Source organism: Colius striatus, chromosome 11 (genome assembly GCF_028858725.1).
Source record: "Colius striatus isolate bColStr4 chromosome 11, bColStr4.1.hap1, whole genome shotgun sequence".
Classification (NCBI taxonomy): Eukaryota; Metazoa; Chordata; class Aves; order Coliiformes; family Coliidae; genus Colius; species Colius striatus.
In genome coordinates, this window is record NC_084769.1 from 18,099,604 (window position 1) to 18,229,066 (window position 129,463).

Here is a 129,463-nt window from a genome sequence, read left to right on the forward strand (position 1 = left end):
TGTGTCACACACAGAGTCCACACCAAAGCTCCTGGTGCCTGGCCATCCCTTGAGTTCTGGGCGCACAGGCACTTTGGTGCTGGGGGGGACTCGCAGCTCCCCGTTCCTCTGCGCCCGAGCAGGGCTCGCGATGCTCCGACGGCGCCATGGCGGTGCCGGGCAGCCCAGGCTCCCGGCAGAGGGACCCGTGCCCGCCAGCCTGGCAGGCAGCACCCCTCCATGTCGCCGTCCACACCCCGGCGGCAGGACGGCCCGGGCAAAGCGCTGAGTCACCCCAGCTGTCCCTCCCGCCGGCCGTTCCGGCACGGACCGCCCGGGCAGCTGACTCGGCAGGAAGCCAGGGGCAAGCGGAGCCCGGGGGCTACCCCGGGGCTCGCCGCAGTGGCTGCACCACTGAAGCCAGCGAGCGAGGTCAGTGACCACCCCACGCGCTCCGCTCCTTGCGGAGGCTGCTCCCGGGGAGCGGGGACTGGCGGAGCGGGGCTCGGGCCCCCCACCGCCGCCCAGTCCTCCCGCAGGGCCTCGGGCGGGTGCCACGCAGCCCGCCGCCGCTCCCCCGGGTGTGTGGCCGGCGGGCGGCGGGGCGCGGGAGCCCCGGGCCGTCGGGACGGCGCAGGGGCCGGGCCGGGAGCCGCCGCACCGCCCGCCCGGACACGCCCCCTGTGACGTCACGCTCCCGAACGGCGAGCGCGTGACGTGCCGTGGCGGCGGCTCCGCGGTTGGCTGCGGCCGCCTCCAGCCCCCGGCGGCCCGGCGCGGGGAGCCGCGACACCCACCGGCCGCTGGCGGCCCGCGGCGCTCGGCTGCGGCGCTCAGGTGGGCACCGCTCCGCACCGCACCGCTCCGCAGCGCAGCGGGGCGCGGAGGGACCGGCGCACGGAGGGCGGGGGGGCGTTGCAGCGGGACGCGAGGCAGCGCCGCGGGCGGGGGCACCGCGGGGAGCGCGGCCGGGCAGGTGCGGTCCGCGCTGCCGCCGCTCCCAGGGGCCTGGATCCGCCGGCCGCGGCCCAGGGCTGCTCGCCGGTGGTGGCGGGGGAGGCGAGGACGGGGACGGAAACTTCCAGCAGCGGCGGCGGGCCGGGCAGCCCCGGCAGCGCCGTGTTTACAGCCGGGCGGGGGGCGGGCCCCGGCGGCACCGCCTCGCCGCGCTCCGCGTCAGCTGCTGCGCCCGGGCAGCGCGGGCGGGGGCGAGTGAGTGTCGGCACCCCGGTGCCGGGGAGTGCGGGGCTGGAGCGGCGGCGGCCCGCTTCCGTCCGCCATCCGCAGCAGACCTCCCGGCTGAAGCGTCCCGGGGTGCCCGGGGGACGGCCTCTGCCGAGCCCGTAATCCGCACCAGCCGCTAAGCACCTTAGCGGGCTGCTCCCGGGAGGGCAGGTGGGGGGCGGGGAGCGAAGCGCAGCAGCGGGGCCGGCAGCGAGGAGCTCTGCCCTCGTGCTTGGGCAAGCTGAGATGTGCAGGTGGGAGGGCGGCGCGGCAGCAGCAAGGGAGGCCCGGCTCGGGCTGTGTGTCCGTCCAGGTGGCCGAGGTTTACTCAAGGTGCCAGGGAGCCGTGAAGGATTTGCTCTGAGCTGCTCTTGGGATGACCTGCGGAGTGGCTGGGGTGCCTGGGGAGAGCAGGGCAGCTGCTCTTTCTCTCTCCCACCCAGCGCTGCCAGGCTGTGCCTGCGGACCCCCTGACCTTGCCTTTCACCCCGCTGCAGTGACTCAGTGGGACAGCCACACGTCATGGTGGACTACTACGAAGCGCTGGGGGTGAGCCGCAATGCCACCGCCGAGGACATCAAAAAGGCGTAAGTGCGTGGCAGGCCTGTCCCTGCCCGTCAGGCACAACGGCCTGAGCCACCCCCTCTGCTCCTGGCGCCAGTGGGCTGGTGGGGACAGGGCCCAGCTCCAGAGGTGACAATCCAGCCTTTGTTTCCTTTGTGTGGAGGCCAGAGCAGGGCCAGGCTTTGCTCTTGCACAAAGGCATCTTTTGGTGGGGTTTGGTCCCTTTGTCCCTTTGGTCACAGCTCGGGGCTGGGGGATGGAGGCCAGAGGTGAGTCCCACTGGTATTTAGAGGCATCCTCTCTCTGCCAGACAGTGTGTGGATGGCAGAGGACTGGAGTGCAGGGACTCTGCTGGCATCAGGGTCAGGGGGCTGGAACTCAGAAGGTGAGGAGCTGTGTCCCCCCTGGCAGGGATATAAGCCTGTTGGCAGGTCTTGTGCTGTGCACTAGACACTGCAGGGAAGCCCTGGGGGAAGACAGAGCCTCTTACAGCGCCCACTTGGCATCCTGTTGAGGTCTTGCTGCTCTCACTGGGGTGAGGCATCACCTGGGGTGAACAGTTAGGGACTGGAGGCTTGCCTGGGAGGGACAGAGGCAGGGGACAGAGGTCCCTGCTGTGGGAGCTTCCTGAGAGTGGTTGAGAGAAGCTGGGCATCCTGGGTCAACCCAGGACTGCTTGTGCTCACCTGGTCCCAGGAGGACCCCAGCAACCTCTGGTCCTTGTATGCCTATGATGGAGTCTGGGAGGGCTCAAGAGAAAACCTGTAAACATTGTGTGGAGCCACTACCCAGGGCAGCTGAGACAGGCACAGGCTGCACTACTGAGGCCGTGCTGCAAGTATTTACTTGGGAAGTGAACTGAGCAGTCCAGGAAGCTCCCAATTGATGCCTGAGGCTGTAGGGTGATGAGTGAAGCAGGCTCAGGGTGCCCCTGCCTACAGGCTTGGAAACAGGGGAGTCCCTGACACAGGAGCCCCTGCTGCCCAAGGGCTGCTGTGTGCCCATGGCTGCTCATCTGTGCAGGTACAGGAAGGCCGCGCTGAAATGGCACCCGGATAAAAACCCAGACAACAAGGAGTACGCCGAGCAGAGGTTCAAGGAGATCGCTGAAGCATATGAAGTGCTGTCAGACAGTAAGAGGCCGTGGTGCTGTCTCGTGTGTCCCCCCTGCCCTTGAGGCTTCCGGCCCTGGGGTATCCTGCTGCTGGGCTCACCCAGGGGACATCCCTGGGTGTCCCCCGGATGCAGCGGGTCTCTCTGGCTTTACCACCAGCTTGTGGGGCTTGGTTACCTCCCCATGCATCCCCCAGAATGGCTCTTGGGAGAGATGCTGAGCGCTGGCCTCCAGGATGAAGTCTTCCCGGCGGGCTGATACTTGCATGCACTTGCCTGATGCCCTCACTGGGGTTGGGAGCGATGCTGGTGCAGCGGGCGTTCGTGCCACCCCCATGGCTCCCCGCTGTTCTGCAGCTCCCTCAGCTGGGGGAAGTGTAAGTGCTCCTGCCCATAGCTGGCAGCAGCTTCCCCGCAGTCTCCTTTCTCCTTCCAGAGCAGAAGCGCGATGTGTACGATCGCTACGGCAAGGACGGACTGATGGGGGCAGGTGAGTGGGTGGGCAGGGCCGCAGGGGCCAGTGCAGCTCTGGGTACGGCCCCATCCGCACGCCCTGGCGTCACTCACCCTTCGGGGGGTTCTCACTCTGAGCCTCTTCCCTCTGGCAGGACCAGGGGGCTCCAGGGCCGATGCTGGGGCGCCTGAATTCACCTTCACCTTCCGCAGCGCTCACGACGTCTTCCGGGAGTTCTTCGGCGGGCGAGACCCCTTCGCTGATTTCTTTGGTGTGTGCGGGGCAGGGGGGGGGCAGGGGCTGGCTCTGGGGCACCGCTCTGGCCCCGAGGCAGCCCCTGGGCTGGAGGACAGAGCACAGGGCCGGCCCTGGCAAGGGGTCCCCACGGCACTGCTCCTGGCTCACCAAGCCGCCAGGGCAGTGCTGATGGGGTGGGGGGGTCACTGCCTTCCAGATGAGATGCTGCCCTTCTCTGAGCTGCGAGGACCCGGCCCCCGGCACCACCGGGGAGGCCACTTCTTTTCCCCCTTCCCAGGATCCTCAGGTAGGAGATGCTGCCAGTCCCTGCCTGGCAGAGCAGTCCCGGGACACCGTGTCCCCGCTTCCTTGTGCCCTCCGCCAGCACTGACCTTGGCACTCCCTCCTCCAGATTTCTTCGCCTCATCCTTCAGCTCGGGTGCTGACGCAGGGCTGGGCTTCCGCTCCGTCTCCACCTCCACCACCTTCGTTAACGGCAAGCGCATCACCACCAAACGGTGAGGGCAGCGCCGGCCTGCCCCGCAGCCCCCACCGGGCCCTGGGCCCTGCAGCCTACTGCAGCCGTGCTCTGGCTGCCTGGCTCCTGACGGGCCCACCGGCCTTCTGTCTGCCTGCAGGATCATTGAGAATGGGCGGGAGCGGGTGGAAGTGGAGGAGGACGGGGAGCTGAAGTCGATCCACATCGATGGTGAGAAGCGGCACTGCAGACTGACTTGTTAAGTCTGGCAGTGCCAGCTCCTGGTGCCCTTTCCCTTAGGGGACCCCTCTTCTCATTTGGGATGGCCACGGGTGCTGCATCTAGGCCTGGGTTTTGGGCTGAGCACTGGTTGGTTCTGCTTTGGGGACTCTGCCGTGGAGGGCAGAAGTTGCTGGGTCCCAGTGCTGCTTTGAGGAGCTGGAATGGACGTGACCCCCATCATCTGCCCTGGTCCCCACAGGTGTCCCCGATGACATGGCGCTGGGGCTGGAGCTGAGCCGGCGAGAACAGCAAGCCTTCCCCAGCCCCCGCGCCCCCTCACCCCCGCCACCCACCCCACACCGGCCCCCCAATTCCTCTCCCGTCTGCCTCTACACGGACAGCGAGGACGAGGATGAGGACTTGCAGCTGGCCATGGCCTACAGCCTCTCGGAGATGGAGGCTGCGGGGCACCACCGAGCAGGTGGGCACAGCCCCGGCGCCCAGCCGGCCCCGGGGGGCAGCCCTGGCACTCCCTCCTCTGCCCGCAGAGCCCGCGAGCCCCGGCCCAGCAGGGGCCCGGAGCGGGAGCTGCTGGGGGCTGGCACAGCAGCGGGGCACGAAGCAGCCCACAAAGCCAAGCAGTGGCACTGCCCTCTGCTCTGAGCCTGGGGTTGGGCTTGTGCTCCCCCCTCCCTTGTGGGGCAGGGAGAGGAAAAGGGAGAGTGAGGGCTCACTGCCCGGGCTTCCGTTCCTGCCTCCCCCAGCAAAGGAGGGAGTCTCTCCTGCCCTTCCTCCTTGGTGCCACTTGCATGGGGCAGGGGGGCAATTGGTGGCACCCCAGGCTCAAGGGGACTGCCAGAGTTGGGGGTTGTGGCTCAAATAAGGGCCCTTGGTGGGGTCCTGGGAGGAGGGGCAGCTCCCTGCCCTGACTGTGGACAGTGTGGGGTGCTGGTGGGCTGCTGTGCCCTGGCTATGCCCACTCTGCCTGGCTGCTCTGCAGAGGGGCAGGGGCACCAGCCAGTGCCTCCCTAGACGCTGCCCACCCTGCCTGGGCTGGCGAGCTCTGGGCCAGGCTCTCCCTCCTTGCAAGGAGGCGTTCATGTGTGGACTCTGCTTTGTGCCTTGTGTGTCTTTCTCTCCCATGAATGCTGTTGTTCCTGCCTGTACCACCTCCTCCTCCGGCCTCCCCATTGCAGACCCTGCCTGGTGCCCCCGTTCCCTACACTTTGCACACTCTGCAGGGCACTGTCACTCCCTGCCCCTCACCTTGGCCTGGGGCACTGGGTCCCTCCCTGCTTCCCGCAGCAGCAGTGAACCTCAGTGATGCTCACAGGCTTTCCCTCACTTGCTCTTGTCCTGCCTTGGCTCTCCTCCTCTTCCTCCTCCTCCTGGGCCTTGCTCCCTCCCTCTCTGCCCTTCCCCAGGCCTGGGCTGAGGAGGGTTTCACGGGTGCTGTTGTGTCCCCCCTCCGCTTGTCTCCCCAGGTGTGTTCTGAGGCTGCTGCGCCCGGGGACCGCGCGTGCCCACGGAGGCTCTCCCAGCCAGGACTCCGCTTTGTCCCTGCACGGCCACCCCCTGCCACCCCCTTCCCCAGCACCCTCTGGCTCCGTAGGATGTGGCAGGGAGGGGGGCATTGCAGGGCTTATGGCTGAGCAATACCTGGGGAGGGGTGGGAGGGAAGGCCCCAGGCATCATGAGCTGTTGATGGGGGGGCTGGAGGGGGAAAGCTGTAGGTTAGGCTGCAGGAGGAGTGTGCTGGTGGCAGCACAGCTGGGCTCAGCCCTCCTCCTTGCTTTATTTCCCCCCCCATCCCATTCCCCTTCTGCTGAGGGCCGTCAATAAACCTATTTGCAGTAGTTGCTGCCTGCAGGCTGTCTCTAAGCTGGGGGCTGCGGTGGGTTGCACAACTGTCTGGCAGTTGTGGGGTGCAGGTTGTGGCCTCCTGACATGAGGGAGTGGGGGACTCCTGTGCCCAACCCCCCCATATAGTCAGAGGCCAGGCCTGGCTGCAGCTGCACGAATGTGACACGAGAACTTTATTCACATCAAGATACAAAATTATATTTCTCTAGAAACTTCTCTTCTGCTCGAGTGACAAAGGGGGAAGCACACGGAGGGGACCTGGGGCTGGGCCAGGCCCCCCTGCCCACTCCTGCACGGAGCAGGAGAGAGCTGGCACAGGAGAGCCAGGCTGGGGTGCAGGAGAGCAGCTGCGGCACCTCACAGCATCCCCTGGTCCCCTGTTCTGCAGGGGATAGGGGACATGAGCCCAGGCCCCTCTGCAGTGGCAGCAGGTGTCCTCCCCGCAGAGAAGGGGCAGGGGGATCAGGGGAGGTGGGAAAACAGAGGCAACAGCACAGACAGCATTTTACAGGGAAAGCAGCAGGGCCAGGACAGCGTGCGAAGCCGGGGGCACGGGGGCAGACGAGAGGGGAGGGCTCCTGGCCGTCACTGCGGCAGCGCCTTCAGGATGGCGTTCACTTCCTCAGCCACGGCCGTCAGCGCGAACTCAAACTGGTCCTGGGGGGCAGAGGAAGGAGGAGGCATGAGGGTCCCCCCCAGCCCAGCCCCAGGGCCTATGCATGCTCAGGCAGGGAGGAGAGCCCCAGGCTGGGGGGTACCTTGGTCTGCACCATGCCGGGCCGCTGGTCTCGGATGTGCTCCAGCGTAGCAGCTATATCTATCTCCTTCACCCCTGGGGCAGAGGGGGAGGAGGGTGGTGGGAAGAGGGCAGAGAGACTCGAGCAGCCAGCTCCGTGTCCCCCGGCCAGGGCAGAAGCAGGGCTGCCCTGCACTTACCTTTGGCCATGCGGTTCAGGACCATGTCGACGAGGATGTACGTCCCGGTCCTGCCAGCACCATCACTGCAAGACACAGGCACTTGGAGCTGCAGTGCCCACGGAGCAGAGGGGACGAGCAGCAGTGCCCAGCCCTGGCCTGTGGGTCCCAGCCCTGCAGTGCCCCCAGCCTGTACCCACCCCCTCAGTCCCAGCCGTACCTGCAGTGCACGATGATAGGGCAGGAGCGACCCCGGTAACACTTGTTCACCTTCCTGCAAGGACAAGAGAGAGTAGATCAAGGCTCTGCCACTCTGGGCTCAAAGTGGTGCTGAGGCAGTGGGGCAGCAGGCAGCCCATGATGTGGCCCTGGAGGCCTGGTGCTTGGCTCCTCCTGCCTCCCCTGCAGTGCTGGGCACAGGATGGGGAGCACAGGGGGAACGGGGCCAGGGCAGGGAGAGGATTCCAGCTCCTGGGGTGCCCAGCCTGGGGAGGGGAGCAGTGGCAGGACCCCCCCACCCCAGGAGCAGGTCTGGTCCGGAAGCTGGGGGCCAGGCGCCGGCGGGGCTCCAGGCATGCTCCATGCAGCAGGCACGGCTGCCAACGATCACTTTTGTGACTATGCAACTGGAGCCAGATTACTAGCTGCAAATCACAAAAATGACGCCGGCAGCTGCGAGAGAGAGACAGGGACAGCCAGAGACAGAGAGCGTGAGCGGGACAGACAGAAGGGTGACATGCTCAGGGCCCCTCTGCTGCCCTAAGCAGCGTCCCTGACTCCACACAGCCTGGGGACAGTGGCCAGCCAGTCCCTGGCAGGAACCCACTGCCATCCAGGGGCCCTGACACCCCAGCAGGCACTGCCTGCAGTCCCCCTGGGAGCAGTGCCAGCCCCGCAGCCCTCTGCCCAGGCGAGCCAGGGAGCTGCAGCTGGCAGTAGAGCACAGGCAGCAATGGGGCCCTGCTCTTCAAGGCTGGCTCTATGGGTTTCTTCTTGCTGTCATGGCTGTGGAGGGTGCCAGACAGTGCTGTACACCATGCCAGCTCCAGGGAAGAGCACACTGGGGCTGGAGAGCCCTGGCAACCTCATCTGGAGGTTTCTTACCCACTGAGCTCTGCCGAGCCTCAGCCTAGAAGCCGATTGTTCTGCTCCTGCCCCTGCATAGCAGCCTTCCCGCCCCTCGAGCTGGTCTGTGCCTCGGCCCTGACCCTCATCACACTGGCAGCGATGTCCTCGCCCCTCAGTGCCACTGTGATCGGGACCACTGCCGGCTCCCCGGGGGCTGGCCCGGCAGCAGGGTCGGGGGAGGGGAGGGGGCTCACCTACGGAAGTCGAGGAGGGGCCGGGTGGTGGTGGGGATGCCGTCGGCCGGCCAGCTGAGGAAGTGGAATTGCGTAAGGGTGCGCGTCTCCTGCGACTGCACGTTCTTCAGGTAGAAGCTGCGCACCAGGAAATCCTCACACCAGATGTGCTCCGACACCAGGTTCACCTGCTCGGGAGAGGCAGCCAAGGGGTGTCAGCGCCGGGCAGGGCTGTGCTCGGCTGCAGGATGCTCCTTGCCCCGGGCTACCGGCCACACTTGCCTCATAGATGTGGTAGAGAGAGGAGCCTTCGTCCGGCCAGTAGCGGTCACACTGCTTGACGCTGTCCTCAGCCAGCGGGCTCAGCATGACGATGACAGTGCAGCCGTGCTCCCACACCATCTGTACGCCAGGCACAGGGAGTGGCGGGTCACTGCCCAGGCAGGAAGGTGGCCCGGCTCGGGGGCAGCAACCAGAGGGACTCGGAGGGGTTGGCACAGCTGGGTGACACTCACCTGCCAGAAGTCAGCAATGGTGTGGGACAGAGGTCCCTGCGTGGCAATGTATGCGGGCATCCGTGGGTCATGCTCGATCTGCGGGGGGAAAGTGGGTGTCAGGCTGCCATCCAGGGAAAACAGTGTGAAGGCTGCACGCCCTTCAACCAAGGGCTAGGGAAAGGAGAGGGGGGATATACTCCAGGGGTGATGGGAGATCTTTGGGTGCCACAGCCGTGAGGGAAGTGGGCTTTAGCCATGTCTGAGCAATGGGGCAGGCACATTGCTCACATCCATAGCCTATGGGGATGGGGGCTCAGTCCCAGAGTGGGAGCCTTGCCAGGCTGAGCATGGCATAGAGAGGGGCAGAGGGCAGGAGCCCCCGCTGATCACTCACGATCGGACTGGCGTTGATGAAGTCGCTGCGGGATGGGTTGCTCTCAGCTTTCAGCTTGACCCTCACGTGGTCATCTGGGGAAACAGGGATGTGGTGAGTGCCAGGGGATATGGTGTGGCCTGGGAATGCAGTGAGTGCATGAGAGAGCTGAGGGCACACCCTGGCATCCTTGTGCCCCTCAATGCCCTCACAGCCCTGGGAGCTGGCCCCTGGGGCAGGGTGGCGGGGATGCTCACAGGGCACGTAGTCGGGGTTGCGGTTCTTCTTCAGGTTGGTTTCGCTCTGGGCAACAGAGCAGACACTGGGCTCGGCCTGGTAGGCACAGAGAGCCTGCCACTCCTTGGCCAGCCGGTCCCGGTTGCGGAGGTGGTCCTCCATGTAGGCCTGGGGCAGAGAAATGGGGGTCGGTCCGGCAGCAGTGGGGGGATCCGTGGGGGACTGGGGAGGGGGACCAGGGGGCCGCTGCCTCACCAGGATCATGTGCCCGGTGGAGATGTCCATGTTGGACTGGACGGGCTCCTCGCACCAGGAGGGCGTGCTGCTGTGGGAGCTGGGGCTGGGCTGCGGGGCGTCGCTGAACTGGGACGAGACGCTGCTGACCCGTGAGGTCTCCGCCGGTGCCTCGGCACGGCCAAAGAGAGACTTGGCAGCCATGTGCTGGCGGCACAGCTCCTGCGGGAGAGACCGCAGAAGAGCCCTGTGCCGGGGCCACAGCGCCAGCCCCACGCAGCCCAAGGGCTGCCAAGGCGGCGGCGTGTCCTGCCGGGTCCCACAGCCCTACCTGGTACTCGAGAGTGGTGTCGGCAGCGCCCTCGGGCCCCAGGGCGGCCAGGCGCTCCTTCTCGCGCTGCTTGGCGTGGCGCCGCAGGCAGAAGGCCGCGGCGGCGGCGATGCCGATGCCTGCCACGCAGGCCAGCGCGATGAAGGTCAGCAGCACTGAGTGGAAGCCGTCGCGGAAGCGGGCCGGGCGGGAGTAGGCGGCAGCCTCGTTTCGCTGGGGATGCAGCCAAGCAAAGGTTAAGGCAGGCATCTGCATGGGGCTGGGCGGGGGTGCAGGCAGAGACCCCACTCTGCACCATATTTGGGGTTGTTGGGGGTTAAAACAGACTGAGGGCAATCGGTACTGTGCTGATTCTCCCAGCACCCTTAGCTGAGGCAGAGCTGGTGGCACTGGATATCACTGGGGTGAGGCACAGTGCACCCACCCGCTTGCTGCCTGGGGCATTGCTCACACCACTCTCTCTGGAAAGCAGAGTCTAGCTAAGCCCAGGCAGCAGTGACCTGCTGCTCCTCTGTTTCCAGCACCCAGGGCTGCTCCCCAGGGCAGTCCCAGTCTGAGCTGCCCTGCTCCAGAGCAGGCAGCAGCTCAACAGAGCTCAGGCTCAACGAGCTGGAGGTCAGTGAGGGCCAGATTCAACCCAAAGGGTTAATGACAAAGGATTGGGCCACTGCAGCACTGGGTCCAGTGTAGCAATCTCTGCTCCCAGGGGACTTGCCCAGATGGGGCTGGATCTCCCCTGCTGCCACTGCTTCAGGGCTGGACATGCTGGGGAATGTGCTGATACTGCCAGAGGGTTGATGACATCCCAGCCATGGTTGCTGGGAAACAGATCTGCCCCATTGCTCTCCTCAGCTGGTGGACAGGGCAGCCCCTGCCACCTTGCAGGCAATGCCTCCAGTCCAGAGCTCCTTCCCTGTGGCTGGAGGAGGCAGACCAATCCGTGCCAGTCCTATGCTGGGATGGTGCTGAGCCCTTGCTGGATGAGACATCCCCCCTTCCATAAGGTTGAGACCCCTAGGGCCTTGTCCCAGAGCTGCTAGTGTCCAGGAGCTACCCTCTCAGCAGCCAGGTCCTGGGGCAGCACTGTCACCAAATTCCCTGTGCCCAATGAAGTGCCAGAGCCTGCCATTACCTCACTACCACAGCCTCCCATTGGCTACAAGCCTGATGAGATTTCCAAGTGAACACTGCATCAGCATCCCCTACGTCATCTTCATCATCATCATTGCCTGGGGAACTCCCTGTCCCCCAGCCTCGACAGCCTCAGAACCTGGGGGCCAGTTCGACTGCTTCCAGGGGTACCACCAGAGCTGGCACTCCCTAGGGCACCCAAGCAGGAGCAGCCCCACGGACCCTGGAAGTGTCAGAAGGTCTGGAGATATCAAGATACCCCTCCTAAGGCCTGCTTTTGCCCTGCTGTCCCCCTGCCTCTCTTTACATCCCTTTTTCCTCCAATCTTGCACCAGTCTCACCAAGTTCAGAGCCTGGGGCGGGTAGGGGAGGTAAAGGAAAAGCACAAGCTGGTCTGGAATGGGGAGGTCTGTGCAGAAGAGGGCTCACAGAGGTGCCTCAGCCTCCTCTGAGCTCCAGCTCCGTCATCTCTGCCATCTCTCCCAGCTCCTGCCACTTGCCACATCAAAAGGCATTGCCATAGCAACGTTCCACATGTTGCTGATAGAGACAGGCTGCCTTGGTGGCCAGGCCACCCCTTCTCCACGGCCCTCTCCTCCCTCTCCAAAGTCCCCTCTTCTTTCCTCTCTGCCCTCAGCTATGGACACAGGGCAGGAGGATGAGAAACAGGGACTCCAGGTTGGGAATATGCTGCCCCACTTCCCCTCCTCAGGCTGCAAACACAGGAGCCAGGCTCAGTATCCCACCTCCAGCAGCTGTTTCCTCCCAGGAGACTGTTCCTGAGGGTCCCCAGAGGAGCACGGAGAGGGGGTGCTCCTCTCCAAGCACACAGCTCCTGCTCCATCCCTGCCTTCAGCTGTTTTGCCATTCCCTGGGGTCACAATGGCATTTTGCCTGCTTGGCTGTGGTCTCTGGGGTGCTCTGGGCACAGCCTGGTGCAGGGGTGCCCAGGCCAAAGCTCAGATGGAGTGTGCAGGCTGGAGGGAGGTGAGGATGAGGATGGGCCCTGCAGGGTGCAGCCTGCAGCCCCCAGGTCTTGGATGGAAGGGGGAACGCCTGCAGGAGACGCTCAGAATTGCCTTCAAACCCCATGGAGTTTGTGTTTTGGAAAGAGTTGAGTGCCCTGGGAGCACAGGCAACTGGACAGCAGCAGGCTGCTGGGTGGAACGGGATCACTGGGGTGCTCTGGCCCATCCCAGATAACCCGGGTCTGCCTCCAACACAGCAGCCCAAACACTGCCCAGAGCCCCCTGCTCCTCAGCTGCCCCCAGCCCCACGGGGACAGCTCACTCACAAAGACCCCTGTGCCACAGAGCCGGGACACAGCGCATATCTGAGCTGGTCCCCAGCGGCAGCCGCCCCGCTGCCCTGGCCCCAGCCCCGAGGGATGCTCACTCCTACCTCTCCCACTCCTGTCTGCACAATCTTCAGGCCCAGCTCTGCCTCCAGCTCTGCCTTCACTTGCTCTGTGGATGGAGAGAAGATTGTCAGAGGGGTGCACCCCCTCCACTCAAGAAACACCCCCAAGAGACAGATCCAAAGGATACCCCCAACAGCCACCCACCCCACACCAGCTTCCCAGTTTACCCAAAGGCATTGGGATGTATGGTGGGAGCCCCCTCTTCCCTAGTCCCTGGGAACAGACACCCCGCACCTGAGGGCAGGAGAAGAGCAGAGCAGGATGTGCGGTCCCTGCTTGACTCACCAGCCCGGTTGGCCACGTCCGCTAGCGAGAGGTTGTGGGGGTTCTGCCGGACGCGGAAGGTGAGCGCGGGGCCCACAACGCTGCCAGGGAGGGGGGGACACAGTGTGAGAAGCACAGCCCCTCTCTCCACCCCCACCACAGCCCAGGCCCCCCGCCCAGGCTGGCTGTGAGGGCAGCACCCCGCGGCCCCGCTCCCCTCACCTGATGTTGATGAAGCTGGCCGTGGAGAGGTGCAGGTGCTTGGCCAGGAGCTCCAGCAGCCGCACGCCGGCAGCCAGCCCCAGGGGCCTGCAGGGGCAGTGGCAGAGTCGGGGACAGCCCACACTCCCCGCGGCCAGGGAAGGGGGACAGGCGGGCTCGCGGGGTCCCACGCATGCAGGGAGGGCTGTGCTGGCTGCAAGGGGGTCAGGGAAGCAGGGGGCAAGGGCATGGGGATACGTGGTGAGGAGGGTGGGCTGACAACCCCTCTTGCACACGAGTGTGAACAGAGGCAGATGTGCACACACACTCGACTGAACCTGTCGCACAGCAGCGAGCTCTGGTCTTGGCATGGGCTGAGAGAGAAAGGCTTTGGGTGGGTGAGTGGGTGGAGAGGGGATGCGGGAGTTGACCTCCGCGAAGACCCGACCTCCCCCAGAGACCCAAACTGGCTCAGCCAAGCCGTGGCAGCCGGTGGGGTGGGCGGGGAAGACAGAGACCCTCCCCACAGGCGCGCACACCCCCTGCCCGACCCCCGCTCTCACTTCTGGTCCGTGATGATGTAGCTGTATTCGTCGGGCGGCCGCACGCCCTGCCGCGCCACTCCAGCCTTCGTCTCCGTGTAGCTCTTTTTCTCCATCACGATCGGCTTCCCGGGGCTGAGCACGTCCTCATGGCGTCCCTGTTGCGGCTCGGGCCGGGGCGCCGGCGAGGACGCTGCCCTGCCCCTCGGCTCGGCGCCTGGGGAGCTGCTGACTGGGATTTTGGGAGGTGGGACTGTGGAGGAAGGGCGCACCGGCTCCTCTCCGTGCTGCATGTCCCCCTCTGTTACCTGGAAGAAGGAAAGGAGAGGAGCTGAGACCTTGGAGGAGAGCCCTGGAGGGCTGCCCCGACACCACCTTCCTCACCCCCCTTCCCCCCATATATCCCACCTGTGGCGTGGCACCTCCTCCAGCATTACCCTGTGGCAAAACCACCCGTTTTGCTGTGGGCGCTTCGGGGCCAGCAACACCTGGGAAGGAGGGAGGCAGAGGTCCTGTGGCACCCATCCCAAGAGCCAAACCCCTCTGCCCCAAAACAGGGTGTGCTGGCACCCACCACTGCCTGTCCCTGGCTGCCCAGTCCCTGTGCCCCACTCACCAGAGCTCTGGAGCAGCTGAAGCAGGGTGGAGAGGCTGCTCAGCTGCTGGGGGCTCAGCTCTGGCAGCCCCAGTCCGTAGCTGGCCAGGAGAGAGGCCAGCCTCTTCAGGGCAGCATCTGCAAGAAGACACAGCATCACATCAGATGCTCTGCATCTGCAGAGGGACCACTGGGCTGGGGACACAGCAGCTGGGGCAGGTGGGGCTGGGGGGATGTGTTGCCCATGGGCACAAAGTCAAAGGGCAGGGAGAGTCTGAGCCATGAGGAATATGGCTGTGGGGACACAATGAGGGCTGGTGCCTGGCTGCAGGACATTGTACCTGTCTGTGCAGGGGGTGGCTGGGCAGCCAAAGGTGCTGGCTGCTCCCTCTCCTCCACATCCCTGTAGTTACTGGGGAGTCGCAAGCTGTGCCGGAGCCTGGTGCTGGCAGGGTCCGAGTGGCTGGCTTTCTCTCTGGGCAGGGAAAGCATACCCAAGTCTTGGAAGAGATGCCCCCCGTCTGTTCCTGGCTGCCCACCATAGGAGGGCACAGGGCTGGCCCCAAAAAGGGCCTGGGCAGGGACCCGGCCCAGCAGCGAGGAGGTGTCGGGGTTCTGCCTGGCTGAGCTGCTGGGGAGCTGGTGAGAGCCATCCTGGTAGCCAAACTGCAACCAAAACACAGAGCCACCACAATCAAACCTCACAGGGCCCTTCTGCCACCCCGTGGCAGGGCATCCAGGAGCCAGCAGAAGGAGGGTGCTGGGATCACAGCAGCCCCCTGCCCATTTCTCCCTTGCTGCGGGGGAGAAGGGAGCTTGTTCCCATGGCTTACCTTGTGATAGGAGTATGGGTTGAGCAGAGCCTCCTCGTAGCCCAGCTGGGGTGGGGGTGGCAGCAGGAGATGCTCCAGGTATCGCTGCAGCAGGGGGGAGGGCAGCAGTGGTGGGGGCTGCCCCAGATGCTGGGTGGCTGGCAGGCCGGGGTCCACAGGCAGCGGGGCTCGCCGTGGGGACCCACGGAGGGGCAGGGACCTCGGGAGCAAACGGTGCTGTGGTGACTCACCTGGCTAACAGGGACAGTCCTTCCCAGAGCCCCAGCTGGAGGACAAAGCCCTGGCTGCCCTGCTGGGCCCTGCCTGCAGGCTGGCACTGCCCTACCTGTCCCTGGGCACTGGCTCCAGCGAGGGCGGTGGGCGCAGGCGGGGGATGCGCTCCATCTCCTGCGAGATCACGTATTGGGTGATGCCATCCTGCCACGAGAGCCCTGCCATGGGGAGCGGGAGTGAGACACGGAGCAGGCCTGGGGACCACAGGGCAAGCATACTGGGAGGCCACCCTGGTGTCCTGATACTGCGTGCCATGGCCTGGGTTTGGCCCCGCTCCTCCCAAAATCAGCTGTAACCCCTCCTCAGCCCACCCTGAGTCAGCAGGACCCCAGAGAGCCCTAGTGCCACTAGGCAATGCTGGCTGAATCTCCCTCCCCACCAGGCCACAGCAACTCCCCTCATGCTTTGCTCCCCTTCACCTTGTGCCATAAGATGCTGCAAGACATCTTGCAGGCGCTGGAGCACAGGAGAGGTGACCTGGAAGTAGGGTCTGTCCTGCCCAGAACCCGCCTGGCACTGCCCAAACAGCCCATCTGCAAGAGAGGGGAGGGAGATGGCAGGGCAGATGGATGAACGTGCCTGGGGTGACGGTCTCTGGACCAGCTTCACCATTCTTCTGCCATGCCAATCCCCCCTACTGCAACGCAAGCTCCCCTGCGCCCTCCACATCCCTTTGGAAAGGAAAAGAGGATTCTTGCACACCCCCCAGCCACTCACCCTGCACGCACACCTCCTGGGGAGAGCACAGCCTCCGGTCAAACAGGCAGCCTGGGACAGACAGACAGATGGGCCACTCAGCACAGCATTCAAGAGGGCTCCATCAAGATTTTCTCATGAGCAGCTGCTTGGAGAACGCCACTCTCCAGGGAAGTCATAAGGGTATAGTAGTGATGTGGGAGGCACAGCCTGGTAGCCAGGGCAGGGCCTCAGTGCCAGCATTCCTCCCACCCAAAGCTGAGATTGGGTCTGTGTACAGCATCTGTCCCTGGCTCTCGGGAGCAGGGGGAGGCCTGAAGATTTTTGGGGTGCCAGCAGATAGAAGGGGAAGGCTGAGGGGACAGAGATCTGCAAGACTATATCTGTTGCCCTCCTACATGTGTCTCTACGAAGTAAGGACACAGACCTGCACTCTGTGACACCGGGGTCCCACTTTCCCTAAAAGGGGGACCCCAAAACACACATGCAGCGGGTGCATGTGTCTCTCCACCTCCTTCGGGGGGCAGCACTTGGGTCGGGGGCGGCTTCTCCCTTCCTCTCCCCCCCCGCCCGCCCCGTCTCGGTCCAAGACCGTCAGCAGCGAGACGGCATCAGGCGATGACTCAGCCCCGGATGGCGAGGAAGGAACGAGAAAACAACCGGGGGGAGGGGAGGGAGGGGCCCGCCGCGGGGGAAGGGGGCAAGTGGGGATGGGGGACTCCGAAAGCCGGACACCCTCGGGCCCGTTCCGCCCCCCCGGGGCGCGGCCCAAGGCAGGCGCAGGACCCCAGTGCCGGGGGGAGAGGCCGGGGGCGGCGGGAGCTGGGGGGGCCGGGCCGGGCCGGTGGGGCCGGGCGGGCGCTGTCCGCGGTGCTGAACCAGCGCAGCCGCCTCCCGCCGGGACGCGCCGCTCTGCTGGGAAGGTAGGCGGCACCGGTCCCGCGGGGCTCTCCCGGGCGGGACGGGACTCGGCCGCAGCCGCTTCGGCCCCGCACCCGTCCGCTCCTGGAGACGCCGGGGACTCGGCGCTGCGGCCGGACCCGTCCCGGCGCTCCTGGGCCCGCCGGAGGACGAGAGATGCAGCAGCCACAAGCGCCCGGGCCGTAGTGAGTCAGCGGCCGCAGGGGCCATGTCGTGCGGAGGGGGCTGCAGCCCTGCTACCGGCAGCGGCACCTGGGTCCCCTAGAGCCCAGGGCAAGTGCCCTACCGGCTGAGGTGGAAGAGAGGAGGCGCACCGGCCCGACCTGGCGTCCCCGGCCGGGCCGCGCTCACCAGCCGAGGGCAGCTAAAGGGCGCCAGGGTCTCGGAGGGAGCCGCCGCTCGGGGCCGCTGCCCCAGGCTCCGCATCCCTTCAGCAGCCTCAGGCATCGGCTTTGCCCCAGGAGGGTCTCCGACCAAGCACCGCCGCGCTCCCGCCGGTTTCGATCGTCCCCGGGGGCGGCAGCAACTCTCCAGCCGGCGGGGTGTCCCGAGGGCAGCCCCGTCAGCCTGGTAGCCCCAGGAGAGGGGCGTCCCTGGCGCCAGTGACGCACACGCGGTGCCGGCACCAGGCTGCCCCTCTCCCGCTTACCGCCGGGCGCCAAGCCCGGCGCTGCGCGCCGTGACGGCACCCATGGCAGCGGTGACAGCGCCGGACGCCGAGCCCCCTGCCCTGCCGCTCCCCGTCAAACGTCCCCCGGCCCGGGGCGCCGCCCTTACCCAGGGCCCCGTTCTCACCGTGCGCGGCAGTGGCGGTAGCGGAGGCCCCGCCGTCCCGCAGCAGCCCGCGGCCGGCCAGGAGAAGGAGGCAGAGGAGCGCCCGGAGGAGCCGCCGCCCCATGCTCCGCTCACGGCCGCACCATGGCGCACCCGCCGGCCGCGCCCCCGCCACCGCCGCCGCCAACCCGAGCCCCGCCGCGCCGCGCCGCAGGCCCCGCCCGCCGCCGCCTCCCCGCCAATGGCACACGGCCTCCTGCTGCCAGGGCACGCCCCTCCACGCCGCAGCCAATCAGAGACGCGGCCCTCTTTCCCCTCCAACATGGGGCTCACGCCTTCCCGTTCCCGAGCGAGGCCAATTACGTCGCGCCCCGGGGTGAGCCGGCCGAGCACCGCGCCAATCGCGGCCTCCCCGGAGGCGAGCCACGCCCCCTGGGGGTGTGCCACCGCGCCGGCGGCGCCTCCGCCAATCACCGCCCTGCCCCTTCCCGGCCCCGCGGCCCCACTGGCTCCCGCGCGGGCCACGCCCCTGAGGAGTGCCCAATGAGCGGCGAGCACCGGGCCACACCCTCACACTGCTGCCCGCGGAAGCACCCCGGGAAGGCCGCGCTGCCTGGCCCGGGAGCGGGGATTGGGGGCAGTCCCAGCCCCCTTCCCTCCTGCCCTTCCCGGGGCCCCGACAGCAGTCCCTGGCCAAGGCAGGGCCGGGCCGGCTCCCCTTCTCCCCCCTTTGCATCCTCCCCTATCTCTGAGGGTGGGCAGAGCACTATTCTGCTCCTCAGCTGGGACCTCCAGCAGCCCCCTTCCCAGCATGGCACCGGGGGCTGCAGACGGTTGATCAGGGCCTGCTACTGGCTGAGGGGAGGGCTGCAAGAGTCGCCAGGTGGCCCTGATCCATCACCCCCTGACGCAGACAACACTCGCGGACCACTTGCTGGCGAGGCAGAGATGCTTTAATGGCCCCAGGGCTAAATCCCAGCTGTTCCCTCCCTGCCACACTCAGTCGACCACCAAGCTGCTGCTGACCGCTGGCAGGAGCTCGAAGAAGCCCTGGAAGGAGAGAAGCTGTCAGGGTGGGCTGTGGGGCACGGGCAGCGGGGGCAGGCGGCAGCTCCCTGTCAGGGTATGTGCACAGCGTCATCACAGGCAGCTGCTGGCAGAGAGCAGGACCGCGTCGCCATGGTAACCCATCCCTGACTCACGGCTAGCGCCGGTTGCCATAGGAACCATTTGGGGATGGCAGTTGCCAGGGAAGGCTGGGATGTGAGGGGGCACCTCTGTAAGAGGGGTGGGGAGCCCACCCCAAGGCTGGGGAGGAGCAGGGAGGGGGCACAGGACAGGGGCTCACCTTGAAGAGGGTGATGCTCTGGAGCACCCCCAAGGTGCAGCACATTTCCCGGATGGAGTGCATGGCCAGCTGCGGGCAGCCAATATCCAGCACGCGCAGCCCCAGGCGGGAGGCCAGGATGGGGCCGATGGTGGTGCCGCAGGGCGTGTCGTTGCGCACCATGAACTCCTGTGCGGGAACACAGCCTCAGCAGCTCCCACATGGCCCCCCAGGCCTGAATGGAGGCCACCTGGGATGCAGAAGAAGCCCCTTCCCCCAGCCTGGGTGCAAATTTTCCCCCCAAGATGGGACGTGCCCAGGCCTGGCCCTCCAGAGCAGCAGGCAACACAGACAGATGCTGTAACTGAGGGTGTGGGTCTGGCACAAGCCGCCTCCCCCGACCCCCCAGGGCAGGGCCCAAGGCGGTAAGGCTCAGAGGGGGCTGGCCCAGCCCTGCTCACCTGCAGTGGGATGCCCACGCGGGCGGCGATGTCCCGGATGACGGCTTCGGTGACGGCAGTGGAGGCGTAGCGCTGGTTGCTGTTCACTTTGATGACAGGGCCCTGCAGAGGGGAAGGCACCACGGGCCCACCATTGGCACCATGGACATGTGGCAGCTCTGGAAACATCCATGCCTAGGGAATGCCACCCTGCCTCACCCCATCGCGCCATTCTCCCCTCCCTGGGTGAGCCGTGGGGGTGGGGACAGCCCCAGGTCAGGGCTCCAGGGCCGAGGCTGTGGTTCCAAGTGATTAACACAGAGCCAAAGCATGCTGCAAACGGCTGCCATCCAAGCACTGCTGAGCTGTACCCCAGGACCGTGCTGCAGGGAGCAGCTGGGCGTTTGACAGTGCTGCAGGGCAGATGGGCAGCACCCCTCCCAGCCCAAGCAGAGGGCTGCCCTCACCTTGTGGAATGCTGGACGATGATTCTCCTCATGCTTATCCCTGCAAAAGAGAAGCAGGAGTTTTATGCTGCAGCCCACCCCACCTTCCACAACAAGGACTGTCCTGGCTGTAGTCCCAGGGGAGTGCCTGAGACACGTGCCCCAGGCGGCCCTGGCCTGCAGCACCGCTCGGGCTACTCACACGTAGTTAGGGTGGACGGCATGGGCCATGTCAGCACTGATCATGTAGGACTTGGCCACAGCCTCCTCAAAGGCTGTCAGGTTTTGTGGCGATGCTGAGATCCGGCGCAGCACCAGCTCTGTCAGCAAGGACTCTGCACCCTGTGCACTCTCTGACCCCACCTGCCAAGGACCACCATCAGCAGGACCCGTCTGGCACAACCCCTGAGCTCCCCAAGGGCTGGCTGAGTGACAGGGGCTCCTCAAAGCCTCCTTCTAACCACACCAGTGCCATTCCACCCCCTTCCTGGGCCACACTCCTCGCAGGGGTAAGCAAATCACTGTCTCCTGCTAGGCACAGCTAGGGGAGAGTGAAGAACATGCGGCCCCTCCCTGCACCAGCCACCCCACGGCTGTGCCCCTCCTCACCTCCTCGTTGTCATAGAGTGCAATAAGACGCACGTTGGGCTCCTGGGAGAGCGAGGAGGGTGTTGTACACGAGTCAATCAAGGCCTGTTGGGTTACAGGAGAATGGACACCAGCTTGAGTGCCATCCCAGCCTGGGAAGCTCTGCACTGAGCTGGCAGGAGCTTCCCCAGGATTCCTGAAGGGAATCCTTAGGAAGGGAGCTGTGGGCACATGCTGGCAAGAGCAGGAATCACCCTTAGGAGCTGCTGGGAACCACATGCGCCCAGTGAAGGGGGCAGCCTACACCCAACCCAAGCCTCAAACAAGCCAGGTCCACAACACAGGAACGTGACTCCCTGGGCTGGCCCAGAGCCCACTAAGCCAAGTATGCTAAGGCCATGCTTTGGCCTCCAGACTCCCTTCCCCCTCCTGCTCACCTGCAGGGCACAGTAGCAGCTGTGCAGGTTGTCCAGGCGTGGGGAGAAGATGAACTCATCAAAAGCACCACCGAGTGTCTGCAGGCAGAGAGTGAGGAGGAGCAGGGCATCGAGAAGTACCTGCCACTGGGTCCCCATACTAATGTCCTCATCTCTGCCCTTCAGAAGCTGTCTCCTCTCATCCCACTCAGCTCTCAGCCTCAGCATGCCTCAGGACAGAGGAAGTGTCCTGGGCAAAACCTGTACTCTGCTCTCAGTTCCAGCATGCCCCAGGCAGAAGAAACGTGCTGGGTAAAACTTGTGCAGTGCCAGCCCAGAGGCTGTGTGTGGGCAGAGGGAGGCTCCTTTCCTTACTCACCGCTGGCTGTGTATCCGCCAGGCATAGTTCCAGCTCCACAATCTGCTCAGGTTTCACCCCCAGCTGGGGGCAGAGCAGGGACAGCAGGACTGGGCTATGCCGCTCTGCCTGGGAAGAAAGCAGAGCTGTGGGCAGGGGAAACTCCCTGTTCCAAATGGCAAAGCTCCTCCACACCCCATTACTGTTGGTACAGTCCTCCCTCCTATTAACACATCCTGTGCTGGAGCCCCCACCTCACACTGGACAGCAGGGCCATTGGCATGGCACAATGAGGGGCTCTCTGCGCAATGCCCCCTCCCTACACTGCCTCCCCCAGGAAGCTGCAACAGCTTTATGGTGGCTGAACCCCTACAGAACAGCTGCAGAGCAAGGTAGGAACAGAGACAGCTGACTAGATGGGTTGTGTACATAGCTCTGGGGTGCAGCAGGTTACCAGCAGGAAGGGAACCTCCTGGCAGGCCCCTGAGGACTGAAAAATCAAAGGTGCCAAGCATGAGGTCCCAGCGAGCACTGCTGCTAGTCCTTGGCAATGGGCTCACCTGGGCTGCTGCATCACATGGGGTGGCGCTCATGACCACCTCCTTTTCCAGCTCCTCCTGCACAGCAGTGGCCAGAATGGGAACCCTGTGAGAAGATGGTGCTGTTGGCTCCCAGGGCTTTGTTCATCTCTCCTGCTTGGGTCACACATGACCAGCCCTTCCTGGGGTGCCTGCTCTGCTCCTCTAGGCTGTGACTGCCAGGCCCAATGGAGCAGGGACACTCAACATTTCAAGCACAGATCTACTGTGCCACGTCAGAACACCCCAGTGTTCTTCCACAAGTCCCAAGCTTGGAAGCACCTCCTTATGGGGCTAAGAAAGGACATTGTGGACCTCCCCACTGTGATGAGTGGCTGCCAAAGGCAGAGAGCTGAGGCTGGGCATCGCTCCAGCTGGGTCCCAGCCCTCCCGAGGGCTGGCCAGGGGCTGGGGCCAAGCAAGGCCTTACAGGTGGTGCTCGGTGTTGGGCCCAAAGTTCTCATTGATGCTGCGCTGCAGGTGGATGGCCAAGTGGGGAATGCGGAGGACAGGCCGCTCCACACGTACCAGGCGCTGCTCCAGGCGCCCTGTGGCTGGGTCCTGAAACACAAGGAGGCTTGCTGGGGGCAGGCCTGCAAGGCTGAGAGGCTGCAGCAGGTCTCCCTCTATGTGTCAGTCATGGATCCAAGGCCGGGGGCGCATGGCTAGCTCACCGTGCCTGTGGGCTCACCTTTATGATCACCCTCCCAGCCACGGTGAGGTCACGGTCGAACCAGGTGTTCCAGATACCCCCTCCATAGGTCTCCACGCCGACCTGCACTGTCCCCACCTGCCCCCGCTTAGAGCGGCGCTTCACCTGGGTGAGAGCAGAGGAATCACTGCCAGCACCACAAAGCCCGTGCAGTGTGCTGTGAGCTGCTCCCGGGACAAGGCAAGGGACGCCGAGGTGATAGGTGCTGGAGCAGTGCGGGGGTGGGGCAGTGTGGGCTGCTCTGTGTGGCTGGATTAGGAGGTGTAGAGACGCAGCAACAGTGCTGTGGGCTAGTAAGGGGACCTTTTGCTTTCAGAGTGAAACTGGAGGGCACCAGAGAAGGCCTGGGCCTCGGGGGAAGGTACCGGGCTGGCCGGCCTTACCCTGAGGCAGGGGCTGTCGGTGTGGGCTCCCAGCAGGCTGAACCCATTCCCGGGCTGGAACTGGCCGCCGACGGCAAAGGCGATGAGAGTGGAGTAGTTCCTGGTCACGAAGTACTGGGGGCAGAGGGGCCGGGGTGAGGGCCGGCCTGCGGGTCGGCCGCCCCCCGCCGCCCCGCCTGTCCCCGGCCGGGCCCACCTTCTGCGCCGGCCGCACGTCCCAGTGCTCCGTCTCCTTCAGCTCCTGGAAGCCAGCCTGCAGCAGCCGGCTGCGGCACTCGGCCACCACTGCGGGGGGCAAGGGCCGTCAGCGGGGCCGCACCGACGGGACGCGAATGGGGGGGAGGGGACGCGGACGCGGACCGGGCGGCACCTCACCGTGGTAGGGCGAAGGGCTCCGGTTCACGAACTTCACCAGCTCCTGCGCCGCCGCCTGCGCGGCCTGCTTCGAGCCCTGCAGGCAGCGCCGTTACCGGACAGCGCCGGGACACTGCCCATCCCCGCCGCCCCGGGCCGGGACCCCCCCGCCGCGGGCCCCGGGACCCCCCGCTCCGCTCCGCTCCGCTCCCGCCCGCCCGGTACCTGCATGGCCGCCGCCGCTCCGCCGCGCCCCGCGCGCCCCCTGCTGGCCCGGAGGACTATCCCCAGGCGGCCCGGCAGCCCGCACCCCGCAATCCGCATCCTGCGCGCTGCGGATCTGCACCCCGCAATCCGCATCCTGCGCGCTGCGGATCTGCACCCCGCAATCGCACCCCGCAATCCGCATCCTGCGCGCTGCGGATCTGCACCCCGCAATCCGCATCCTGCGCGCTGCGGATCTGCACCCCGCAATCGCACCCCGCAATCCGCATCCTGCGCGCTGCGGATCTGCACCCCGCAATCGCACCCCGCAGTCCGCATCCCGCACGCTGCGGATCTGCACCCCGCAATCGCACCCCGCAGTCCGCATCCCGCACGCTGCAGATCCGCACCCCGCAATCCATACCCCGCGCGCTGCAAATCTGCATCCCGCAATCGCACCCCGCAATCTGCACCCCGCAATCGCACCCCGCAGTCCGCATCCCACAATCCGCATCCCGCACGCTGCAGATCCGCACCCCGCAATCCATACCCCGCGCGCTGCAAATCTGCACCCCGCAATCTGCACCCCGCAATCCGCACCCCGCAATCGCACCTCGCACCCCACGCGCTGCAGATCCGCACCCCGCACCCACGCCTCACCCTGCACCCCACAGTACCTACCCTATACCTCACTTTCTGCACCCTGCACCTCACACCCTGCACCCCACACCACACAGCCTGCACCCCAAACCCTGCACTCTGCAATCCACACCCTGCACCACTCTCCCTGCAAACCCGCACCTCTCACCATATGTCCTCCACCCCACACCATGCAAATCCACACCTTGAACCCTGCACCCTTGCCCTTGCACCCTGCAGTCCACACCCTGCACCTTACCCCTTGCACCCCTCACCTCACATTCCACACCCTGCGCCCTCGGGGCCAGACAAACTCGGTGCCCGCAAAAGCCAGGGCAGAGCTGGGGCTGGGTGGGTAGAAGGTGGGCACAGCCAAGAGGGACTGAGGCAGGAGCCAAGGGGCAGGGATGGGATCCCCAGGGTGAAGTCCAAGGAACCACCCTAAAATAGGTCTTGGCCCTCCTGAAACTATCCATGTGCTGCCCTGGGATGCAAGTGCACAGGGGAACATGCTCCCTTCTCAAAGGCTGAGTGTCTTTGGGGTGAGTTGGGGGGGGGGGCAGCCAAACTGCAGCCCCACCATCATTGCTGCTTCCCAGCCTTGTTGGCCCTGCTCGGCTCTCACAGCAAATAAGGCACAAGCCTTCGGTGCCTGTGCTGGGGATCAATGTCCCTGAGTGCAGCGATGCACTGGGGTACTGGGAGTTGGTGCAGTGGCAGGGCAACACTGCAGCAGCCTGCCAGCCCCAGCAAGGGCACAGCCTGGGCACTTCTAGGGGACAGAACTGCTGGGCTTCACACAGATCAAGGTGGCTCCTGCCCTTGGCTGAGTCCCTTGCATGGGCTGGGTGCGGCAGTTGGGTTTTGGGTTTCCATCGGGGCTCATGCATCATTTCCCAGTGAGATCCCATGTCTTCCCGGCAATGGGTCTGCAGCCTTAGGAGGGAGGTAACAGCCTGTGAGCACTGCGTGGGGCCCAAGTGCTCAGTGCCAGACAGATTCCCAGCTCCTGAGTCACCAACATGGACACCACATTAGTTTGAGACACTGTCCGTGTCCTGGGGACTGGAAACTGGTGGTCCTGTTGCCCCTGACCCTGGGACCTGCCGTGCTGGAAGCTCATGACAGCCCTAGATTTATGCTCCCAGCCCCCAGCACCTGCCTCTCTCCCTACAAAAGGGAATGAGCACCCCCACCGCCTGGCACCCCGTGAGCAGACAGCTGGAGGGTCTCCATGTCAACCAGAGCCACCACAGCAAAACACAGGGCCAGAGATGGGACCGGGCTGGAAGCAGGCACCCAGCACCCCAGCCTGGGGCTGTGCAATGCACATCCCCTGCCCTGCACTCTCCTGACACGGGGACGTGGGTGCCAGGCAGCTGACCCCCGCCAGCATCACCCCCAGCTGAGGGGATGCTGAGTCCTCCTTAGGCCATACCAGGGGGTATCTGTGTGCATGTGCAGCGTGGGTGCCAGCAGCCTGCGGCCACCCCAGCAGCCGGCTGCCCGGAGAGTGGGTGGGTGCCCAGAGGATGCAGGTGCCCAGGGCAGATAGGTGTGGGAGCCAGAGCTGCCCAGGTCTGGGGTGGCGGGAGCAGGGGTGAGTGGCGGGGCCGGGTGGGCCCCTTGCCCAGCCCCGCAGGCCAAGCAAAGGGCAGCGCCTGGCATGCTGCAGCTATTCCCGGAGCAGCGAGGCTTCCAGAAAAAGCTGCCGCTGGCTATTTCCGAGTGGGCTCTGACTCACCCCTGGCTGGATGCCAGGGGCTGCACAGCACCTGCTGCAGCCGCCCCCCACTCTACCGCTGTGCTCCTGGGAAAGCACTGCTCCTGTCCCCATCCCTCTCTACCCCATGGACCACCCCCAGTGCAGAAGGAGCCCAGGGCAGCCCTCCAGAACCAGCGCCAGCTCCTCCTTGGGGTGCTTGCCCTTCGCTAGTGCTCTCGTGTGTGCCATGGGGTGCCTGACAGGGGCAAGACCAGTAGGGACAGGGCACCGTGTCCCTTCCCACATCCCTTGGCAGGGCTTTGCTCCGGGAAGTGTTTCCTGGGGCAGTGGGTGGCTCGAGGAGCGTGCAGCTGGAGCTGAGCACCACTAGAAGGAGTTAACAGAGAGATGGCCTGGGACAGAGCCTGTAAACACAGCCGGAGCTCCTGGAAAGTGCCGCCCCCTTCTCCTGCTGCCTGCCAGGCTGCCTGGACCACTCTCCCTCCCCACCCTGCCAGGATGAGCATAGGGATGGCACTCATCGAGAAGCTCTCCCCCCCAGTTCCCAGCCCACGTGTCTGAGCTTGGGAAAGTGAAATCAGTGCCTGTGCATTGCTGGAGGCTGAGCGAATGGCCACTCATGCCTTACATGAGCTGCCAGTGATGCAGAGGGTAACGGCTACCTCATCTCACTGGCATGGGTGATGTTATCGAGGCCTGAGGGAGGGCAGACAGACACCCCAGCATCTTCATGGACTATGAGGGCGGCCAGTCATCCCTGCATCCACGTGGATTGCAAGGGCAGATGGGCACCCCCAGCATCCTCATGGCCACCACGGCAGGTGAACATCCCCATGGACCATGAGGGCAAGTAGATGTCCTCAGCCTGCCCATGGGCTGTGGGGATGGGTGAGCACACTGTGGAATAATTTCTGAAAATAACTTAGAAATTATACTTACATTGAAGTTATAGCATTATTCACACTTCGAGGAAGATTGTAGCATCCAAAAGGATTCCAGGGTGGAGTGCCAGATTCTGTGAGATTTTGCAAGAAGAAAGGAACTGTGTGGTACTATGGAACTGATCAGCTGTATGTTTGATACCTTGGGCCAGCAGTCTGTCATATTTTGACCAAATGCTGTCCTTTAAGTGAACTTTGCTCATTACAATCCCATTATAATACCAATATGATACCACAGATTGCAGAGCTAGCTGGAGATGAGTGACAGGAGCAGGCATATGTGTCTCCAGCGTCTGCATAGTTGTGGAGGTAGCTGGTCTCCTCCAGCATCTACATAGTTCTAGGAGCAACAGGTCACCTCCAGTATCCTCATGGACCATGAAGGGAGCAACTCACCTGAAGACCTACACAGATGCAGGGGGACAAGCAAGCAACCCCCAGCATCCATACAAATTACAGGGGATAGCTGGACCCCAGGCATCTACACATGCTGAGGGCAGCCAAACACTCCCAGCATCCCTGCGCCACCTGGAGACAGGCAATCGTCCCCAGCATCCCCATCACCTGGGGACACGGGGGTGGGAACCAAGGGCAGCCTGGCTGGCTGTGTGCCCACCCTGCTGGCCCTGAGCCCTTGGGTGGGTGGAGGCATGGAGCCAACTGGGATGAACAGTGGGCAGGGGGATGCAGCCTGCAGGGCACCCACCAGCTCCTGGGACCCTGGAGAGCTGGACTGGGCTACGGTCCAGGCAGGGAAGGAGAAGCATCTCCTATTTAGACAATAGCATGCACCCTGGTTCTGTCAGAGCCGGGGAATGGGCCACACAGACCTTCCCTCTTAGGGTAAAGGCGCCTGGGAGGCTCATGGCTGTAAAAGGAGCGGGATGAAGGGAGACGGCCAGGGGCCAGGAGGGAGGGGGATGGACACCCTCACTGCTTTGTTCCCATCTCTATGCTCAGCCCTGAGTCAGAGCCAGGCGTGAGGAGGGTGTGGGGGCCCCAGCAGCAGGCCATGGGGCTGGGGACGGGCCGGCACCCCTTCCTCACATCCCGCTCAGCTCCAAGCCCCGAGATACCCACAGCCCGGGGAGGCTGTGCCCAGCTCCCCAGGCGCCTTAAATCCTGGGGGAGCAGTGGGGAGGGAGGGCCGGGGAGGAGGGGCAGCCACGGGATGCAGCTGGCTTCTCTCACAGGGATGTCATGACCGGGGGGGAGTTGTTTGACGTTCCAGCTCCCGATGCCTTCCCGGCAGCAGCCTCGTCCCAGGGCCCAGCAGGAGCTGGAGCTGGGCCAGCGCGGGGGCTCGGGGGCCGCTTCCCAGGCTCTGCCGGCCTGGGTCAGCCTGGCCTGGGAGAGAGCCACGGGGAGGCCGGACGGGGCTGGAGAGGACAGGAGGCACCCCTGCACCACTGCCTCCCAGCTTTTCACAGCCCCTGGGGCGTTAGCTGGCAGGGGGCGGTTGGGATGAGACTCTGGCAGTGTCCCTGGGTCCCGCTCCTCACCCCCTGCTTCCTGTGCTGCTGGGGCCCGCCCGCAGACGGGGCTTTCCTAAGAGGCTGCGGAAAGTCCAAGGCGTCTATCTGCCTTCTGCCGGCTGTGGGGCCCTGCCTGCACAGAGCCATCCCGGAAGGCTGCCGCAGCAGCGAGGAAAAGACACTTAAACAGTTTGTCCTAGAGTGAGGTCAGGAGGATGCTCATGGTTAAACCCTCTGAGCTGCTCCCTCTCCTAGCAGCAGTGCCCAAGAGTGCATTTCCCCTCCCCCAGGCATCCCAACCCTGCAACCAGGAGGTCCAATGGGGATGGGGACAAGGCCCTTCCAGCCCTGATGGAGGGATTACCCATAGTGCCAGGGCAGGGTGCTGAGCACTGCTGGACATAACACCCCTGGGGAGCTCATCCTCCCTGCACCCCCAGCCACTGGGGAAGCAGGGTGGGATCACGGGCAGGGAAGCCTGGCCCAGACCCCTGGGGTCTCCCATGCTGGTGTAGGCATCCAGCTGCCTTTCTACACCGCAGCCAAGGGCTGGCATGCCACTCTGATGACAGGACCCACGTGCAGGGCTCAGGGAGGTGCAGGGTGCTCTCGGAGCAGGGCCAGAAGGAGGAAGGATGCTGTCTGTTTTTCCATCTTCTCTCTCCCGCCCCAACCCCCCAAGCCCCCCTTCCTTCCATCCTCCCCCCTGAGCTGGGATGAAACAACCCCATCTGGAAATACCTTCCCTTTTAAAGGCAGACTCCGCCAGGCAGCACGCACTCTCTGGGACACCGCGGAATTACGCTGCCACTTGGCAGCTGGGAGGAGGGTTTGGGAGGGCAGAAGGGATGTAGGTCTTAGACCACCTGCATGGCTGTGGAGCGCACACATATGCTGGCCCTCCAGGTGGCAGGGAGCAGGCAGGCAGCAGACAGGAGTGCCTCCTGGAGCCGAGGAAGCTGAGGATGATGCTGTGACCAAGCCCAAGCCTTTGCCATGCCACTGGTGCCACGGGCAAGCTCTGGCACCACTTGGCGTCTGTGTGGTAGCCAGGGTGGGGGGCTGGGAGATGTGAGGCCAGGCAGGCCTGAGCGTTGCTCCTGCTGCTGAGTCACCCGGTGCCTGGTGGCACAACAGTCCCCTCTGCCAGGGTCTCCAGGGACAGAAGTACTGGGGCTGTGCCAGCTGATGTCAGCCAAAACAGCCCAGCTTGGGCAGGGATGGGGGTGACCATATGTGTCAGGGGGCCTGGCGAGGAAGGAATGTTGCACAGGCAAGGGGCAACCCACAAGTCCCCTTCCTTCAGGATGTCCTCTTTAGTTGCCATGGGTTTGTGCATGGCCTCAGGGGTCCCTGACCTGGCCCAGCAGCTGTCCTGGGGGGTGGGAAGCTGCAGTGGGGGTCCTGGGGTGAACTGGAATATTCCCAATCCTGGGAAGCTGGGCTGGGCTTTCTGCTCCCCAAAGGGCCGAGGGGGAGGATGAGAAGATAGGGCAGAGGCTGCAGCACTTTGGGGTGACCTGAGGTCCTGCTCTTGGGCTGATGGGGACCAGAGAGGGGCTGGGACTGCTCTGGGCAGGGTCCCCATCCAGCTGTGCTCTACACATGCCTGGCACAAGAAGGGTTAACAGGGTGCCTTCCCCAGCTATAAATACCAGTGATGCATGTCCCACGCCCCACGCGTATGCGCTGGGGAGGCTATTTTGGTTGGGTGCCTGCTGCTTCGGGAATGTGCCAGATCGAGGACCCAGGGGGTGACGTCACTGTCACCGGGCCACTGGACCCGACACCTGCTCGGGGTCACTCAGCAGCACCCCAAAAGTGCCCAGCACCTGGCCAGTGCTCAGACCCCCATATCAGAAAGAAGGGGTTTGGGTGGTGGGTTAGTACAAGCACACTGAGGGCAGAGGTCCCCTCACATCACCCCCTTCCCCAGGGCTCTCTCCTGCTCCCTCTTGGAGTGGAGGGAGCTGGAGTCTGGCCCCACACAGAGAGCTGGGCCTGGGTAGGGGCACTATTGGCAGCATTTTCAGGTGCTCAAGGCCAATTTGGGAGCAGAGCCACTGGAGCATGGGGTCTGGCTCAAGGAGGGGCGAGCGATGATGTGAAAGGCTGAGTTCCCTTCTCTCCCCCCAGCATCAACCCAGGCCGTCTGTCTGTCCGTGCGCCCCGATAGGGGTGTGGGTAGCACTGGAGGGCTCACTGCCAGCCCAGCCCCCTTCCTCTCCTTGCACCCCAGGGATGAGTGGGGCAGCGTGGCGGGGGTCTGGGGTGAGGCTGACACACTGGCAGGGTCTGAGGGTGCCCGGGGATCCGTGGGCATTGTCCTCATCTTCCCAGGGGTCGGTGGCCCGGCGGTGCGGGCAGGTGAGGGGCAGTGGGCGGGTCTGTTCCCCCCCCCCCGCCCCCCGCAGCAGCATCCCCCAGCTGCCGGGCAGCAGGAGGGGCGGGTGATGTCAGCAGGATACAAATAGCGGCGGCTCGGGTCCCGTCCCGACGCCTCACTCGCCGAGCTGCCGGCCGCTCGCCAGCCCCGCTCCCTGCTCCGGCCTCGCCGCCCCACGCCGCCGCCGCCATGAGCCAGTCCTACTCCTCCAGCCAGCGGGTCTCTTCCTACCGCCGCACCTTCGGCGGTGCCTCCCCGGTCTTTTCCCGCGCCTCCTTCGGGGGCAAAGGCAGCAGCGGCAGCTCCGTCACCTCTCGTGTCTACCAGGTGTCCCGCACCTCGGCCGTCCCCAGCCTGTCGAGCTTCCGCACCACCCGCGTGACGCCCCTGCGCTCCTACCAAAGCGCCTACCAAGGAGCCGGCGAGCTGCTGGACTTCAGCCTGGCCGATGCCATGAACCAGGAGTTCCTCCAGACCCGCACCAACGAGAAGGTGGAGCTGCAGGAGCTCAACGACCGCTTCGCCAACTACATCGAGAAGGTGCGCTTCTTGGAGCAGCAGAATGCCCTCATGGTGGCCGAGGTCAACCGCCTGCGGGGCAAGGAGCCCACCCGGGTGGCCGAGATGTACGAGGAGGAGCTGCGGGAGCTCCGGCGCCAGGTGGAACTGCTCACCAACCAGCGGGCCCGTGTCGAGGTTGAGCGTGACAACCTGCTCGATGACCTGCAAAAGCTCAAGCAGAAGTGAGTTGTGGTCCTGGTGTGTCCCTGCGGGCATCCATCGCTGTACCCCCAACCCCTTGGGGTGGGCAGAGCTCTCCCTGGCAACCCCTTGGGTGCTTGTTGCCCGTTATGCCTCCCTGCTCTGTCCCACTCATCCCAGCCCCTGGGCACTTTGCAGGGTGTCAGGTCCCGGAGGAGTGGCTGTGAGTTTTGGGAGGGAGAAGGGCACCCGTAACTCACTGTGCCAGTGCTGTGTGCTCCATGGTGTGGAGCTGGCAGGGAGCGCCTGGCCCAGTGGCGTGGGGCAGGGCAAGAGAGGTGCCCACATCCTGGACACTTCATCAAGGCACCCCAGAGAGCTGCTGCCAGCCCTCGCCAGGCACCCAGGCAGCACCCAGGCGCAAGCAGCATGGGCAGCCCTCCTGCCTTCCCTTGTAGAGGGGCTGAGGCTGAGCTGTGATGACATGGGGACTCAAGAGCTGGGAGATCGGAGTGCCCCTGCCCAGGGTCCCCATCCTCACTCAGACCAGGGAGGGCCTGGGTGAGCTGAGCCCTGCGGGACAGACAGATGGACGGAGCCAGGCAGGCAGGCGGAAGTGAGGGGGAGGGTGACCCGGGGAGGGGGGTTCCTCCACCAGCTCCGGAAACAAAGGAGGGAGAGGAGTAGCTGAGCTCCCACAGCCTAGAGGGGCTCCAGGGCTGCCATAGATGTCCATGGTGTCCCGGGGACCCCCCAAGGACGCCATGGGCCTGGCTGATACTGGAGAGGGGGCTGGGGCCAGCAGTGAATAGCCACAAGAGTAGCCAGGCTGAGTGATCCACAGGGACTGATCAGCATGAGGGCACCTGGCAGCAGTGGCAGAGTGCTCTGGGCGAGTCATTTCTTCTGATGCTGGTCTGCACCTTCCCTCCTGCCCCTGTGCCCTGAGGACACCGAGTCCTCATCTCCACGGTGACACAGCCTTCTGCCTACCCCCTCAACCGCTGGGGTTGTGTCAGGGTCCTAGTGGGGCAGAGCCTCTGATGCTGGGAGGCTGGATTTGGTGGCATGGAGGATCCTTCAATGTCAGGAGCAGAGCCCAGAACAAATAGGTGTCATGTTCCTGCCACCTTGTGTGCCAGCACCGCCAGAGACCTCTGTCTCTGCCCCGCTGCCTTCTCCCTGGCCGTCAGCCTGTGGCACTGCCTCCTCCCCAGCACAGCCTGGCTCCCTGGCCCCGACCTTGGCCCCACACTCCATACCCCTGTCCCACAGCATTGCTGAGACCCTCCTCTCCTGCTGCTCTCCCTGGGATGGCCCAGCCGGTGGCCTTTCCTTGGACCCTCATGTCAGGTCCTGCACCCTGCTCCCCCAGCCGCTGGCCACTATCCCCTATAAGGGCTGGGGCAGTGCGTGTGGCACCCATCTGACCTCATGCCTTTGTGCTCCCTCCGGCGTTGACTATAATAGGGAATGGGAGGAAGAGCCCCTGGGCCCCCGCCAGCCGCCTGCTGGGAATGCAGGACAATCCCTCATCTTCCCACCGGGCCACACTGGGCTCAGGGACAGCAAAGAGGGTCATTGCTACCAAGGGACAGGGCTTTTTCTGGACCCTCCTAATCTCCCCTCTCTGCTTGCAGGCTGCAAGAGGAGATCCAGCTGAAGGAGGAGGCTGAGAACAACCTGGCTGCTTTCAGAGCTGTGAGTACCTGCCTCTGCTGTGTAGTGTGGGACCCCCACCTCCCCTCCCATCCCCATCTCCCCGGTCAGCCTGGTCCCAGTGCCAGGGCAGGAGCCTAGGCACAGCTTTGCACCTTCCAGCCCTGGTGCTCTACCCTCACCCCACCAGCAGCCACTCACTCCATGTGTTCCTGCAGGACGTGGACGCAGCCACACTGGCACGCATCGACCTGGAAAGGCGCATCGAGTCCCTGCAGGAGGAGATTGCCTTCCTCAAGAAGGTGCACGAAGAGGTAGGCCAAGGGTGGCCCCTTTCCCAAGGGCACTTGTGGATCTGGGAGATGGAGTGAGTGCCCTGAGGTGTCACCTTATCCCCCCAGGAAATCCGGGAGCTGCAGGCTCAGCTGCAGGAGCAGCACATCCAGGTGGAGATGGACATCTCCAAGCCTGACCTGACGGCTGCGCTGCGGGACATCCGTGCCCAATATGAGAGCATCGCTGCCAAGAACATCGCCGAGGCCGAGGAGTGGTACAAGTCCAAGGTGTGGGAGGCAGCAGGCTGGTCCTGGCACGGCGGGTTCTGGCCATCCTGGGGGTTCTGCTCGCTGACCCTGCTCTCTCCCTAGGTATCTGACCTGACACAGGCGGCCAACAAGAACAACGATGCTCTGCGGCAGGCCAAACAGGAGATGATGGAGTACCGGCACCAGATCCAGTCCTACACCTGTGAGATCGATGCCCTCAAGGGCACGGTGAGCCATGGGCAGCATCCGGGAGATCCCCAGCCTCCCTGGCGTCCCAGCCTGGGAGGCTCCAGGCAGGCGGGCGCAGGGTTCAGGGTGTCTGGTTGCAGGCTGGGAAGGTGGTTGCAAACAAACAGGGCACAAGACTCCTGCTCTGGCATGGTGACAGTCACAGGAGCCAGCCAGGAGCCAGCAGCGTGGCAGTGCCACCCCCGGCTAGCTGTCCCATACTCCTGCATGTCTCCGTGCCCTCCCACTGGGGTAGGATGGCTTTGCTGGAGGCCTGGGCATCTGTGCAGGGGTTGCCCAGCTTGACCCCACCAGACCCCAGCTGGAGCACATGGAGGGCGACAGCCACCTGTCGTGGTCCCACATCAGCTGGACCCAGCTCAGGGCTGATCACCACTCTCCCCAGGTCCCTAGGACCCTCCCCTCAGCATCTCCAGCTCCCACTCCAGGTGACTTCTGTCCCCTTGGGTTCCCCCCATCTCTCTGAGCCTCCCTGTCCCCCCAGAACGATTCACTGATGCGCCAGATGCGGGAGATGGAGGAGCGCTTCGCGGGGGAGGCCGGTGGGTACCAGGACACCATTGCCCGGCTGGAGGAGGAGATCCGGCACCTGAAGGACGAGATGGCCCGGCACCTGCGTGAGTACCAGGACTTGCTCAACGTCAAGATGGCCCTGGACGTGGAGATTGCCACATACCGCAAGCTGCTGGAGGGCGAGGAGAGCCGGTGAGCATCGGGGGCAAGACAAGGAGGGGAGACTAGCAGGGTCAGCTGTTTTATGGAGGTCCCACCCCGTGAGCAGCTGCCCAGGGCTGGGGCTGCCTCTCACCGGGCTCTTGCTTGTGTCCCCACAGGATCAGCATCCCCATGCATCAGACCTTTGCCTCTGCGCTTAATTTCCGAGGTGAGCATCATCACATGAGGACAGAGGCCCGGGATGAGTCCCTGGGGGTCCCCAGTGCCTGGGCAAATCTCCCTCCTGGGGGGCTCCTGGCAAGTTGGGGACCAGTGGGTGCCATGCGGGGTCCGTGGTGTGGGGTGCAGTGGATTAGATGTTGCCGTGAGCTGAGGGGATGTTAAGCTGGGGCTCCTGAAGCCTCGCAGTGAGCCCAGCCCTACCGCGGTGCCCCCATGCCACATATCCCTGCCGTGCCATCATCCCGCGTCCTCCCTCCTGCAGAGACCAGCCCAGAGCAGCGTGGCTCCGAGGTGCACACCAAAAAAACCGTCATGATCAAAACCATCGAAACCCGCGATGGGGAGGTGAGCGTGCGGCGGCACTGGGAGGAAAGGGGGCGGGCTGGGGAGGGGGATTCGGGCCCGAGCCCCGTGCTGCAGGGCTGGCACGGTCTGCTGTTGACGGTGCTTCTCTCCCGGCAGGTGGTGAGCGAGGCGACCCAGCAGCAGCATGAAGTGCTGTAGAGGAGGCTGCTCCGGCGGCCCGCTGGCACCTTCCGTCCCGCCGCCAAGCCCCGCTCCCGCCCCCCTCCTCGTCCCCCGATGCTCCCCCGGCGCTGCCTGAGGGGTCCCCCCCGCGCAGCCGCCGCCGGGCCCCCCGCACCCCCCGGGCTCTCTCCTTCGGCTTCGTAAGGCTCGCTCTGCTTGTGCAGCTTCGCAGCGGCAACGCCAGCGTCAGGATCAGGCCCGGGCCGGGGGGGCGGCAGGAGGGAGGGAGGGTAGGAGGGGGGCGGGCAGGAGGAGTGGGGGGAGCAGGTGGTGGCCTGGGCCAGCTCCCCGGAGAGCCGGACGGTCCCAGCAGCGGGTTCTGGATCCCCCCGCAGCCCCCTCCCCGCGCCAGGCATGGGCTTGGGGTTCATCCCCCGCGCAGGGCCCCGTCCCCCCGCGCCGGCACTGCGGCCTCCCCGGAGCTGGCGCTTCTCCGGGGGCACGGCGGTGGTGCCGGCGATGGGGAGAAGCTGTCTCCAGGGTCAGCCCCCCGTTCTCTGCCCGGCTCGGAGCCAGGGTGCTCCCAAGCTGCGTCCGTCCCCTCCCACCCTGGCCCGGGGCGGGGGCTGCGGCCCCGCGCTCCCCCGGGCCAATGGAGCAGCCCCGTGGGGCAGAGGAGGGCAGTGCCCGCCCCCCCATCGCGGGGACCCCCAGCAGCAGAAGTCTGTGTGGGGCAGGCTCGTGAGCCGAGAGGGTACCCGTAGGTGGACACAGGAGAGAGGAGGAGTGAGTGAGTGGGAGAGAGGGGGGAAGAGAAGGAGAGGAGCCCGAGAGAGGCCCGGGGGCCAGGGCAGGTGCCCCCACCCCTCGTCCCACTGCACACCCTCCCCCTCGCCCGCGACTATGTGACTCTTCAGGCGGCTGAAATAAACAGCGGAGCATCACCCCTTCCTCGCAGTGCATCACTGGGGCCGGGACAGGAGTGGGGTGGGATGGGGTGACAGGGAGATGGCACTCGGGGTGGGGGGCACATTGCATGGGCACTTAGGGCTGGCCTGGGGTGGATGAGGGGACCAGCATACCCCTGAGCTGTCCCTTCCCTAGGCTTCTGGTCTCCCCATAACCTGTGTGCCCCTCCCTCACACTGAAGGTACCTCAAAACACTTTGCTGGGGACGAGAGAGGTCCTAATTGCACTGAGTGGGGAGTCCTGCTAGGACTGGAGGCAACAGGAGCCAAACACTGAGCAGGTTTGGAGGGGCTCTGGTGCCTGTGCTCTGTGTCTCTATACACCCAAGACCTCACATCATAGCCTGTTGACTCTCAGCCCCACAAGCCACCTCCTTTCTGCCATCATCCAGGCCAGCCCTGCCCCAGACTTACATATGCCCGTGACCTCTCCAAACCCCCGAAAACAGAATCCCTCTCATCCCAATCCACCTCCTCCCTGGTACCTGGAAAAGCATCAGCCTCACCACTCCATACCTTCACCCACCCCAGGCTCAACCTCCAGCCTTAACCTACCCCGCACACCCTCTTCACCCCCAACACGTGCCCCCCTTTCTCTGGTTGGAGTGTGGAGTTCTTGGCTTTGGCTCCTTTGCCTCAGCAATGGGGGATGCAGTACGGGAAACCAAGGCCCAGCGCTTCACAGGGCAGAGAAACTGAGGGTGATTCTACCCTGGGAGGTGCCAATTTGCACCAGTACAGGCTGGGATTGGCCTGCTGGAGAGCAGCTCTCTGGAGAGAGACTTGGGAGTCCTGGTTGACAATAAACTAACCATGAGCCAGCAATGTGACTTTGTGGGCAAGAAGGCCAATGGCATCCTGGGATGCCTCAAGAAGAGTGTGGCCAGCAGGTCGAGGGAGATTCTGCTACCCCTCTACTCTGCCCTGGTGAGGCCTCATCTGGAGTCCTGTGTCCAGTTCTGGGCTCCCCAGCTCAAGAGGGACAGGGAACTGCTGGAGAGGGTCCAGTGCAGGGCCATCAAGATGATCAGGGCACTGGACCATCTTCCTTATGAGGAAAGGCTGCTGGAACTGGGGCTGTTTAGTCTAGAGAAGAGGAGAATCAGGGGGGAATCTCATTAATATTTACAAATATCTAAAGGGTGGGTGTCAGGAGGTTTTGGCAGCACTTTTTTCTGTTGTATCTAGCAACAGGACAAGGGGTAATGGGATGAAGCTGGAACACAAAAAGTTCTATTTAAACATAAGAAAAAACTATTTCACTGTCAGGTGAGGGAGCCCTGGCACAGGCTGCCCATGGAGGGTGTGGAGGCTCCTTCCTTGGAGGTCTTCAAGACCTGCCTGGATGTGTTCCTGTGTGACCTGATCTAGGTGGGACTTGATTCTGCAGGGAGGTTGGACTAGATGATCTCTAAAGGTCTCTTCCAGCCCTACAGGGCAGTGGACCTGGGGGGGATGTATTCTGGGGACAAGACAGGTGCTGCTGCCAGCAGTGAGGAGGTGGCTGGGGGGTCCCTGATGGAGAGGCCAGAGTAGCGAACCTCAGTTTTGTCTGTGGGGCAGTCCCAGGCTGGGGTGGGGGTGTTGAATCTCAAGGGCTGTCTCCAGTAGGTGGCCCTGTGACATCGAAGATGGTCCCCACGGCTGCCCGGAGGGTGAATGACACCTCCCTCCCTGCCTGCCTGAGCTGGCTGGGCCAGGGCTCCGACCTGGGCAGAGCAATCCTTTGCCCTCAGGGCAGCACCGGCACGAAAGAGCCCCTCAAACCTCTCGTGGTCTTCTCTCCCAGCCTCTGGAGACTCTGGGGGGTCTCTGGAGCCGGGCTGTGAGTCTGGCAGGGAAGGCATCCCGCTCCAGCATGGCCACCCAACTGGAAGGGATCCTGCGATCTCCTCCTCGCAGGTGTTGCTTCACCAAGAGCTGGTGGCAACAGGCTGTGCCAGCGCTGGCAGGACTAGTCTGAAGCTGGGATGCAGTGTGCTGTGTTGCTTGCGTCCTGCTCTCTCAGATTTACAGCCCCAGGCGAGGGAGGCTGAGGCCAGGTGTCGTGATGTGTTCGCTGATGCCAGGAGCTGGGGAAGCCCGGGGGTGGTGAGGCAGCACGAGGCAGAGGCATCCCTGGTTGCTCACTGCCTGGAGCACAGGATGTGGCAGCTCTTATGGAGCCCCCTCAAACCCGAACAGTGGGTTGCTCCTGCTCTGGACAGGGCTGGAAGGGGGGCTGGCTGGGATCCACACTGCCCAAGGCAGCCAGGCAGGGGCTCAGGGAGAGAAATGGGGTCTCACTGTGTTTGAACCTCACTCTGGCAGGGTGGATTTGGGGCCAGCAGGGATGCAGGGATCCCCGCCTCGGCTATCTGCTGGGGATGGGGCGAAGGGGCCCTGTGAGGCGGGCTGCTGCCCGGGCTCTCGCGTTGCAGGAAGCATGACAGTGTCCTTTCCCTCCACATGCCTCCAGGGTCTCTCTGTACCGATCCGGTGACAGGGCCGGAGAAGGGGAAGGGGAGGAGGAAGGCTGGGTCCCCTCTGAGCCTCACTGCTAATATGGAAAGGCGCTGGCCCCTTTCTATCTTTGCAAGTGGAGATGGGTTGCAGGGCCGCGGCGGCGGGTGCAGAGAGGGGGAGCCCGGCCAAGGAATGTGACATATCAGAGGCAGCTGCCACTTCAGGAGAGGGGGCAGAGGGAACGCAGCTCGCCGGGGGCTGCGCGGGACAGGACGGGACGGGTGAAGGGGGGGACGCCACGGCCCCAGCGCCGGGACGGCTGAGCGAGCGGTCAGCACCCGTGGGACTTGCCCCAGGCCGGCGGAGGAGCAGGTGCCGAGGCGCAGGGCAGGCTCGGGGTAGCAGCAGAGCATGGGGTGTGGGCGCCGCGCTGCACCGAGTGCTCGGTGAGCGGTGGCTCTGCGAGCAGCAACTCGAGTCCACGACTAAAAATAGCCCCTCGCTTGCCCGTGGCGCTGCGACCTTCGGGGCTGCAGCCGGCGGGGGGGAGGCACCGAACCGGACAGCACCTGGACAGGGGGGCCGCCTCTGCCCCGGCTCCCCTGGCAGGCACCCAGCACCCCCAGTCTGCAGGCGGGGGAAGAAGAGGGGCACGGTGCTGCCGGCTTGGGGCGGCGGGGGTCGTGGGCGCGGGAGCTGCAGAGCATGCACCGAGCGCAGGGACGTGGTGGCACGAGCAGGGCTGGTGGGGAGCCCCGGGCGGCCCCGCCGAGCCCCGGCATCCCCCCAAAGCGTGCCAAGGTCACGGCCGAGCTGGGGGCAGCCAAGGAGGGCTCAGCTCGCCCGGCGGCACCGATTTTTGCGCGGAAGCTGAAGAACGCGGCAATTGGCACCGGCTGTGACATCAGGCTGAGGGTGGTGGTGGTGGGCAACCCCCGGCCCAGCCTCCGCTGGTACCGAAACGAGGAGCTGCTGGCCCTGCATGAGGAGGAGTATGGAACCCTCTGGATCCGGGACAGCAAGAAGGAGGATGCCGGCGTCTACACCTGCGTCGCTGAGAATGAGCAGGGCGAGGCCATGACCAGCGCTGTGCTGGCCATCATCGACATGGAAGGTAAGGGCAGCGTGTCTGCTGGCATGGCTCGGTTGGCACGGCTGTGGGCACAGGTTTGCCGAGGGTGGCAGCGGGGCTTTGCAGGCTCTCGTTGTGATGCTGTGGCTGGGGCCAGCCAGGGCTGGGCTTTGCTGTGTCGGCCCTGCTGCAGGCTGCGGTGCCCGGTACCAGCAGCACCGGGGAAGGTCTCCGGCCTGCAGCGAGCATGTGGCTGCAGTGGCTGCTGCCAAGCCAGGCAGAGTGCCAGGGCTGGGCACGGAGGTGTTGGGAGCATGTGATGCCAAGCCTGCGAGGGGCAGGAGGAGAGAGAGAGAGAAAGAGATGCGGCTCGGATGCACAGAACTGGCAAAGCCACCCTTCACAGCCATCAACACGGTCCCCAGTACTCCCTGGTGCCCCCGTACAAGCTCCCCCAGTGCGGCAGCTGCCCGTGGCATCACCACCACAGCTGCACCAGGCACTGAGGCTGCACCGGGAGAACTGCGATCCCCCGAGCATGGGGCCGGGGCACGGGGCCGGGGCAGGAGCCCAACACAGCGGGAGGCTGGGCCGTCGGGTCGGTGGAGCCTGAGGGTTCATTAGCAGGGGTGGAGTCAACTTTTGCTGGTCCTCCGGAGCCCTGTGGTAGCCCCTGTGCTCATCGCCTCTGATTGCTGCACCGGGCGTGCTTCTCTGGTGCACAGGATTCACACGAGGGCTGCTGCGGGCACTTGTACGGTTGGGCCTCATCCTGCACAGGGGCTAGGCAGGTCCGGGGCTAGGCCCCCTCTGCCCCAGGATGGATGCCATCACCCTGGGGCATTGCAGACCTGATGTGCTGGCAGCTGGCATTGTTCTGAGATACGAGCTGTGCCTTCTGCATCGGAACGGTGAGGACAGGGCATGAGGAAGGTGGTGCTGAGCCCTGAGGCTCCAGGGGAGGAGCTGTGCTCAGGGCTTTGCAGCACAGGAGGCGTGCTGGGGAGGCTGCACCTTGACTGTGTGTCAGTGGGGTACAGAAGAAGCGTTTGTGGTGCCGAATAAGAGAGGGAGTTGCTCTGTGTGACCCAGGAGGCTGGAAGAACAGTGTTTGGAGGATGGAGGAAGCTGTACGTGCTGCTCATGAGCCTGATGGGGGGACAACGGGAGCAGAGAAGTGTGCAGGAGGGGTCCTAATGATACCGTATTCCTGTATTTCCAGGGATTCCTGGAGAGATCCCTCCTCATAGAATCCCCAGGGACCCCTGACCTGCAATGGGCCTGTGTGGGGTCACCGTGCACGGGCCCTTCGTGGACTGTGGCACTGCAGTTGGCTGCATGGCAATGTGTGTGCTGGGACAGGGGGAGACGTGCACTGCCTCACAGGGCAGGAGCAGCCTGGCCTAGGGGGGCTGATGAGAGGCTGACACACTCTTTTCTCACACTCTGATATGCAACCGCACCCCTCCGTGGCACTGCCGGCCCGGGCCCCCCTGTCTGTGCCCAGCAGTGCGGCACCGCTTGATTTCCCCAGGTGCCCGTTCCCATTGTGCTGACGCACGCATCCCTGCTCCCGATTCCCAGCTGCCAGTCCTCGCCGCTGCCTTTCTGGAGCAGCAGAGGGAGGGACAGAGGGCCCAGGCTTGCCTCACGTGTGGGGTGAATGTCACCCTGCCCTGGTGGCCCCTCGGCTGTGGGTGCGCTGCCTTTGAGCAAACAGCCTCCCAAAAAGCCAGCCCCAGGGCAGAGTTGGCTCTGGAGCTATGAAGGCTCTGGGTCACCAGGCTTTGGGCGAGAGGCATGGCAGCTCCCAGCGTGGCTTTGCTCCTGTCCCGAGGCAGAGCAGTCTTCGTGGTGTGCTGTGGCAGTGCCCAGCATGTCCTGCCAGCTGCTGGTGTGGAAGTGATGGGATGTGTGAGACTGTCTAGCCCCATCGCCTGGCCCCGCTGCAGGGCACTGGCACTCATCAGGTTGTTGTCCTGAGGCCATTTTCTCTGTGCAGGCAGATGAGTGGTGAGCTGGGATCACGGTGTGAAATGGAGAAGCTGTGCTGCTGCTCTGCTCCCGCCTGCCCTGACACCTTGCCAGCATGTGGGCTGTGGCTTGCCAGCCCCCAACATGGAGGTCTTGGCTGCTTGGGGGCTCCCCACAGTCTCCTCCAAGACCCAAGACGCAGGGACTGTGGAAGTTCCACTGGTGGCTGCTCTATCGCTGTGCTAGGCAGGGACACCTCGTCCTTGTTCCTGGAGAGGCCCCACGAACTGGGCCATCGGCCAGTTATAGGGCAAGAGGGTTGTGTACAAAGTCTCTGGGCAGAGTGAGGCCATTCTCTGGGCTCGAGCTCCAGGTCCCTCTGTCTAAAGGTATTGGGGTGCTCCTGCTCCCTTTGCTTCTGCTGGGTTGTGGTCTCTGTTGGGCACAGAACATGGTCCCTCCACCATCTCTCCCTGGTGCATGGGCTAGGCTGCAGATCCCTGTGGGGCCCGCATCAGCCTAGCCCAAGGTGGCTCAGGTCACTGCTGAGGGAACTCCGTGTGCTGGGGAGGCTCTGTGCTGCCTAGCTCCATGCTCAGCCCCGGCAGCTTCTCCTGCACCAGCTCAGCATTCCCCCTTGCTCGCACGAGCCTGATTTAGCTCCTCTAATCCCTTGCCCTGAATCTGTCGCTCCACCCCACTAATGATTTTCTCCTGCTCTTCTCTCAGGTCCCCCGAGTGCGTCAGTGCCTGGTGTGGGGGGTGGGAAGCGCAGGCGGGTGCGGGGGCTCCTGGGGCCGTGCCGGCCCTGCTGTGTCCAACCACTCTGCCCCTCTCCCGCTGCAGGTTCTCCCTCATGCCCCAGCTCCATGGGCAAAGGTGGGGTATGTTTCCCTTCTCACACCAGCTCCAGGCTGATTCCAAGGTCTTCTTGGGTCCATGCAGTGACCCTCTAAACACTTCCAGCCAGCCCAGTCCCCACTGTAGCTCCATCCCCCCAGGATCACTAAAGCCTGTATCACCTCTCAGCTGCATCTCCTGAATTTTTTCCTTGTAAAACGGATTAAATCACCTCTTAAGAACCCGAGCTAATCTTTCAGAGACCAGCCCTTGCTTGCTGTGCCAGCACTGCCCAATCCTCCCTGACAGGGCTGCCTCCTGTTTCAAGGTTGGATGTGTCTGTCTTGGGCTCCCAGCGTAGCGTCTTGCTGCGCTTGCTTCCACCTGCACTCAGCAATCAAATTGCCTTGGAACCTTTCCTCTGCCCAGGGAACAACCTGCACCCGCCTGGGTTTGTGGGCAGGGAAGGGAGCAGGAGCTGCCTGTGTGCAGTGGCCCTGCATGGCCTCTTCCCATCCAGCCCAGAGTTAGGCGGGCAGTGTGGGCATGCATTTGTGGCTGGTGGTGTGTGGTGATGGCAGTGGCACCCCAGTGGGGATGGCTCCACTAACAGTGTCCCTGGTGGCTCAGTACCTCTGGCCATTCATCTCAGTGCCCAGTTTTAGTCCCTTACTTTACAGCACTGTGTCCATGTTTAATGCTGACAGCCTCTTTCCTCTGGATCCCCTGCCAGCCCTACTCAGGGACTGAACAGCACCTAAAGCCTCCCTTTGCCACATCCTCCTTCCTGTGAGACTACCTCAGTTTCCCCTGGCTGTTCCTCCAGCCCCAGGGCACAGCAACATCTTGGAAGAGCCTGGGATGCAGGAAGGCATCCCCATGCCGAAGCTGCTGTGCCCTTCAATAGGGTGAGCACTGTCCCTGGACTGCCCCTGCAGAGCTGTGTGGCCAGTGCCACCTGAGTGCTGGTGTCAGCGCACGGACAGATCACTGGGACCGGGTAGTGCAGAGGGGCAGGGCTGGATCTGCTCCTCAGGATGCCCGTTGCCAGTTGGGCCAGTGGATGGACCAGCCATGCAATCACCAGTCCCCAAGCACAGCCATGCATCCTGGGGCCACGCCTGTTCCCTCACCTTGGGGGTGACACTAGGGGATGGCACTGAGGGTGGCAGCGGGTACCACAGGCAGGGTGCCCAGGATGCGTACTCTTATCTCTGCCCGCAGGTACCTGGGCAGAGGTCTGGTGTGGTGGCCACCATGCTGCATCCCTGCACCGAGCTCTGTGGCCTGTGCGGGCTGCTCTGTGGCAAGCAGAGGGTTGGGTGCAGCTGTCCAGTCAGTCACCTCCACCCCTGCCCTCTCACCCGCTGCTGGGCGGTTATTTTTGCTGAGGAATGTGCCATCCCCTCGGATTCTGGCAGGCTGCAGGGCTTGTGTTACAGGCGAGAGGCTGAGAGCTGGGCCTGCAGGTGGGTAAATATAGCACTGCTGCTCGGGGCTGCGTGGTGCAGCAGTGGCCTCTTCCTCCTCCCGGGGCTGCCCAGCACTCGCACTGCCCCTCCTGTCCCCCAGTGCCAGGCTGCTTCTACCCTGCTGCCTGCACTGCTGCCTGCTTGCCCCCAGCCCGTGCCCTCTGCGTGCAGCCAGGCAGGGGTGGTGCTCCGAGCAGGGCTGGCAGGGCTGGATGAAATGCCTCCTGCCATCCCGCACCGTGTCTGGGCTCCCAAGGTCACATCGCTGTCCTGTGTCCCTGTGCCCTTCACCTGCAGTGGGCACCATGTGCTTGGGCATCCTTTGAGTGGTGGCAAGGGGAAGCAATGCTCGGGAGGGCACCTGGGGTGTCCCAAGCCCTCGGGAGAGGGGTCACAGCAGAGCATTGCTCTTCCTGGGGTCAGAAAGCTGCTGTGGTGCTGCCCTGCCCCATGAGGGCCATCCTGCTGCATTTATTTCTCCCTGTGAACAGGGCTGGGGATGCTCCCCACCTCCCCAGGCCCCTCAGCACATCCCTACCTCCCACAGCCTGCCCATGGCAGCTCTGGGAGGCACAAACACGTGAAAGATTCGTGTCCAGATCTTCTACCCTAGACGACTGCATGTACCTGCTGTCATCAATTATTCAAGCACCAAGACAAGGGGGCTGATGGCCACGGCCAAGTGGCTGGTGGCTGGGCTGGGTGGCTGTTGGCTGGGCAGTGACCAGGGCTGGGTAACTGATGGTTACTGGTTACTGGTGGCTGGTCAGGTGGCTGTTGGCCAGCTGGGTGGGTTGTTGGGTTGGGTGGCTGTTGGCTGGGCCAGGAGGCTGTTGGCTGGCTGGTGCTGCGGTGCTGAGGCAGGAGCTGTGCAGGGCTGCTGGCGAGGCCCTGCGAGGTGTGGGGAGCCGCTGCTCTCTGAGCAGTGTAACTAACGCTGCACTCTGAGCGTGCGCTCTCTGCGTTGCTGGGGCCCGCTGTGTGTTCTGCAGGCAAAAGTGGAGCTGGGTGGCAATGGGTGCCAAATGCCCCTTGTCCATATCAGGGCTGAGCTGGCCCCTGTTCCCTGCCCAGTGTCGCTGGCACATGGGGCAGCAGATGTGTCAGTCAGAGAATACCCGAATGACTGTGTTTTGGCTGGGCATCTCTCCCTGAGACCAGCCCTGGGGCTGTCTCTGAAGGTGTTGGGCTGGCAGCACCCTTGCCTGGGCACCACCACGTGCCAAGCCCCAGCCTCAGTGCTCCTTCCCGGCACCTCTGACCAGGCTTTTGTCCCACTTGAGAGTGAAAAAAGGCACAGGTAGGTCTGCAGCAGGACCACCTGCATGCACAGGGTGGGTGAGGAAGACCCTGATCATGGGGACCCTGGCAGACATGAATCCCACAGCCCATACCTGGCTCAGGGGTGCCCATCCCTGTCCCTACCCTGGGCTGGGAGGCTCAGCAGAGTCCCCTGGCTCCAACAGGAGATTCCCTTAGTGGCGACTCTGGCATTTGTGGGACTCGCCTGACGTGCGGGGTCTCCACGGAAACCCCGCAGCATCACTTGAATTGTGGGACTGTCAGAAATGTTGTATAAACAGCTCTTTTTGCACTGGATAATTTGCAAGTTATTATGGAGCCATGAAAAGCCTCACGTTGGGAGTCATGGGCTGGGAGGGGAAGTGGAGAAAAAGCTGCGGGAGCTGCCAAGCAATGTAGGGAGAGTGATGGCTGTGTGAAGCCCTGCGTGGGGCACCTGGTGAGCAGCACAGGGAGAAGCGCTGCAGGGAGGGGCTCCAGCAGTGTCCCCAGGGATGCTCTGCAGACAGCTGGTGTAGCTGGAACCCCATCACAGCTCAGTCCCAGGCACTCAGACCTGCTCTGAGCTGTGCCATGGGTTCTCAGCCTAGGACATGGGGAGGTCTTCTGTGTGTCACACAGAAGCATGGACAGGGACAATGACCGACCTCCCCAGGTCAAGCTTGTGTCCCCACCAGCCACAAAGCACTGATGCTAGCACAGGGCTGAGCAGCGATTGTGTGTGAGTCAGAAGGCACCCTGAGGACACGGTGCAAGGTCCCTGGGTGCCTGAGACTGAAGGCTGTGTTGTTTGCAAGGGGGTCTCATGCTGTGACGTGGGCAGTGCCAGGCCAGGGGGAGCTGCTGTGAAGGTCTGTGCCCATATCAGCTCTGATTTGTGTGCATGTGGGTCAGCACACCACCCATGGTAAGAGGACCTTTCTGCCTTGCTGGTGGCTGTGGGATGCAGGAGATGGGGGGTACTGTCAGAGTGCTTGTGATCCTGGATGTTGGCTGGGCAGTGCCAGGGCACACTGGCTCTGCTGCCGTGGGCAGGGTCGGGGCAGCTCTGCCCATGCTCCACCTGGGGCACTTTTGGGCAGCGCCGGCACGGTGTCTCGTGTTACTGTTGTCCCTGTCGGGCTGTGCGTGGGGGCCGCGGTGAGTGGTGGGCTGTGCCTGCGGCGCTGAGCAGCCCATGCTCCGGGCGGTGGGGCAGGATGCCCCGATGGCAAGGGACAGTGGTACAGCCGCGTGGCTGCCCGTGGGGCTCCGACTCGTGGAGCCAAAGCTAGCGGCCGCCCTCGCCCCCCGCCACCTGTGCCCTGCCTGTCCCCCGCCGCTGTCACTGTGTGCCAGGGCTGGCGGGGAGGCGGAGGCGGAGGCAGGCGGGGGAAGGATGGAGGGAGGAGCACTCCAGTGATGCTTCATGCTCACAGCTCCAGCCCTCCGGAGAGCCCAACCTGGCGAGCCCCTTCCTCTCCCTCCGCCGTCCGCGGCCGCCGGCGGTGGAGGATGCTCGGCGCATCGCTTGTGCCCCCGGCGTGCTGACAGCGGCGACCCCGCCGGGAGCGGGCTGGCGTCCTGCCGGGCCTGAGCCGCTGTGACCGGGCCGGCGGGGCTCTGCAGAAGCATGAAGAAGATCTGGGTGAAGAAGCGTTTCCAGGTAAGGGCTCCGGACTGCCGCGCCGGCGGGCGCCGAGAGGAGAGGGGGCAGCGCCGGGAGCGGGAGCACGTCGGGATGGGGACGGGGATGAGGATGGGGGAGGTATCTCCGGCCCTGCCGCTCGGGGCTTCCCAGGGCTTTGCCCACCGCCGCCTCCAGCCCCGCTCGCCGCCCCGCCAGCTGCCCGCCGGTCCCGCCAGCCCGGGCAGGAGGGGCAGAGGACAGGTTGCTCAGCTGGGATCCCCGGCGGCGGCTTTCCCCCAAACCACCCTCGCCCCTCTCTGTCCTCCGGAGCCGGGGAGGCAAATGGAGGCTGCTTCATGGCTCCCCCAGCCCCGCTGCCGGTGGTCACGGAGCTGGAGACGAGGCTTTGCATGCGTCATCCCCTCCGCGTCAGGAGCATGCCTGGCACAGCGAGGCTCCTCCGCGGGGCCGCCGCACGCCCTGCGCCCGGCAGCGAGCAAGGACGTCGCCTGGCCTCGGCGGAGGGAGGAGGGTGTCGCTGGAATGATGACCCCCGCCCCCAGGGCTCACCCCGCGGCTCCCCCCGGCTGGGACACGCAGTGTCCGCGCCGTCACCCGGCCTGATGGCCCGGCTGAGGCCGGGGAGGGGATGGCACCCGCAGCTCCTCCCCGGGGGTGCAGGATGCACCGGGGCACACAAGTGCCCCCAGGGATGCAGGGGGACAAGGCATAGAGGGGTCCCTCCACGGCAGGGTGGGTTTCAGTGCCTGGCAGCCCCATCTGCCCTTGGAGACACCAAGCCCAGGGTTGTGGGGCAGGGTCTGGCACTGCTGGCCGGGTGTGGGGGATATGAGGACACACACAGCGGCTGTCCGTCTGCACTGGGCAAGCCACCGCCTGCCTCCCCACCTCACTCCATTCCTGCTCCCTATCTGTCTGTCTCACATGAGCAGCACCAGTACCATGTGGTGCTGGGCTCCATGTGCCAGGCAGTGTCACACTGCTAGGGCTGTGCTCCACAGTCACCAGAGCCCCTTCTGCCCCCAGCCTTGCTCTGGCCCCATGGCCACGGTTAGGGATGGCCAAGGTGGGACCCCAGCCTGGGCAAGGTAGTGGATCTGTGTCTGGCATAGGGGAAGGAGGCAGCACCCAGTCTCACCCAGCTGCCTTGTGTGGCAGGGCTGAAGCTCAGGGCTGATCCCAGCCAGCTCTTCTCCCCACCCCAAGCTGAGTGGGCATGGGCTCCTTCCCTGCTTTTCCTAGGGTGCAAAATGAAATCCCATGCAGGGAGCACCACTCCACACTTTCTGGCTGGCCCCTTCGCCCAGTCCCCAGTCCCACAGTGAGCCCTGAGCCGCTTCTGCCCCCTTTCCACCTTCTGGCTTGGGGGTGACCCTGCTTCACCCACTGCTTACCCCCTGACGAGCTGTGAGTGGGTGCTGTGCCCAAGGGCTCTCTGGACTGCCCCATCGCACAGGGACCTGTTGCGGGCCAGAGGGGAGGGGGCTCAGGCCCCTGTAGCTGTGGGGATGGAGCCCAGCCCGGGCTCCTTGGGTGCAGTGAGCAGATCTGATGGGGAGCTGATGGCGCCAGTCCCCGGGGAAGCCAGCAGAGCACCCGATAATGGCACTCAATTGCATTTTCATTTTTTAATGGGGGAATTATCCGCCGATGGTGCAGTTAATCACTCATCTATCTTTGCCTGGCCTGGAAGACGGGCTGCCAGCCAGAACCAGCACAGTCAGCCGAGGAGGGGAGGTGAAGCCTGGCTCAGCCTGAATACAAATGTGTCTCGTGCAGCCACTGCCCTCTGGCCAGCACTGCATGCAGGGAAGGGGCTGGGGGGAGCTCCCGAGTCCTGCCCACAAGCAGGGGCTGCTGCTGCAGTGGCAGTAGCTTTAGGATACACAAAATGGGCCCAATGCCCTGCCAAGGGCAACTAATTCCTGTCTGTGCTTGGCTGGCTGTCCCCAGGGGCCAGCTGTTCCTTGGGGCTGTCTGTCCATGACCCTGCTTGGGAGCTGTGGGGAGGCAGGAGGGGCTGGCAGAGCAAAGGGCTTCAAGAAAGCTGTGAGTCCAAGCCCTGGGCTCCATTCTGGGAGTGGGCATCTGTGTCCTGGGGATACCTCGTCGCCCAGACTGGCCAGGGCGGATGCTCAGTCTTGGCAGCCCAATGATGCCTGCCTGCACATTGCATCTCCATTGCTGCCTGCCTTGGAGATCACCCCATCCCTCTTCTTTCCTGGAAGGTGGTGTCCGTGCATGCCAGGCCTAGCAGCCAAGTTGCCCTCGGCTGGTCCCTCCCTTGGCAAGCAGGTGCTCAGCCCCGAGCTGTGGCTCAGAGGGCAGCCAAGCTGTCAGGGAGCTCCTGGAACCTCTGCTCCATACTTGGGCCCTGCCTGCCTTCCCAGACAGCGTGGGTGAGCACAGCCCCCATGCCTCCAGCCCCACTGACAGGCCAGTCCCACACCACTTGTGCTAGGCAGCCTTTCTCACAGCTGGCAGGGCCTCTGCCAGGGATGGGGAATGCTGTCCTTATGCTGGGCCAGTGCCTGTGATGGTGTCTGGGCCAGTGCCTGGAAGACACTTTGCTGGCCCAGTCCCCACACTGGCACAGGCAGTGACTTCAAAGGGGATGTAGATCATTTGGGCACCTGCTGGAACAAAGACCGAGGTGGTGCCGGACTGCTCAGGGCTGGTTCTCCCTTAGCATGGGCAGCAGTGTCACCCCCCAGCATGGGCAGCAGTGCAGGGCTGGGGTGCACAGTGTCACACTGCTGGCATGGGCAGTGGTGCAGGGCTGGGGTGCACAGTGTTACCCCCCTGGCATGGGCAGTGGTGCAGGGCTGGGGTGCACAGTGTCACCCCCCTTGCATGGGCAGCAGTGCAGGGCTGGGGTGCACAGTGTCACACTGCTGGCATGGGCAGTGGTGCAGGGCTGGGGTGCACAGTGTCGCCCCCCTGGCATGGGCAGTGGTGCAGGGCTGGGGTGCACAGTGTCGCCCCCCTGGCATGGGGAGCAGTGCAGGGCTGGGTGCACAGTTCCATCACCAAGGGGAGTGTGCGTGTGTGTGCGCACAGGTGTGTGTGAGGGTGTGTGTGCACGACTGGGCATGCGCTGTATGTGTCCACCTACACCCATCCCTGTCTGCGTGCGCGGGGGTGTGTGCCTGTGGGTACCCCGTGGGTGTGCAGCCGTGAGATGTGTGTGTGTGAGCGATGGTGGGTGTGAGGGCACATGCCCAGGATGGGATGTGTGCCCTGCCAGCAGTGTGTGTGTGTGTGAGCAGGCGTGGGGTGCTGTGTCATGGGTAACACTCTCTTCTCTTTTCCTTTGCAGAAGACCGGCCACTCACGGCGCTTTGGGCGCTTCACGCATGGTGCGTTGAGTTACCAGGACCCAAGTGCTCCGGGGTGGGGTCCAGTCCCACTGTGCTTCCCAGCAGAGGCTGGGCAGGGCTGGGCTGCATCTCACCAGCCCTGAATCAGGGTCTTGGTCAGCTGGGGACTCCTGATGTCCCCCACAATGCTGGGCTGCTCCCGGCCCTGCAGCTCTGGTTGTGCCAGGCTGTTGTGCCTGGTGGAATGGCAGTGCAGGGGGCAGCTGGTGGTGTGTCAGGCTGTGAAGAGGCGACTTGGGGTGGGGGGCAGCAGTGTGGCCTCCCACCACACCATGGCAGTGCAGTGGAGGGATGGGTGACATGTCACTTGCTGTGGGGATCTGTTGTGGCAGCTTGTGATGGCTTGGGAAATGATGGGGAGAAAAGTCTGTCCTTTCCTGGCCGCACGATGTTGGCTTTCCAGGGACGGGACATTGGGGTGGTGCTGATCTGCCCTGGCTGCATCCTGCCTGTGGGGAAGCTCTCACCGACTCTTCCCTGAGCATCCCTGCCTTATCAACCAGGATCGTGCTGTCAGGCACGGCTGTATCATGCGGCTCCTGTCACTGATGGCACTGTATATGCGCCAGAAGGAAAGTGCTTGCACATGGACACACCTGTCCATGTGCTCCAGCACCCGCGGGGGCACCCAACTGGGGCATGGCTTGGGGGTCCAGCCCTGAGCTGTGGTGCCCTGCAGAGCATGGGGATGTGCGAGTGCTGCAGCAGTGGGGTCAGGCTGCGGGGCAGCTCCCACAGCTCTGGGGCAAGGAGGCGGCTGTCCTGCCAAGCAGGCTGTGGCCATGGCACAGGGAGCTGTGCCATGCACTGTGCAGGCAGCATGATGTATGTGCGAGGACAGTCTGGTCTGCATGCAGGGCTGGAGTGGCGTGCAGCAAATGTGGGTGCAGAGTGGAGACTCGGCGGGGAAATCTGTGGGGTGCCAGACCTGTTTCCACACCCTGTGGGTGCTTGGCCCTTGTCACTGGGGCCGGGCAGGGCATGGAGTGCTCCTTATGGGGATCTGAGATGGGCAAAAGCCCAGTCCTGGCCTCATGCCTGCACCTGAAACCTGGCACAGAGTGCCAGGCTCTCTGAGCTGGCATGGCCCACCCCGATGCTGGCCCGGCAAGTCTCTGCCCCGTGGCAGCATGGGGAGATGCTGGGGACACGGTCTGTCCCTGCTGCCCCCCGCGTCTCTGCAGGCCGGGCCGATAACCGGGTGTTGATGTCTCTCTCTCTCTTGCTGCCCCTATGGAAGCGAAGTTTTCCGCTCCTGCAGGAAACAAAGCTACGGTAGGAAGACCCCTGCCTGATGCCAGCCCTATCCCCAGGGTGGGCCCTGTGCCCCAGCTGCTGTCCTGCCCCATCGCCGCCACCATGCCCCTGCCCTGCCTGCCCGGCCCCATGCCACTTCTGCCTGGTCTAACTCAGCTCCTACCCGCTCTGCCTGCCCTCCCCTTCCTGCCCTTCCCCCGGTGAACTTTCCCAGCCCTGCTCCTGGTTCCCTGCTGTCAGCTTCTCCCTGCAAGTCATGGTCTTACCCTCTGCCCTGGTACTGCCTGGGCACTGCTCTCCCAGCTCTGGAGCCAGTTGGTCTGCAAGATGCAGCACCAGCCCGGCTCACTGTCCCTGTGTGCCCTTCACCCCTTGTTCTCCCCCCTACCCCCTCCCCAGACTCGGAGACAGGCGAGGACGAGCCTAGCGACCCCCAGGTGACACAGCGCAGTGAGCTGCAGGATGAGACGGCCTTCAGTACCCCCACGGGTGAGTGGGGGGCACTCAGCTCCTGGGCAAGGCCCCCAGGCGTGGAGTTTGCTGGCCCAGCTTGGGGGTTCTGCATGGGTGGGGGCAGCCATGATCCATGATCACAGAGAGGGGAGGGCTTGGGGCAGCAGGCCCCTCGGCTGGCTCAGCCGTCCCCAAGCAGGGCGCTGGGCTCATCCCTGCAGGTACCCGCTGTCGGCTCACCTCTCTCCTTCCAGGTGGGTCCGACACCCTCGTGGACGCCTCCATGAACACGACACCAACCTCGGTGCTGGCCCTGTCGCAGGCAGAAGAGCGTTCCAGCTGGTCGGGCAGCCAGCAGACCGTGGTGGAGAAGGAGACGGATGGCAACCTCCTGGCACGGGGACCCTACCTCCGCCCCACTGCCTGGCAGCAACCCCAGGGCACCCCAAGGCAAGCAAACACACCGGCCCCGCGTGGCGCCGAGGTCCGGCACCTGGGCGTGGAGCCGCTGGTGCGGGCATCACGGGCTAATCTGGTGGGCACGAGCTGGGGGTCGGAGGATAGCCTTTCGGTGGCCAGTGACCCCTACGGCAGCGCCTTCAGCCTGTACCGAGGACGGGCGCTCTCGCTCCACGTGTAAGTAGCCAGGGGGAAGCACGTGGAGGGGCCATCACGCTGGGGCCATCTCCTCCCAACCGCCGCAGCCATCTCCTCCCCTCCGCCGCTTTCTTTGCCTTCGCCATGCCTGGATGAGGAATGGGGGCTCTGAGCAGTAGGCAGCCTGTTTCCCGTGAGATGGGAGCAATCTGCTCCCCAAGGGAGACAACAGGCCCTCGCATGAAGGCAAGGACATGGAGTGGGGTCCCTTTCTACTATGGCTGGGTTGGGACTGGGGGTAATCCCTGTGCCATTGCACAAGCTGCAGCATCCCACAAGCAGGCTGTGCCGTGGGTGTCCCTCGTACCCCTCCCAGACACGGAGGCTCTGCACAGCCGGGGCTGTGGGCCCTGGAGGTGCGCAGCAGCCTGGGACACACACTTGCAGGGCTCTGCCACCCTCAGTCGCCACCATGGAGGGGTGGCAGCAGGGGACAGGGACATACTGCCTCCCCATGACATGCTGACGTTCTCAGAGCCCCCGTCCCTCCTCGCCGCCTTTGGTCCCCATCACCACAAGACCTCCATCTTAACCCTTTTTTTTTTTGAGGCTGCTTGTTCCACTTGGACCTCATCTTCACCTTATGATTTCTGCACTGCTATTGCCAAGCCCCATGGGGCAGCATGGGGGTGGGGAACTCACCCACGTCAGTGTGCATGCAGGGAGGGCTTGTAGCCTCGGGACCCCCTCCACCTTGGGGAAGAGCTGGCCTGTGCCATGCTGCCCTGGCACAGCAGAACACGCCACTGAACTGATGTCGGGTGACCCAGCATCACCCCACTGTCCCATGTGGGCAAGGGGGCACCGCTGTGTCACAGCAGCCCAGGACTCCCATCCAACCCACTGGCACCCCCTGGTCTCTTGAGTGGTCGGATTCACTCTCTGAGGCCCCTCAAGGCTCTCTGGTCGCAGGGCTGCCCTGGCCACCTGCCCCCTTTGCCGTGCCCCATTGGGCACTGTGGTATGGGCCGGGAGCAGGGCTGCAGCCGGGCAGTGAGGGTGGGCTCTGAACTGCACTCCTCCATCTCTCCTCTTGCAGCAGCATCCCCCAGGGGGGCTACCGGAGAGAAGACCTCCACAGTGGCCGTGTCTCTCCGAAGCCTGGCACCGAGCCCCCGAGGTCGCCCGCCGCCCTGCCACTGACCGCCAAGCCACCCATCCTCCGCTCGCCGTCTCCTCGCACCGGCCTGTGCCCACCGCCGTCATCTGGCCCCGCGGCCCAGCCTGCCGCTCGTGGCCCTGGTGTCCCCTCCTTCACGCCCGTCACCCCTCGCAAGAAGTCCTTAGTGCCAGCCGAGTACCAGGACACCGTCCCTGAGGAGTACGAGGAGAAGATCAAGAAGCCCAAGTCCTCAGGGTACTCGCAGGGCAGCACGCAAGAGTCCCGTCCCCAGACCCCCATGAGCGACGCCTCGGGCCGCATCTCTGTCCGAGCATCCCCCAAGCTCGTGCGCGCCGGCTCCAAGATCTTCGAGAGGCTGCAGTACTTTGAGGAGCGGCGGCGGAGCCTGGAGCAGGCGGACAGCCCCTTCCCCCCCGCATACCCCTGCCTGCGGAAGGCACGCTCCTTCGACCAGCCGAGCTCGGTGTCACGCCGCGGCGGCTCGCGGGAGGACGTGCGGGAAGGCGGGCACGGGGAGCCAGGCAGCACAGCAGCGTCCCGGCGTTTGGCCTTCCGGCAGAAAGCCGCCTCCTTCGACGAGCGTGGCAAGTTTGCTGGCCGCGTCTACGCCATCGAGCACAAGTTTGCGGAGGAGCTGACCCGCATCAAGCGGACGGTCTCCAAGCAGCAGCTGCGGCGCTCCCAGGAGCTGTGCAAAGCCGGGCTGCCCCCCCCGGCACCCTCGCCCCCGGCGGCCAGCGAGGCCCCCGTGCCCCGTGCCCCCCGTACCCCTTCCACACAAGGTGCCGGCGGGCGGAAGGCGCTGCTGCCAAAGACCTTCCCGCCGGCGGAGAGCACGCATGTCATCCAGCACCTGGCACTTTCCAGCGTGGCACTGGTGGGAGCCGACGGGGAGCCGGAGCCGGGGGGGCAGCATGGGAGGAAAGCCCCCACGCAGGGTGGCACGGCAGCCAAGCAGGCGGAGGATGTGGCTGCCAGGAAGGGTCTGCAGCAAGAAAGCACCGGAGAAGTGAAGAAGAAGGAGCAGTGGCCGTTAGCACAAGCCACCCCCCAGGGACGGGCAGCCCTTGCACAGGCGGGTCCCGCCGAAGGCACCCCGTGCCCGGACGGGGGTCCTGCCAGCGGAGCCCGTGCCCCCGGGGTGGTGAGCGAAGCCCTGGCTTCCCGACTGGCCATGCCACACGGGCTGTACCGGCGGCCAGAGGCGCCCGCAGAGGTGCGGTTCCTGCCCTGGGCGAAGCCGGGAATGGAGCAGGAGGCTCGCCTGGAGAGGAGCTGGACAGGGCAGCACAGCACGGGCAGAGAGCTGGACAGAAAGCAGATGAAAGTGTCAGAGAAGAAAGAGAGTGGCCGGATGGCTCAAGAAAGCAGAAGCACACGGAGCAAGGGGAAGGGGCGCCGAGCCAGGCCCACCTCTCCAGAGCTAGGTAGGGACGTGGCTTTCTGCCCTCCTGCAGGCACCGAGCTGTCCCAGCCAGCTCCTGAGTTGCATGAGGGACCTCCCATCTGCCCCTGGGAGGTGTGGGGAGCCCAGGTTATGCCGGAGAGCACAGAGGAGGGGCAGGAGGACACGGCTCTGGAAACTGGGGACATGGGCACCGACCAGCGCTGTAAGACAGACCGGCCTGGGTACCAGTTTGCTGGTGCTTGCGGTCATGGTGCTGGCTGATGTCTGTGTCCTTCCTGCCTGGTGCCAGAAGGACACAGGGTGACTTACCTCTGGCACTCAGCCCTGGGCTGGTGCCCCTGTGGCACAGAGCACCCATTGCAGCTTGTTCTGTCTGGATCAGGAGTGGGGCATGCAGCCCATGTCCCCAGAGAGTGCTATGGATGCTTGCCTGGAGGGGGAGGAGGTGGCCTGCCCTTCCCAGCACAGGGGGATGAGACCAGTCTGCACTGAGAGCTCCTTTCAGGCTCTGCTCTGTCAGGACCAGTGTCAGGCCCATGTGCCTGATGCTCCTGGCACAGCCCCAGGACCTTTGCCCATGGCTGGGGCCACAGGAGGGGAGGGAGCTGGGAGGCTGATGCTGACATGTCAGGGCAGAGCAGCCAGCACTCCGTGGGGGGCTGGGGACAGCTCATAGCAAGCTCTACAACCCTCTCCATTCTGCACCCTGCTGTTGCCTCATCCCTTACGCTGTACGCTCCCTGTCCCATAGTGCCCTGCCATGTCCTGCTGCAGGCACTGTGCCCTGGTGCCCTCAGATGTGGCCCTTTTCTCCATGGCATGGCCTCAGCAACCTGCTGATGCCGCACTGGTGCTGAAAATGGGTAGAGGGTTATGAGGCCCTGGCTGTGCCTGCACACAGCACAGTGTGGCACCAGCCCTGCTCGCTACAGCCCACTGACAGCCACGGGGCCTGTCTCTCCCTCTCCAGAGTCTTCTGATGATTCCTATGTCTCAGCGGGTGAAGATCCCCTGGAAGCCCCCATCTTTGAGATCCCCATCCAGGACATGGCGGTGGTCGTGGGGGCAGAGGTACTGCTCAAGTGCATTGTCACGGCCAATCCTCAGCCAGAAGGTGAGTGACCGCGGGCTGGGGGGGTTGGGGATGTGAGAGGGGCAGAGAAGGGCTGTCTGCATGTCCACATCCCACCGGCTGAGCCGTCCCTCGGGGCAGCCTGAGGTGTGCAGAGCAGGACACGCAGCCCTGCGCTGGGTGTCTCAGGGAGGTGATGCCCCCATCACAAAGCACCCCTTTCACCCTGCTCCCCGCCAGGGCAGGGTGTGGGCAGGGTCTCCACTGTTCCCCCGTGCTGAGTTTTCAGGAGAGCGGGAGAAGAGCAGCCGAGCACAGCGAGGGCAGGGATGAGTGATACTCAGGCTGCTGCTGGGGTGGCTCAGGTGGTTTCCTGGAGGCAGAATCTCCTCATCCCCTACCTCCCGGGGGCTCAGGGGTGATGGTCTCTAGGCACGCTGTAGCCAGGACGTGGTCAGAGGAAGATGGGCAGGCAAAGCCCGTGCCAGCCGGGAGAGCCGTGCGGGAGCCGTGCGGCTGTGATTCCCTCCTCCAGCCTCCACTGGAGGGCAGGAGGATGCCAGGAATCAGCCAGGGGCCGGCCCCGCTCTCTCTATCGGGGGCCGTGGGAACCCGTGGCTGCTCGCCACAGCCAAGGGGGTCTCCAGGCCAGGCCTCCCTGGGACGCCCGCCCAGACCCCCGGGGGCGCTTGGACTGTCCTGCCCCGGCACTGACCGCCGCCTCTGCCGGCAGTGTCGTGGAGGAAGGACGGGGTCCCGCTGCGGAGCAGCACCGCGCGGCCCATCAAGGCAGAGGGCGAGCGTCACACGCTGCTCGTGCGGAGCGCCCGGGCAGCCGACGCTGGTCTCTACACCGTCACGGCGTCCAACGAGGTGGGGGCGACCTGCTGCAGTGCCATCCTCAGCGTGCGGCCCGGTGAGTGCGCGGGGCGGCCGGCGGGAGGGAAGGAGGGCGGCGGGACGGCCGGCATGGCGGCTGGGCAGGCCGGCTGCCAGCTCGGCCGCTGCTGTCACTGGGAAGAAACCGGCTGCCTTACCCTACAAGGCTCTGTCTGAACCAAAGCAGCTGACGTGCTCACGGCAAGCACGGAGAGCTCCTGCGCCATGGGCGGAGGGGGTCGGGCTGGGAGCATCCCCCGGTGCCCGGAAAGCAGCCCACTCGCCATGGGGGTAGCCCAGCCCACCCTCCATCCCCCAGACCGTGGGGGTACCCCTGCCTCCAGCCTGCAAGCAGTAGGGATCCCCCTGCCTGGCCTCCAACCTGCCAGTTGCGAGGACGCCTCTGCCCACGAGCTATTAGCTGCGGGGACAGCCAGCCTGCCCGCCAAGCTGCTCCCAGCCTGCCCTCCCCGCTGCTGGCCGTGGGGATGCCCAGTCCCAAGGCACTGCTCATCCCGAGCGCGGCCCTGGGGAGTGTGCAGCGGCTCAGAGCAGCCCCGGGGGCTGGAACCACCCAAACCCGCCTCCCGTCCCCCCGCAGCCCGCTCCGTGGTGCCGCGGGGCCTCCCGCCTCGGGGCAGTAGCGGCCGGGCAGGGGGTCACGGCGGCGGGAGGCCGGGCAGGGGGCCGGGCAGGGGGCCGGCAGCCCCCGGCCCTCCCCCGCGGTGCTGGCCCAGCCCCGAGGGCCGGCCGGGCGGCGCTGGGGCGGGGAGGGCCGAGCGGGCCGGCGGCTCTGCGGGCTGGAGGCGCGCCCGGGCCTGCCGGCGGCGGCAGCGGCGGCTCGGCGGGACGGTGCGGTGCGGTGCGGTGCGGATCGGGTCGGGTCAGGGGCCGCCGGGGCCGCGTCCCTCCATGAGTGCGGGAAGCGGCCGCGGAGAATGCGGGAAGGGAGGAGGCGGGGGTTCGGGCCCGCTCAGGCTCTTCGCCCTGGGGCTTACCCCCGGGCGTCGCAGGGGTGGGCAGCCCTCTCCCTGCAGTGGGCAGCTCGCTGTCCTTTCTCCGGTGAGGGGACGGGGGGGGTGAGGGTGCTCCGGCAGCCGGGCTGGAGGGGGCCCAGCCTCCTCGGAGCGACGGGCGGGCCCTGCCAGCACCCCGCTCCTCTGGCCGCTCCCCACCGCCCACCGCCCGCCCCCGGCCCCCCGCAGGCATCCCGCACCCCGCGGGTCCCCCATCGCGGCCCCGGGTGGGCTCCGCGGGTCCGACCCTTCGGGAAGCGGGCGGGCTGCGGGGGGAACGCGGCTGGCAATGTCACCTTCAGCCCTCGCCGGCTGGGGCCGGGACAGCCATCCCAGGAATCCGGGCGGCTTAAGGATGGGAGCACGGGCTGCTGCGTAAGAGCCACTTGAGCCCTGCTGTCGCCTTGCGGGATATCTCGTCCCCTTATCGTCCCCCAGAGTGCTGCTCACCGCCTCCCCCAGCGCGGCACGGCACCCCTTCACTGCTGGCTGCTGCCGAGCTGAGGGTGTGCCGTGGGATGAGTGTCCCCGGGCACCTCCTGGGGTGCAGGGTGGTAGGGACCCCCCTGCCCGGCCCTGTCTGCTGCTGGCTCCTTACCCAGCTTCTCCTCCGCTAGCTCCCGCCGTGGAGCGGCATGGAAACTCCGCACCCCCCCTCGGCCAGGCCAGCCCCATCACCTCGGACGAGGAGTACCTGAGCCCTCTGGAAGAGTTCCCCGAGTCTGGCACCCCCCAGCACCGACCGGCCATGAAGCTGCAACCTAGAGCAGAGCATGGGGCTGCCCATGGCTCCCCGGAGAGCACCTTCAAGACTGCACCCACCTTTGAGGTGAGCTGACAACCCCCCCAGGACTTGGCAGATGGGGAGCAGTGCCCTGTGGTCCCCAGTGCCAGGACATGCTGGGACGAGCCTTCCTACCCCCTGCCATGGGGTGCTCCCTGTGCCTGGGCAGCCTCCACCTCCCCAGCTCCCCTGATACTCCTGGGCTGCTGCCATGCTGGGGGACGTGTAGGCCTGGGTGCAGTGGTGGGATGCGGGGCTTGGTGTGGGTGGTGCATGCTGCTCTCTGACCCCACCATCCCCAGGTGTCCCTGTCGGACCAGTCGGTGCTGGAGGGGCAGGATGTCAGCATGAGCGTCCGTGTCCGTGGAGACCCCAAGCCCATCATTTACTGGTGAGTCCCGGTGTTCGCTGGGTCACAGTTAGGTAGGGAAGGAAGGGACAGGCATGGTGACCTCCCCATGTGGGGATGGCCAGCTTGGAGCTCTTGTCCCAAGCACGGTTGGGAGTGGAGGAGAGGAGTGTTTTGGGGACAGGCAAGCTTGGAAACACAGGCCCAGGCGTGACTGTGCTGCTCTGCCCATGCCCTGAGCAGGCTGAGAAACCGGCAGCCAGTGAAGTACGGCCGCCGGCACCACGCAGAGGAGGCAGAGGGGGCGCGGGGGCTCTTCACGCTGCACATCCTGGCGGCGGAGCGCACCGACACCGGCTTCTACACGTGCAAGGCCGTCAATGAGTATGGCACCAAGCAGTGCGAGGCCAAGCTGGAGGTCAGAGGTAAAGTTTCCTGAGCACGTCCTCCTTGGCCCCGAGAGGAGAGCTGGCTCCAGTGCCCTGCATGAGCTGCGTTGGGAAAGGGCCACTGCAGACCCTGCCTCAGTGGTGCTGCAGAAGGGGATCAGGCAGCCTGCCTTTCCCTGCCACAGCGCAGGCAGGTGCAAGCTGGGAGCAGGGAAGGGGAGCAGGGTGCCTGGGGCTGCCCGCAGGTGCTGGTCCTGCAGCAGAAGGCAAGCTGCCTTGCTGCCCCATCCAGAGGTGCAGCCCAACAGCCCTGGGTCCCACTGCCCAGCTGTGCCAGAGCCCGCACTGGCCTGACCAAGGGCTCGCAGCTCCCCGCAGCCCAGCTTAACCCTGCGTCTCCCCACTTGCCTACTGCTGGGGCCAGGTGCTGCCACTGGCTGCGCAGGGAGGGCTTTAGCCCTTGGTGGCCCTGCAGGGACACGTCCCCCGACCCTGCCATGCTGACAGCTCCCTCCCTTCCTGCCCTGGGCAGCCTGCAAGCTGTGTGCCAGGCATGGGGCAGCTTGGAGAAGTTCTTCCCACTTTCCGTCAAGAGCCTATGTGCATGGGACTGGGCTGTCCAGCCCCCTTCCCTTTCTGTCCCTTCCCAGCCTTGCCGTGGACCTCCTAGGACCCCCATATATGTGTGCTGATGGGGTGGGGGAGGCACTCAGGACTGATAGCTAGGTTCTTCCTGGCATCCCTCGAGGCCAGGGCAGCAGCCTGCGGGGATGAGTGACAGCTGCCTCCTTCCTCTTGCCCTGTGCTGTGTGTGCCCTGCTCCCCCCAGCCCTCCCCGCTCCCAGCTGCCTGAGCTCCCTGGGCTACTGTACCCACCCCACCCCGGCCTTGGCTGCACCGCTTGCACCCCTCGAGACCCTGCTGCCCGCCTCTGGCAACGCATGGCGGCGTGGGGGTGGGAGCAGGACCCAACCCATGGCCAGCGGGAGCTGGGCTGCGGGCACCACGGCCCAAGCCCTGGCCTCTCTTGGGGGGTTTAGGGGGAGTCTCTGCGCCTTGGTGTGCGTTCACAGCCCTGGTGCCAGCGCTGGCGTGTGCGTGTGCGTGCCGGCCCCGTCGCTGCTGCACTAACCCTTACGCTTGCTGACTGCGGTTTTTGTCTGTACGCAGGGGGAGTACGATAAGGGGGTGCATCTCTCAGAGCCGCGGCCGCGGGGCTCTTAGTTGGACGCCTCTTAGGCAGTGGACCTCACCTTGTGTTATTACCTTCTGCTCCATCCGCCGCCTCGTCCTGGATGCACCGCGGGGACGCGCGGGCTCTCGACTGCGGGCAGGGGCTCGCCGGATGGCCAGGGGCAGGCGTAACCGAGGCTCCTCGGGGTGGGGGGAGCACCGGGGGAGCGACAGGCACCCCCTCAGCTGGGCCAGCGCGGCCAGATGATGCTGTCTTGTCTCTTGCTCTGTCCGTTTGTCCCCTGTCTGCGTGTCCTGCCGCTCCTCCTCTTGCTGCCCAGGGAAGGGGAGCAGGGAGCTGAGCCCACGGTCGCCACCGTGCCGGCCTGGGCTGTAGGGAAGGGGCTGAGGCGTGTTGGCAGCTCTGCAACGGTCATCTCGGAGCATGGGGGACGGGAGGCACTGGGGAACCCCCCATGGGGGAGCACCCTGCCCCAGCCGCAGCAGGGAGGGAGAGCGTTGGCCTCTTTGGCTTCGCGGCGGCCACCCAGGCACTGGGCTGGCCACCGTGTGACATCCCCTCGCAGCGCCAGGGCTCAGGGTCCGCCCGGAGCAGCCCTGGCTCCGGGTCTCTTTCCCCAGGGAGGGGGCTTGGTGGGGGCGGGCTGCGAGGCCGTGACCCTTTTTTTTTTTTTGTAGCTCTAATAAAATCTGTTTGGTAAAGCGCTGTGTGGTGTGTTCCTGGCACGGGCACCTCCCCTCACCCCCAGCCCCCTCCCCTGCTCAGCTCCGCTTTCCACATCTCGCCCCTCCTTCCTGCCCGTCCCCGCTGCACTCCCAGCCCACCGCGCCGGGCCACCTCCCCGCATGCCCCCACCTGCCCTGCACGTTCCCCCTCCCTCCCTGTGCCTCTGTCCCCGCCACCTCTCATGGTTGCTTTTCAGTTGCTGAGACGCGTCTCTCTTTCTTTCTCTCTCTCCCCCCTTGCCGGGCAGCTCGCCCCGAGTGCCAGTCTCTGGCCATCGTGGTTCCCCTGCAGGACGTGGTGGTCGGGGCGGGGGAGCTGGCTCTCTTTGAGTGCCTGGTGGCTGGCCCGCCAGACATGGACGTGGACTGGCTGTCCCGGGGCCGGCTGCTCCAACCCGCCCTGCTCAAATGCAAGATGCATTTTGACGGGCGCAAGTGCAAGCTGCTGCTCACCTCCGTGCACGAGGACGACAGCGGGATCTACACCTGCAAGCTCAGCACTGCCAAAGGTAAGCGGCGGGCACGCAGCTCCCTGAGGGGGTTCTCGCTTGGGGCTTGTCCCTAGGGGTGTGCTGGGAGTAGATGTTTCTCTCATCCCTGGGATGTAGCTGTGAGTGTTGGAGGTGGGGACCAGGGAGACGGGGAGTAGTTGCTGCCCCAGAAGCTGAGGAGCTTCCCCTGCCTGAGAAACCCGGCAGGAATCAGTCCTCAGGCTCCAGCACCCTGAGCCCTGCAGCCCTGTCCTGCCCCACTCAGCTCCTCTGGCAGAACATGGGCAGATGCATTTGCACCCTGGCTACACTGGTGAGATGCAGCCCTGGAGCACAGCTGTCCCTGTCCCCTGGCTCCAAAGTCTCCAGGCACCTGGCTCCAGTATGACCTGTCTCTGCTGCCCTGTGAGCGGAGTCAGGGCCACTCACTCCCTCCCACCAGGCCATCACTGGTGGCAGCTCAGGCAGGACAGCAGGACCTGGCTTCTGTCCCATGGCAGTACCAGTACCTGTGCATACTGCACACAGCCTTTGCCCCCTGCAACGATGCAGGGATGAGGGTTCCTTTCCCATTCCCCAGCTCACCTGGGCAGCCCTTCACTGTAACCCCAGCTGTGGTGGGTGCAGGGGACAGGGGCATTCTCAGCACCCTGCGGCTGCTCCTTCCATGGAGGAGACTGTGTGCCTGCAGGGGTTTGAGTGCTGGGAGGTGAGACTGTGCCTGAGTGTGGTGTCAGTCCCTGCCCAGGGTGGGCAATGACACCATCATTGCAAAGTGGTCCCTGCTGCAAATCCCCTCACCTGGAGCATCCAGCCTGTGCTTATGCCCATGCTACCACTGGGTGCTGCATGTGTTGGCAATGCCTGCTCCAGTGTCACCACCCTGTCCCCAAGGGGCTGGGCTGGCTGTGATGCCTGCCTTATCAGAGCACAGGGCATCCTCCTACCCACTTCTCACTGTTGGCATCTGTGCTGCTGTGAGGGGAGGACAGAGGCACTCTGCTGCCAGCAGAGCCCCAGCCCTGGGCAGAGTGACCTTGCACACGCTTGTACCCTACCTGCCCTGTGCTAGGACAGAGCCTGGCACCCAGCACACTCAGGCACAGCCTCCACTGGGTACTGAGTATGCTCACCTAAAACCACCTTGGCTGCTGGGGCTGCAGGTGGGGTGGCTGCAGGCTGTGTAGGGCTCACCCTGACCCACTCTCCTTACAGATGAGCTGACGTGCAGTGCCCGGCTGACAGTGCAGCCCTCCGTGCAGCCGCTCTTCACACGCAAGCTGGAGGACGTGGATGTGGTGGAAGGACGGACGGCGCGTTTTGACTGCATGATCAGTGGGACTCCCCCACCAACAGTCATCTGGACCCATTTTGGTAACCCCCCCTACCCCGAGCCCAGAGAGCTTACCCAGGGCCCTGCAGAGAAACCTCTCCCCATTGCCTTGGGGGCTGGGAGGAGTGCTGATGCAGATGCTGATGCTGGTGTGTGTCTCTGTGCAGGCCAGCTGGTGCAGGAGGGGGAGAATGTGCGGATTCAGCGGGACAGAGGGCTTCACTCACTGGTCATCGTGCACGTGGGCAGCGAGGATGAGGGGCAGTACATGGTGAGCGCCAGGAATGCTCACGGCCATGTAGAGTGTTCTGCTGAGCTCTACGTGGAGGAGCCACGGCCATCTGCTGCCTCCCAGATGTAAGAGTCAGGGTATTCTGGGATCTACCTCCCTCCTGGGATTCAGGGACAATGGGCTTGTGCAGAGCCTGGGTCTGGGGATGGGCTGGAGGCATCATGTTCCTGCTGTGAGTGTGGGTGGGCTCTTGCAGCTCCAAGCTGGAGAAGATGCCGTCCATCCCTGAGGAGCCAGAGCAGGTGGAGACAGAGACAGAGTGCTTCACCATGCCCGATTTCCTGAAGCCACTGCAGAACCTGGACGTGGTGGAGTCAAAGGAGGCCGTGCTGGAGTGCCAGGTGGCTGGGCTGCCCTACCCTTCCATCAGCTGGTTCCACAATGGCTCCCGCATCGACAGCACCGAGGACCGCAAGATGATGCAGTGTAGGGCTTCCTGCCATCCTCACCACCTCCTGGAGGTCCTGCAGCACCCCAGGAGGAGGCATCACCCCATGAGGCAGGGAGGGGAGCTCTGTGCCTCTTGGCTGGTGGGATCTTACCTGTGTTTCCCCCTAGATAAGGATGTCCATCGCCTGGTGTTCAGGGCCGTCAGCCATGCACATGCTGGCGTCTACAAAAGTGTCATCGCCAACAAGGTGGGGAAGGCCACGTGCTATGCACACCTCTATGTCACCGGTAAGCACCAGCAGCCACTCCTGACACCCTGCCAGGCTGTGCCCTGCGGCTGGGGGTCAGTGCCCTGTAGCGAGGTCCTAGGGTGACAGGATTACCAGGCAGTTCAGGTTGGAGGGGATCTACCAACCTAAAAGCAGGGCCAGCTGTACAGTCCTCACCTTGTGAGCTCAGGACCCATGCCTGGGCCTCATTCATCCCCTCCAGCCTGCATCTCCTGGGGCGTAAGGCAGATGCCCTGAGGAGCTGTGACAGCGGCCATGCTCACGCCCCTGTCCGCCTCCTCACGCAGACGTGGTGCCAACCCCCCCAGACGGACCTCCCGCTGTGGCCTTGGTGACCGGCAGAGCCATCACGCTGACCTGGAACAAGCCCAGGTGGCTGGACACCGCCATAGGTGAGGATCTGGATATGGGCAGGGGGTGGGCAACACCATGATGAGGTGCATGGGCCAGCCCAATGCCGGGGGCTCTGCACCAATGCTCTTCCCCCACAGACCCCAACTCGGTGACCTACGTGGTGCAAATGCAAGTGCTGGGCACAACGCAGTGGCTGGTGCTGGTGGCTGGCGTGAGCGACACCACCTACACGGTGCACGGGCTGACCAAGGGTGCCCAGTACCTCTTCCGTGTCATCACTGCCACCCCCAAGACCAACAGCAAACCCTGCCCGCCTGTGGGGCCCGTGCAGCTCCTGGACCGGGGTGAGAGGGGCAGTGGTGAGGGGACAGGGGGCTGGGGTGGAGGAAGGGGTCTCTGTCCCTGGTAGGGGGGTAAGGTGTCTGGGGCTGGGTGATGTGGAGTCTGGAGGTGGTGTTGATAATGTGTGTGGCAGGTCCCTACCTGGAGGAGGCCCCGGTCATCCTGGACAAGCCAGATGTGGTGTATGTGGTGGAGGGCCAGCCAGCCTCCATCACCATCACCATCAATCATGTGGAGGCTACTGTCACCTGGAAGAGGTAGGACAGGGCACCATGCCCCATGCCCAGCATCACCCCATGGGGAGCACAGAGAGGGGCTCCCACAGTGGGGACGGGGGGGTACTTCCCTGAGGCTGGGTGTGCACACTAGAGTGATGAGTGATGATGAAGAGTAAGGAAAAACTCCTTTCCTGTGAGGGTGAGGGAGCCTTGGCATAGGCTGCTCAGGGAGGGTGTGGAGTCTCCTTCTGTGGAGGTTTCCAAACGCACCTGGACGTGTTCCTGTGTGACCTGATTGAGATGAACCTGCTTTGGCAGGGGGCTTGGGCTGGATGATCTCTAGAGGACACTTCCAACCCCAACCAGTCTGTGATTCTGTGTCCAGGGCTGTGCAGAGCTGCATGTGGGGGATGCTCAGGACAGCCATTCAGCAGGCAAAGCTAGCCATGGGGTGTGAGCTGTTTGCGGGGGCTGTGGGGTGGGAGCTGTCTGTGGGTCATCCACTGGCCATGGGGCTGTGGGCAGGAGCTGTCAATGGGGCGGTGGGTCTGGGGCTGCCTGTGGGGCTGTGAAGTGGCAGCTGGTGTGCCCGCAGGGGTGGGCAGGTGCTGGGGGAGCAGGAGGGCACATGCGAGGTGACGATGCCAGATGACGACCAGCACTGCCTGCGGCTGCTGTGCGTGGGCCGGGGGGCCGCGGGGCCGCTGACCTGCGAGGTGAGCAACCGCCACGGCACTGCCCGCTGCACCCTCCGCCTCCACCTCGCAGGTAGGTGCCCCCATGCCGGGGGGCTGTGCCCCTCTGCCAGGGGGGTGGCATTGCCCAACAGTACTCCAAGCCCATGTGCCATGGAGGGACTGACCCTCAGTGCTCCATGCTCACAGGCCGTGGGGATGCTCCTCTATAGGGTGGCAATGCCCAGTGTCCTGTACCTGTATCTGACTCGGGTAGAAGTGTCCCACTGGCACTGCCTCACGGTGTTCCCCAGCCATGTGCCATGGGTAGCACTGCTGCAGGGGGTCCCATACTTGTGTGTAATGGGCTGGCACTGTCCCATGATGCCCTGTGGCCAAAAGCTCTGGGGGCACCTCCGCAATGCCCCACAGAGATGAGATGAGTGGCACTGCCCTGCAGTACCCCACACCCATATGTAACAGGGAGATACAACCCCACAGTACCCTGTGACCATGTGCCATGAGTGGCACTGCCCTGTGATGCCCCACACCAGTGGGTGACTGCCCCATAGTGTTGCAGGCACATCCCATTGCCCCATAGTGTCCCTCTCCCACATGCAGTGGGCTGGCATTGCCCCATGGCGCCTATACCATGGGCTGGCACTTACTTGCAGTGCCCCACAGCTGTGCACCCTGTGCTAAGTGTCAGGGGAGTGGCACTGTCCTGTGGTGCCCCATGGCCTGGTCTCTTGCAGAGGCACCACGCTTTGAGTCCATCATGGAGGACATCGATGCCCAGGAAGGGGAGACGCCACGCTTTGCCGTGGTGGTGGAGGGGAAACCACTGCCAGATATCATGTGGTACAAGGTGGGATGAGACCCCCACCCCCCTTCCTGACCCCATCCGCCCCCACCCCCCTTCCTGACCTCCCCTAGACCTGCATCCTTCCCTGCCTCACCTGGGTTGCTATGCTGGGGCTTTGGGGTTGTGTCCACCCCTGGTGATGCAGGATCATCCTATGACCTGTCTGTGGGGAAAGGGTGGTGGGAACTGGTCGAGGATGGGATGGGACCCCCTGACATCCCTGCCACCCCAAGGATGGGGAGCTGCTGGAGGAGAGTAGCCACCTGAGCTTTGTGTATGAGGACAACGAGTGCTCGCTGGTGGTGCTGGGTGCTGCCGAGCCCGACAGCGGTGTCTACACCTGCACGGCCAAGAATCTGGCTGGGGAGGTCTCCTGCAAGGCAGAGCTGGTGGTGCGGGCAGGTATGGCCAGCTGACCCCCAGCCCTGAGGGGCAGAGCCTGGGTGCCCAGCTTGTCCCCCACCAGCGCCTTTGCTTCCCCCAGCCCAACCCGCTGCCGATGCTGCCATGGAGGAGGATGCACTGCAGAAGGCACGGCGCCTGACTGACTACTATGATGTGCACGAGGAGATCGGGAGGTATGGGCAGGCAGCGACACCCTGGGCACCTCAGGGACAGGGCTGGTGGAGCCAGGCTGCACCCTGGGGCACTGAGCTCCGTGGTACACCAGATCCTGATGTGCTGGGGCTGCTCTCAGCTGTTGGTGGATGCTCCAGTGCCAGCTCAGGGAGGAGAGCCAGGGTGGATGGAGCAAAGAGAGGCCTTGGGGCTCTCAGTAGATGGTCCTGGAGATCTGCTGGGTCTGCAGGCAGCTCCCCCTGCAGAGTGGGTACCTGCCCCAGCTGCTCAGGGAAGAGGAAGTTTCCTGCTCACCTGCCTTCTTATTCCCCCCTTGTCCCCATTGCCACCTTGATGAGACTGCATCAATGGTCTGAGGCCAATTGTATGAGGTTTAACAAGGCCAAGTCCTGGGTCCTGCACTTGAGCAACAACAACCCCAGGCAGTGCTACAGGCTGAGGCTGGAAAGCTGCCTGGAGGACAGCTGCAGGTGTTAATCGACAGCAGCTGAACATGAGCCAGCAGTGTGTTCAGGTGCCCAAGAAGATCAATGACATCCTGTCTTGCATCAGAAATGGTGTGGCCAGCAGAACCAGGGCAGTGATTGTCCCCCTGTACTCAGCGCTGGTGAGGCTGCACCTTGAATAGTGTTCAGTTCTGGGCCCTTCACTACAAAACAGACATTGAGGTGCTAGAGCATGTCCGGAGATGGACAACAAAGCTGGTGAAGGGTCTGGAGCACAAGTCTAGTGAGGAGCAGCTGAGGGAGCTGGGGGTGTTTAGTCTGCATAAGAGGAGGCTGAAAGGAAACGTAATCACTATCTACAACTACCTGACAGGAGGTTGTAGCAAGGTGGGGGTTAATCTCTTCTCTCCAGTACTGAATAAAGGGACAAGAGTAAATGGCCTCAAGTTGTGCCAGGGGAGGTTTATTTATATATTTTGACCAAGAGTGTTGTTAGACACTGGCACAGGCTGCCCAGGGAGGTGGTGGGGTCACCAACCCTGGAGATATTTAAAAGACACACAGATGAGGTGCTGAGGGACACAGGTTAGTGCTGGGCTGGGCACTGTGAGGTGAGTGGTTGGACTCGGTGATCTTAAAGGTCTTTTCCAACCAAAATGATTCCATTGCTCTTGCAGGGGAGCTTTCTCCTACCTGCGGAGGGTGACAGAGAAGAGCAGCCATCTGGACTTTGCCGCCAAGTTTGTCCCTGGAAGGACTAAGGCCAAGCAGTCGGCGCGGCGGGAGCTGCACATCCTCTCGCAGCTGGATCATGAGCACATTGTCTTCTTCCATGATGCCTTTGAGAAGAAGAACGCTGTCATCATGGTCATGGAACTGTATCCTCCAGGAGTGTGTGATGCAGAGGATGAGGGGACAGTTTTTGGGGAGGTGGGTGGGAAGAGTGGGTGTAGAGGAGCTTGATACCCAGGAGGCTGCAGGGCATGGTGGGGCATGAAGTTTCTATGATCCTTGACTGGTGCTCAGCTGTGCTGAGGAAGAGCTGCTGGACAGAATGGTGAGGAAGCCCTCAGTGTGTGAGTCTGAGGTAAGTGAACTTCATCAACACTTACAAGTACCTATAAGTGAATGTCAGGAGGATTGGCAACACTTTTCTTCTGTAGTGTTTAGTGACAGGACAAGGGGTAAGGGACACAAGCTGGAACACAGAAAGTTCCACTTGAACACGAGGGAAAACTCCTTTCCTGTTCAGGTGAGGGAGCCCTGGCACAGGCTGCCCAGGGAGGGTGTGGAGTCTCCTTCTCTGGGGGTTTTCAAATCCACCTGGACACGTTCTTGCGTGACCTGATGGAGGGAAACCTGCTTTAGCAGGGGAGTAGGCTGGATGATCTCTAGAGGTCCCTTCCAACCCCGACCATTCTGTGATTCTATGAACCCTGGGAGGACAAAGCGATGGAGGGAGCCTGGGGACACTGGTGTCTGTCACAGCCTGAGGACACGCAATGCTCAGTGTACCAGGCTACAATGGGGGCTACAGCCTGCAGAGGGCCAGTGTGGGGCTGACCCATGGCAAGGTGCCCACTCTGTCCAATCCTTCTCTCGCAGGTCCGGTCCTACATGCGGCAGGTTCTGGAGGGGATCCACTACCTGCACCAGCACAGCGTCCTGCACCTGGACATCAAAGTGAGTGCGAGGCTCTCTGCCCCCTTCCCACCCCAGGCCCGCAGACACGGGCTCCCACCACACCGCGGGGGTCTCAGTCCTGCTGATGGGGTACATCCCTTACCCGGGAGGAGCCTCCTGCCAAGCTCCCCCCTGCCCCCTGCTGTCCTGTAGCCAGAAAACCTCCTGATGGCGGATTCGAGTAGCGAGCAGGTTCGCATCTGTGACTTCGGCAACGCACAGGAGCTGACACCCGAGGAGCCACAGTACTGCAAGTACGGCACCCCTGAGTTTGTGGGCCCTGAGATCGTCAACCAGACTCCTGTCTCCAGCGTCACGGACATCTGGTAAGGGTGGCCCCGGGGTGGGCGGTGGGCTCCCTGCTATGCTGGGAGGGACTGGGTGGCCCTGGAGGGCTCATGCTGTGCAGTAACCGTGCTCTCCTCTCCACAGGCCTGTGGGGGTCATCGCCTACCTGTGGTAAGTCCCCGTGGGAGGGGCACCTTTCTCACCCCCTTGCCAGCTCCAGGGCTGGGACTGCAGCCATGCACACAGCCTTCCTGCAAACTCAGCCTCTTGCCTGGCTGCTTCTGCCTCTGCCCTCCCCATGGCACTGGGGCTAGTGTCCAGGGACCTGTCCTTGGTCCCTTGTACTTGCCTTGCAGTTTCCCATGTCCCCACGGCCTGATGACAGTGTTCCCTCTTTATTAGCCTGACGGGGATCTCCCCCTTTGTGGGGGAAAACGACAAGACAACGCTGATGAACATCCGCAACTACAATGTGGCCTTCGAGGAGAGGATGTTCCAGGGGCTCACCCGGGAAGCCAAGGGCTTTGTCATCAAAGTGCTAGTCAACGATAGACTGTGAGTGCTGTGGGGTGCCTGTCCCCTGCCCCTCTGGCATGAACGTTGTGTTCCAGGGAGGGTGATGATCCCTGTGCGTGACAGTCTGGGGTGCAGCTTGGGCAGTCAGACCTTCCTGCCCTTCCCTGGGTGGCCAAAGCCTCCCCAGCCTGGGCAGTTCTCACCTGACGGTGTTGGTTTGCAGGAGACCCAATGCAGAGCAGACTCTGGAGCATCCCTGGTTCAAGGTGAGCCTGGGCAGGGACCCAGAGCCCAGCCACAGCGAGGTTCCCCTGAGCCTGCTGCAGGCTCTGGTGGGACACCACTATTCTCTTGCCACACAGACGCTGGCCAAGGGGAAGGTCATCAGCACCGACCACCTAAAGCTCTTCCTCTCCCGTCGGAAATGGCAGGTGAAGGCAGGATCTGGAGAGGGAGGGAGAGGGCAGACGAGGCTGTGTGCTGGACGGGATGTGGTGGTGTGTTCTGGGCAGGGTGGAGTGGTGTGTGCTGGGCACCATGCAGTGAGGTGTCCTGGATGGGATGGGGTCATGTGCACGGGGCAGGACAATGCCCTGCCACCCGCCCAGGCCTGACCTAGCCCTCTCTGCCGGCTGCAGCGCTCGCAGATCAGTTACAAGTGCAACATGGTGCTGCGGCCGATCCCAGAGCTGCTGGAGGACACGTCCAACCACCTCTCCATTGCTGTGCCCCGGCACCTCAAGGAGTCTCCAGCGCTGTCTTCCTCCTCGGATTCTGACGACCTGGACGAGCTGCCCTTCATCCCCATGCCACATCAAGTGGAGTTCTCTGGCTCCCGCATGTCGCTCAACGAGATCCCCACGGATGATGAGGCCATTGGGCCATCCGAGGGGCTGCAGCTGGAGGAGGCCACGCCGGGGGATACCTCTGCCATGGAGTGGCAGAGTCAGGGTTCAGGGAAGACCGGGGTAGCCCTGGGGAAGCGCCCGAGGGGCTCTGGGCCACGGCGGCCATGTGTGGAGGCGGAGGCACCCGGCTCCTCTGACGAAGAAGCCCCTGAAGCCCAGAAGCGTCCGGAGTACCCACGCAAAGCCATGAGGAAGGGTTCCAGCCTGGAGTCCCCTGGGAGCACCCGGCGGGGAGAGCTGAAGAGAGGCGGCTCTGCCGACAGTGCCCTGCTGCTCCACCAGCCCCCGGGGACCAAGGAGGAGGCCGAGGCAGGCCGCCCCCCCCGCCGGGCCCTGGCCAAAGCAGCCTCCATGGAGCTGCCGCGGCGGAGGGGGACCTGGGCGGAGGATGATCACGCCCATCGCCTGGAGCTGATGCGCCAGCGGCTGCTGCGGGGCGGCTCCGGCGACGGGAAGGTCAGCGGCCTGCGGGGTCCCCTCCTGGAGACCCTGGGAGTGCCTGACAAGAAGGTCCCGCGACCGAGCCGGTTGGAGCCGCCAGTGCCGGCGGCGCCGCGGCTGGTGCGAGCGGCCTCCAGCGAGGCCACCTCACCGAGCCTCCTCCCCACTGAGCGCCGGCTGCAGAAGAGCAGCTCCTTCAGCCACGGGGATGCCGAGCCCGTCGTCCGGCACCGCCGCTCCGGTGCGCCTCTGGAGATCCCAGTGGCCCGTCTGGAGGCCCAGCAGCTCAAGGAGTCCCCCTCGCTCTCAGCTCTCACTGATGCCCGGCCCTCAGCCTCACCAGACACCCCTAGCCCAACGACACCCCCTGTGCTGGAGATGGCCATGCCTCGAGCCCCTGCTACTAAGGCTGCCTTGGGGAGGAGGCATGTTCCTGAAGAGCGTGGCCAGCTTGGGGCCAGTGTGGCCACCACCACCACGGGGAAGAAGCCCATGGTCAAGGGGCAGGAGGAGAAGACGCCTACCAAGGCTTCTGGAGGAAGCAGGGAGGGGGCTGCCAGGATGGGCGCATCCACCCCACAACAGCCCCCAGTCCCAAGCCTCCAAGCAACAAAAACATCTTCCTATGCCAAGGTTATGCAAGCCATGGGAGCCATTCCAGGTGGGGAGCTGGCCACTGAAGAAGCCCCCCAGCCCCCACTGACCACTCCTACAGAACCCCCTGCACCAGCACCAGCACCAGCACCAGCACCAGCATCAAGGAAGGAGGCAAAGCCCAGTGGCTCCTCCAGCTCCCTGCTCATCCAGGATATCGACTCACAGGAGGTCTTTGAGGCCAAATTCAAGCGGGGCCGGGAGTCATCGCTCAGCCGGGGGCTGAAGCTCCTCACCCGCTCCCGCTCCGAGGACCGGCACCTGGCCAGTGCTCCGGTCCCCGATGAGGGCATCTACCGACCCACACCGGCCGGCGTGCCCCTGGAGCTGCGCAGGGACCGGCCCGCCGGGCTGGCGGCCAAGTCCAAGTCTGTGCAGGACCTGCATGAGGTGGAGAAGGATGGGGGCTTCTTTCGGAGGATGTCTGTGCTCCTCAAGCGGACCCCGCCCGCTGAGAGGAAGAAGAGCAGGGGGGAGGACGGGGGCGGCGAGACCCCATCCGGCGGGCGCCGCTTCTCCTGGAGCCTGTCCCGGGGCGGCTCCAAGGAGCGAAGGGACTCGGAGAGCCTCAAGTCGGAGCCGGGCGGCGGCGGGGAGTCGCCGGCCGTGGCCGTGCGGAGGAAGATCAGCGCCACGGTGGAGCGGGTCTCCGCGCGGCTCCGCAGCCTGTCGGACGAGCGGCCGGAGGGCGAGGGGCCCGGGGAGCTCCGCCGCACCAGCTCCGAGGGGGAGACGCTGCGGACGGGGCTCCCCCCGGCACCCGCACCCTCCTCCGAGTCCCTGCGCTCGGAGGGCAGCACCCGCTCCTCCGCCTCTGCCCAAGGTGAGTGATGATGTGGGGGTCCTGCCGGCACTCGCTTGGCCCGGCCACCCTGGGAGCGGCTGGCACGGCCGTCCCGGCTCGGCCCCACTCTCAGCCGCCCCGGGTGCCCGCAGGTGGGGCTGAGAGCCAGAAGCGGTCCCGCTGGGAGCGCTGGGGGCTGTCGCGGGGCAAGAAGGAGAAGGTGGCCTCGCAGCCCAACATCCCCTCCAGCCTGCTGCGGGAGGAGGGACCCGCCGCCGGCCGGCCGCACGCGCCCAGCGAGTCGGGTAGGTGCAGCCGCAGGGCGGGACGGCGGGTGCCCATCGCTGCCCCGTTCTCACTGCCCGGTTCTGCTTTCCAGATTTCCCCCCCATTTTCCACATCAAGCTGAAGGACCAGGTGCTGCTGGAGGGCGAGGCGCTGACCCTCTGCTGCCTGCCTGCAGGCAGCCCGACCCCCAGGATCCTCTGGATGAAAGGTAGGGGGCCGCCCACGCTGCCTCGGTGGGTAGACACTGGGAGGGACACTTTAGCATCCCTCTTCTCCTCTCTCCTCCACAGACAAGAAGTCCCTGCAGCCGGACAATGCGCTGAAAGTCATCTCTTGCAAGGACGGCCGGCAGATGCTCACCATCGCCAAGGTCTCCAGGAAGGATGCAGGGCTGTATGAATGTGCAGCTGCCAATGCCCTGGGCACGGCCATCAGCTCCTGCACGCTGGCTGTGGCACGTAAGGAGGACAGAGATGCTGCCGTGCAGGGAGAGAGCATGTGCCAGGCACACACCTTTAGACCAGTCAGAGATGGTCACCTGAGCTCCGCTCTCCACGTCTGCAAGGGAGTGGGACTTTTTTGCGGGGGGACAGGCTGGTTTTGCATGGGCACTTCCACCATCTCTTAGCCCACGTTGTGCTGCCCTTGCCTCACAGCAGCAGCCATGCAACCAGCCCACCCTGTCTGTCCCCTCCCAGGGCTCCCCGGGCGGCCAGGCACCCCGGAGATTCCTCAGAAGTACAAGAACACGGTGCTGGTGCTGTGGAAGCCTGCAGAGAGCAAAGCCCCTTGCACCTACACGCTGGAGCGCAGGCTGGATGGTATGTGAGGGGCTAATGCCTGTCCTGCGGGAGCTGCAGCTGGAAATATGGGCTCACAGGGGGACACCAAGCCAGCACAAAAGTGCCCAATGTCCTTGCCGTCTCCTGGAGCTCCAGCAGGGTTCTGGGGCAGGGGTAGGGGAAAGAAGGCTTGTCACTGGTCTGCCTTCTCCTCACCTCGCCCCCACACTGGCAGGGGAGCACGAGTGGAAGATTGTCAGCACTGGCATCGCCGACTGCTACTTCAACGTGACAGAGCTGCCCCCCGGGAGCACTGCCAAGTTTCGGGTGGCCTGCATCAACAAAGCTGGGCAGGGGCCCTACAGCACCCCCTCTGGCAAGGTGCACCTTGAGGTGGCAGGTGAGCGAGCTCTGACCCACGAGGCTACTGGGGTCCTAGAGTCCCTTAGGGACTGGGGCTTCCACTTAGAGGGTTTACCCTCGCCTGGCTGACACCTCTCTCTGCCCCCTGCAGATACCCGAGCTGTCCCTGCCAAGGACGTCGCTATCCCCCGCCCTGTCCCTGAGAAGGTGGCTTCCAGTCGGTCAACCCAGACACCCGTGGGGCAGGTGAAGCCGCCCTCCACGGGGGCCCCCTCCACCACGGCAGGCTCCCCCACCACTGTGCCACCCCACAGGCATGAGGGAGCAGGACAGGAGGCAGATGGGGCTGCACGGGCGGACTTTCCCCCGGGAGTCCTCCAGGCCCCCGCACCCCATAAGGAAGAGCCACGGCCAGACCCCGAGCTCCCACCTGACATCACTGTCTGCGTGCCCCCTGAGCTGATGTTCACCCCTCCTCGGACTGCCGCCTCACCCGACACAGACACCTCCACCCAGGGCTCCCCTGCACCCCCCACAGACACGTCCCCCAGGCCTCAGGCTCCGTCTCCTTCCAAGTCTTCCCCCATTTCCCCAGTGTCAACCACCTCCAGCTCAGGCCCCACACCATCTTCCAATGCCATGCCCGCGCGGAAGATGCCCCCCTACATGGTCACCTCCTTTGTCTCCATGCCCCCCACATTGCCCCCCACAGAGGAGCCCCCCGCCACCACTCCATTCCCTAAGGAGCCCCCAGCTGAGAGTGGGGTCCAGGGGGCAAAAGACAGCACGGCACTGCGGCAGGGCGTCCCCCAGAAGCCATACACCTTTCTGGACGAGAAGGCGAGGTGAGTAGCAGTGGGGAGGGATGCTCTGTTGGGGTCATCCCCTCACCCCACTCCACCCTAGCACCCCACACTGGGGACGCTGAGTGCTGCCCTGTGCCACAGGGGCCGTTTTGGGGTGATCCGACTGTGCAAGGAGAATGCCACAGGGAAGCACTTCATGGCCAAGATTGTACCCTATGAGGCAGAGCGGAAGCAGAGCGTGCTGCAGGAGTACGAGATCCTGAAGGCGCTGCACCATGAGCGCATCATGGCCCTGCACGAGGCGTACATCACCCCCCGCTACCTGGTGCTCATCTGCGAGAACTGTGCAGGCAAGGAGATCCTCTACAGCATCGTGGACAGGTAGGGGAGGGCGCAGGGCCATGGGGGCTGGCTGCCGGCATAGGGCCACCCGCTCACACCGTGTGCCCCCAGGTTTCGCTACTCAGAGGATGACGTGGTGAGCTACGTGCTGCAGCTCCTGCAGGGCCTCGAGTATCTGCACAGCCGCCGCATCGTGCACCTCGACATCAAGCCAGACAACGTTGTCGTCTCAGGCGTGAACGCTCTCAAGATCATTGATTTTGGCAGCGCCCAGACTTACAATCCCCTCGTACTGCGGCAGCTGGGGCGGCGTGTTGGCACCCTGGAGTACATGTGTGAGTGGGGCACCGGGGTGGCACTTGGATGGGGACAGGTCTGGGACACGCTCATGTCCAAAGTGTGCATGTGTGCCCATGCACTGGGTGGCTTGTGAATGGGGAGGGGTTGAGGTGACCTTGGAGAAGCTGGGGGGTTGTTGGGGTGCTGAGGGTGTCTGATGAGTGTTTCTGTGGGTGAGTTTGGGTTCTTTGGGGCAGCTGGGATATCCCTGGAGGTGCTGGGCTCTGTCAGAATATTGAGGTATCAAGGAGGGGTGCTGGAGAGTGCAATGGTAGGATGCTGTGGCTGCTGGGGATGCTCTGGGTGCTGGGGATACTCTGGGTGCTGGAGGTGCTGGGAGTGCTGTGGGTGCTGGGACTGAGCCCCCAGTACAAATGACAGACTTGTTCCCCTGACCGCAGCGCCGGAGGTGGTGAAGGGGGACCCGGTGGGCTCTGCAGCAGATGTCTGGGGTGTTGGCGTCCTCACCTACATCATGTAAGAGAAAGGGCTAGGGGGAGGAGCACCCTGCCAGCCTCACCAGGGCTTGGTGCCAGGGCGGGGAACATGAGGCTGGTGTTGGGCTGGGGTACACTGTAGCCCTGCAGAGCCTTTCCAGCTGGACATGGGGAATGAGATGCCCTGTGCAGCTGTGGCTGTCCCAAACCAGAGATGGTGGGCAAGGCGTGCTGGGTGCCCTCCCATTGCTGCCACCCTCTCCACCCTTGCAGGCTCAGCGGACGGTCGCCGTTCTTCGAACTGGACCCCATCGAGACAGAGAACCGCATCCTGGCAGGGCGCTTTGATGCCTTCAAGCTGTACCCCAACGTCTCACAGACTGCTGCCCTCTTCATCCGCAAGGTCCTTGCTGTCCACCCCTGGTGAGTCGCTGGCCCAGCCAGGGAGGACATGTGGCCCCAGACTGCGCCCATGACCAGGCCAGGCAGGCAGCTTCCTGCCCCATGGGGCACCTTTAGATGTCATCAGCGGGAATGGGGGGGGCTCTATTCCTGCTCCTGCAGAGGCCTGGGACCCCCTGGGTCTTGCAGGAGAGGGGTGATGTCTGGGGTGCTGGGGACTCCATGACCCCTGATGCAGAGCCGCTCCCACCCCAGGAGCCGCCCCACGGTGAAAGACTGCTTTGCCAACGCCTGGCTCCAGGATGCCTACCTGATGAAGCTGCGCCGCCAGACCCTGACCTTCACCACCAACCGCCTCAAGGAGTTCCTGGTAGAGCACCAGCGGCGCCGCGGCGAGGCTGTCACCAAGCACAAGGTCTTACTCCGCTCCTACCAAGGCGGCCAGCCGCCGGGCCCGCAGTAGCCGGTGCCTCGGCCACAAGGGGCCGAGGAGCCAGAGGAACATTCCAGGGGCCGCAGGACAGGGCGGCCGAGGAGGACGAGCTGGGACGAACCCACAGACCTCACGTGCCACTGCTGGGGACGCTGGTGGCTCGCATTGTTTTGGCAGTGCCGAGGGGGAGGGCAGGTGCTGCCCCAGCCGGCCCATCGGTGGGGCCTGGCAGCAGGCAGGCAGCAGGAGGCCTTTGCTTTGAGGAACAGAGGATGTGGCAGAGGGTTGGGAGAAGGATGGGAAGGTGCTGGGGGAGCACAGAGCCAGCAGTGTGCTGGCCAGCCCTGGCCACGCGGGTCCTGTCAGCCGTGTGCCTTATATCGCAGCCCGGCAACGGCGCAGGGGGCCTGCGCTCCCTCTGGTTTGCACGCCAGCACCCAAGGACTGAGGCTGCTCCCATGGCTCTTGCAGAGAGGGGCCTGCTCGCAGCCCCCCCACCTCTCCACAGCACCCCACCAGCCGGCACAGCCCCGATCCTCACGGCTGGGTTCCATTCCTTCCAGCCCTGGTCCTGGCAAGCAGGTTTACAGCCCCAGGACTGATGCCGGTGCCTTCCTTGGGGCCGTCGGCTGTGCCCCAAGCTGGGGCATGGGGCTGGCTGGCACCCTCTCCCCTTTGCAGGGGGACACCCATGTGCCATGCACACCTCCTGCACCTGCTCAGGCCCAGGCTGCTCACGCTCTGCCTGCCCAGCTCCAACCCTCCCCATGCACCCCGCTGCCAGCCTGTCTTGATACTCATCCCTGCAGCCCCCTGCAACTCCCCCACCCCAACCCCCTGGCGTAGCCCCTGAGGTGCCTTGCCCAGCCCCGTGTCTCCTCCTCACCCCCTCTCCGGCTGGCAGCAGTATGCTCCAGCATGGCCAGGCTGCCCTGGGTGGGGAGGACGGGGGCAGCAGTTGGGCACCTGCCTTCCAGATGCTGCTGTAGCAATAGGGCTTTATTTATTGACTTTGGGGAGAAGGCCTCTGCCTTATCCCCGTCCCCATTTCTGTCTCCTCTTCCCTGCCGGGCTCTGGAGTTGCCACCGTCCCCATGGTTTGGAGCAAGCAACATGCCAGAGCAGCAATAAAGACCCTGAGCAGCCAGTCCCGTCTCTGTGCCTCGCTGGGAGGAGTACACAGGGGGTGGGTAGCAGAGCAGCCCCTCGCTGCCATGGAGGGCTGGGCACCTTCGGAGGCTCCCGCCCCAAAATCCAGGAGTCAAAGCCAGGAATGCAGCAGGCAGGGCCGGGCTGGGATAGGTGTCAGAACTTGTGAAAGGCGCCAGAAAGCTGCGAAGCGGCTGCAGGGGGGCAGGACTGGTTCACGGGGCGCTGGCGTCACGCAGTGAAAGTATCGGGTGCCGGAGGGCACATGGGCCACACGGCCGCGGCGCGGCGGGCGCAGGCCAGGGGCAGCTGGCTGACGCAGGGCCGCCGGCTATAAATACTCGGTGTCCATATGAGGCGCGGTGGCCGCGCTGGCGGGGGCCGCTCCGGTTACAGCCCGGCCCGGCCCCTCGGACACCCCCGCGGCCGCACCGCCCGGCCCCTTCCCGCGCGCGCGCTGCCCCTCGGGCACGCCTCGGCTTGCCCCGTGCGCCCGCGCCGGCACCCCCGCGCGCGCCTCCGCAAGCACGCGCCTCCGCAAGCGCGCGCATCCCGCACGCAGGCACCGCGCCCCCCCCCCGCGCGCCCCCGCGCGCAGGCACCTTCCCGCGCGCGCGCACAGGGCCCCCCCGCCCGCGCGCGGCCGGCCCCGCCGCCGTCCCGCCCCGCCGCCCCGCCCCGCCTCTGCGGCGCCCCCTGGCGGTCGGCGGGCGCGGAGGCAGGCGCGGGGCGGCGCGCGCTGACGTGCCGCAGCCACGTGTGCGGAAGCGGCGGCGGCGAACGGGACCGAGGGGGATCGGGAGCCGGGTGCCGGCCCCGGCGGAGCCGAGCGCAGCCGCCATGCCGCTGAAGGCCGTGATCCTCATCGGGGGTCCGCAGAAGGGTAAGCGCGTGCGCCGGGACTGGGACGCGTCCCGCCCGTACCGGGCACCGCCGACACCCCCCCACCCCGCTCCGCCGCTCGCTCTGCTCTGCAGGGACACGATTCCGGCCGCTGTCCTTCGAGGTGCCCAAGCCGCTCTTCCCCGTGGCCGGAGTGCCCATGGTGCAGCACCACATCGAGGCCTGCGCCAAGGTACGGGGAGGGGGGCCAGAGGGTCAGGGCTGAGGGGAGTACACAGAGCTGCCCTTCCCACTGTGACCTCTCCCTTCCTTCCCCCCCTTGCCAGGTGCCCGGCATGAAGGAGATCCTGCTGATGGGCTTCTACCAGCCCCACGAAGCCCTCAGCCGCTTCCTGGTGTCGGCGCAGCAGGAGTTCAAGATCCCCATCAGGTGGGCAGGAGCCCTTGTGCCCTCGGTACCTCACTCCCCTCCCCCAGGCTGGAAGTCCGCGGCCAGCACAGCCTGGGCACAGCTGGCCTTCAGCCTCAGCTCTGCCCAATTTCCCTCGCCTTGGGCCCTGCCCTGGCTGCTTCTTGCTCCAGAGATCCTGCTCCAGCACAGCTCCAAGCCCCCACGGCCTCCTGCCCCCTGCCTCTGCCTGTGTGAGCCCCAGAGCTGCATGGCATGAGTGTATTTCTCCAGCCCTTCCCTGCTGGCCAGTGCCACGAGAGCCCCGCTCCTCTCAGCCCTCACTTTTCCCCGCTTGGCTTGCAGGTATCTCCAGGAGTATGCAGCGCTGGGCACGGGTGGTGGCATCTATCATTTCCGAGACCAGATCCTGTCAGGTGGTGCTGACGCCTTCTTTGTCCTCAACGCGGACGTGTGCTCGGAGTTCCCCTTGCTGGAGATGCTGGAGTTTGGGCAGCGGCATGGGGACGCGCACAGCTTTGTCATCCTGGGCACCACAGTGAGTGGCAGTGCTGGGGGGGGGCAGAGGAGCAGGGGTCCTCTGCCAGGGGCTTGTCTGAAAGCCAGCAGATGTGTCCCTGGATGTGAGCTCTGGTTCTCACCACCTCTGCCTTCACCTGCCTGTTGCCCCACTGCTGCTGACACCTCCTCACTCCGCAGGCCAACAGGACACAGGCGCTGAACTACGGCTGCATCGTGGCCAACACGGACACGCAGGAGGTATTGGAGGGCCCTGGGGAGCTGGGCACGGCCCAGGCAGCTGTGGTGCGTGGTCCCAGCCTGGCACTGCGCCCCGGCACTCACATCTCTTCCCTCTCCTCCAGGTCCAGCACTATGTGGAGAAGCCCAGCACCTTTGTGAGCGAGATCATTAACTGTGGCATCTACCTGTTCACCCCTGCTATCTTCCAGCACATTGGCGAGGTCTTCCAGAGGAACCAGCAGGAGCTGACGCTGTGAGTGCCCCTCTCTGGCCCACCTCCCTCCCACCTACCCCCCTGGTTCCTGGGGCTGCGGCGGCACGCTCATCCTCCATTCTTTCTCTATCTTCTCTCCTTCTCTGCCATCACTCACTTGTTTCCTGGTCCTGCACCAGCTGTCCTTACCTTGGGTAAGTCTCCCTCTGTGTGTGCCCTGGCTGCTCTCTGGGCTGGATCCTCCCCAGCGGTAACGCATGCTTTCCTCCCTGCTCCGGGATGCTCTGCAAGGCTGCTCTTTCCTCTGCTCCCCTCCTGGCCAGCTTGAGACTCCTCCGTCTCCCTCCCTCTCCTCCCACCTCATCCTCATTCAGCTCCAGACAAGGGCCTGAGTGATCCTTTCAACTAGGAATGCTCCATCTCTTTGCACCAGCCAGCCTGTCACCACCCAAGCAAAACATCCAGCTGTGCAGGGCTCTGGAAAGGGGCAGGATCTGCCACTCCTACACCCACCTGCACAGGGTGGGGTTCTTGCACCATCAGCTTCTGCCTCAGAGTTTATTTCAGTGGGCAGAGCCCCATCCGTCTTCTACTCTGGGGCTCAGAGGGGCTGGGCAGGCTCAGTCGGGCTGCTGGGGCTGTCCCCACTTTTGGGGAGAGGTGCCTGGCTAGGTAGGAGTCTTAAGATCACCGGAGCCACCGGACTGGGGGAGGGTAGCTGCTGGGGTCCCTGGCTGAGGCCGTGCCTGGGGTGGGTGACTGACAGGCCTCTTGCTTGCAGAGAGGAGAGCTCCAATGGCTGGCAGCGGGCAGAAGTGATCCGGCTGGAGCAGGACGTTTTCACGGTGCTGGCTGGGAGCGGCAAACTCTACGTGTACAAAACTGATGGCTTCTGGAGCCAGATCAAGTCAGCTGGGTAAGGGCTGGAGTTGACACAGCAGGAACATAAGTGTTGCAGCAAGAGGAGAGGAGGAGGCCTCAGCAGGGCCCTAATCGGTGGAGTGAAGGGCTGCTGAGTTCAGACTCTCTTCCACCCTGGTAATGCTAGAGAAGCAATAACTGTCTCTTCCATTTGCTCTCTCAGTTCTGCTATCTATGCCAGCCGCCTTTACCTCAACCAGTATAGCAAAAGCCACCCTGAGAGGCTTGCCCAGAACAAACCTGGAGGCCCTGTCATCCGAGGTACCACTCTGCTACGCTGCTGCCAGCTTGGGGGGCAGTGGCAGCCATGGGCAGGACCTCCCCTGATGAGAGAGGTGGGTGCTCATGTGAGCTGCCTGCTCTGACACAGCCTCCGTGTGTTGCAGGGAACGTGTACATCCACCCAACAGCCTCCATCGACAGCACAGCCGTGGTGAGTGCAGGCCCCAGGACCCTGAGGTAGTGGGATGCTTGGAGGTGTCCTCAGCCTTATAATTTCCCTCTGCCCTCATAGCTGGGCCCCAACGTCTCCATTGGGGAGGGGGTGACCGTGGGAGCTGGTGTGCGTGTGCGAGAGTCTATTGTCCTGCACGGTGCCTCACTCCATGTAAGTACAGAGGTCACGTGAGGGTGGCAGGAGGCAGCAGCACCCTTCACCTGCTCTTCTCTGCCCCAGGACCACACCTGTGTCCTCAACACCATCGTGGGCTGGGACAGCACCATCGGGCGCTGGGCCCGGGTTGAAGGAACGCCCAGTGACCCCAACCCCAATGACCCCTACGCCAAGATTGACAGTGAGACCCTCTTCCGGGATGGGCGCCTCACGCCCTCCATCACCATCCTGGGTATGCCCCACCCGCACCCAGGGCCAACTCTCACCCCTCCCTCTCTCCTCCTAACCCCTCACCCTCTCCCCGCAGGCTGCAGTGTCACTATCCCTGCCGAGGTCGTTATTCTCAACTCCATCGTCCTGCCTCACAAGGAGCTCAGCCGCAGCTACAAAAACCAGATTATCCTGTGAGGCAACAGCTTATGGGGTTGGGGGCCCAGTGCTGGCCACTCACTGCCTGCTGAGCCCCACAGCAAGAGCCTGGGCTGAGACTTCACCTCCTGGGAGGTTCCCAGCACTCCCCAAGGGGTAGGTGCACGCCAGGAGCCCTGCAAGTGCCTGACTCCTACTCCAGACAGACATTAAAGCTGGTGAGCATCAGCCTCGTGTGCTGCTTCTCTTGCAGCCCAGGGAGCAGCGCTGGGACAGAGTGAAGGCTTCAGGGAGGGCCTGTGGCAAAGCACCAGGCTCTGCGCCTGTATAGGGAGCCCCTGGGCTGAGGCTGGTGAGCCTGCAGCATCTTGGGTTCAGCTTTGGGTATTTCTCCACCAAAGGCCACTACCAGCTTCATCTTGCCTCTCCTCGCTAGGTTCTGTCTGCAACTCCCAGGCAGGTCTCAGCCCACCTCAGAGGCAGGGAAGGTTTGGAGGTGCTTGTCCTGCATAGGCAGCTCCCGCTGCAGGAGGCGCTGGGGAGGAGGCAGAGATCAACAGTGCGATTGCACCAGCCTGAGCTGGGCTCCTGCCAGCTGCTGGCAAAGCAGAGCCACACTGGCACAGAGGGCAGGCTGCTGGCCCTGGAGGGAGCTGCAAGAGCCCCACTTGCCCCAGCACCACCTCCTCCTCAGAGAGGTGCCAGCCCTGCTCAGCCTGTTCCTCTGCCAGCCTCCTGGCCCCCAGCCCAGGTGCAGCTCAGGGGGCTGGGTACATGTCTTCTCTAGCACTAGCCCTGGCCACAGGGCACCAGAGCAATCCACGGAGCTAGAGGCAGGCGACAGACCTACCACCTTGCTCCCTCTTTGAAACAAAACAGGTTTTTATCCTGCTGCTGCTTTTATCCACTTACCTCCCCAGCTTTGCCTGTGGGTAGGGAGCTCTGTGCTAAAGCCCTGCCCTCCACCACAGGCCCCCCTCACGCCTCTCACCTCCTGCAGGGCACTGCATTAGGGATCTGCCATTCATCCAGTACCAGCCCAGCTTGATGGATTTGCAGTAAATCCTTGCTCCCAGCCCGTGCCTTCCTCTGCCAGTTCTCCTGTGGTCCTGGGTGGGGATTAGCTGTTCCCTGGCTTTAAGCATATTAAACTCCTTCAGTTTTGCCTGTGCCTTGGATGTGCTAATTTCCTTGCCCGCTGGTGAACACCCCTGCACTGGGGGAAACTGAACCAATTGCTTTCACGATTGCACATTAATTTTTCTCCTATGTTGGGACACATCTGGCCTAGCTTTTAGTACAGTCAAAGGTTTCTCAGCCCTGTTTAATGTCTGTTTTCCCTGAGGTTCCTCTTGTCGTGGCTGTCCCTTGTGCAGAGTTACTTGGGCGATAAACCCTTCCTGGGCCTTTGCTCCATCCATCACAGCCTTGTCGAGCTTTCCTCTCTTGGAGGGCGAGAGGCTTTGCAGCTTCAGCAATGAGGCTGGAGGGTAGGAAGGAGTTAAAAGAGGCCTCGTCTGAGGTGCCGGGAAGTCTGGAATCACTTTAAGGTTGTCCTGCCCTGAGCTGCAGCAGCTCTGATTACTAGAGGCCAACATCTGGGCTGAAAGAGGGGCCTCCCACATCCTGGGCTCTGGGGCAGGGAAAGGGGAGGCTTCAACTAGGGGTAGGAGGAGGTTCTGCCTGCTCTCCCCCCTCCCCTTTGTACTGTCAGCACAGCTTCTGCCCAGCTGAGAGCTCTCCCCTGCCCTGGCACTTGATGACAGCAGCGGGAAGGGAGAGAGTGGCCACAGCCAGGCTTGTTTTGCTGCAAGCATTTAATACAAACCAGATCCTAAACACCAGCATGCTCCCCCCACCCTGTCCCTGACCTGGGCATAGCTGGCCCCACTCCCTCAGGCCCAGGGAAGGGGAGCAGGGCTCGAGCTCAGTACAGGCAGCTGCCTGGTCCTGCAGGCTTCTCTCCTCTTCCTGGCATCCCTGGGGAGCCACAGGCTACACGGGGGAAGGGAAGAACCGGCCCACCTTCCTTGGAGCTGGCCCCTGCCTGCGTGGGGGAGAGAGATGAGTCAGGGGTGGGAAGACAGCTCTCCCCTGGGCCCACCACCCCCACCTCCCAGCAGCACTCACGGGGGCCGTGCGGCTGTGCCCACGCAGCTGCGCAGGGTGCTGGGGAGGCAGCAGGCACCGGTGGGGCTCAGCTGGCCCCCCTTAGGCTCCAGGGAGGTGATAGGGTGGAAAAACAACTCTGCAGGATAGAGAATGGGGTGGTGATCACACCCAGCCCAGCTAAGGCACCCAGGACTTCTCAAGCAGCCACAGGGCAGGGAGGGGGCTGGGGGTCCTGTTCCTCACCGCGTTCATCCCCCGGGGCTGGCATCAGCGCCCTGTTCTGCTCTGTCCCCACGAAACCCCTCCAGAAGTCAAGTGGCAGTGAAAGGAGCTGAGCCACCACCTGGGCAGGGAGGAGGGAAGGGAGGGAGGCTGAGGCTGCCTGCAGTGCCCAGGACACAGCCCCACCTTGGGTACCCCCTCACCTTGGCCTGCCGTGGCGTGTCCTCCATGATGACGAGCGGTGTGGGGTTGGGCGAGCTGTGTCCCACCAGCGTGGGGCCAAAGACGCGGGACAGGTTGAAGATGTCCATCTTGCAGTCAGGGCTGTGTGACACTCTGAGAGGGGACATGGACAGCCTGGCTGAGGGGACCCTCCTCAGGCTGGCTTCCCCACACTGGGGGCACAGAACCACGAGCGAGGGCTGCTGGGGACAGAGCCGTGCTGGATGGGCCCCTCACCTGAGCAAGTGCAGCATGAGGAAGGCCAGGGTGTCCCGGTTGGCTGGGGGCAGCTTGCTCACCACATGGCGCAGGGCTGCGCTGCGGGCAGCGTTGTCTGGGATATCTGTGGTGGCACCGCAGTGGGGGCGTTAGGAGAGGAGCAGTTCCTTTGCCCATCCACCTCCCACACCTTGGGACCCCCAGGCTCACCGGCAGCTTGCAGGAAGGCAGGGTGGAGGCTGAAGGTGACCAGCGGCTCCTTGAGCCCCCGCAGAAAGTCCTTGAGCACGCCACACACCACGTGGATGTCAGCCACGCCACTGAGGGCGGGCGGCGTGCCCCCTGCCTGCAGCAGCCTCCGCTTCCACTCCCGTACCAGCTGCTCCATGCCTGGCACTCGGTACAGCCCTGTCTGGGGCATGGGGAGAGGGGCTCAGCCCCGCAGGGACCATGGAGGCACTGCCCCCCAGCCCCGCTCCCTACCTCCGTCAGGCCTCGTGCCTCCACCTCGGTCACGCACTGCACCACCAGGGCGGGCACCAGGGGCGGCGCAGTGGGGGCGAAGTCAGCCAGCACGCCCTGCAGAGGACAGCACCGACCCGCTCTGTGCCCAGGCAGCACAGGGCTGTCTGCCAGCAAGGCCCCAGCAGCCCCCCGGGGGAGCCGTGCCACACTCACCTCACAGGGCCAGGCGTGGTGGCGGGGCCGGGGCACGCAGGGGCCAGGGCACTGTGCCCGGCACTTGGGGTGCAGCAGCAGCTGGCACTGGCGGCACTTGACGGCAGCTTTCCCGAAGCGGATGCGGGAGCCGCAGATGCCGCACGGCTCAGGGCGTATCACCTGGAGACAGGGGAAAGAGGGTGAAGGCCCCTGTGTCTTGCAGATACCTAGTGTTACTCCTTTATCTTCCCCAAACCAGCCCCCTCTCCCTCCCCTGTGCAGGCAGAGCTGGCATGGACAGGTGGAAGCATCCCTCCTTGCCCAGAGCAGCTTTCCCTTCCCATCGCCTTTCTCCACAACAGCCAAGAGGAGAAAGAGAGGCTGGGATACTCACTGTTTTTGAGGTAAACTGATGCTGGAGTGGTGGGAGGCTGTGTGGAGGCGAGGAGAAGGGGACTGGCACTGGCTGTCCCACAGAGTCACCCTCAGTGGGGCCCTCCTGCCCTGGCAGATGGCCACCCAGATCCTCACCGGTGCCCCACACTGTGGTCAGCTCTACAAAGAGAGGTGGCAGTGGAGGAAGCCCTGTGGTGCAAATCACTCCAGCTCCTGGCTGGAACGCAGGGAGGCTTTCCACTTCCCAGGGAGCTCCTCTGCAGCATCCCAGCTGTTCCAGGTCAGTGACATTTGCCACATCCAGGGGACCCCAGTACCCCCACATTAGAGACAAGCATTTCCCACCTAATTCTTTCTCTCCCCCATGGCAGCATCACCTCAAAGCTTGTCTTGCACTACCCACAAGCCCCCTCCTCAGCCCTTCCCATGACCTGCACGTGCGGAGATACGACGTCCCTGGCGAGAGCAGCGTCGTGGCACCAGAGCAGTGGGCGGGAGACTGGCAGCAGGGCCTGGGACCTCATCAGGAGGAGACACAGTGGGGACACTCACCTGCTGAGATGGGGGTTTGAGAGTGTGCCCGGCTGCATGCAGCCCCACAGTACTCCAACATCTCCCCATGGGCTCTGCTTCCCCTCCCTGTGGTCCTGCACAGCCAGGGATGCTGTCACCATGGGTGCAGGCATGCAGGCAGGACAGCTGAAGAGCTCCAGACCCCACAGCACCCACAGGACTGAAGGCTGTAGCATTGCCTCCTGGCAGTGGGGCAGCCCATGCACCCCATCCCTGCCCAGGCCATGCCAGGGTCTCTACTCACAGTGCTGGGAGTTACCCCAGAAGAACAGTGCCGCTTCGCCACCACCACGGGGCCGACCTGAGGGGCCAGGGACACACGCTGCAGACAGAGAAGATGGGGTAAGGGGGAGGCAGGGACCTCCTCTCCCTGACTCTGCTCCCTCATCCAGAGCACCCAAGGAAAGCTATCTTGGTCACACAAAAGGGTCTGAGCTCACTCTAACGCCAGCAGTGCCAGCCCCACACCAGGCACCATGAGGACCCCCCCACCTGGGTCAGAATCAGCCCTGGTGCTAAGGGAGGCCAGGCCAGGCCTGCAATGCAGAGGTGTGAGCAGAGCAGGGTGGGGGATGCCTGCACGTGGGGATGAATTATTGAAGAGCCTGGCTGGGCCATGGTGGAGAGTAATGGAGTTTCTATTGATCGCAGGAGGTTTGCTGAGAGATGACGCTCCCAGCTCAGCATCAATAAATTAAGCCCCCTGCCAGGCTCCTCGCAGCCTCCTGTGCTGGGATGCAGTAGTACCTGGGTGCCCTAGCCCTGTGTGGCCCTGTGCCAGCACCCCAGCCTGGGCTGCATGTTTGGACCTATGTGGGCTGAGGGGCCCATGGGCACAGCACAGGAGAGCAGAGTAGACCTGGGAGATCCTCACCCACACAGAGGCACAGAGCCCACCTCAGCACCAGCCCCCAGGGCTTCCCTATTCCAGCATTTCCCTCCTACCTGCCTCTCCTGGGTTTTGCGCTTCAGGGTCCGCACCACTGTTGTATCAACATCCTGAAAGATAGTGAGGAGGCTGGGGGCTGGCAGGACTGCACAGGACCAGGGACACTCCCAGCATCTCTGCTCTGGCAGCAATCCAGGGCAGCTCCCCACAGCCACAGCAACTCGCAGCGGGTCACTCCTTACCACATCATCCTCGGTGCGGTCATAACTAATGTCTGAGTGGGACAGGAGGGACTGACATGACTCATCCACTGCAGATGACCTGTGGAGAGAGCTTGGGGTCAGCCCAGCCTGGCCAAACCCACCTGCAGCCAGCATCTACTCATACAGCTGCTCCTGGGAGCCAACAGCTGATGCCTATGCTGAGTCTGAGCACATCCATGCCCAGTCAACCCCTGAGCCCAGCAAAAGTGAGAAGAGAGGCATGGCTGTTCACACGGCTGGGGCAAGAACCTCCAGCCCTGCTGCTCACCTTCTGCCTGGTGCTAGGACCCCCCCGAAGCGCTGGCCAGCCAATGTGCTGAGGACACAGCGCTGCTCCCCACTCAGCAGCCCTGGCTCCCGCATCAGGGACTCGAAGACCAGCTGAAGTTTGCGCTCCTGTAAGCAAAACGGGGTAGTGGTGGGCAGGCTGGGACCCCTGCACGCAGCTCCAGCAGGGTACCCCGTGGGCAGCACCCCCCCTCGACCTGCTTCTCCAGTTCAGCCTCTGCTCGGTGCCGCTTCTTCATCTCCACTTCCACCTGGTTGCGGGCATGCTTGAGCTTCACCTCCAGTGCTGCCCGCTCAGCCTCCACCCGGGCCAGCTGCTCCCGGGCCCGCCGCCCGTCTTGCTCCAGGCGGCTCCATCGCTGCCGCGTCGCCTCGAAGCACCGGGCGATCTGGATGTAATCTGGGGACAACACGAGCGGCTATCCTCTGGGATGGGAGTGGGGGTGGGCCCCTAACCCCTCCCAGCCCCCACCGGGAGCAGAGCCGGGGGGTCCCGGGGTGTCCCGTTCCGAGGAGCACCCGCACCCACCTTCCTCCACGCTGCCGCCCAGCTCCAGCAACTGCAGCGCCCGATCCAGCCGGGCCACGAGCCGTCCACACCGCAGCCGCAGCATCCTGCCGCCCTGGGACGGGGCGAAACCCCTCACCCCTCCCCGCAGCCAGGCACAAGGGCACTCTCCTTTCCCGCCTGGGGACCCCCTCGCAGCTCCTGACCCGCGCTCTCCCGCCGGGGTCCGCCGCGCGGCCCCGGGACGGCGCAGGCTCCGGGGGCGAGGGGCCCTCCCGTCCAGCCTATGTGGGCCGGGGGCCGGGGTGGAGCCCGTCCCGGCTCCGCCTCCGCCTCCCACCGCCACCGGAGCGCGACCCGGCGCCCCGACGGCTGCCGGCGCGGGGGAGACCCCCCGGAGCTTCGGGCGAGGGATGCCGGGGTGCGGGGTGCAGGGCGAGAGGATGGGATGAGGGTGCTGTGTGCGGTCGCCCTTGGGGGTGGGGTGCCCAAGCCCTTGGGGGTGGGGTGCACGTGAGAGCACTTGATTGAGAGGTGCCGGAGGGTACGGGGTGCTCGGGAGCGGCAGGGGCGTCGGGCTGGAGCACGGGGCGCGGAGTGGGCTTGCGGGGGGGGATGAGGCCGGCTGCTGGCACCGCTTCCACCAGCCCCCCTTCCCGGGAGCAGCGTGGGTGGGATCCGGAGGAGCCGTTGTCCTTCTCCGCTGTGCCCCGCATGCAAAGCGGCTGGCGGCGGGCGGGGGCAGCGAGGACCCCCGGCAGCGGGGCTCCCGGTCGCGGCCGTGTCCTGCAGATGGAGCCACCTTCCCGCCACAAAGCCCACCGCTGCCCGGCGCTGCGGGAGTGCTCATTGTCCCCCGGGTACCTCTGCCCAGGGGCTCTCCGGCGCAGACTCCAGCCCCGGGCCCCGCTCTTGCTGCACCTCCCAGTCCTGGCGGCCCTGCGGGATTGCGGGGGGTCCCAGTGAACGGCAGCTCCCCCTCTTCGGTGCCTGCCCCGACCTGCCGTGAATACCGGGAATAGCAGAGGGGACGGTGGCAGGACTGGGCGTGCAAGCCCGCGCACACACACCTCACACACCCCCAACCCACACCCGTCTGCCTCTGACGGGCTCTTTCACCCCTTGGGAACACAACAGCAAGTCTCCCCAGAACCTCGGTGCCTCTCTGAGGTGACTGTGGGTTAAAGACGCTTCTCTCCCTGTGCACTGAGAGGCTGTGACAAGCGAGGGACAAGCAGGAGCCATCCCCACATTACAGGGATGTGCCTGAGCCGCTGGATGAGGAAATAGCCTGGGTTCAGTCTGGGCTGTAGGGTGCAGGCGGCACGGACCTCACCCCAAGGGCTACACCTCGTCGGGGTCACTGCAGGGATATGCAGTGCTGGGGACACTGTCTGACATGCTGCCTCATGGGGTCCTACTGTCTCAGGCCCCAGGTGGTGACAGGGAAGGGTCACCTTGGGGACAGAGCCCACAGGAGCCTGGGATGGGCTGCCAGTACCCTGATGGGAGTGAGGGCGCAGAAGGTGTTTCTCAACAAAGCTCCTTTCTTCCAAGGTTGAATATGAGTCAGGTTTTGGAGTGACTTTAATTACTGCTGGATCGATAGGCTCAGCATGGCCAAGCAAAATCCATTTGCAGCCCGGGGGGCCTGCCTGCTCAGCCCTCCCTGCCTGCTCAGCCCTCTGCTCCCTGCTCAGCCTTCCGTGTCTGCTCAGCCCTCCCTGCCTGCTCTGCAAAGGCCCATGCTCCCTGGCTGCAGGTGCTCACCAGCACTCGCCAGCGTGGCACCCAACCCTGGGGTAGTGAGACTGTGTCCTGCACACGGAGCCAGTACCTTGCTTGCTCAGCCCTAGCAGGGGACATGCCCAGGGCAGGGCAGCAGATGGAGATGCCCCAGCTTTGCAGTGCACAGCCACCACTGCCTGGGGTACCCCACACACCCCTGAGCCCTTTCCCTCACACGATGCAGAGAGCAGGTCTGTGGTCCCCAGACCCACCCTGCATCCTGGGCACAAGCCCAGACAGCCCCTCTCATGCCCAGGGACAGGAGAGGGGCACATACCACCCACCCAGTGCCCCCCTCCCCTGCTGCTCCCCTCCCTCCCCAGCCACCCTGGCTTGGCCAGGCGCTGCATAAATAGCTGTTTGTGTCTCCGCTCGGCCCCTGCGTGGGAAATAATATCGGCTGATGGAACATAATGCCCTGCTTCACATGTTCAATTTTATCATTTTCCGAGGCAGGCAATCTTCGTTTAAAGCTGAATGGGCTGGGGAATGTTAATGAAGCGCCGGCGCTGCTCTGCACCGCGCTTTATCTCTTTGAGAATAATTTGGGTGAGCTCGGAAATAGAGTTCCCAGTCCCAATTCAAGCGGCGGCGGCACCGCATGCCGATAAAAGTGTAATTCCTGGCCAACGCGTGGCCCTGAATACATGACAATTTAACCCATGGAGTCCCATGGGGATGGTGCTGCCTGCAGCTGCCTGCCTGCTTCCATCAGGCCCCTGCTGCCCTGTGTGTCCTGCACCAGCCTGGGCGCTTGGTCTGGGATAGACGGGGTGTGTTGCTCCTGCTTGCTTAGGCCATGGTGCGAGGAGTGATAAGAGGGCAGGAGCAGAGCTGGAATAAGTCCATCTCCTGGGGCAGAGAAGGCCCCACAGGCAGATCCACAGCAGTTCTACCCACAGGGTGCCTGGGGATGGGGCTTCTGCTGGGAGAGGGATGCCCCAGATCCATGAGTGCCCAAGCACTTGTGTCAGGGAGGGATGGGGAGAGGGGAAAAGGTAGGGAGTTGGCTGGGAGAGCTGGCTAGAGGGAGAAGGCAGGGGAGATGGGTCCAAGGGAGCAGCCTCATGTGAGCATCCCATCCTGGAGAGACTGGCAGAGCAGAATGGGTGCTCATGGGCCTGCCTGGATGGCTGAGTGAGGAGCTCCCCAGGAGGGGTCCTGGGCCCCAGTGCTGACTGAGGGGAGCAAGGTAATTTTCCAGGAGATAGTTGCTGGCCCACAGAAGGGGAAAGCAGGTTAGCAGGAGCAGGCAGCTCAGATTCCAAGGAGAAAGCATTCAGTGGTCTGCTTAGTCCTGCTCTGGCCACAGAACTGGCTCCAGTTCTCATCAGATGTGCTCTGGCAGCAGATCCCTACATGGACTGGCCCTGGGATCCTGCCCTGCAAATCCTGCAGGCAGCTTCCTCGTGCTCCAAATGCATGGACAGCTGCTCACAGGGCAGCACAGCCACCTCCAAGCGATGGTCACCGTCCTGAAGATGCTGGGCAGGGGATCCTTCCCAATGAGGGAACAGTACAGCCCCTTGGACGCCAGCCTGGGCCTCCTCCAGTGGGGTGGTGAGTAGGTGCTAGGAGGGACTTTTCCCCTGGGAATGAGCAAGGTGGGCAGGTTTCCAGTACCGTTAATCGGGGCTGTGAGAGCTGGGATTAATGTGCACTCCAAGGCTCTCCAGTCCCAGCTGTGATCCAGCCCTCTGCTCTCAGTCAGAGCCGCCTCCACACACTGAATTATCAGCCTGAGTAATTAAGTGGAGAGCTTTGTTTTAATGCAGACATCTGATGCCTTCACACAGAGGAGCACAACAACTGTCGCGAGTGTTTATGCTCTGTGAAACACATCTGGCTCACAGGGAGAGAATCCATTGCTGCTGCTGTGCGAGATGAAAGGGAACGTGGCCCGGCTGTGCAGAGGGGAGGGACGACTCAGAGCCAGCATGGGGGCAGGATGTGGCCCCCAGCATCTCCCCACTGGCTCCCATCATCAGGAGGTGGTGGTGGTGGTGCAGAGCTGCCCAGCGAAGCACGCATCCCCTCCACTGCTGGGTGCACACGGCAGTGCCATGCGTCACGAGATGAGGGATAATTAGGGGCTCGGAGATAAATGGAAACAGGACAAAATAAAACATGGGTTTATCAGAGGTAGATGGTGCCTGGCTCACCTGATACCTGTCGCTGATAAGCTGAGCTGGCTTTCAGGGGGAGGAGGGAATGCAGATCTCAAACCAGCCACTGTGCCACACAGAAAAATGTTGCTTTGAACAGATTAGGGGATTAGCACCAGCACAAGGAGCTGGAAAAAGACTGGTGCAAGAAGGAGCCTGGCTGCAAGGAGAGAGCAGATAGTGGGAAGAGGGGGAGGCTGCTGCTTGGGACCATTTGGACATGCCTCATTTAATAGCTTCCTCTGTCACCTCAAAAGTAGGGGGAAGGGAGTCTGCTGATGCCACAAAAACACAGATCTTTTCTCTCTGCTCAGCCCCCGAATCACTGGTACTCTCCTCAGCACACATACTTGGGATGTCTGAATGGTCCTCATGGATATTTAGTGCCTTTTATATGGAGCAGCTTGGCTGGCAAGGCACCGGGCTGAGCTATGCCTTCACCAGCTTCCCCCAACATCTCACGGCTCCTGCAGACCCCATACTTTTTGGGTGCTGCTTTCAGAAGGACTCCCTTGCTTGTACCTCCAGATCTCACTCCTTGGCACTGTTGGGACAGGGGAAGGGGCTGTCGGGGCTGAAGGGATTGGGACTCCTTGGTGAGGGGAAAGGAGGCTTCAGCTGGCAGCGTAACTGCTGCATGTGATGCTCCTAATGTGAGTGTTAAAGGAACCCCATTAGTTTTCAAGGAGAAACCCTCCAGTTGATTTCCAGAAAAAACCTCACACTGGGCTTCTCACCTGCTGAGAAAAATGTGGTGAAACTTGGCCTGAGACCTCTGACCCTGTGCTGATCTGGCCAAGGAGCAAATGGTTGAGTGAAGCTGCCTTGCCAAGGCTGGACTGGCTCCCCGGGGTATTGGGCAGCTGGGGCTGGCACAGCTCTGCTCCCCAGCAGGGCCGGTGTGGGGTCAAGTCATGGGGACACTCAAGGGCCTTTGGTAAAATCTGGTGACAGAAACAGAGCTGAGGGAGTTCAGAGGAGCAGTACAAAAGCAGCCGGGTCTCAGGCAGCCCCGGGGTAATGTGAGACAGGGAAATTGGAGTTGAAGCAGCAGGGGCCGCAGAGCCACCTCCAGGCAAGCAGGCTGATTTATTGCCTGTATGAGCCCAAATTGCTGCCCATGCTGGGCAGAGAGGCAGGACCAGATCCCCTGCCTGGAAACGCTCATGGCAGACAATCAGAAATGCCGTGCAAAGGAGCCGCACGGGAGCAGCTTGAGACATTGAGGCACCCCGGTCAGCTGGGCCTGGCTGGGCATGGCCACTGCCCACGCTTGCTGCTGCTTCCCAGACAGAGCTCTGTGGGCACAACCCCTGGCAGAAGCAGAAGAGGCCTGAAGCTGCAGGATGGCCCTGGGCACGTGGAGGTGGTAGATGAGTGCAGTGGGAGCACCAGGCTGGCTCTGGGTACTGTCCATGGGGACTGGGCATGGGGCTGAACCCAGGCTGTCTGGATGCCACCCCAGTGCTGCTGGCACAGGACTCCCACCCTCTCACACCTGCGAGTGAGGCAGTCGTTCTGTCAGCAGCACCCACAAAGTGATGGGGTCCTCTGAGCCAGTTCATGGAATGGCAGCTGTCACCTGCCTTTGGGTGGCAGAAGAAGGACTGTCCCCACCATACACCAGTGCCACAGGATGCCACCGTGTTCCCCTTGTGCCTGGGGCCTCCCCATCACCCTCACCTCCTTGGCAACCCCAGCCTTGGGGGGGAAACAGCTATCCCTGCCAACTGGAATTAATTCCTCGAGATGCTGTATCAAATGCTTTAATAAAGGCCTGATATATCACACCTCTTGTCTCCTCTTCATCGATTCATTTAGCAATTTTACCCAAAAAAGGCAATCAAGTCCGACTGGGCAGATTTATTCTGTGTCAGCTTCGAGTACATCTTTATTGCTCCCCGTTCCCTTGCCCTTGAGGTCCTCAGAAGCGTTTTTCTCTTAATATTTGTTCTATTATTTTACTAGGGATGAAGCTCTGTTGATGGGCAGTAATTGCATGGACTGCCCTGCATTCTCGTGATGAAGATCATGATGAAGCTGCCTCCCACTTCCCTGCTCTCATGTCCTTTCTAGGCAACATTATTGACTAGGAAAGTTCATTAACAAGCCCCTTAATGACTGCAGCTGTGCCAGCCCAGCCCATGACATGAACGTCTCCCATGGTTTCCCTTGGTGACTGCTTGCAGGAAGAGACATTGCAGAACATTTTCTGCACCCCTGGATCTGCGTGGCTGCCTGAGCCACTTGGAAAACCCTACTCACACCCCTCGATGGCAGATGCTATCCCTGTGTAGGCTCTCATCCCCTTCACTTGTGGGGACCAACCCTTCTGGGCAGGCCGTGTTGTCCAGGCCACGCAGGGGAGGTCTAGGTCACCAGTGGTGGAGGGTGGAGAGGTTTTGGGGAGTCCTGGGAGCGTCCCTGAGGCTGCTTGGCTCCCCTGAACGGGCTCTCACGTGCCAGTGTTTGCTCTGCCACCTGCCTTCCATCCCAGTGCCAGCAGCCTCGTGAGCCAGGCTGGCCTGGAGCCAAGCGCGATGCTGGGATTAGGCACTGCCTCCTACAAATGAGCTGTTAATTATCATAATCTGGTAATTGAGAAAAATCTAATTATGCAAAGCTAATGGATTTAGAGCTGTGCTGGGGAGCACAGGCCAGGGGAGCACAGCTGGGCAGGGCCAGCATCACCAGCTTGTGGCTGCAGGTACCATGAGGCCTTGCAGTTCCTTTTGCTCCATGCCAGGGCCAAACTCAGTGCCCAACCAAGTCTGAGCATCCACAGGAGAGAGTCCAACCTTCTTGCATCCCTACAGCCCCACTGGGCCCAGACACTACCTCCTCCTTGTGACCAGGCATCCTCACCTCTTATTTCCCCATCTTCCCACCCAGGAGGTTCCTGTGCCCGGTGCAGGGAGCAGCATGGGGAATGCAGCCCCACTCCCAACTTGGGCATCCTCCCTGATCCCAACCTCTCCTCCCTGGTCCCAAAAACATGGCCCTGATTTGTGTCTTCACTCTTCTCCCATGGCCAGTGAAACAGCACTGCAGGATCTGCCCAGGAGGGTTCATGTGTGGTGAGCCCAGCAGGGAAACGCAATGCCTTCTACTACACTGACAGGGATAGTTCAGAAAGGGAGATAAGCCTTTGAGCACACAGCTGCTTCTCAGTGCTCACAAGCAACTGTTTACCTCAGCTACGTCACTGCCCTCATAAAAGATTTTGCCTCTTCCTCCACACCTGAAGGGTGAAGGATGCTGTGCTGTGCTGGCTCCCAGCACCAGAGCAGAGCTCTCAGCCTTGACGCAACCCTGTGCCAGATAGCCTGGCAGCATCCCTGTGGTGGTACCAGCACCCCGCACTCCCTGGGCTCTGTGCCACTGCTCCCTGGGTGCCCTGCCATCCCCTACCCCTCAGCCTGTGCTTGCAGGAGCCTGATCCCTCGCAGCATTTGGGGAGCCCAGAGGAGGTGCTTGAGCCCGAGAGACAGGAGTTGCATGATATAAGTGACACTTGGCACCTCAGCTCCTTGGCCAGCCTGATGTCTCAGAGCTGTGCTTCTGCAAGGCTGGTGCAGAGCCTGGGGTCCCCCCACATCTCTGTGACCAATGAGCCATTGCCTGCCGAGACACGCCTGTCCACGCACCTCTCCTGAGCTTGGGGCCATGCAGCCCTGCCCAGGTGGCTCCTGGATGCCCTGGCAGGGGGCCGTGAGGAGTTTGCCAGCCTCTCCCTCCCCAGAGAGCCCATGCTAAGTGCACGGAGATGGTGGAAGTGAGTAGGACTCCAGCTAATTGCCTGCACCCCCAGGGGACGGGCGGTGAGAACGTCTGGAGCTTTCCAGGCCGTTTCAGCCGCTGGCTCCGGTTCCTGCAGGATGAGGCTATCACTAAGTATGTCTGTGGTCTCAGCAGGCTTCCTGCTTGGGCAGGGTGTGGGCAGCACCAGGCCCGCCCCGCCACCAGCACAGGCTGCCTGCTGCACAGCCCAGTGCGGCCCAGTGCCCCTCAGCCGTTCCCTCGGCACCTTGGAGGAGAGGCAGCGGCTGGGAGAGGCAGAGCCGGCTGGCAGCATGTGGCTGGAGGAAGCGCGGAGCCCCCCGCCGCGCCCCTGGGGTGCCCCTCGGTCCCTTCCCGCGAGGCAGCCAGCGTGCGCTGCCCCGGCCCCGCGGCAGCAACAGCAGCAGCGCCCGTGCAGCCTGGAGGAGTTTGCCAGCCACTCCACGCTGCACGGCATCCAGCACATCTTCCGGCACCGCCGCTACACGGGCCGCAACCTCCTGTGGCTGCTGGCCTTCCTGGGCTCGCTGGCCCTCCTCATCCACACCTACGCCAAGTGCGTGGGCTTCTACTTCCAGTACCCACACAACACCCAGCTGGAGGAGGAGACGGCACACAACAAGACCTTCCCCGCCGTCACGCTCTGTAACCTCAACCCTGCCCGCTTCTCGCAGCTCTCCGGCCATGACCTGTACTGGGCAGGGGAGATGCTGGGCCTCCTGGACGGGGCTGGACGGCCCCTGGCACCGGAGAGCGCGGAGAGGAGCAGGCTGGAGGCTCTGCTGGGCACGCTGGCCGTGAGCGAGGAGGAGAAGAGCCGCCCCTTCGACCTGGAGGAGTTTTATGGGCGTGTGGGCCATCAGCTGGACCTGGGCGAGATGCTTGTCCGCTGCACCTTCGGCGAGGAGAAGTGCAACAACAGCGACTTCCAGGCAGTGAGTGCCCAGTGGCAGGACGTGCTGGTGGGGGGCAGGGAGGGCTGGGCATGGCCCCTATGCCATGGCCTGGGGCACTGCTGGATGCTGACAAGGGGATTCGAGCCCTTGGTGACTGGGGACCAGGGAAGGGGAATGTTGCCAGGGGCCAGTTTTTGTGCACTGTAAGGCTGCCTGGTTTGATGTGGTGTTTATCAGGGCTGCAGCAGAGCCCCGTGCAGAGGTATGTGCTGGGCTGGGGATGCCCCAGCAGGGCTTGTGCTGTGAAGCCAGGCTGCAAGGCACAGAGAAAGGGGGAGGTTGGGAAGCCCAGCCCAAGACTCACCCAGCCTGGATCAGCCCTAGCAGAGGCAGGCTGTGACCTGAAGCCTTGCTCCAGTCTGACTGGGAAGCCTGGCTCTGTACTGTTCCTGTGGGCTCTGTGGGAGAGCCAGCCTCTCAAGGGCTTTGGGACGGAGGGAAAGTACATCGCTGTTTGGAGGACTCTGGAAGAAAGCAAAGTATATCGTGTCCCAGCAGCGTGGGGATCAGGGGATGTGCTGCACTCAGGCAGTAATGTAGAGTGGCACAATGCTGCCCTCCCAGGCAGTGTGGGGACAGGTCTGTGGGCACAGGCACAGGGATGTGACTGAGCTGCAGTGTTATCAGAGCTGCAAGAATTACAAGACTTGAAAGTCCCAGTGATGGACACCACGCAAGCAGCTTTGCCTCAGATGCTTGGTGCAGGCTTGCACATTCCCAGCTCAGCCAAGGCTGAGAGAAAGCTGCAGCCCTGGCACGGGGTGGGGGGTGGGGGGAGGGGGGGTGTTCTGGGGAGCCAATCATGCCCCACTGGAGTGGGGAGAGCTAGCCCCTGGGGCATGGGCAGGCAGGGCTGTGAAAGGACAGCTCCACACAGGGAACTGGCATTCCAGCCCTGCCTGCAGCCTCCCTGGGGCTAGCTCTCCCCACTCCAGTGGGGCATGATTGGCTCCCCAGACCAAGTGGCTGCTGTGAGTCGGGAGGGTCCCTAACTCAGCATGAGGGCTCCACTCATCACACTAACGAGAAGAAAGCAGGGCTGAGCACTGGGCTCTGCAACCAGGTGTCAGGCACAGCTAGGAGAGCACTGCCGGCCAGGGGGGTACCTGCAGCAGCCTGCCTGGGCCAGCTCATGCAGGGCCTTGGCCACTGCCAGAGCCAAGATTCCTGCCACCGTGCCACCCTCCATCATCTCCCAGTGCTGCAAGGCTTGGGCACATGTCACCCTGGTCCCTGCTGCGGCTGAGCCATCCTCTGGGGATGTGGGCAGCACAGAGGTGAAGCCCGAGGGGAAGCCACTGCCTCCCCTCCTCTCTGCTTTGCTCCTGAGTCAACAGCTGAGGATCTCTGAGGCTGTAAACAAGGGGATCAATGGTGCTGATGGGAACATTTCCTGGTAATAGCTCTGGCCTGTAAAACACAGCGAAGGGGGAGGAAGGGGAGGCTCTGCTCTCAGAGCTGTTAACCCTTCCCACTCGCATCTCTGCGCTGGCTTCTTGGTGACAAGGGCTTAGACTTGGTCTCACTGGGGATGGACTGGGTGTCCCAGGTCAGGTGAAGGCTGGGGGCTGCATGGGGTAGGGATTGTGCCCAGAGGGAAGCAGTGCCAGTGTGCTCAAGGGGCTATCGGAGCCCTGGGGGCTTGGGTGACTGGCTGGGAGCCAGGCTGCTGTGCCCTGCCTGGGGCAGGCACCCTGAGCAGTGCTGGGGTGATGTGCAGCAGTGTGCCTGGGTGCTGGGCACGCAGCGAGGGCAATGTTTGTCAGCAGAGGGATATCAGGGCACTGATGCCAGAGGAAGCACGCTGACCCCTGTGGCTGCAGGGTGGCTGGGCTGCATTGCTCAGAGATGGCTGTGAAGAGGCAAGTGTCATCCTGAGCAGGAGCTGCCAGCGCTGACGGGAAATGTTAATGCCACCGCAGACGGATGCTCAGTTCTGGTCCGTGGTGCATGGGAAGACAGGGGCTGCTGAGGGCAGATGGAGAGGTGGGAGCAGCCGTTGTGGCATCTACAGGCTCCTGAGCAGGGATGACTGCTGCTAGCTCATCCTGGCAGTCTGAGCTGCGGGGCTTCGGGCAGGTCTCTTTATGCTGTTTGCAGGGGACGGTGCCCAGGAGGGTTTATTTCACCTTCCCCAGGCACGTCCCAGGGATCTCAGCCCTGCCTGTTCTCAATACTACCTTCCCCCTTGGAGGCACGAGTACCCTGCCAGCTCAGACACCAGCCCAGCCCTGAGCTCACTCCTTTGCCTATGCCACAGTTGCCCACCTTGCTGCCAGCCACCCTGCTGCACATCTCCAGGCACAGGCTGCCCTGTGCATGCCACAGCCCCAGCGCACACACCTCTCTCTCCCATCACCCCAGCACATGCCTGCATGTGCCCTACACGTGCCCCTGCCTGGCTAAGACTCCCCAGACACAGTCCTGCGGGCACACAGCTGCACACACGCTGGCCCTACAGCCCAAGCACAATGGCAGGCAGGGCGTGCCTGGCACTCGAGCAGGTGCCTGCATGCCTCGGTGGACACAGCCTGGCCATGGTGCCCTCCACCTGCCCTGCTCAGGCCTGGCAGGTAAATGTCAGACTATTTTTATCTGCTGCCCCACGGGGCGGCTGTTCCTTCCTAGACGAGCAGATGTACCTCCGTTTCTCATCCCACTGGAGACCAGGGTTGATCTCTCTGAAATTCACCTTGCTTGCTTCCTGGAGCCGCCCTCCATGGGGCTGGGCACTAGGGGATCACGGACTAATCCTCCCAAAATGAGCCAGGCTGCAGTGGGCTCTGGGGGTCACAGCGCAACGTCTTCCAAGAACATAATCTGTGGGCAGGGAGGGCCCTCTGCCCACTCTGGGCTGGCAGGGGCTGCCTCCTGCCCATAGCTCAGCCAGGCTGGCTGCAGAAGAAGGTGCTGGCGTGGAGTGGGGATGTGCCATAGGGTTTGCTTGGTGCTGGCTCACTGTGGGGCTGGGGACTCAAGACTTGGAGGATGAGCCTGGCAGCACTGAACAATGACAGTGTGTCACGTAGCCAGCAGCACAGGTAAGGGGGCTGCAGCCATCCCCGCCCCAGTGAGCACCGTCTGTGTGATTACTGCTGTTTGCAGTGTTTTTTCTAGCTGGCACGGTGTGGCGTGAGGCACCGCCGAGGGGCCAGCGTGGTGGCCACGGCTGGGGGCTGAGTGATGGCATGTGTAATAGCAGGGCTGGCGGGTAATAGCAGCCTCGGAGCTCATCAATAACCCCGCTCCCTGATGGATGCTGCCCTCCCCTCTCCTGGCACAGCCAGCCATCCCTTACAGCATCGCTGCTGCTCTCCCAACCCTGCTCACACCAGTACTGGTAACGCTGGGGCTTTGGGCAGATGCTTTGGGCAGACGCAGGAGGGGGCTGTGCAGGGTTTGCAGGCAGCCTGCACTCACCTTCACTCCCACCTCCATGCCTCAGACAAAAGTGGGTATTTTAATGTTCTTTTAATGGTTTTGCCCCCTTAAATTATTGATCTGAATTTACAGCCTGAGTTGCCAGCTTAACAATAGGCTTTCTCAGGAATCAATCTGGGATCGGGGGCAGAGGGGAGGGTGGGGAAGAGGCAGCTAGGCTGAGGGCACGGCGCAGGGCTGGGGATGGGCGACAGCACGGTGTAGGGCTCCCCATCTACCCTGCTCGCCTCCCGCCTCTGCTGAGCTGTCTCAGGATGATGCTCTCGGTGCTTTTCCTCCATGAACGCTGAGCCCAGGCTTTTCCTTCTCGCCTGGCAGGTGCCAGCAGGCCCTGGGCAGCTGGCGGGGATGGCAGCGCTATCTCTGCCGCCCAGTCGCTGCCTGCCTGCCCGCGCCCAGCTGCCTGCGGGAGCATCTGTGCTCCAACTCACCTCCGTGAATTATTTAAAGCTTCCCTGGGTGCCATGGGAAGGCGATAACGTCGGAACGGGGGATGGATGGGGAGCTGGGGATGCGGGGCAGCCAGCGCGGAGCTGCTCCTGCCCACACTCACGGTCTGTGCTGTCCCCTAGGTGGGTCTCTCTGCAGCCAGCCTGGCTTTGGGGATGAGACTGAACCCTCCCAAGGAGCCAGCGTGGGGCTGAGACAGTGGAGCTGATGCGGAAGATGTGTGCAACACAGGAGAGGAGCGTGTCTCCCCTCCCACGAGCCCCCAGGACTGTCCCCAAGGGTGCAGGCGGGGAGGGAGCTGGGGAGGGCAGGGAGCTGGGGCAGGCAGGGGCAGCAGGGCCCAGCAAGGTGCCCTGGCACAGGGGTGGCACGGTGTCAAGGAGGGTGGGAGGGGTGCGCAGGTGGGGGAGCCTCGGGCCCTCTCGAGGCTGATTGCGGATCCGCCTGGCAGGGGATGCGGAACCTGCCGAAAGAGCGGATTTAATTATCTCTGCAGAGCAGCGGGAAACCAGCAAGCGGGGAGGGGGTGGCGGGTGCACGAGGCTGGGGCACTGCAGAGGGGGGCTTGATGAGGCAGGGCTGTGTCCCCTGCAGCAGCCACCCACTGCTCCCATGCCAAAAGTCCCCTTCCTGCCTCCCCTGCATGAGGGATGGGGCCTCACAGTGGAGCAGCCCCCCACAGTCAGGGTGCTCATGTGGTGCTGGGGACCCCCTTGGCCGTGCCCCCTCCCTGGCCCCAGCCCTGCTCAGTATGCTGCACGCTCCCTCTGGGCACTGGGCAGGAACTCTTCATTTCACACATCGTTTCCTGCTGCTGCTGCAGAGCCACATGCCAGCCCCATCCTTGTCCCCTGTCCCCCCTCTGCTGCCCCCATCCCCATCACCTCCACAGTGGGAGTGGCAGGACTGGCCCCAGGACTGCTCCGTGCATGCTGCTATCCCCATGCCCTTGGCACTTCCTATGGCCATCATGCCCTGTCCCCTGGGTACCGTCCCTTTGTCACCACCTGCCATCCCTGTAGCTCAGCACTAATCCCTGGCGCTGTGCCCCAGCCCTCGCCACTGTCCCCTTATCACTGCCTGCCATCCCTGGCCCCTTGGCTCCTCCAGTGCTCTCCTGGCTCCTCTCCTTGCCTGAGGCTGCTCCCCTCTGCCAGCCCAGCCAGACTACCCCTGTCTGCCCTGCTCTGAGCCCTGGGTGGGAAAATAACCTGCTATTTTCCTGAGAGATGGGCCCTGGCATCCCAACCAGCCTAGACCTGGGTTGGTCCTTGTTGCTCCAGCTGCTGCAGCGCAGAGGGATGCCTGGCCTTGGGGGTCCCCAGGTCTGGAAGAGTTAACAGGCAGGGCCAACTTGCCCATCTGACCAGACAGGAGGGGCTGGGAGGTGAGGGAGCAGCAGGAGCAACCAGGAGTGATCAATACCGTGTGCTGGAGCTGTGCACAAATCGTAGCTCAAAACCATAAATCTCTCTCCATCACAGGCGATGAGGATGAGAGGGGAGCTTATCTCCCGGCTGCGGCGGTGCTGCCACCCGCTCCGCTCCGCTCCTCCTCCATGCGCCATGGGACCATGGCAGGGAGGCCAGCAGCTGCAGCCTCCTCCCTGCCAGCCACCCCACAGCCTACAGCCTCCCCCCTGGCAGCCACCCCACAGCCTGCAGCCTCAGGGATTCATCAGAGTCCCCAAGAGTGACTCCAGTACTCTGCGCATCCCTTCCCAAGCCAGGTGCTGGCTGACCCCCATCTTTGCACCAGAAGCTCCAGGTACCAGGCTCAGACCACAGGCAAGTTGCAAGCAGCCTGGCATTGGCACCTAACAGGGATGAGCTTAATCCATCCAACCCAAGAAAATCTAGCTCAGCCAAATGCTTTGGGGGACAGAGCCGTGGCAGGGGCTGCCCAGGGAGGATGTGAAGTCTCCTTCCTTGGAGGTCTTCAAGACCTGCCTTGACACATTCCTGTGTGACCTTATCTAGGTGGACCTGCTTCTGCAGGGGGGTTGGACTAGATGATCTCTAAAGGTCCCTTCCAACCACTACCATTCTATGATTCTAAGTGCTAGGAAGCACTGGTTCCTGGAGCAGCGGGCAGACAGAGAGGCTGTGCTTGTGAGCCCTTCCCATGGCCCTGGGCAAGCTGCCCTGGTGCAGCATGGCTGGTCACTCGCTAATGTTGAGGTGAAGCCAGTGCTGCTCTGGCTCTATGTGGCTCAGTGTGGGCTCTGTGCTGTCAGGCTGCTGCCCAGAGCGTGCCCCAGTGTGCCAGCCATTATCCCTGTGCCCAGAGGAGGGCACACAGGCTGCCACTTGCCCCGCTGTATGCAAGCGTAGGGGATCCTGCCAGCTGAAGTCCAGCCCTACACAGGCAGCGCTGGCCAGTGGTGCCCTGGCCAGGGGAGGACCAGGATGACCCAGACCCAAGCAGAAGGCAGTCCTGGCAGACAAGGGCTGGCCACTGCCACCATTGTGCCTGAGAGTCCGGGCTAGTGTGGCATCAGTCATGAGCTGAGCCCCTGAAGCAGGCAGGATGCCAGGACCCTGTGCCTCCCCAGGATCTCCCAGCTGAGCCTACTCAGGAGCACAAGGCTGTGCAGTCAGCAGCTGAGCTGCGATAGATTTATCGATCTGGCATCCATAGGGGCAGGAGCTGGAAGGTTCTCAAGCTTTGATCAGCTTCCAGCAGATGAAGCAGACATCAAAGGCTTGTGCATGGGCAGTGGTGGCCTCTCTTGGGGACAGTGGGGAAATCCAGCTGCAGTCCTGCTGGGCATGGCCTGGCTGCCCATGGGGAGCTGGGGCTGGGCTTGGGCAGCCAGAACTGGCACTCCCACTCTTTCTGGTGGCACTAGGGAGGAAAAGGGCTGGCAGGGGCCAGGCCATCTCTGGATGAAACTAATCCCCAGGGAGGCAAAGGATGCCATAAGGATGGGCAGCCAGGATCTCTCTGTGCTTCCCTGAAGGTGGAGAAGCAGGAGAGGTGGAGGGAGCAGGGCAGGTGTTAGTGCAGCTGCTAAGCAGGGCTGACAGGTGGGATGAATGAGCCCGGGTTCTCCAGGGGCCAGTAAATTGGAATCAATAGGATGCAGGAATAATTTATTTGTTTGATATCACCTGTTAATTAAGTGGGCTGACGTGTGATGGGGAGTGGCAGGCACCCCTCCGCCTGATCAGCTGGTGCCTCTCCGTGGAGGCTGGGCATGGTGTGAGTGAGACCTGTCCCCTCCAGCGCAGCACCCACCCCACGCTCAGCAGTGGGGCAGGATGGGGCCGGGAGGGCACAGCATGCGAGAGCTCCCCACAATTGCCTGAGTGCCCGTGGCAGGGCACGAGGTGGGGCAGGGGCACACGTGGAGATGCTGCAAGGCTGACACACAGTCCCTGGCTCAGCATTCCCTCCCTGCCCTGGGAGGCTGTGGGCAGCAGGGACCTGGGGCTGCAGGTACTACCAGCCTTTGGCTCCTGCACTTACCTCCCTGGCTGCTGTGGCACTGGCACGGGCCACACACTGGGCCGAGCATGACTCTGACCAGGGCCACCTCATCTGGCATCCGCTCCATCCCCAGAGCAGCTGGTGGCACCCGGGCAGGGCTGCTGGCTGAGTGCTTGCCTGCATGTCACCTGCTCTCCTGGCATATGTCCTTGGCCCTGCTCTGCCTGTGTCCTGCCGGGCTCCTGCGCATCCTTGGCCCTGTTTTCCCCACATCCTGCTGGGCTCCCGCAGATCCTTGGCAGCTCTGTTCCATCAGGGCCAGCGGTGAGCACATCTGGCTGGAGATGGGTCTTGAGGTAGCATCACCCTGACCAGGCTCACAGAGCTGTCCCCAGGCACCCACTCCACTGCCCTGCCTCGCCCCCCTGCCCCAGGCAACACCATCACCTCTCTCTGTGTTTTTTTTTGAAGAATAACATTTCTGCTAAATACTTTAATCAGATTAGTAGCAGTGTGTCTGCAGTGCTGTTAAATCAATGCTCCCCAACACATCTCGGCGGCTAGAAATCAATTACTGTTTAAGCCGTGCCTTGGTCCCTGGCCTGCGATCAATATGGGAGATGTATTACTCTCCCAGAGTCTTTCCCACTAAAAACCTTTCATTTGTATAACAGGAGCTCAGGCAAAGTGCCGGTGCCCTCCCCTCCTGCCTGCTCCTTGTGGACAGGGCAGCCCCAGCCCGGCCCCACACCAAGCTGAGGCTCAGCTGGCTGGGCAGCTGGGGGCCACCCTGCTGGGCCAGTCTCTGCTCCATGGGGTGATGTGCAAGTCTGGTCTGGCACAAAGGAGTGCCCCATACACTGGAGCAGCAGGTTAGAGACGCACGGGCCGGGCTGCCTGCAGAGCCCAGGGCTGCCTGACCCCTGCCCCAGTGTGGCTGGATTCCTTGCCTGCCCAGTGCCCCGGCTTCTGCCCATCACTGCATCCCTGACCAGGGCACTGCCAGGCCCAAGCACCCCACAAGGAGAGTATCACCAGTGTTCCTTGTGCCCCTGCCCCAGAGCTTTGCTCCTTTTCACCTCGCTCTTGCCACAGGGCTTTTATCCCCTCCTCCTCCATCCTTGTCCCATAATTTGGAGAGTGAGCTCTGTTATTCATGATAAGGATCTTTAATTAGCTGTGAATATTAATGACTTACTCTGTAATTAATCATGCTTTGCATGCTGGGGAGGGGGTAGCTCCCAATACCACCACCATGGCTAGGTATGGGAGGGGAGACCTGCTCCAGTGATGGGGAAAGGGTCTCATCCCATCCTGGGTGAGATGTGGGGCTGGAGGGAGGTTGCATGCGGTGCTGAGCTGAGACTCTGCACATGGGCAGGTGCCACCAGCCGGTCCTACCGCTTTGGGACCAGCCCCACCACTCACCCCATGTGAGGATGGGGAGAAACTGGCCCTCCATAAACACACTGGCATTCAGATGGGGATCCAGCTCCCTGCCCTGGTCTTGCTTCAAGAGCTAGGGGCAACCTGGTCTGTGCTGGGGTACATATCCCTTTGCCCAGCTCCTAGGGGTGCCTGGGACTGGAAGTCACTTCAAACAGTCTTTCAAGACATCGTCGTCTTCTGCCCCAGGCAGTGGGCTCTAGCAGGCTCCAGACTGGGTCCTGCCCATGAGCTGCCAGGCCAAAGCAGCTTGTCTGCACAGGGCAGGTCTGCATTTGCCAAATCCCGGCCTCAGCCCTACACAACTGTGGGTGTCCTGCCTGAAGCAGTCAGGCATCCCCTTGCCCGCAGCTCCCCGCGCCCCCTGCCCACATCCCCACACAGCGTCTGGTGACTCCTGCCAGCAGGGAATTTCCATAGCCCCAAATCCAACACGGTCACCCCAAATGTGACTGGGAAACTGAGGCACCGGGGCTGGCAGTGCAGAGAGAGCCCTCAGGCTGGTGTCACATGCCAGTCCCCATCCTGGCACGACGGGGACATCCCAGGCACCTGCCCTGGCGGTGGGTGGCAAGCGGAGGTGCCCACTGCCCGCCAGAGACCCCGCCTGCCAGCGCCAAGTGCTCCCGGGAGGGCAGAGTTTGCTTAAACAGAGACAGATTTAACTATTTCCATTACAGCGAAATGATGAGGCCCATAAACTTTATGGCTCCGTGTGCGCGAGAGCGGCTCTAATGGCCTTCACCATCTGGAGGAGACAGCTCCATGGGGGTCCTGCCGCCCACCCCACACTAGGGGCTGTGTGCCGAGCCAGCATCTTCCCGGCACCAGCAACAGCGGGTGGTATGATGCCAGGCGGGCTGTGTGTGACCCCAGTGTGGGCCTGCCCCGGAGCAGGTGAGCTGGCTGTGGAGGTGGCCTGGCTAACAGTGCTTGTGGGAGTCTGCAGCCCTGCCTGCACCCACTCCACAGCAGGGTGATGGGAAGGCACTCCCGGGTGCCTCTTTCTCCTGTCCTTTGCCCCACTGCTCTGCAGGGTGGCTGGAGGTAGGTGCTCACTTTGGAACTGCTTGTGGCCTCCGGCACACTCCCTACCAATTCTCAGTGGCGTGTTGCAGGATCCATCCCTGGCAGGAGCAGGCAGGCTGCCCAGTGAGGCTGTGCTCTGCACGCCTGACTGCCCCTGAATAGCCTCTGCCTGATGCCTGCTGGCCTCTGATTTTGGTGGGGATGTGATGGGGACGTGGGGGGACTGCAGGGTGCTGGCAAAAGCCCTGCAAAAGGCTGTTGGTGGTATCGCTGTGATCCACACAGGGATGATACTGTGCTGGCAGTCCAGGAGGCTGCTGAGCGCACAGCTCCCTCCTCTGGATGGGTGGAGGGATGGATGGGTGTAGGTGAGGACACCTCTGTGTTGCTAACCCCTGATTTTTAGGACTCTTGTGGCAGCACCCCCATGGTGCAGAGCATTCTCCCTTGCCTGTGGGCCAGGCCTGCCACGGGGGAGCTGGAGCAGCGGGTGCATGGCTGCACGGTCAGTGCTAGCCAGGGCCAGAAGGCTGTGGGGCTGCCGGCTGCCTGCCTGCCCTGCGAGCCAGCCAGGGCTGCTGGCACTGCGCTGCAGCAGAGGATTAAGTTTGGTGCAGGACTGCCAGGCGTGATGCTTTGAAGTCTCATGAATATGAATCAGTGGCTTGGGGCGGGAGCAGAGGGTCTACGGCTAATCTCTGCCTTGCCATGGTGACAGGTGTGACAAACAGCTCAGGGCTGGGAAGCAAGGGCAGGGAGCGGGCAAGGGACACAGGAAGGGGCTGCCCTGCTGACACCGAGGGCAGCCCTGGCGAAGGGGGCAGGCAGTGCAACCCAGGGAGCACCCCCCATCCTTGCACCCACCCCAGCTCCCCGTGCCCCCACCCGAGCAGGACACTGTCTCTGTGGATGCTGGCACCAGGGCAGAGGTGGCCTTGTGGCCGCTGGCGGTGCCCAAGCTTGTTATCAGTGGCCAGGAAGGGTGCTGCCCTGTGGGCACTGGGCAACTTGCTTTGGCTCAGCTCTGCTGGGCAGGGGCTTGGGCACAGCTGGTGCTGGGGGCCTGCAGCCAGGGGAGGGACACTCTCCTGCCCCAGCTCATCCCGTCACCAGCCCAGCCCTGCAGGAGCTATCAGAGCCCTGTGGGACCCGGCTGGGTCACATCGATCCTGGCCCAGTGCCATCTGCTCAGCGGCTCTGCGGCCCTGCCTGCCGTGCCCCAGGCTCCATGGAGGTGTCATGTTTGGGTCCGCTCCTCCTGTGACAGCCTGAAGCCCTCGGTGCTCTCCTAGGAGACAGTAACTAGAGCGGACGCTTGCTCCTAGCAGGACGTGACTGGGGCTTGCAGAAGAGTCTCAGAGATCAATTTGGAGGTTGTTTTGATGCTGTCCTGGTTGCAGGATGGTGGTGGCAGCTGCTTGCTCGGCCCAGGGGGCCATGCATGGACAAGCACTGGCTGGCAATGCGCAGTGGGGCTCGACAAAGCTGTTTGGTCTCGTATGAGCCACAGGGTAGGCTGTTGGCTTTGCAGGGAAGCTGCTGTTTGCTCCAAGGGGTGCCTGGAGCTTCCCTCTCTCTCCCAGCAGCCAGGATGCTGTGCCTCTGAGCTGGGACAGAGCTGTGATCAGGGGATGCCATCCTGGTGCTGGAGGACAGGGAGGGGAGATCGAGGGCTGAAGCGACATCGCGGCAGGAAGACAGACAAATGCAGAGCAGATGTTTAATTATCGGTACAGCGTTCTTGGATCCCTGGAAATCTCTGCATCCAAATGGAGATATTTTACGAGAGCATACGCTTCTGCTGAGTGCTGGAGCTGTGACACGGTGCCCACAAGCCAGCTGCCTCACTTTCCCAGGGAGCAGGTCTCACTGGGGCTGGCGCAGTTCGCCTCTGCTGTGGATGGGGCACCCATGGGGCACCCGTGGGGCTGGAGAGAGCCACCAGGAACCATGTGTAGCTCTCAGGGACAAAGCCCTGCTGCAGGCTTGCAGCCCTCAAGGCATAGCCCTCTATCCATCCTGCTGCAACCTGCTTTGCAGGGACAGGCTGGGATGCAGTGGCTGGCCCCAGTGCTCAGCTGGGAGCCTGGGCAAGCACAGGGGCAGGCAGGGGCTGGAAACTGCCTTCTCTTGACATCCATCACCTCTCATAGATGGTCCCTACTGGCCCAGGCAACTTGTAGAGGCTTCTTAAAGCCCTTTGAGACCTTTGAGGTCTGTGTTTTATACTATAAGAGTTGCTGGGTGTAGGCATGCATGTCATCCTCGCAGACAGGCTGTCTCTGCCGTACCTTACATCCCTCCCGTGGCCTTTGGCTGGTCTCCAGCATGCCTGGGGCAGGTGGAAGGCTCTGCCTTTGGCAGAGCAGCACTTGAGGCAGATACAAGCAGGGCAAGCAGCAGGGCTCTGGGCTGGCCTGAGCTTTGCACACCACTTGCCTCTTGGTTGCTGGAGGAGTTGTAACGGCTGCCTGCCCTGCTGTGGGTCCCCTGAGACGGGAGTGTGCTTGTAGGCCCCTTGAGACACCCCAGCTTGATGCTGCAGCCAGACAGGGGGCTTTTCTCCAGCTTGGAGCCCAGTGCTGTGTCTCTGTAGTAGCCTCATTCTGGCAAAGTCTGTCTGAGGGGAGCCCTGGTCTCCCTGCCTGGGCACTCAGACACTGTCAACCTGGCTGTGCTGTATAGGGGAGTCGGCAAGAAGTGAGTCCAGGCTGGTCCTCGCCCTCGGGCAAGTATGAAAGGCAGCAGGGTCAAAAGCCTTGAAGGTTCCTCTCTGGCATTACTATGAGAGATCTCTGTGGCCCAGGGGAGTCCCCCATGCCAGGATTTTGCTGCAGGAGCAGGTTCTTCTCAGGGGCACTGGGCTTCCCTGAATCCTCCCTGCTGGTCCTGCAGAGTGGCTGGGGAGATGATATGCCAAGGGAGGGATTTCCAACAGCACATCAGGGATGCTGGTGGTCTCTCCCAGGCAACTCGTCCCTGCCAGCTCAGCCTGCCTTCCCTCCTCTGCAGTCTCTGCGTCCCCTGAGGCTGTAAACATTTTGGATTCCCTGCCTTGCCTGCTCAGATTCAGGGCATGTTGCTGTCTTAAAACCTATCAGGTTTCCTGTCACCTCCCGGGGCCCATGAATCTACGGGCTGGTGATGGAGCTGGGACTGAAATGACCCTGCAGGGAAATGGCTCTGCACACCTCTTGCACCACCTCCAGCTCCTCAGCCCACAGGTGTATGCTTGCCCCCAGCCCACGGGAAACTGCTCCAGCCCCACAGCAGGGAGAACAGTCCCTGGCAGATTGGAAGCAGCTGCCCTTCCCTGGCTCAGCTGAGGTACATCCTGGGCGTCAGATACCACCTCCAGCCATGGCCAGTGCCAGCAGGCTCAGAGCTGGGGCAGGCAAAGGGTCCGTCACTCCTGTCAGCCTAATAAGCCAGGACTTAGAGGCCGGGACATTTTTCTTGTTGCTGTCACGCCGCTTGGACAGGCCGGCTACATCCCTGCCCCTGGGGAGGGGGGAATTAGCGATGCTGGGAGTGCCGGAGCTGTGCCGGGCAGTGGCAGAACACAGGCTACGCGCGCAGCCGACAGGCCCAAACGCTCATAAATCTCCCTGGCGCGGCCCGCGGCTCACCTAAGTAGATTTGATTTGTCAAATATTAGAATTAATTTAGGATTGAGTGGTGGCCTGCGCGCGTGCCCCGCTCTCCCGCCTTCCCGCCGCCGCCACCTCTGCCCCTGCCCAATGCATCATCCCCGGCCCAAGCTCTGGCCCCAGCCGGGGCGCCGGGAGCCGGGATAAATCATCCTGCCGCGGCGCTCCGAGATGAGCCGATTGCGGGCTCGGCGGCAGGGGATCACAGGGGAAATCACTCGGCGTGCCGGGGGCGGGGGAGACGCCGCCACGCTTAGGCAGAGATTTATTTATTTGATTTTACTGGGCTGGGATTTTTTTTTTTCATCTCTCAAACGCCCACTGGGGAATTGCAGCCCCTGGAATATTAATACCACGCAGGACACCGGCTCGTTAAAATGTCACCGGGCTGTAATTTCTCCTGTGCTTATTGTTCCCTGGGGAGCGTGAGCTCCCATCCCTCCCGGCTCATGGGGCAGCCCTACCCGGCCCTTTTGCCGCAGCACAAGCGCTGCTCCGTCACATCACCCAAAATGGTCTTGGCCTTCTTCCACCACCGCAGAGGTGGGCTGCACCACCTCTGGCACCTCCCGCCAAGTTGAGCCCCGGGGACCGATGCTGGGAGAGCCCCGTGCCACATGCCAGCACCAGTGTGGAACAAACCTGGCCTGGGTGGTGCAAGGGATGAGGGTTGCCGGCACGGGCAGGAGGGAAGACGGGCAGGGGGTCGTCCAGCGGGCAGTGCCAGCGTGGGCTGGGGGCAGGGTGGCACAGGGAACAGCTGCCTTAAGGAAACTTTGGCTCAGTTCCTGCAAATTAATGTTTTTTTCCCAAACAGTTTCCTGGCGCTAAGCGCGACGCGGGGAGCAATTATCTTTAGTGTCGATGTTATTACCATAAAAATTGCATTGAGGACTTTTCTCCTCCGATTAGAAAGTTAACGATCATCACTGCCTTCATTGTTCCCCGCACCGTGCTCGCTCTAATAAAGAGTCTGTGCACTTTACTTTTCACTTAGCATGAAAATTACCCAGCTGCTGCTGTGCACGGCTGTGCAGCCCCCGCGTCACCTCCCGGTGTTGGGCCCCTGGCACATTCCAGTGGGGAGCAGCCACCAGCACACACACTGGGGACAGTTGGGGTGACCTGCAGGCTTCCCCGAGCAGTGGGAGATGGGGGTCACACAGGGGCTACCAGCACCAGGGCTGCCCACCCCATCGGTGTGCGGTGACAGAGGGATGCCCTTGCATGTGGTCTCATCCAAGGACGTGCCATCAGTGATCCCTGCCCATGCCTATTCACTGGGTATCTCCAGCCCCCTGAAACCCAAATCCATGGGGATCATCCCCTCGTCCCCTCGCTAAACATTTGGAGAGGCTGGGATGGGTCCAGCCTTGCCATGGTAACTGCACTGCCAGCATGAGCCTCTGCTGTGCTCTCCATCCATAGCCGAGTCGGGAGTCTCTCCTGGCCACACTCCCCGTGGTCAGGGGCTGGGGGCAAGCCCTGCCACTGCCAGCTGCTTGCCTGCCTTGGCATGCAGGCAGCTGACTGCTGCTGCTTGCAGTGAGCCGGCACTGTGCCTGCCTGTGGGCATCCAGGCTCCTCCGGCACTCGCTGGCACTCCCACCGCCTGTGATTTTCACAGGGAATATTTGTATCGTTTTGCTCAATAGCAGCATAGCTCTTTAAATTCTCCAAGTGCTGTAAAAATCTCAGCTAATCTTCAGAGAGCTTTTTTTTTTTCCAAAGCTCTTCATTACTCCTTAATTGTTCAAACTTCTCTTCTTTTCCTTCTGATTAAAAGCAGATTTTAAAAGTGCAGTTCAGTTTCTCAGCTATTTTCAAGTCAAATGGATTCCATCCCCCTCTCCATGTATTAATAACCTGTTCTCGTGCATCCCCCAGTGAGCCAGTAAAAGCCCTTCTGAGCAGAGACAAGGTGACAGCAGCACTCCGGAGGGAGCGATTGGAAGGGGGTTACAGCTTGGAGGGAGAGAGATCCATCCATCCAGCTATCTATCATCCACCCCGCTATCATCCATCTACCAGAGAAATAACATTTGCAATTCCGCTTTAGCTCTTCCTAATAATCATTAATATTTTTTCTTACCTTCCTGAGAGGTAGCAGGAGGAGACGCGGGGGGTTCGGGCACAGGCAGTGCTGAGGGGCTTGGGGGGGTGGGGGGGCAGGGGTGCAGTGGGGTAGCGGGATGGGGTATGGAGGCTGGTTTGTCTTCGTGCTGCTGTGCGGAATGGCTGCAGTGGTAAATGAGGGGACAGCAGGTTTTTGCTGGTCCCCAGCATACCCAGTAGCAGGAGGGAGCTTGTGCTGGGCTGGAGAAGCATCTTTCCAAGGAGACTGAGGGACCTGATGACTCTGGAGGCAAAGAGCAGGCCTTGTTCTATGCCTGGGCTCTGCCCTTGCCTCTGCCTGGTGCCAGGCCTGGGTGCAAATGGTGCAGTACAGTCACAGGCATCACCCAGGTGTGCAGCATGCATCACCTCCTCACCGCCCCCTGGGACTGGACTCCTGAGGAGTTCTGCTCCCTCTGACTGGTAAGAGCAGAGCACTCCGCAGAGCCCCATCACCCAGCCTGGCTGGCTGGCTGCAGGACACACGACAGACATCGGTTGCAGCACCCACACACCTTCCTAGTGAGGAAATGCCAAGCCTGCAGAGCTCTGGCAGCTGTGGGCAGCTGTGGGCAGGACTGGGCAGGACTGTGGCCATGCTGGGTAGCGGATGCCAGCTTCCGATGAGCAATGCAGAGGATGGGAGGGAAATCCTGGGTGCCACTCTCTTGGGCACCTTCCCTACTGTTAGTTACCACCACACAACCCGGCTCAGGCAGGGGCAATGGCCCTGTAAAGCACTCATGCTCATCTGGAGGGGCCTGGAGAAGATCCCAGCAAAGCCCAGGGGCTGAGCTGCTGCAGTTAATGGTCCCACTGCCCAGTGGGCCTCAGACCTGCCCCCAGGTTGGGTTGCACCATCTGCAAGCCACCTGCTGCTCTCAGATCATCACCTGCCAGTGCCAGTAATGATAAAAGTTTTAGAGCTTGTGAGCCATCTCTTTGGTCATCAGGGTTCCTCAGATCCAGGCATGGTGCTGCAGCTCTGAGCTTCGGTGTCCTCCAGGACAGGTAAACAGCAGCCTTGCACCCCCAGCCACATCCATGGCAAGTCCAAGATGTCCTCTGTGCCTTGCTGGAGAGATCTCCTCTTCACAGGTCCCCTCATCCCTTTGGGTAGCTCAGGCCACTCATCACACTTTCTATGGAGCAGTGTGGAGCAACGACAGGGAGCTGATGAGGCTGGGGGCGGGCGAGGGATCCAGGGCAGGTACCGGGGGCTGACACCAGCGCCTGTGAGAGGCTGTGGGCAGGGTGCCCCACCGCAGGCTCAGTCCTTCAAGAGATGCTGGTGCGGTGGTGGCTGTGGCCATGCTGTGGTGGGGGGAGGCTGGTAGCCCAGACCTGGCAGAGGCGAGCCACAGGGCCAGTGTCCCCTCATTGTGCCGGCATCCCCTCGGTGGGCCCGTCCCGGCAGATGGCAGCAGGGACGCGTCGCAGCCCGGCAGAGCGTGGGGACCCGTCTCGCGCCCCGACCTTGGAATAATCTTCAGTAGGATTAAGAGCTTAAACGTATCTGTGTAATTGCCAGGCCCCTGCTGAGCTGGAGAGAGTGTGAGTGCCAGCACGGGGAGGCAGTGCCCAGGCACGCTGCGCTCCCTCCCGCTGCTGGCTGCTGCCACCACCACCACCACCACTGCTGCAAGCACCACAGGGAGCCGCCACCCTCACCACAGACACCAGGGTGCAGGCAAGTGGCTCCAGAGGAGAGGGTGCTTGGTGTGGAAAGCGATGGTGCCTGGGCACCGCCTGGGAATGAGGCCCACAGTAGGTTCCAAAGGAGGATGCCAAGCCTGCAGAACCCTGGCCCTGTGCTGTCTACATCTCCCTGACATGGCCTCGATCTTCCTGGGCACCCCTCTGGCCACCACCAGTGCCCAGGGAAGGATATGGGATTGCTCCTCTATATGCCTTGAGGAGTAAGGAGAGTTGGCCAGGATGCTGGGGGCCAGGAGACTGTGTCCTGCCATGCTGAGCCTCCTGGGCTCAGATTATCAGTGAGGCTTTGTGTCCCTTCCAGGGGCATGTAGGCTGTGGGTCTAGCAATGCCTGGATCTGTAGGCTGCTATAGGTTGCTCAGTGTGGGTTTTCAGCACCTGTCAGCAATCAGAAGACATTCAGTGTTGGCATAGGTGCCAAGGGGTCTCAGACATCCTCAGAGAGCACCCAGGCACTGGGCTAGGGACATCCAGCACATCAGTGTAGCCCTTGATCAGTTGTGCCAGGGGTGCCAGCACCCTGGTCCCAGTCCGGCTAGCTGGTGCAGGGTCTGCCATGAAGCGGGGAGCTGCCATCCCAGCCCCCTCCCTGTCTGCCTAATGGTCCCTGACATTTAAATGAGATTTAGTGCTCAGCCCGATGCTGAATATTCATGAGCCCATGCGGCCCTGACAGCCCGGCTGGGGCTGCTCTCATGATTAATAATTTGTTTTTCCCTTTACTGTAAACCTCACCTGCACTCGCTGCTTGCTTTGGTGCTGCCAGCCCCATTGCTGCCAGGGAGCACCCATGCCCTCGCCCAGCCGGTCCTTCACCTCCCTCCCTGGTTCCCCCAGGGCCCCAGCCAGCAGGTGAACAGCATCTGCCAAACATCAGGAACCTCAGCATGGCCCTGAATGGGCCAAAGCCCTGCAGGAGGGGAGCAAGCATCCTGCCTGCTCCTGACTTGGAGGCAACTCTGGATGCCCAGCCCTGGGTGCCCAGCCCTATGGTGCCCAGCTCCTGGGTGCTGGCATGAGCATGGCAGTGGGTCCTGGAGTAATTCCAAGTGCCCTCCAGACAGAGGCACTCTGGGGAGGTGCAGCCAAGCCCTTCTGCTGCTCGCACGCTGGGCTGCAGATGTGTTGGCACCAGCCAGCTGGTGCCAAGGCTGCCCAGGTCTTCCAGGTGGATGGGCAAGCAGTCCTCCAGCTGCAGCACGGCCACCAGCCCATGATGAGCCCAGTGGCTGCGACCCGCTTGTGGTGCTATTGGTGTGGTTTGTGGCTGGTGCAGCCATTCCCACTGCAAATCCAATGTAGCAGTGCCTAGCCCCAACTTGGACACTCAGCCCTCCCTTTCATCTGTCCCCAAGGTCACTGCTCCCAGGCTCCTCGCTTCCCATCCCACTGCCGTCTGGCTGCGGTGTTGTGGCATGGCTGAGCGGGACTGGCCCCAGGGAGGTGCCCTGGGAGCCGGCAGGGAGCCAGGGGGCCAGGCTGCCATCTCCCCTCCAGCTCCACAGCTTGGCTCCGGCAGCTCAGTGCAAATTACATAAATATTCATGGCAAACCGAGGGAAATGTGACTGTCCCAGCTGATTACACGCGCCCATCCTGAAGGCTGCGGCTACTCCTCAGGTCCTGCTGGCTCTGCCTGATGGTGAGAGGCGACAAGGGCACTCAGCACTGCCCACCTGCAGCGTGGCATGGAGCATGGCATGGGCACCACGCACAGGGCTGGGACGGACTGAAGGCTGGGGACAAACATGTCCTTCTGCCAGCTGAAGCCAAGGACAAAGCTTTGCCAGACAAGGTCCCAAGACACCCAAGGCTTTCCCAAGGTGTCCCAGCAACCTCGCCACAGGGCTCATGGCTTGTCCTGGGCATAGTCATGGGATTCCTAATTCCCAGTGACATGTCACACCTTGCTTTGGTGACACTGGCATGTTCTTCAGCACTGCCTCCGCTCCCCAGTGCTTTGTGCGGATGTGGGCAGCAAGTGGGACAGAGCTCCCAGGAGGAGCCTGAGGAGGCAGCTCGGCTGGGATCCCCACGCATGCTGCAGAGATTAATCCCCTGCAGACCTGAGCAAGGTGCTGGGCTAATAGCCTGATTTATTCCTTCCCGTCTCTCTGGAGCACGCGAGGTTTCCCACTGTGTCCTGAACGACCTCATGCATAATACCGTGCACAATCCTATTAACGCCGCCCCGCCACGCGCTCCCCGCTTAGCGCCGCCACTCGCCAATGCAATTTCCCCATGATATATGGGAAAAATAATTGAACTGTATTTGAAAATATATTAAGAATTACGGCTCGCACCCGGCGGGATTCATAGGGGCCATATTTCACAAAACCACAGCCCTGCACACCGAGACACCCTGTGCTCCTGGGGAGAGACCTGTGGTCACGGCAGGTGCCTGCCCAGGGCACAGTGGGTCCTGTCGCACTTGTGGGGCTCAACCTGTGCCCATAGGAGTTGGTGCAGGGCAGAAGGGGGTCTGGCACAGCCCTGTGCCCTGAGAGCCGAGTGGGGAGCAGGCAGCAGGTACAGCAGGCCTGGGGCCCCCAGTTGTGATGGAGTCAAGGCAACAGCTGCACCGTGGGTCAGCTGCCGTGGGGGCATAGTTGCTGCCAGTCAGAGCTGGGCTGAGCTTAATCCCCTCCCGGCAGGAGGGAGGAAACGCTCCTGGCATCATGCTGACTGCTCAGCTGCATGACTCTGCTTGCCATGCCAGGCAGTCAGTTAGCCAGGTGCTGGCATCCCCCAGCCTGCTGCCGGGTGTCCCTTCGAGGGGCTTGTGGCTCCCCAGACATGCCAGTGCCTGTGCAGAAGGAAAGAAGGGAAGAGGCTGAAGGCTCTGTGCAGAGCTTTGAGACCCGTGACCCTCCACAGCCACCTCTCTAGCCCCTTTGGCCCAAGCACTGCTCTGCTTGTGGGGTAGCATCTCCCTGTCTGGCTCTGGGTGCCCGATGAAGTGACAGTGGCTCAGTACCCAGTGGACACATCCCTTCCCTTCTCATCCCTGTCTCTGCCTCCCACACAGCCCCTCTGCTCCCTACCCACGTACCCCGGGCATCCCTGCCCCAGCCCCCCGAGCCCGGTTTGCCATGCCAGGCACGTCCTCAGCACCGTGGGTGTTACTGGCACAGGTGCCGCGGGGAACATTAATCTTTAATTTCCTGTCAAAGTCTCTCGCCAGAGAGCAGCGCCTGGCACAGGGGTGCAGCGGATGCCTGCTGTGATCAGGGGGCAGGGAGGCTGGATGCCCTGGGGCATGGGGGGATCGGCTTGGGCATCCAGCCCTCCTCTGCATCCCACAGCTGCACAGCAGGCAGGGGAGCGGTGGCGGCAGATGTGTGCCTGCCTGCAGGCAGGAAGAGGAAAGAGGCAGCGATGCTGCCCAGATGGAAAGGCTTCCCCACCCGGGCCGGGCAGGGAATTGCCCCTGGGGAGCCCACCCTCTCCGTGGCTCTGACTGATCCAGCTGCCCCGATAGCTGCCTCTGCAAACGGAGCATGCAGAGATGTGACATCTTTGCCAGCAGCTCCCAGGGCCATGGGGTAGAGAGCCTTCATTCCGCAGCCCATTGAAGGGATCCTAGGGCATAGCTGTCTGGAGGAAATTCCCGGCGTGCCCTGGGGAGGGGAGCTATAAATAGCTGCAGAGGGGGACTGTTTGGGAAGCCGCTTTGTGATCAGGACAAAGAAGAGGCGTCTTTGCACTTACTCTTCATTAGCTGCCTTCCTCTGGCTGGCCGGGCCAGGATGCGCTCACATCGAACGACAGCAGGATGTAGCTGCCGGTGTCAAGGACGGGAACAATAAGGGCTTTAAATAGCAGTGCTGCCTTTGAAACCCGCTCGTTGCGCTGCAGACAGAGCCCGGGAAAGCTGTGCGGAGCCAGAAGCCAGGGGATGTGGGAGCAGGGCTGCCCTCGGCCCTGGGAAGGGGCTGTGGTGGTGCTGTGGCCGGGGTTGGTGGACCTCTGCCTGGGAGGGATGTGGGATGCCCAGGAAGGTCCATCCTGGCCCCTTGGGCAGCATTTAAAGTTCCTCTTCCATGGTCTCCAGCAGCCCTGGGCATGCGGTTAATCAGCAGCACCTCCCCGTGCTGCCAGAGAGATGCCACTTGGTCACTGTCTGCTTTCTTCTTCCTCTGGCTCCAGGACTCTGAGCTCCTCCCACCTATAGCCCCACAGGGGCTGCCAGTGGTGCATCCCCTCTGCAAGGAGAAGAGGCACCTCTTCACCTGCACCAGAGAGCAGCTCAGTGTCTTGCAGTGCTGGCAGGGGGTTGGTGGCACATGAGATGGAGAAAGAAGGTGATCTGCTGCCTCAGGGAGCCTGACTTCGTGCTGTGCCTGTGCAGGACAGCCCTGGCCCTGGGTCAGACACAGGGTTGGACATCCAGGAGGTGCACATCAGGCTGATGGCAAGAGATCGGAGCCAGTGAGCCACGCGCAGGCACGTGCATATGCACGGGGGGCAGGGGGGGCGGCTGCACGTATTAGCAGGCCCTTAAATCAACACAGCACTTCAGACAGGAAGGAAATAGGCTTTGCCGACGGCAGGAGCGGCACTTGCGTCGTGCACATTACAGAACATCAGGAAAATGTCAAATTTACATAAAAATGATACAAACTCATTGGAAGAAACATGCATCCAATTATCGGCCCCAGCGCTGGCACGGCTTCGCAGCCAGAGGCTGGCCGGCCGGCTGGCTGCAAGGGACCCCAGCCTCAGGGCATGCATTTCATCTCTGGGTGTTTAGCATCAAAGTAACAAACAGCCTAGGCTCCGCTGGCCACCCTACTCGCCCACTGGCTCCCTCCTGCCCACTGCCTGCTGTGACACACCACTGCCGCACAGCGCAGGCATCCCGGGTGCCACGCCAGGCCTGGGGATTTGGTTCTGCTCCTGCCAGTGCATAGTGGGGAACGGTTTTGTAGCTCCAGCATCCCTGTATGGCAGGGGCATTGGAGGAAGGTGGAATCATGGCTGAGCAGCTGGGAGTAGCATGAATTGGAGAGCTTGCCTGTGCAAAACCTCTAGGAGGTTTTGCTGGTGCCAGGCTGAGACTCCATTCCTGGTCTGTGCTAGGCTGTATCAGTGACCCCTTCCCTCCTTCCTGCTCCCACAGTTCCCAGAGAACAGCCACTGGCATCTGTAGGACTGGGAGAAGCCACATTAGGCACATTCCTCCTGCTGTGTTCCCACAGCCGGGCAGCATGGGCTGGACACAGCAGGCTGCACTTGCCCTGAGGCTGGGGACACCCAGGGGAACAGGGGCAGGCATGTCCCCAGTGAGTGATCCCCAGCCGTGCTCACTCGCTGCCCGTGCTGCCATACCACCCCACTGCCCAGGATTGATGGTCATCCTGCGGCCCCTTCCTGGCACGCCAAACACTGTGTTTCTCTCCCTGCTGCCGGCCGGGATTGATGTCTCACTGAGCGCAGGCAGCGGCCGTAACTCACACCCAGGAGCTGGGCTCCTGGCTCGTTACTCACTGGGCACCGCCAGCTCATGAGTTACAGCTCTGCCTCACGCCGGGACACCTCAGCAGTGGAGCATGAGGGCAGGAGGGAAAACAGCTGAGGCAGGATTGGGACAGGGGATATACCTCTCTCTCCCCAAGCATCCCACAGGCTGGCAACTCAAGCACACCCACATGTGAGCCCCCAGCTGCTTCCATCCCTGGCAGCAGCGTGGGAGGTGGGCACACACAGCCCCTGAAGATGGATGCTGGGGTAGTGGCCTGGGATGGAGGGTGGCACGGCAGCTGGGATTCCCTGCTCTGCACCCACCAGCTGGTGCCCGGGCTGTGGTGCGTGGGGGAGGCTGACGAGCTGTTAATTACAGGTGCTGCTTGGCTGGTGCAGCGCATCTCTGCTGCTCGGCTGGCAGAGCCGTGCGGCGGGTGACACACTCCATGATAAATTGATATCCCGTTTAGCATCAATTTTCCCTTCTCTGGTGGCAGACAGCTGTGCTAATGGGATGGGACAAGTGAAAATGAAATAACAGGCCCTGAGCACACCGGCACGTGCCACACCACCAGCCCTCCTGCATGGCTGTCGCTCCCCTAGAGACAGTCAGGACCCCACGCACCTAGGGTTGGGGGAGATATGGGGCTAGCAGCAAGCTGGCAGTGATTTGCCAGGCTACTGCTGCAGACCTGAGGCAGGTGTATGACCTGTGGTGGGCCCAGTGCCAGAACTGACCTTCTGGTGTTTGCAGAGCATGTGGTGCTGGGAGCAAGTGGACTGGTTGACAGAGGGCTGGTTGCAGCGTGGCCAGGTCTTGGTGGTCAGCATGGGGAGGGGCAGAGGGAGGCTGGTGTCTGCATCTTGGCATGTTTCCTGTTCATAGCTCAGCACATGACAAGGAGCCAGAGAAGCATTTGTTTGGTGTTCAGTGCCCATGCTATGTTGGGTATGTGCAAGGCGCACAATGGCTGAGCTGATGCACGCAGCATCGCCAGTGCCCGCGCCAGCAGTACGCTGTAGCCCGTGGCACTTCGTACCCACACTCGCACGCTGCTTTCGACACGCTCAGCACCAGCTGCACGCTTGTTATCAGGAGTGTATTTGTCAAATTGGTGCCTGCGGTGTGTTTGCGGTCGTGGTGTGTGCAGTGCTTGATGCCCACGGTTTGGCTGATAATTGCAGAGTGCTCAGCACTTAATACCTGTGGCATCGCTGTTGTCTGCAGAGCGTCGGTGGTGCCGGGCACAGGCAGGTGCTCAGGCCGTGGGACTCACTGCTGCTGCTGGTGTTTGCGGCGCCTTCGGCATTTGGTGTCAGCCGTGGGTTCATGTTTGCCGAGCGCTCAGCAGTCTCTGCAGGCAGCCTCTCCTGTTTAAGGTCTGCCTGTTAGTTTTGGCATTTGAAGCCTCGGGAGTGCTGGCTGCAGTGTGTGGGTTCCCGTGGTGTGACCGGTGCTCACGGCAGACTCTGGCACTGGGGCCAGTGCTCAGGACCAGTGCTGCCAGTAGTGCCTGCTGTGGGCTCAGCTGCTTGCCCTGCATCCAGCCCCCAGTGCCTGATGTGCTACTCACTCACCGCATGCTTTGCGATTGCAGCCTGTTATGTGGTCTGTACAAGCTTCCTGAGGCTTTTGCTATTTACAGAGCTTGCTGCACATAGTGGGGTTTCTGCTCTTTAGCCTGTGCTCTGTGCCAGATGCCAGCCTGCTCTGGAGCAGTGGCATGCTCTGTGTGCACTCCCAGCACTAGCTCTTGCATTCGCATTGCCATCAGCCCACGCTTTCCCTCACAGTCCTCCATATATCTCATGTCCACAGCACCCTTTTCAATGCTCATGGCACACTTGACACCACTGGTGGCATGATCAGTCTCTATAACTATCTGAAAGGATGTTGTAATGAGGTGGAGATTGGTCTCTTCTCTCCAGTAATGAATGATGAGACAAGAGGAAATGGGTTCAAGTTGTGCCAGAGGAGGTTTAGATTGGACATTAGGAAGAACTTTTTCACTGAGAGAGTTGTTAGACACTGGCACAGGCTGCCCAGGGAGGTGGTGGAGTCACCATCCCTGGAGATATTTAACAGACACACGAGGTGCTGAGGGACACAGGTTAGTGCTGGGCTGGGCACTGTGAGGTGAGTGGTTGGACCTGATGATCCTAAAGGTCTTTTCCAACAAAAGTGATTCTATGATTCTCAGTGCTTTTCCTCAGCCGCCTGTTTTCAGGGAGCTGCACTGGTGTGTGACTGAAGGTCACATTTGCAACAGCCCAGCTCATTTTTGGGGTCAACACTTCCATGGCGTTCGGCAGTCAACTGCTTTCCTAATTCACAGTGTGCTCAGGATGAAGCCCAGTGAGGCATTAGGCATTTGCAGCATGCTCCACATTTGATGCCATCAGCATACCCGGCGTTTGCTGCACACAGGGCACCAAAGGTGCCTGGCTCCGCAGTACCTTGCATGGTACAGGTGCAACATTTGCTGGGAGCCACAAGCTCACGGCACCTGCAGCCCATGCTGGGGCTGATGGATGTGGTGTGTTCGGAGGCCAGCTGTGCGCTCAGCTCCGGGGCCTGCCATGGGGCTGGACTCTGGCCCCATGAGCTGGGCTGTGGAGCTCACAGGAATTCCTGGTGGCCTCCTCCAAATTCCTGCTCCACCCTGCAGTCTCACTCCAGCCACCATCTCCCTGCCAGTCGCCGAGGGGTGAGGGGCAGTCTTGGGCTTGACGCCCAGCCCCCTTGCCCAGCAGCCCCGGGAGGGCAGACAGGGCACACATAGTATTGGTAGGGCTGTGGCATTAAGGTTGAGTTTTTAATCACGCAGATGTCAGGAAATGGGGAGTGATGGTTCCCATGGTAACACTAACTCTGCCCCTCGCCCGCGGCGCGCGGCTGTGCACGCACCAGGCCGTCATGGGCACCATGCGGCTGAGCTACAGCTGCCTGGAGACCCATAACTTCCAATCTCCTGACTTGGGTGCATTTAAAACCTCAGCCCTATTGCTGTGCTGAGGCGGCTCTGCTGGCAGTTTATAGCTGTGTTGTTTTTAGGAAAAGCGCGCAGGAGGCTGGAGCCGCCTGGGTGAAGCGTTGCGGATGAGGCAGGAGGAGCGGGCCAGGGCAGGTGCGGATGGCTGCAGGGGACGGAGCAGGACAGGGCCTGCGGGCACAGCCGAGCATGAGGGAGCAGCTGAGCGATGTCTCTCAGAGCATGAAGAGAGGATCCGCATGCTCGACTGACTGGGCACGCTCCATCCGGCCCCTGACATCTCTTGGGGCCGGGGCTGAGACGGAGGAGCCATGCAGGGTGGATACCAGGCCTGCTGACCGAGTGCCAGCATTACCTGTGCCCTGCACCAGAGCTACTCGCAGGCTGCACCTCTCTAGAGGGGCCTGGAGACCCTGATGGTGGGCTCCATGCTGCTGCGCCAGGCTCCAGCCCTGCAGCATCCATCACCCTTCTGCTCCCATGGCAGTACAGATCTGCTCTATGGTGCAGGATCAGGGCCGTTTGGGGTGGGATGGGGCTCTCTCTCTGCCCACAGCAAGGCTGCACCCATCTGCACCCTATGGCACAGCTCTGGGCATGTCCCCTTGGCTATGAGACACCCTCCCAGCTGTGCCAGCTGTGCCCATGCAGCTGTGTTCAGCAGCACCCCTTCCCGAGCATGCAGCTGCACACACTGGCATGCCAGCCCTGTCCTGCTGAGGCAGGACAGAGATGCCCAGATGTTGCTTGGGGGCTGGCCACAATGGCCAGGGCTCACCCCAGGAGGAAGCCCAGTGCCATGGAGGCCTCCTACTGCTGGGAGCAGAATGGTCCCTCAGGCTCTGCCCTTTCATCCATCCGAGCATCCCCTGGCTATAAGTCAGAAGCTGTGACAGGTAGGCTGCCTTAGGGGCTCACGATCCTCCAAATTCTCTTTCCCTGGAGGTCTCCTGGCCTGGCTTATGATCTGGAAGCCCTGTAGCCAAGGTAGGCCACCTGCCCTCCAGTTGCTTTTTCTAAGTTGTCACTTGGGAAGGACCAAAGAAGGAGGGATCCTGCTCCCAGCAGGGCTGAGGGAGGCGTGATCATGTCCCACAGTGCTGTCTGGAGCATCTCCCAGTCCTGATGCTGCCCTCCCCGCCTAAACTGCTGCAGCTCCTGTAATGTATTCATCCCAGGGTGCCCCGGTGCAGCTGCAATATCATTATTGGAGTTTATTACACCATTAGCTTTAAAGTTTTATAAACCACCAGGCAGGTGACAAGTGGTGGAGGTGGGGCGGGGGGCGGTGGTGGGGGGGGCTAATGCTGTAGGGATAGCGCTGGGGACCGTTCCAGCAAGGTGCTGAGCCCAGTTTCCCAGCTGTGCTGGTGCTGTCAATGATGGTGCAAGCCCAGCAGCACCCCAGGCATGTGCCTTGTCACAGCAAAGTGCACCCATGTGCCTGCCTGCCCGCCTGCCCTCCCTCAAGATGGCAGAGACCAGGGAGAATCAACCAGCTGCAGCAATAAAAGGCCATAAACCCAGACAAGTGTCTCTGCATGCTGCAGCAATGCCTGCCAGGACACCTTCCCCTTCCCAATAGCAATGAGGGCAGGTGAGACCACGCTCACCCCAGTGCCCTGTGCTCAGAGCTGGAGCTCCCGCTGCCATGCAGCCACTCTCCAGTCACGTCTGCAATGGCCTTTCCAGCCACGGGGGATGCTCCGAGGCCATTTCCTCCACTCCTCCCTCCCGCTCAGGGCCAGAGGACAGCATTAGCCCAGCCTGACCTCCTGCTGGTCATGGGCCAGCGAGAACCGCTGGACCTGGAGCCTAGAGATCAGTGTGGGCTGAGCATCCTCCTGGGAATGCTGAACACTCTCTGTGCTGGAATGTGTGCCCTCCCTGAAGGGGCTCTGCTTTGCTCTTCTCCATGGATTTGGGAGGCTTTTAGATGTGTTTTCTCTCAGTGAGGACATTTGTGTGGTGTGACCAAGTATCTGTCTCAGTTTGGGGGTGGTTTGGACTGATGGAGTCCAAGCAGAACATAGATAGAGGGTTCCAAAGAAATACAAAGAAATACAAAGAAATACTGTGAGGGTGACAAAGCGCTGGCACAGGCTGCCCAGATGGGTTGTTGAATCTCCTTCTCTGGAGACATTCAAAACTACCTGGATGAGTTCCTGTGTGACCTACTCTAGGTGGTCCTGCTCTGCCAGAGCCGTTGGACTAGATGAACTTTCGAGGTTTCTTCCAGCCCTTGAGATTCTGTGATTCTGTGATGCTTGTTACTGTGGCTCGGATGGATGAAGGGGCAGAGCCTGAGGGACCACTCTGCCCCCAGCAGTGGGAGGCCCCCACGGCACTGGGCTCCCTCCTGGGGTGAGTTCTGGCCACTGTGGCCAGTCTTCAAGCAACAGCTGAGCATCTCTGTTCTGCCTCGGGCAGCTGTCAGAGCTGGGGTAATGCAGGTCCGTGGTACTTTGAGTGTATGGAGATCAAGAGCGAGAGCTGCTGTGCGTGGGTGAGCAGCCCATAGCAGCTGCTGCCTCCTCACTAGTTGGCTGGGATGGGGGCATGGCTGAGCATCTCAGGGTGCAGGAAGTCAAGAAGCCAACCAACAAAGTCACAACTGCTCCCTAGGGTTTAAACACCTTGGAATCAGCCTGGGCCCAGCACAGTCCCTTTGAACTGAGCTGGGATTTGACCTATTGTCCCATTGAGAGTCTATGCCGCCTAGCCCGGTTCTGATGCAGGCAGACATTGTCCTCTCAGCCATGGCTGATGCGTCTACACCCAGTTCCTATTGAAACTCACTCCTTCAGTCCCTGCAGGCAGGACCCCACGAGCTTCATGAAGCCAAACACTGTTTTCCTGACAATAGCAGAAGGTGACCAGGGTACCTTCTGCGAGCTCCTGCACACAGCTTACAAAAGAGACTTTGTAATTGAAGTTTTGCGCTTAATGAAGGAATAAATTGAATGGGAGTGTTGTCCTTAATTGGGGTGTTGCATTAATTAAGGTATTGCACGTAATTGGGGTAAAGCATTTAATAAGGTCTTTTGTTTAATGGGGGTAGTTTACGTAAATGGGGTCAGCGTGTTAACGGGTGCTGCACTGCTGATGCATCTACTGTGTCATCTGCTGCCCTGGCCTCAAGTGGCAAATGTCTCCATGCGTGGGGGATACTCCCACCCAGCCCAACCCAGCCACCACCTTCCCAGAGCACTGGGGCCACCAGCAAGGCCACCACTCACTGCCCTCCCCACCCCAGCACCACGTGGCTGCTAAGGACGTTCGGAGTGATGGCTCTGCTCCCTGCCCTGCTGCACATGACTGCCTCCCGCCGTCCTCAGCCCCTTTGCTGCCCACAGGTGCGGGAAGATGGTGCAGAGATTTCAGTGAGTGGGGTGAAGCATCACCCTCTTGGCTGCTGGCTCTGTGGCAGGTGTTGATGCATGGCATGCTCATCACACCGTCGCCAGCCCCTCTCTCCCATAATTGGAGTGGACATCTTGTCATCCCACATCTTCCCCCAGCTGAGGCACTTGCTGCCCTTGCCGCAGAGCTCGACTTGCTGGGCAGCACCGGCAGCACACCAGGGAGGCCGGGGCAGGAGGCTCTGCTTGTTAAGCTGACATGTTTGCAAAGGTCTCGGAGGATCCGAGCGGCGCAAGGCAGAGCTGAGTACTGCGGCCAGCTGCGTTCCACAGTCACGTTTCCTTTGGTTAGATCAAAATTAATGATTGCCCCAGATCCACTTCCCTCAAGGCACGGGGCTGCGGTCAGCACCAGCTCCGGAGCCTGTGCAGTTGGGGAGGAAGATGCGGCAGTTGGCTAATGGACTTGGTGGCAGAAAGGTCCAGCAAGCAGGACCTGTGTCCTAGCCAGCTCAGACTGACAGGGCATTGGGTAGAGGCTGCCTGCTGAGACTCTGCCCTCGGGCAGTTCCTCGCTGCCCACCCGGAGCTAGAACCATTGTCATTCGTGTCCCCCACCTGCCCTGGGCTGTCTTGGTCATGGCATCCATTAGTGCTCCAAGGCTGATGCCATGTGGACATGTTGAGGACCCAGAGCCCTGCAGTGGCACGGCCTCAGTGCTGCAGTGCCAGGGGAGGTGGGGTGCTGGTACAGCCAATGGTCAATCCATTGTCTCAGTGGCAAGACAAGGAAATGCCACCAAACCCTCACCTGCCCCAGCCTGAGAACAGAAACAGGCAGTGCCTGTGTCTGGGAATGGGGGGAATGAATCATCAGGAGGCACCACAGCAGGATCCATCCCACCAAGCACCTCTCCAGGATTTGGTCCAGCTTTTCCTGCATGGTGGCTCCACCGAACCCCTGTTATCTTCTACGGCATGTCAGGGAGGGCCCTGATGCTCTAGAAGGCCCTGTCCTGTGCTTACAGCAGTTATTTTGCCTACAGATGCAGCCTCTTAGCCTCCTCTGCTCTCATCCAGACCCCCAATGCCTCCAGCTAGTCTCCAGCCTCTGTTATTGCCATCCTCTCTATCTTTCCAATTAGTCTGGATTTTTCCTGACGTTTAGTCCCAGACCAGGCACAGGGTTCCTGCCAAGGCCTTGCCGCCAGCAAGTGCCTCACGTGCCTTGAGAGGGATGCTCGTTCTCATGCAGCCCTAAGCAACATCCTCCTTTCCACCGAGCTCAGTGCAGGGCAGCCAGACATCCCACATTACACTGGCAGATCCCACATCCCAAGTGAATGATGCTTCTCCTGTTTTTCCCCAGCTCCTGGCTGTTTTTCCAAGCAGCTGCCTGGCTGCTGGTCATCTGGAAGGGCAGCTTCTACACACACAGAAAAATGCACCTGCACAGAGCATCCTGCCCGGGGGATGACTCTCTGCATGTTTTGGGACTGTCCTGGTGTTGGTATTAGACAAGCCAACACTGCTGCCAGCACCTGAGCTGGAGCTTTGCCCTGCCCTCCTGCTGGCCCGGCATCCTGGCCCTCCCACCGCTCACTCTCCGCTCGCCCGGTAGATTTGCTTCCCACCCCAGCTCAGCTCTTGGCGCTTGTCCTTTTGAATTGGATCTGATTGTTTTCAGGCCATTTCTCCGATTTGTCAACATCATTTTGAATTCCAGTCCTGTCTTCTCCGGCGCTTGCAGCCTTTCCCCGTCATCTGAGTGCAGCGCGTGGGCCCCGCGCCAAGCCCCTGCCACTCAGCTCCCACCCTGCTGGGGGGCGTGGGGGTGAGCAGGGGGCACCCCGCTTTCCTCATGTGCCAGCGAGCCCTTGTGTGGCTCTGCCAGCCTGGCAGCTCGCTTGTATGGTGGCTAATGAAGGCTCTGGATCCTGGGGCATTGGGCTTCTCCCAGCTGTTAGCATGAAACCCAAGCCGGAGCATCAGTGGGCACACAGTTGCTGTTGGCCTGGTGGAGGGGCAGACGGACCCTACTGCACACCACAGAGTCCCTCCTCGTGGCCTCATGCTCAGCCACAGGTGGGAGGCTCTGGTGCAGAACTGTGAACCTCAGATGTGCTGCCAAGTGGCAGCACTGGCTGTTCCCAGCTGGTACTGTACTCACTACCTTATGTGATCCCAGGAGAAAGCAACCCTTCAGCCCTGCTGCCTGCCCTCCTAGCCGTGCTGCCCATCCAGCCCAGTGGCTCTCCTGGCGTGCCCTCTCCCCTGGTGCTTATGGCAGTGAGACCACAGCCTTTCTCACTCTATGGCTTGTAGGAGGCCTGCAGCCACAGCTGGGGATGGAGATTGTGACTTGGGTGTCACTTGGGTATGACTTGATCCCAACCCAGCCTGACTCCACTTCAGCCCCATGCCTTGGGTCATCCTGCAAGGGGATGAACCACTAGCACCTGTTTTTCCTTGCTGAGTGGCAAGACAACCAGGGCACAGCAGGGGAGAGAGGCAGGAGAGAAAAGAGGACATATGTCTTTGGCCACATAGGAGGAGACTGTGCTGTGGGGAGGATGATGAGAGGTGTTCCTAGCCCAGGCTTCCAGTTGCTAATGGAGTAGAAGATGACCAGAGAGACCAGAGCTTTGTGGTCCATGTGATGTGGGGGCCAGGGCCAAGCAGGGAGTTGAGAGACAGTCCAACTCTTGTGCCGCAACTGTCCAGCCCACAGAGGACACCAGGTCTCACACGCCCACAATTCAGTTTG

At 62.8% G+C, this 129,463-nt stretch overlaps 7 protein-coding genes across 12 annotated transcripts; 4 read left to right on the top strand and 3 right to left on the bottom strand.

Moving 5' to 3' along the window:
* Positions 1-327: 327 nt before the first annotated feature.
* Positions 328-6,127, top strand: DNAJB2 (DnaJ heat shock protein family (Hsp40) member B2). 4 transcript variants are annotated; one of them, XM_062004500.1, is made up of 10 exons: positions 333-411; positions 1,701-1,790; positions 2,791-2,900; positions 3,317-3,370; positions 3,489-3,605; positions 3,789-3,878; positions 3,984-4,089; positions 4,210-4,280; positions 4,531-4,752; positions 5,756-6,127. In XM_062004500.1, the coding sequence occupies exons 2-10, from the start codon at positions 1,726-1,728 to the stop codon at positions 5,764-5,766; spliced, it is 846 nt and encodes a 281-aa protein (XP_061860484.1). In that variant the 5' UTR covers positions 333-411; positions 1,701-1,725; the 3' UTR covers positions 5,767-6,127. The 4 variants fall into 4 exon arrangements, with proteins under 4 accessions (XP_061860483.1, XP_061860484.1, XP_061860485.1 ...); XM_062004499.1 differs by lacking the exon at positions 5,756-6,127 and having other exon boundaries at positions 328-411; positions 4,531-5,748; XM_062004501.1 differs by lacking the exon at positions 4,531-4,752 and having other exon boundaries at positions 334-411.
* Positions 6,128-6,305: 178 nt separating this feature from the next.
* PTPRN (protein tyrosine phosphatase receptor type N) lies at positions 6,306-17,807 on the bottom strand. Its single transcript, XM_062004497.1, has 23 exons — positions 17,694-17,807; positions 15,999-16,049; positions 15,701-15,814; positions 15,334-15,439; positions 15,009-15,207; positions 14,517-14,841; positions 14,197-14,313; positions 13,989-14,068; positions 13,602-13,888; positions 13,060-13,146; positions 12,859-12,938; positions 12,555-12,619; positions 10,023-10,235; positions 9,713-9,913; positions 9,478-9,625; positions 9,242-9,315; positions 8,866-8,943; positions 8,633-8,752; positions 8,372-8,538; positions 7,270-7,323; positions 7,071-7,135; positions 6,893-6,966; positions 6,306-6,791 (listed from the first exon to the last, which is right to left on the bottom strand). Exons 1-23 carry the CDS (start codon positions 17,794-17,796, stop codon positions 6,720-6,722), a joined length of 2,880 nt encoding a protein of 959 aa, XP_061860481.1. The 5' UTR covers positions 17,797-17,807; the 3' UTR covers positions 6,306-6,719.
* Positions 17,808-18,607: 800 nt separating this feature from the next.
* DNPEP (aspartyl aminopeptidase) lies at positions 18,608-23,520 on the bottom strand. Its single transcript, XM_062004498.1, has 15 exons — positions 23,500-23,520; positions 23,296-23,371; positions 23,117-23,205; positions 22,921-23,034; positions 22,517-22,642; positions 22,256-22,386; positions 21,808-21,892; positions 21,269-21,376; positions 20,911-20,988; positions 20,495-20,578; positions 20,088-20,248; positions 19,907-19,946; positions 19,461-19,562; positions 19,021-19,188; positions 18,608-18,722 (listed from the first exon to the last, which is right to left on the bottom strand). The coding sequence occupies exons 1-15, from the start codon at positions 23,503-23,505 to the stop codon at positions 18,672-18,674; spliced, it is 1,419 nt and encodes a 472-aa protein (XP_061860482.1). The 5' UTR covers positions 23,506-23,520; the 3' UTR covers positions 18,608-18,671.
* Positions 23,521-30,741: 7,221 nt separating this feature from the next.
* On the top strand, positions 30,742-36,109 carry DES (desmin). 2 transcript variants are annotated; one of them, XM_062004867.1, is made up of 10 exons: positions 30,742-30,864; positions 30,973-31,388; positions 32,988-33,048; positions 33,225-33,320; positions 33,408-33,569; positions 33,654-33,779; positions 34,285-34,505; positions 34,634-34,683; positions 34,960-35,042; positions 35,160-36,109. In XM_062004867.1, the coding sequence occupies exons 1-10, from the start codon at positions 30,835-30,837 to the stop codon at positions 35,199-35,201; spliced, it is 1,287 nt and encodes a 428-aa protein (XP_061860851.1). In that variant the 5' UTR covers positions 30,742-30,834; the 3' UTR covers positions 35,202-36,109. The 2 variants fall into 2 exon arrangements, with proteins under 2 accessions (XP_061860851.1, XP_061860850.1); XM_062004866.1 differs by having other exon boundaries at positions 30,742-31,388.
* A 10,741-nt stretch (positions 36,110-46,850) lies between these two features.
* Positions 46,851-78,442, top strand: SPEG (striated muscle enriched protein kinase). Its single transcript, XM_062005167.1, has 42 exons — positions 46,851-46,883; positions 50,188-50,227; positions 51,905-51,994; positions 52,213-52,594; positions 53,655-55,165; positions 56,117-56,260; positions 56,952-57,134; positions 58,731-58,942; positions 59,200-59,288; positions 59,490-59,671; positions 61,804-62,064; positions 63,262-63,420; positions 63,547-63,736; positions 63,868-64,097; positions 64,230-64,349; positions 64,639-64,743; positions 64,843-65,049; positions 65,181-65,304; positions 65,861-66,033; positions 66,695-66,807; positions 67,038-67,206; positions 67,289-67,382; positions 68,507-68,707; positions 68,856-68,916; positions 69,435-69,512; positions 69,666-69,838; positions 69,945-69,971; positions 70,203-70,355; positions 70,540-70,582; positions 70,679-70,747; positions 70,955-73,142; positions 73,256-73,408; positions 73,483-73,599; positions 73,682-73,849; positions 74,090-74,212; positions 74,409-74,573; positions 74,688-75,381; positions 75,484-75,723; positions 75,796-76,019; positions 76,425-76,500; positions 76,734-76,883; positions 77,118-78,442. The coding sequence occupies exons 1-42, from the start codon at positions 46,851-46,853 to the stop codon at positions 77,323-77,325; spliced, it is 10,122 nt and encodes a 3,373-aa protein (XP_061861151.1). The 3' UTR covers positions 77,326-78,442.
* Positions 78,443-79,175: 733 nt separating this feature from the next.
* Positions 79,176-83,724, top strand: GMPPA (GDP-mannose pyrophosphorylase A). 2 transcript variants are annotated; one of them, XM_062004729.1, is made up of 12 exons: positions 79,176-79,327; positions 79,422-79,519; positions 79,614-79,717; positions 80,042-80,234; positions 80,396-80,455; positions 80,560-80,690; positions 81,433-81,567; positions 81,736-81,833; positions 81,959-82,005; positions 82,087-82,179; positions 82,249-82,417; positions 82,493-83,724. In XM_062004729.1, the coding sequence occupies exons 1-12, from the start codon at positions 79,285-79,287 to the stop codon at positions 82,591-82,593; spliced, it is 1,272 nt and encodes a 423-aa protein (XP_061860713.1). In that variant the 5' UTR covers positions 79,176-79,284; the 3' UTR covers positions 82,594-83,724. The 2 variants fall into 2 exon arrangements, with proteins under 2 accessions (XP_061860713.1, XP_061860714.1); XM_062004730.1 differs by lacking the exon at positions 82,087-82,179.
* An 825-nt stretch (positions 83,725-84,549) lies between these two features.
* On the bottom strand, positions 84,550-89,012 carry LOC104561516 (rac GTPase-activating protein 1-like). Its single transcript, XM_062004990.1, has 16 exons — positions 88,928-89,012; positions 88,596-88,798; positions 88,379-88,506; positions 88,090-88,168; positions 87,904-87,957; positions 87,203-87,280; positions 86,817-86,940; positions 86,384-86,544; positions 86,008-86,169; positions 85,813-85,908; positions 85,540-85,741; positions 85,348-85,453; positions 85,092-85,224; positions 84,910-85,009; positions 84,685-84,802; positions 84,550-84,601 (listed from the first exon to the last, which is right to left on the bottom strand). Exons 1-16 carry the CDS (start codon positions 89,010-89,012, stop codon positions 84,550-84,552), a joined length of 1,881 nt encoding a protein of 626 aa, XP_061860974.1.
* Positions 89,013-129,463: the final 40,451 nt, after the last annotated feature.

Excerpts from the sequence above, each read along its gene's own strand:
- DNAJB2 (XM_062004499.1), top strand. The coding sequence starts at position 1,726 with ATGGTGGACTACTACGAAGCGCTGGGGGTGAGCCGCAATGCCACCGCC. Across the intron at positions 3,879-3,983 it reads CCCCTTCCCAGGATCCTCAG|ATTTCTTCGCCTCATCCTTC; the intron begins GTAGGAGATGCT and ends TCCCTCCTCCAG. Across the intron at positions 4,281-4,530 it reads GAAGTCGATCCACATCGATG|GTGTCCCCGATGACATGGCG; the intron begins GTGAGAAGCGGC and ends TGGTCCCCACAG.
- DES (XM_062004866.1), top strand. The coding sequence starts at position 30,835 with ATGAGCCAGTCCTACTCCTCCAGCCAGCGGGTCTCTTCCTACCGCCGC. Across the intron at positions 33,321-33,407 it reads TCAAGAAGGTGCACGAAGAG|GAAATCCGGGAGCTGCAGGC; the intron begins GTAGGCCAAGGG and ends TTATCCCCCCAG. Across the intron at positions 35,043-35,159 it reads TCGAAACCCGCGATGGGGAG|GTGGTGAGCGAGGCGACCCA; the intron begins GTGAGCGTGCGG and ends CTCTCCCGGCAG.
- GMPPA (XM_062004729.1), top strand. The coding sequence starts at position 79,285 with ATGCCGCTGAAGGCCGTGATCCTCATCGGGGGTCCGCAGAAGG. Across the intron at positions 80,235-80,395 it reads TTGTCATCCTGGGCACCACA|GCCAACAGGACACAGGCGCT; the intron begins GTGAGTGGCAGT and ends CTCACTCCGCAG. Across the intron at positions 82,418-82,492 it reads GCCCTCCATCACCATCCTGG|GCTGCAGTGTCACTATCCCT; the intron begins GTATGCCCCACC and ends CTCTCCCCGCAG.
- LOC104561516 (XM_062004990.1), bottom strand. The coding sequence starts at position 89,012 with ATGCTGCGGCTGCGGTGTGGACGGCTCGTGGCCCGGCTGGATCGGGCG. Across the intron at positions 88,507-88,595 it reads AGGCTGAACTGGAGAAGCAG|GAGCGCAAACTTCAGCTGGT; the intron begins GTCGAGGGGGGG and ends TTTTGCTTACAG. Across the intron at positions 87,281-87,903 it reads GCAAAACCCAGGAGAGGCAG|CGTGTGTCCCTGGCCCCTCA; the intron begins GTAGGAGGGAAA and ends CTCTGTCTGCAG.
- DNPEP (XM_062004498.1), bottom strand. Across the intron at positions 20,989-21,268 it reads TGGCGGATACACAGCCAGCG|ACACTCGGTGGTGCTTTTGA; the intron begins GTGAGTAAGGAA and ends CTCTGCCTGCAG. Across the intron at positions 20,249-20,494 it reads CACTCTATGACAACGAGGAG|GTGGGGTCAGAGAGTGCACA; the intron begins GTGAGGAGGGGC and ends GGTCCTTGGCAG.
- PTPRN (XM_062004497.1), bottom strand. The coding sequence starts at position 17,796 with ATGGGGCGGCGGCTCCTCCGGGCGCTCCTCTGCCTCCTTCTCCTGGCC. Across the intron at positions 8,539-8,632 it reads CTCTCTACCACATCTATGAG|GTGAACCTGGTGTCGGAGCA; the intron begins GCAAGTGTGGCC and ends TCTCCCGAGCAG. Across the intron at positions 7,136-7,269 it reads CCTATCATCGTGCACTGCAG|TGATGGTGCTGGCAGGACCG; the intron begins GTACGGCTGGGA and ends TGTGTCTTGCAG.
- SPEG (XM_062005167.1), top strand. The coding sequence starts at position 46,851 with ATGAAGAAGATCTGGGTGAAGAAGCGTTTCCAG. Across the intron at positions 69,513-69,665 it reads TCCTGCACCTGGACATCAAA|CCAGAAAACCTCCTGATGGC; the intron begins GTGAGTGCGAGG and ends GCTGTCCTGTAG. Across the intron at positions 73,850-74,089 it reads CTGCACGCTGGCTGTGGCAC|GGCTCCCCGGGCGGCCAGGC; the intron begins GTAAGGAGGACA and ends GTCCCCTCCCAG.